The sequence below is a fragment of the Schistocerca piceifrons genome, chromosome 5 (assembly GCF_021461385.2).
Source record: "Schistocerca piceifrons isolate TAMUIC-IGC-003096 chromosome 5, iqSchPice1.1, whole genome shotgun sequence".
Classification (NCBI taxonomy): Eukaryota; Metazoa; Arthropoda; class Insecta; order Orthoptera; family Acrididae; genus Schistocerca; species Schistocerca piceifrons.
In genome coordinates this window covers 85,533,129-85,677,307 of record NC_060142.1, presented here as the reverse complement: position 1 = coordinate 85,677,307, position 144,179 = coordinate 85,533,129, and positions in this window count along the sequence as shown.

The window sequence follows — 144,179 nt, the reverse complement described above, 5'->3', positions numbered from 1 at the left end:
TTTCCATTGTTACAACCTCTCGATACACCACAGCGTCATCCGCAAAAAGCCTCAGTGAACTTCCGATGTCATGCACAAGGTCATTTATGTATATTGTGAATAGCAACGGTCCTATGACACTCCCCTGCGGCACACCTGAAATCACTCTTACTTCGGAAGACTTCTCTCCATTGAGAATGACATGCTGCGTCCTGTTATCTAGGAACTCCTCAATCCAATCACACAATTGGTCTGATAGTCCATATGCTCTTACTTTGTTCATTAAACGACTGTGGGGAACTGTATCGAACGCCTTGCGGAAGTCAAGAAACACGGCATCTACCTGTGAACCAGTGTCTATGGCCCACTGAGTCTCGTGGACGAATAGCGCGAGCTGGGTTTCACATGACCGTCTTTTTCGAAACCCATGCTGATTCCTACAGAGTAGATTTCTTGTCTCCAGAAAAGTCATTATACTCGAACACAATACGTGTTTCAAAATTCTACAACTGATCGACGTTAGAGATATAGGTCTATAGTTCTGCACATCTGCTCGACGTCCCTTCTTGAAAACGGGGATGACCTGTGCCCTTTTCCAATCCTTTGGAACGCTACGCTCTTCTAGAGACCTACGGTACACCGCTGCAAGAAGGGGGGCAAGTTCCTTCGCGTACTCTGTGTAAAATTGAACTGGTATCCCATCAGGTCCAGAGGCCTTTCCTCTTTTGAGCGATTGTAATTGTTTCTCTATCCTTCTGTCGTCTATTTCGATATCTACCATTTTGTCATCTGTGCGACAATCTAGAGAAGGAACTACAGTGCAATCTTCCTCTGTGAAACAACTTTGGAAAAAGACATTTAGTATTTCGGCCTTTAGTCTGTCATCCTCTGTTTCAGTACCATTTTGGTCACAGAGTGTCTGGACATTTTCTTTTGACCCACCTACCGCTTTGACATAAGACCAAAATTTCTTAGGATTTTCTGCCAAGTCAGTACATAGAACTTTACTTTCAAATTCATTGAACGCCTCTCGCATAGCCCTCCTCACACTACATTTCGCTTCGCGTAATTTTTGTTTGTCTGCAAGGCTTTGGCTATGTTTATGTTTGCTGTGAAGTTCCCTTTGCTTCCGCAGCAGTTTTCTAACACGGTTGTTGTACCACGGTGGCTCTTTTCCATCTCTTACGATCTTGCTTGGCACATAGTCATCTAACGCATTATGTACGACGGTTTTGAACTTTGTCCACTGATCCTCAACACTATCTGTACTTGAGACAAAACTTTTGTGTTGAGCCAACAGGTACTCTGAAATTTGCTTTTTGTCACTTTTTCTAAACAGAAAAATCTTCCTACCCTTTTTAATATTCCTATTTACGGCTGAAATCATCGATGCCGTAACCGCTTTATGATCGCTGATTCCCTGTTCTGCGTTAACTTTTTCAAATAGTTCGGGTCTGTTTGTCACCAGAAGGTCTAATATGTTATCGCCACGAGTCGGTTCTCTGTTTAACTGCTCAAGGTAGTTTTCAGATAAAGCACTTAAAAAAATTTCACTGAATTCTTTGTCCCTGCCACCCGTTATGAACGTCTGAGCCTCCCAGTCTATATGCGGCAAATTAAAATCTCCACCCAGAACTATAACATGGTGGGGAAATCTACTCGAAATATTTTCCAAATTATCCTTCAGGTGCTCAGCCACAACAGCTGCTGAGCCAGGGGGCCTATAGAGACATCCAATTACCATGTCTGAGCCTGCTTTAACCGTGACCTTCACCCAAATCATTTCACATTTCGGATCTCCGTCAATTTCCTTCGATACTGTTGCACTTCTTATCGCTATAAACACGCCTCCCCCTTCACTGTCCAGCCTGTCTCTGCGGTATACATTCCAATCTGAGTTTCGTTACTGTTTACGTCTGGTTTCAGCCAACTTTCTGTCCCTAGTACTATATGGGCCTTGTGACCGTTTATTAATGAGAGCAGTTCTGGGACCTTTCTGTAGACGCTCCTGCAGTTTACTATTGGCACATTAATATTGTTATTCCCTGTTGCATTTTGCCTACTCCTACCTTGCCGCGTCTGGGGAGGCGTCTTGTCGGGCCTAGGGAGAGAAGTATCTAACCTAAAAAAAAAAACCATGTGCATTCCACACGTACTCCGCTACACTTGTAGCCGCTTCCGGTGTGTAGTGCACGCCTGACCTATTCAGGGGGACCCTACATTTCCCCACCCGATAGCGGAGGTCGAGAAATTTGCACCCCAGATCTCCGCAGAATCGTCTGAGCCTCTGGTTTAAGCCTTCCACTCGGCTCCAAACCAGAGGACCGCGATCGGTTCTGGGAACGATACTACAAATAGTTAGCTCTGATTTCACCCCGCGAGCGAGGCTTTCCGCCTTCACCAATTCCGCCAACCGCCTGTACGAACTGAGGATGACCTCTGAACCCAGACGGCAGGAGTCATTGGTGCCGACATGAGCAACAATTTGCAGTCGGGTGCACCCAGTGCTCTCTATCGCCGCCGGTAGGGCCTCCTCCACATCTCGGATGAGACCCCCCGGCAAGCAGACAGAGTGAACACTGGCCTTCTTCCCCGACCTTCCCGCTATTTCCCTAAGGGGCTCCATCACCCGCCTAACGTTGGAGCTCCCAATAACTAATAAACCCCTCCCCCCGTGTGCCTGCTCGGACCTTGCTGAAGGAGCAACCACATGTCCACTCACAGGCAGAGCGGGCGATGCCACACGGCGAGCCTCCACATTGACCCTCCGCCTCGTGCGCCGCGAACGCCGCTGAACCCGCCACTCCCCTTGGGGAGAGGGTGGCCCAACCGCGCCCAGTACACGCGAAGATGTCTCGACAGCATGGACAGTGGGTGAAGCATGTAACACCTGCGGTGTACCTTGCGACGCACCAGACTCCCCACTGCCGCTACACTCCGAGGTAGCAGCCTGAAGACGGCTGACCGCGGCCATCAACACGCTCAGCTGTTCGCGAACAGTGGCCAGCTGTCAGCTGTCAGCTGTCAGCTGTCAGCTGGTCAGCTGAGTTCCGACTGAAGTTGTTACAAGCTGATGGTGGGATTCGAGTGTAGAGCAGCCCTCACGAAGCCAGGGATCCAAATCGTCGAAAAGGTATCGTGCAAGCGGGTTGCGGCTTCATAATGAGATGTTTACATGGGATGGAGTGGGTCCTCTGCCCAACTGAACCGATCATTTCCTGGAAATGGCTATGTTCGGCTACTTGGAGACCATTTGCAGCCATTCATGACCGAGCAATGTGGAGCAGTGGTTAGCACACTGGACTCGCATTCGGGAGGACGACGGTTCAATCCCGCGTCCGGCCATCCTCATTTAGGTTTTCCGTGATTTTCCTAAATCGTTCCAGGCAAATGCCGGGATGGTTCCTTTCAAAGAGCACGGCCGACTTCCTTGCCCTTCCTTCCGTAATCCGATGAGACCGATGGCCTCGATGCCTGGTCTCCTCCCCCAAAAAACAACAACAACAGGCATTCATGGACTTCATGTTCCCAAACAACGATGGATTTTTCAGAGGGGCACAGTTGTCGGCGACTGCCGATAATCCAAATACTCGACATAAATCCCATCGAACATTCATGGGACATAATCGAGAGTTCAGTTCGTGCAAAACATCATGCACCCTCGACACTTTCGCAATTATGGTCGGCTGCAGACACAGCATGACTCAGTATTTCTGCAGGGGACTTCCAATGACTTGTTGAGTCCACGCCGAATCGAATTGCTGCATTACGCCGGACAGAAGGAGGCCCGACATGATATTAGGAGGTACGCCGTGGCTTTTGTCACCTCGGTATATTTAAATTACAGAGTATGGTGAACTTAATTCCTTAGTCTATTAAAATACCTGCAACTGCCACTGTCAGTTGTAATAAGATCAATAAATGTTATAAAGGTTAATTAATTAAGCTTCACAATATTCGGCTTAATTAATTGCATCTTCACATAATTTGCACCCACTGTAAGACCTTAATATAACCGATATCCAATACTATAGTTCCTCAGTCACACTACATTCTACTGGCCACAGCTGACGTATTCGGTTCAGCTTAGTGTTATACGACACACAGCAATACTTTTAGACAGGTCTCGACATCCGCGTTCGCATGCGAGAATCTTAACAATAACTTCATTAATTAGGAATCGTTTTCTCAAATTACCGCAAAGATGGAAGGAGGGAGATGGTGAAACTGGGTCGGCATTAGTGAAGTCTTAAGAATCACCATAGGGGCTTGATGGCAACAATACCATCAGCCATGTGATACGCCCTGACTACTGTGAGTGGCAACTAAATCAAAGAAATTCGAAAAATACTGGGACGTTCAGCTGGGAGGTGGATTACTCGGCCGTGGAAGCTGCTCTAGTGCCAGAAGTTGCGGCCAGAGCCCCCACCCCACCCCGCCTGGGTGTTCCGCGAGGTGTAGAGGGGAGGTGGAGCAAGTGGCTGCTGCGGCGCAACTTCGCTAATGGCGACAACTTGGGGGGGCGGCGCCGCCTGTAGACAGGCATCTGTCAGCCCGCCTCCTCCCTGACTTGATAACAGCGGCAGCTGTCTGCCGCGTCGCCATCTCACGTGTTGCTCCGTACTGCTACCTTGCTGAAAATTTTCATCACGCACTTTGCAAGTCGTCGCACTGCGGTGACTGCGTACATCACAAGCCAACGTTGAACACATAGTCCAGACAGTGGAGGAAAATGTAGAGAAAGGAAATGCAATCGGAAGCCACGATTCAGCCTTTCATCAATACAGAGCTGTTGTACTGCACAAAAACAGTCTGCGGAGTTGTTCAGAGCGCCCAAACTTTCTGCCTCCACCTTAATGCTGTATCGTGTACTGAACCTGCAGTCCTACACTTACGAGACAAAACTCATGGGATACCTCCTAATATAGTACCGGACCTTCTTTTGCCCAGCGTAATGCAGTAACCGTACGTTTCATGGACTCAACAAGTCGTTGGAAGTCTCCTGAAGACATATTTAACCTTGCTGCCCCCATAGACGTCCATAATTGCGAAAGTGTGCGCGGGCAGGATTGTGTGCACGTACTGATCTCTCGACTGTGCCCCACAAATGTTTGATGAACTGCTAAATCATTCGCCCGAACTGTCCACAATGTTGTTCAAACCAGTCGCGAACAATTGTGGCCCGTTAAGATGGACACTGAAACGCAGCGTTCCAGTCAAGGATTGGTACAGCTGGACCTGGGGATCCATTCCAAATGTTAACAACTTGCGTCAATAGCTTTGTGGGGTCTGCACCACACAAGAACCCTACGATTACTTCTTATCGACTGAAATCGGGACTGATCTGAGCAGCCCACGGTTTTCCAACCGACATGCTCGTGAGCCCAGGAGCGCAGGTGATGTCGTGCTGTTAGCAAAGGCACTCGTGTCAGTCGTCTGCTGCCATAGCCCGTTAACACCAAATTTCGCCGCACTGTCCTTACACATAAATTCGTTGTACGTCCCATATCGATTTTTGCGGTTTATTCAAGCAGTCTTGCTTGTTTCTTAGCACTGACAACTCTATGAAAACACCGCTCCTCTCGATCATTAAGTAAAGGCCGTCGGCCACTGCGGTGTCCTGAAATTGTCCACGGCGTTGTCCTGGTATTTTCTATTCCCGGCGCACTCTTGACACCGTGAATTTGGAAATACTGATGTCCCTACCGACTTCTAAAATTGAATGTCGCAAACGTCTAGCTCCAGCTACCATTCTGCCTTCAAAGTCTGGTAATTCCCATCCATATTCACGTCGGACACGTCTTCACATGAATCACTTGGTACAAATAACAGCCTCCTCAATGTATTGCACTTTTATAACTTGCGCAAGTGATACTACGGCTATCAGCATATGCGCATATCGCTATCCTATTGATACGCCCCGCTAAACCTGCTGGGCAGAACAAGTAATACGATTGTGGAAAGGGCCAAGGGTTGAGGTCAATTTCTTCTTCTAATTGTCGATTATTGTAATTCAATAACCTTTACAACCAAAGCGGCACATAGCCGAATCTTTACCGAATGCAAGTCTTTCACGGCTGAAGGCCTCCAACAAGAAAAGATAAATATCCAGTTAAAACAGCAATAAAATGATTCAAAAAATAACATACGCAATGTGCAATACAAATGGCTGAAGGCCACAATTAAACTTCAGAATTTTTAAAATATATTACCATAATGGTTCAAATGGCTCTGACCAGTATGCGACTTAACTTCTGAGGTCATCAGTCGCGTAGAACTTAGAACTAATTAAACCTAACTAACCTAAGGACATCACACACATCCATGCCCGAGGCAGGATTCGAACCTGCGACCGTAGCGGTCGCTCGGTTCCAGACTGTAGCACCTAGAACCGCAGGACCACTCAGGCCGGCTATTACCATAATCTTTAAAGGCAAAAGGCCAGCATGTTTAGCAAAAAGAAATCTTAAAATCCAATAAAATAAAGAAGGAACATATACAAGGTGCAATACCAATGGCTGAGGGCCACAATTAATCTTCAAAATTTTTATAATATATTACCATAATCTTAAAGGCAGAAGGCGGCTGTGTTTAAGCTTGAAAGATAAATATAAAATTAATGATGCAAATTTTTAAGAAATCCAAACAAGTAAGCATAAGCCTAAAATTTAAAAATAGCTGACAACAGATAATTAAACACCGGTGGCACTTATAAAACCTCCAGGGATGTCGGTCTGCCTTTGTTCACTTAGGTGAGCCCAACTATACTTGATTCGTAGGAACCCGACCAGGGGACAGCAACGGAACGACGGACACAACGACTTGCTAACTCAAATCGGCAGTGTTACAAACGTGATAATCCGCAATGGAGTACGTATTAGCTGTCAAAATTACACACCATGTTGGACAGCGACAACGGGTGGGGAAAGGACGCTGCCTGAAATTACGTTAGTGGCCAGGGTAGGTAACCGGAACACTAACGGCCACTAGGCAGAAAATTCCCCTGGTACACTTGAATTTGATACACGGTAATAGTTAACTTCACTCAAAGGAACACTGCCCGAATTTACGTCCGTGCCCATGGCAGGTAACCAGCACACTAACGGTCACAAGACAGAAAATTCCACTGGTGCACTCAAATCGTAGTCGACCCAAAAAAGTTAATTGCGCCGGATGGCGGCTAAATCTCAGCAGTAGAACCACCCGGTGTTAATCACCGGGAAACCTCCCGTACAGCAAAGCACCGAAACGAAGCACCACAACATGAAGAGAAGTGCCTTGGGTAGTTGAAACCACTACTTAACTTCGGCGAACCACGAAGCTCGTAGCGATCGGACAGCTCCACACACTCTCCGACACGGCAGAGGGGCTGCCAGCGGCCAAGCCGAATACACGGCGTGGAGATAACTTCCATCGTCCGCAACAACCGACCGACTCACTCCAGGCCCCCTTGCCGGAAATTATATGCACCAAACCAAAGATGGTACACGGTGCAAATATACAGGGTGTTACAAAAAGGTACGGCCAAACTTTCAGGAAACATTCCTCACACACAAATAAAGAAAAGATGTTATGTAGACATGAGTCCGGAAAAGCTTAATTTCCATGTTAGAGCTCATTTTAGTTTCGTCAGTATGTACTGTACTTCCTCGATTCACCGCCAGTTGGCCCAATTGAAGGAAGGTAATGTTGACTTCGATGCTTGTGTTTACATGCGACTCATTGCTCTACAGATTTTCTGTGAACGTTTGGGCAGGCATTGTTGGTGATGTCTTGATTGGGCCCCATGTTCTTCCACCTACGCTCAATGGAGCACGTTATCATGATTTCATACGGGATACTCTACCTGTGCTGCTAGAACATGTGCCTTTACAAGTACGGCACAACATGTGGTTCATGCGCGATGGAGCTCCTGCACATTTCAGTCGAAGTGTTCGTACGCTTCTCAACAACAGATTCGGTGACCGATGGATTGGTAGAGGCGGACCAATTCCATGGCCTCCACGCTCTCCTGAACTCAACCCTCTTGATTTTCATTTATGGGGGAATTTGAAAGCTCTTGTCTACGCAACCCCGGTACCAAATGTAGATACTCTTCGTGCTCGTACTGTGGACGGCTGTGATACAATACGCCATTCTCCAGGGCTGCATCAGCGCATCAGGGATTCCATGCGACGGAGGGTGGATGCATGTATCCTCGCTAACGGAGGACATTTTGAACATTTCCTGTAACATAGTGTTTGAAGTGACGTTGGTACGTTCTGTTGCTGCGTGTTTCCATTCCATGATTAATCTGATTTTAAGAGAAGTAATAAAATGAGCTCTAACATGGAAAGTAAGCGTTTCCGGACAAATGTCCACATAACATATTTTCTTTCTTTGTGTGTGAGGAATGTTTCCTGAAAGATTGGCCGTACCTTTTTGTAACACCTTGTATATACACATCAGTGCTGCCACACGTAGAAGGAAGAAGAACCACAACGTAACCGCGACAAGAGCGGGAAACCAAACACGGATACACAGGGAAGTTCACGAAAACGCATAGTTGAGAGCACGGCTCACAAATAACTTTTGTTATCGCTGTGTCTATCAGTCTGTGGATGGCTACACAATGATAAACGAATGCTGCCGAGAGAAACCGAAGCGTTCACTGGCATATGTGCTTCCTGGCACGCCACAGGTCCTGCAAAGCGTTGAGAAAGCGATTCCGCGAAGAATGAAGGTAGAATATTGCAGCTTGGTCCAATGAACAAGACAGTGTTTTACTTGAAGTTTTTAACTGAATTCTTGTCTTTCTGACATCAGAAGTAAAGATTTTAAAAGAAGAACTGAAGTGAACCAACATTAAATGAAATATACTGTACGTTAAAAGAGTCTACGTCGCAGATAACGGCGGAGGAAATTAAAAAGAAAATAATACCTTTGCGTTCACCTTACTACCGGAGAAGAGGTATCGTTTGGACCTCGAAGAGAAGTGGTGCTGGCAGTCAGGATGGTTTCATAACGAAAGTACAGTTTTTTGACTGACTTCACCAGCGCCCTTGAATCATAGAGTAGCCGATAACACCTCGGAACAATTACTTGCCTTTCTCATCATAGAGGCCAGCTGCGTTCATTTCTGTTGTGCAAGACCACTAGTGATCTATAATTATTCTTGCTCTTCGTCAGTTAATTTCGAAACGGATATTCGTCCTCTAAAATAAGTTATTTTCAAAGAAATGTCAAGGTTCTACTCTTGTATCTTATGTTTAGAAATTTTTTTCACTAATGAAGACCGTTTCTTTCTTTTCGTTTTGTTCACTGCACGGAATAGAATGAAGCATTCGCAGAGAATTCATGAATTTCTGTTGCTTCAACAACTCGACGTCCTGATAGCGTTCTGTACGTGCAGTGCAGCAGAACAGGGAATAGTGACGAGCGCCCTTTGACGCGCCTAACCACACGCGACTTCCCTCATTTCTTCAAGGTGTGCTCTATTGTGAGCTTTTGGCAACGTGTAAATTGGCTCTTTCTGAGAGGAAGTGCTTGAGATTTCCTTCCAACAACGGAGAACTTAACGAATTCTCCTTCACCTCGTGGAAGCTTGCACGTAACTCGTCATCGCATTCGGGTCGTCATGACGACAATATGTATCTCTAACTCCTAGGAGGAGGACATCATACAACTTCTTGCGCGACCGAAAACAACAGGACACGCTCTGATGGTTACCCCACCGTTGGCCTAGCAAGCAGCGCACTGGCGTCCTTGGAGCAGATGGTCAACCACCAACTTGTCTGCGCTCTAGAATCCAGATGGCTCCCAGTCGCTTTCAGGGTGGGTCCAGAGGAAGTCTTTTTATAACCGCAGTATATAGGACAACGAAAGAAAAATTTTTCCACCATTTTGTTTACAGTTACCACTCCATATTGAAAAAAATTCATTCGTATTAATTTTAGTGATATATGCTCCCCATATACAATTTCGTTGCCATTCCCAGCGGCATTCAAACTCTTGGATGGCAGTGGTTAAAACGTTTCCACTCATAAATGCGCTGCAGTCAGTCATTTGAGTTATGAGCCAGATCGTAGGTCAAGGTATCAATATTAATCCTATGAAACTGGCCTCCACAGAAATCGTTGATGCTTGGAGGAAGAAATGCCTTACACAGCCATCTGGTGTAATTGAAAAAAATTGTGTTATTGTATTAGCCGGCCGCAGTGGCCGAGCGGTTCTAGGCGTTTGAGTCCGGAATCGCGCGACTGCTACGGTCACAGGTTCGAATCCTGCCTCGGGCATGGTTGTGTCTGATGTCCTTACGTTAGTGAGGCTTAAGTAGTCCTAAGTTCTAGGGGACTGATGACCTCAGATATTAAGTCCCATAGTGCTTAGAGCCATTTGAACCGGAGCGGCTAAGTTTCTAAACTGTTCGCGTACCGCCGTGGTTAAAGCAAACCGTTCGTGGCAAAATGATGCTATCCAAAACCAGCGCCGTGGCAACTGTTATGTAAAACGGGCTATAAATAACAGAGGTCAGCGACGGCTGCGGAGATGTGTATGGTCGAATAGAGGTACAGCTGTTGAGCTGCTCACCTCCTGTGTGAGCCAACGACCGTTCAGAAAACATTTTTGCCTGTGTGCCTCTCCAGAAGAGCCTGGTTCATGCACCCACCTTGATGGCTGCTTTGTCACTGCCCTGATCGGATCGGGCGCGTGCGAAATACCCACACGGCGGAGGTACACAATCTCCTGATTGACTGCGCGTGACACTGACGGATGCATCGAAACGTTCGTGCCAGGAGCGACTTCTCTTGCTGATTTACACGCACTCTATCCGCATCTAGTGACGCCTGTGGGCTGAGAATGACACGGCGGCCGGTCGGTACCGTTGGGCCTTCATGGCCTGTTCGGGAGGAGTTTTTTTTCTGCGCTTTGGTCCGGTGTACACGAAGATCCTATGCAGCTTGCGCTGCAAATGGAGGAACCAGAACGTCGTTTAGGCGCAGGGGCTGATCTGGCAACCAACCGAACGGCGATGTGTTGCAGTGTGGCGAAGGCGCCAGACCGCTTTTGTGCCTCGTCACATACGGTCGACATTCTTCGTCAGTCCGAGTTGGTGCTCCAGTTATCTAACTAACTGATTGGTCTGTCTCGGCTCTGGTTTCCTTCTAGTGGTGTTATATGCACATACGCAGTAATACTTTATGTATGGGTTAGCGTACTGGACTATTATAAGGGATGGCGACAGTTCAAATCAGCATCATGCCATCCAGTTTTAGGTTTCCCATGATTTCCCTAATCGCTCCAGGCAAATGGCGGGAAGGTTCTTTTAATCGGCCACGGCCGATTTCCTTCTCCATCTTTCACACCAACAGAGCTTGTGCTCCGTCTTTAATGAGCTTGATCTCGATTGGACGTTAAACCCTAATCTTCCTTCCTTTCCGTGTGTATGGGATGACATCTACAGATTCAGCTAAAATACTTGATGTCTCATGCTTTTAGGATCAAAAATACCAACAAAATGGTGGATCCCAAGTTACGTGTTCTCATACAAGGCTCCCCACTTTGAAATGAATATTTCGGGCATTGCGAGATCTTGATTAAGTAATGCACGTGAGGCATGTCTTTGTAAAACGCTCCCGTTTCATAAAAAGACATCTGCCACCTCACTGGTGCAATTGCGTCGGATAATAATTAGATAAATAAATAGAACGATAGATCGCGAGGCGTCCGTGGTAATATACATCACCATCTGTAGTTCATGACTGGCTGTTGAAGATGGAGCATCTCTCGATACAGATACCAATAGACACCCATTTCTTCTTCGATACAGCAGGACGTAGAAAGCTTCGCAACAGTTTCCATCCCAACTGCAAGAAATTTATGGCCTTTGAAAGGCAGGTCATTCGCGACCGAGAGACAAATAGCTGTTCACACAGACGAATTTTAGGAAATGAAATCGTTATGGTCAAGTAATTGTCAATGAAATTCGCCAACAGACGTGTAATTGAGATGCTATTTTATGTTATTTTGACTATCAGTTTCGGCACTCTACTATGCCATCTTCAGACCCCACACGTATCTCCCAAAAATAAAAATTACTATCATACAGTGTCCTGTATGTCGTGAATTCAAAACCGCATCCCAAGTGCCTCATTCAAATACTTGATTGCAACAGTGGAAATCGTATCCCGTGAGAGACAATTCATCAGTTACTACTTGTCAACAAAATGGTTGTCACTTTGAGGTACGAGTATGAGTTGTTGCTGTACTGATCTATAAACTTTTTAAGACTAAAATGGTAAATACTCGTATTTCCCACCATCAGCTCCTTATCTAAAAATGTCCAAATTTGCAATCCTTGCCGAATGCATAAATTTGATCGCAACGGTTTCACCTCATTACTTTGTGTTTTCCAGTCTTCTGGCCGTATTGTAGCAGATTTCTTATTTCTTCTGCGTTGAAAGGCTTCTAAGTTTAGTATTTTATTCATAAAAACCTTGCTTTATGTTACTTCCGTGTCTTTGATGCTATTTTCTCCTAGTACTTTTCTTATACCTGTAATCCATGCTGTTGCTGATTTCTATTTCCAGAAATACAGGAATGTTTGTTGTGTTTGCCTGTTCTGATTCATTCGATAGTCGGGTTCAAACAATATCATTGTTCCATTTACCATTAGCGTTACTGATTATTGTTATTATTCACTCTTCTTAGTTTTCGTTATCTGCAGTGCACGTGCTACAGTACTCTGCCGTAGTGAGCTTCGGATTGGGCGAAGAGATAAGAGAACAGGCAACTAAGTTTTCAACAGTGGGAGTCACGAATCAGCGGTAATGCTATCTTTGAAAACAGTACATACATTTCGTATTCTACCCATTTAAAACTTAAATTCCCTCATTATGATAAACAGTCACACAAACTGCGATACGTGTAAAATTAGAGCGAATTATTTTTTTGGGATCAACTGTTTCTTGCAGCAAAACTCTCAGAAAGTAACCTGATTAAGTGTGTCAAAGTTCTCTGTTTGACTCCCACTGAGGCGACAAAAGTCATAAATAAGCTATATGCACGCATATACAGATATACAGGGTGTCCCAGCTATCTTGTCCACCCAAAATATCTCTGGAACAATAACAGCTATTGGAAAACGACTTTCACCGGTATCAATGTAGGGCTGGTGCCCATGAATGTACATATTTGGGAACAATCTAAAACGAAAGCATATGTGTTTTTTAATACAAACTATGTTTTTTTAAATGGACCTCCTATATTTTTCTGCAGCAATCCATAGCATGACAAAGCATATACACAATGACGTTGAATGCATCACAATATTCCCATTACATCCCGAGATATTTAGACGCGAAGTTGACGCTTGAAACACCCGACATGCGCTGCTAGCGCACGTCCTGAGGCTCAGGCGTGAACCCCATGCTGCCCGTAATCGCGATGTGATTGGCATGCGTAATCACACTTCCATACTTATCAAGAGGTCCGAAACGAATAATACGGTCTGCTGCCATCCTGCATTAAAGTCGTACATTCCAGCAGGTATTTATCCCATAGGCAAGGGGTGATGCGGTTCTGTAACATATCTGTGTACCGCAACGTTAGTCACAACGTTAACTTCGCTTATCGTTAATCCGTTACTTTGTGACAAACGTTGCGGTACACAGATATGTTACAGAACCGCATCACCCCTTGCCTATGGGATAAATACCTGCTGGAATGTACGACTTTAATGCAGGATTGCAGCAGACCGTATTATTCGTTTCGGACCTATTGATAAGTATGGAAGTGTGATTACGCATGTCAATCACATCGCGATTACGGGCAGCATAGGGTTCACGCCTGAGCCTCAGAACGTGCGCTAGCAGCGCATGTCGGGTGTTTCAAGCGTCAACTTCGCGTCTAAATATCTCGGGATGTAATGGGAATATTGTGACGCATTCAACGTCATTGTGTATGTGCTTTGTCATGCTATGGATTGCTGCAGAAAAAATATAGGAGGTCCATTTAAAAAAACATAAGTTTGTGTTAAAAAACACATATGCTTTCGTTTTAGATTGTTTCTAAATATGTACATTCATGGACCCCAGCTCTACATTGATACCGGTGAAAGTCGTTTTCCAATAGCTGTTAATGTTCCAGAGATATTTTGGGTGGACAAGAAAACTGGGACACCCTGTATATGACGGTAGTATCGCGTACACAAGGTATAAAAGAGGAGTGCAATGGCGGACCTCTCATTTGTACTCAGGTGATTCATGTGAAAAGTTTTCCAACATGATTGTGGCCGCATGAAAGGAAATAACAGACTTGGATCGCTGAATAGTAGTTGAAGCTAGGAGTCACGGTACATTCCATTTTGGAAATCGCTAGGGAATTCATTATTCCAGATCCACAGAGTCAGCAGTATGCCAAGAACAACGAATTTCAAGCATTACCTCTCATCATTGACGGCCTTCACTAAACGACTGAGAGCAGCGGCGTTTACATAGAGTTGTCAGTTTCAACAGAGAAGCAACTCTACGTGAAGTAACGTATCAATGTGGGACGTATGACGAGCGTATCCGTTAGGACAGTGCGGCGAAATATGGCGCTTATGCACAATGTCAGCAGACGACCGTCGCGAATACCTTTGTTAACAGCATAACATCGTCTGCAGCGCTTCTCCTGCACTCATGACCATATCGGCTGGATCCTGGGAAACGGGAAAACCATGGACTGCTGAGTTTCGGTTTCAGTTGTTAATAACTGATGGTAGGATTCATGTGTCGAGCAGACCTCACAAAGCCATGGACTCAAATTGTCAACAAGGCGCTGTGCAAGCTGGTAGTGGCTGCATAATGGAGTAGGCTGTGTTTACGTGGAATGAACTACATCCTCAGGTCAAACTGAAACCAAATGAGACCATTTGCATCCGTTCATGTACTTCGTGTTCCCAAAAAACGTTGTAATTCTTACGGACGTCAATGTGCCATGCCACTGGACCACAAATGTTTTCGATTGGTTAGACTGTTAAAAGAATTCTAGCAAATGATATAGCCACCCAGGTCTCCCGACATGAATCCTATCGAAAATTATGTTACATAATCAACAGCTGAGTTCATGCACAAAATAATGCGCCAGGAACACTTTCGCAGTTATGGAAGACTATAGAGGCAGAATGGCTCAATATCTCTGCAGAGGACTTGGAACGACGTGTTGAGTCCATGCCACGTCAAGTTGCTGTACTCCGCAAGACAGAAGGATGTCCGACAGGATATTAGGAGGCGTGCCATGACTTTCGTTACCTCAGTCTGTAAGTGATCCTGTAAATTGAAAACGTCCTCACAGACAGTGGCAGAGGCTACACACTTGATATTAAAATTCTAACATAGCGACGCCAGAAAATGACGGTGATATTGTAGATAAGAATACGTAAATGAAATAGTATTGTTTAGACCGTAGAGAGATCCAAGAGGTAGAATTTCAAGCATTGTCCCAATCAGAGACTTGATGATGCGGGAAAAATGTCGTGAGAAATTGCTGTACTCACCTGTAATGCGGTAAAGGCAAAGTTAAAGAAAGACACTGTTTTTATTTTAGGAGATAGTTTAGGTATATTCTGAAGCTGGAGATGTGACAGATGCGTTTGACACTGTGAACGAGATCAGTCCAGAGTTTATTACTTTGCACGAAAAAGGATTTAGTGATTGTGGCTGTGTGGTGAGGACAGGAGGAAATAGTTTTACTCGGATGGGAACGAGTGTGTCTGCCGTGTTGTTCACGTAAGTATTAAAATAGCGGGAAGGGCGTAAAACACATTTATATCAAAAGTAAAGCAGACAGAGTGAAAGGAAATTTTCGTGGTTGTTGCACTTCGTCTAGCTGAATAATTTCTGGCGATGATAATTACTTCCACAGCCCTAGAATCAAAGCACAAATTTTCTAGTTTTTCGCCATCACGTCGGTTGTTATCTGACCACGAAAGCGCGTGATAACCTAACGTCTAGCATCGGGCAATCTGTATCACTTACAACAAAATATAGCGTGAGCTATCCTCATTTATTACCTACGGTTTTGTACCAATATACATCAGTTACAACACAACGGTTCATTCACTTACGACCCTGAAGAACCCTCTAAACTCTTACAGCACTTGTTTATCTGCTCATTTCCAGAATACTATAGGGGCATGTGTCAGATCATTCACTATTAAAGTAATTTGTCTAGAAATTTATGTCTTTTTGGAGCCAGTAATGATGGTAAACAATAATATCCCAGACACGTCGCAATATTTTGCATTCGTCGGGACTATAATTTCAGTACAGGTAATCCACTGAGGCAAAAACGTTTTCTTGTCCTGCATCTTTGCTTCCTAGTTGAGAATTAGACTGACATTCGAAAGCTGAGATCAATACGTAAGTGGGAAAAATATTTGCTTTCTTTGGTGTTTGATTATTCTTTCGTACAATGTCCATACGCCGTTTACAAGCTTTTCCTTTTCTCCTTAGGTGAAGGATGATGCCAGTGACATAAAAAAAACTGCCCTTCACTCTCTTATCCTGTTCGTGACCTTAGCAAGCAACAATTGATTGAGTTGTGTATAACATTTCTAACACCATGAAACAATAGTTGGATTCACACTATCGAAATTAAAAAAAAGATGTGTACGTTACATAAAAGGATAAGACTATAATGTTGTCAAAGATGCGGCATCTTAACTGGAGGCAAAAAACGGACAATTTTGTAAGGCCGACTTTGGTCATTTAACGACTAAAACATGGGGCTGCACGTTAAGCTTCTTAGAAACTGTAACTTATTAAAAAAGTTTAAAAACTGCAAAAGACAATTAGCATCAGAAGTATCAGCACAAAAACTACAGGTGAACATCGATTTTGTGGTCCTCATTAAAACTGATTTCCGGTCCATCAGGATTTCCTTTCAGTAACTGCACAGTATCTGATGCTCCGGACATAACAACCGGAACAGTCTGCGAGAAGAATCATGAAACACATAGAGCTACCATACACAGAGCGTGGCGTGGCGTCAGTTAACAGGGTTACACTAAATTTTACAGTACCGTAATTTCTCTATTTGTTGCGAGTGAAGAACTATATGAAAGACAAAGACAGTGGTAGTGTCTCTGCACGATATGGATAAACGAGAACTGTTTAAAAACAATCGTGTCGAATGCGGTGATGAGGCATTTTCAAAGTTTCAGCGACGCACAGTCTGAAGTTTTACAGACGTAAGCGACTGGTTGCGAATCGACAATGACGCTGGCTACTGTACGATTTCTTACGACGAAATTTTGGCTGTTTGTTCATTTACAGCCAATCACAATAGTGATAATGAATAGCTGACGACCCTGCCACTCAATCTGAAGTCACTATCACAGCAAATTAGCCACAACTATTGCTCTAAAACGCGTCCTTGATCGTGCGATACATAATGTGGAATGTGAGTACATGGCAGAACAAATGGGACAACACTTAGAGAGCCTGAAGCGTCCACCGGCTTTTCTCGTGCATTTGAGACCCCCTAACACTTGGCCATGTAAGGCTTAGTCAAAGCATGGTACATAACCTAACGCGAAAAAAATCCATATCCAGTTAATCTGTACAGATTCAACAGGGAAGGTAATTAAATCTGCCAGCGTGATAGTGCCCAAACTCCGGACCACATTATCTTTATTCGTGAGACCTATAATGATCAGGGAATCAGTGGAGTCCAACCAAGTACTAAACGAACTTTTAAGAAAATTGCTACATAAGCAAAGAGAACTTCATCTCACATTCAAGAGCAGTCAAAACCTAGCTGACAAAAGAAACCGAACGAAGCGAAAGTGGGCGTAAGGAGAGCAATGAGAGAAGCGTTCAGTGACTTTGGAAGTAAAATTTTGTCAACCGATCTGAGTAAAAACCCTTGGAGGTTCTGGCATTAAGTAAAATCGGCAAGCGGTTAGAAATCATTGCTTATTCACTGAGTGATAATACAGGCACCGAAACGGGAGATAAAGAAAAGGCCAAAATATCGAATCTGAGCTTCCGAAATCGATTCATCGCGGAAAATCGTAATATGGTCCCTCCTTTCAATCATCGTACGAGCGTCGAAACGACAAATATTGAGATAAACTATCGCGGAACAGAAAAGAAATTACAATCGCTCAGTGGGGGAAATGCATGAGCTGAGATACCTACAAGATTCTACAAATATCATGCGAAAGAACTTGCTCCCCTTCTAGCAGCAGTTTAACGTTGACCGCTGGAGCAACGAATGGTACACAGCGACTGGAAAAAATGCAGGTCCCCCGTTTTTAAGAAGGGTCGTAGGACAGATACAATTATACAAGTATATCGTTGCTGTCAATCTGTCGTAGAGGTATGGAACATGTCTTATGCTCAAGAATTATGGCGTTTTTGAAGAACGGAAATCTCTCTAAAAATCAACATGGATTCCGTGAACAGAGATTTTTCGAAGTTCAGCTTCCTTTGTTCCTTCGTGATATCCATAGCGCTATAAACAACAGCGCTCTGTTGATGCAGTTGTTTGACGCCAGGAAGCCATTTGACACCATCGCGCGTTGCCGTTCAGTGGAAAAGAGACAAGCGTATCGAATATCGGACGAGATTTGCGACTGGATTGAAGACTCTCTTACAGATAAAGTTCAGCACGTCGCTGTTAACGGAACAAAATTTGATAGACGTAAAGAAGGTCAATTTCGGAGTGCTGCAGGGAAGTGTGATAGGACCGTTAGCGTTAACAATACACAAATGACATAGTAGAAAGCGTTGGATGCTCTTCAGGATTGTTCGCAGATGATGCGGTTGTCTGTAATAAAGACAACGACAGGAGACAATATATATTTGCCAAAGGAGATGCAGAGAATTGATAAATGGTGATGGCTCTTCTAGTTGACCCTGAACGTAAATTAATGTAATGTACTGCTCAAACGAAGGAGAAGAAATCCACTACTGTTCAAATATACGATTGATGATAAACTGTTGGAAACAATATCTACCACAAAATCTCTCGGAATAACTAATTATGAATAACCATATAAAACAAATAGTAGGAAAAGCAGATGCCAGACTGAGAGATAAGAAGAAACTTGAGGAAATGTAACTCATCCACGAATAAAGTGGCCCATGTGGCGCTTGTTCGATCGATTATTAAGTTTTGTTCATCAATCCTGGATCCTTATCAGCTAGGACTAACATAAAAGATAGAGAAGATGCAACGAAGAGCGATGCGTTTCGTCACGGTATCGTTTAGTCCGCAGGAGAGCATTACCGAGCTGCTAAACAATCTCCATTGGCAGATGTTACAGGAAAGGCATTGTCTTTCACGAGAAGATTACTATTGAAATTTCTATAGTGCTCTTTCCGGAAAAAGTCGGAAAACATATTACTTCCTCCCACATACATCTCGCGTACTGAACACGCCGAGAAAATTCGAGAAACTACAGCTGATACAGAGGCTTACCCACAATCATTCTTGCACCGCACCATTCGTGGGTGGAACAGGTAAGGTGGGATCAGTTACTGGTACCAGAAATACCTTCCGCCACACACCATTATGTGATTTATGTAAACATAACGAACAGCTGCGCATCACAGGGAGCTTTATAATACGAGAAGTGCAACACAGTGTCGAAAACAGTCCGTACGCATATTTATACACAAAATGCACTCATATTTTCGTAAGATGATGTTATTCACTCTAACTGTTTCTCTCTTCCTGTAGGTCTCTTACTTAGAACTTAGTATCAAGTGTTGCCTGACTTGAATTCATTATTATTTTTAAACTTTCATTTTCTCTACTTTTACTCAACAAATGTCGTTACTAATTCATAGCACATTTACGAATATACCTACATTCATTTGATCATTATTATTAATATTGTTATTATTATTACTATACTGAGAAACAACTCTTCAATCAGTCGAAACTAATAACTTTAAACAATATTATAAATGTTGTGTCTAGACAAGACAGCCTAGACACAATGAGAGGAAGCCGAAAGGCACGCGCTACGCTCACGCAGATGGGCGTGAGGTCTGAAACAGGATACGTAATGAATGCTATAAAGAAAAGTACGTAGCTTTTGGAATACTTAGCTTTAATCCATCCTTTTGGTACATCTGGAGATTGTGGCGATACAAGTGAGACTCTTTAGATACATGCAATGTTACTAATGGCGCCTTGCTAGGTCGTAGCCATTGACTTAGCTGAAGGCTATTCTAACTATCTGCTCGGTAAAGGAGCGAGGCTTCGTCAGTATCGTCGCTAGCTACGTCGTCCGTACAACTGGGGCGAGTGCTATTCCGTATCTCTAGACCTGCCTTGTGGTGGCGCTCGGTCTGCGATCACACAGTGGCGACACGCGGGTCTGACATGTACTAATGGACCGCGGCCGATTTAAAGCTACCACCTAGCAAGTGTGGTGTCTAGCGGTGACACCACAATAAACATTACCTATTACATGAGTAGAGTGAGTAGTTCGAACTGAAGCAACAAAACAAATGAAATACGTAAATGACATATGAATTTGGTTCGAAGGAAACGTACAGATTTTCTGAGCGTATGAAACTCACTCCTTTTTTCAGTGTATGGTCAATATGTTTTGGAAAAAAGTGTTTAATATGTGTATTTATGTGAAAATAAACAAAATTTGTGTGTCCATAGCACTTAACCTATTTCGTTCTATTCCTTTCTGATTTTCAGGATTTTCGATTATCCAGGTGACCTATGGTCTCACGCCATCTGAATACACAATTTTCCGCTCTACATTTACAGAGATTGAGGTTAAAGAGCAACATTGTTATACAAGAGTGTTAATTTCAACATATTTTAAATCAGTTTTGTTATGTAATGTTATAACGTGTAACCTGTTTGATTAATGTAGGTACTGTGTATACACTACCAAGTGACACACATCCATGACTTTCTATATGGGACTTTATATACATTTCTTTTCATGTTAGTGTGTCAGTAGCTATTTTCAGCATAATTGTTTAGTATTTAGTTTGATCGTTACATTTGGTTGCACATTTCAAGGATGTGAACATCTTATAATACGTCCGTTTTGTCTAATACACATCTAGGACGAATCTGGATAAATAAAAATTAGTATCAATGCTACTCTGTAAAATAATACGCAAGCGTTAAGTTTTGAATTGTTTCCGGGTTGTATTTGTAAGTCACATATTCACTGATTGAAACTGTGACAGAAAGGGAGCAGGTTTTCAGTGACAAGTATGCCTGATTCTTGCTGCGGCAGGCATAACTGGTCACAATTATCTCAGGCACTCGGCAGCTCTGCGATTGCAGCGAGCCGACAACCTTTGGGCATCAGTGAGTTCCTCCAACTACTTGCTGCCAGACAATGGACGACCATTTTCGAAATTATACAGATACTCGCCCGCATTAGTCTTCTAGTAACAGGTTACCAACTGGACAGCGCCTACAATGTCAGGAATCCCAGCGGCAGGGACGAAATGCTCTGGACTTGGCCAAATATAGGGTGGGCAAAATAAAACCGTCTCGGAAAATATTTCATGCAACTGAAAATAGGCAACGTAACTTACATCACCTGCTGCAGGCGTGTATAATGTAAGTTGGGTTGTCTACCTCAAGGCGCATGAAATATTTGCCGACGTAGTTTTCTCTCCCACCCGACGTGTCTCTAACTAAAACGAGAGAAAGAACCTTGGAGTCAGTCGGCAATGAAGTCATCGAAGATGTAGTATTAACTCAGACGACATGATTTTGTGAAGAAACTGTTCTAACATTCATTTATAGTGGTTTAGTGAAGTCGTGAAAAGTTACACTGTCCATCCACATTGATGTGAGCGCTTGACAAAAGCATGAATAACCACATACCCCAGAACTGGCTGCAGCGAGAAGCGCAAGAAGAGTGTCAGTGAGGTTCTGGAATGTGCCGACAGAGATGTAGAGCCATGCCGAGGCCAGCTGCGATGGGTTTCTCGACTGAGGATCCATGGCACCAACAGCCCGATCGACGTGACTCCATAGGTTCCCTATGTGATTTAAGCCCGGGGAGGCTGGTGGTGAGGGAAATACGATAAACTCGGCCTGGCACTCTTCGATCCACACACGAACACTGCGAGCTGTGTGACCGGATGCATTGTCCTGCTGGTAGATGCCATCGCTCCGAGGAAAAGCACACTGCATGTGGGGGTGGGCGCATAGGTGTGTTGCTACAGTGTGTCTTCGCGAACGAGGAGATCACCCAGGGAATCCCAAGAAAACATTCCCCAGATCATAACGCTCCCCTCTCCAGCCCAGATCCATTCGACTATTATTGCAAGAAATTTGTCATCTGTCCGATGGAGCATAAAATGTGATTCATCTGAAAAGGCAACCTGTCACCATTCTGTGGACGCCCATTGTGGTATTGGCATCCAAATCCAACCCTTCGTTGCTGGTGAACAGCAATCAGCGTGGGTGCATGAACCAGCCTCTTCTGCAGAGGCGCACGCGCAAAAAAGTTTTCTGAACAGTCGTTGAAAAGACGCTGTTGGTAGTCCCTTGGCTCACATGGGAAGTTAGTTGCTGAACAGCTGTACTGCTACACGACCATACACATCTCTGCAGCCGTCGTTCACCCTGTTATTTATAGCCCGTTTTTCATCGCAGTTGCCTCTGCGCCGGTTTTGGATAACATCATTTTGCCATACACGGTATGCTTTATCCACAGCGTTACGCGAGCAGTTTAGAAATTTAGCCTTCCGGCGATGTTTCCACCTTTGGCGTACAAGCCAATATTCATGAGACTCCTGGTCGTCAGATAAATCGGTCCGTTTCCGCTTACGACAACGTCTGCGCTGATTTCCGCGTTCTCCTCAACCACTTTACTTACCCTCCACTGTTAGAATTGCCATCTGCGGTCTATGAGTGATTGTTGTACGTTGATGACTGGACCGTATGTATCTCGATGGCCAGATGATCTCTGTACAAAATGGCTTCTCGATGTATACGGAAAATTAAACGACATGCTGAAAGAAATCGAAAAGTTGTTTTAGTGGAAATACCTTTTTTTCTGTGGAGTTGGAGAGAGCCTTCGAACGCGACTTCAGCGACATCAGATGTTTGGACGTCGATCAAAGATGAGAGGGATAACATCGCCAGAAACCACGGTACAAATGTGTGCCCTTCACTATCCTATCTAAGAAAACAATTAACTGTGAAATAATCCACTAACCGACAAGTACAAGTGTGTAATTTAATAAAGGAAATGATGAACGTATTTTACTATTTTCGCAATTAAGCACTTAATACATTGCAGTTCACATATTCTGGATACCCAGAATGTGGTTTATGTGTACTTTTTTCCTGCTTTGTTGTGAAAAATGAAACTCCTATGTTTGCACAACTATTTGTGATACACAAGGTAGAGTGCTAACATTGAACAGCATATACGAGGGTTATAACTTAAATAGTGGCAACTATTTATTCACAACCGATACGAAAGAGTTACATGTTTGCACCTGTTACTGTTCTTCAGAGTAGACGCCAGCGTTGTGTAGAACCCGTTGCCAGAGACTTGGAAGGCGTAGTATGCCGTTAGCAGAGCCTGTTCTGTTGATGGTGCGAATGGAGCGGTCTATTGCCTGTCGCATCTCTGAAACAGTTCTGAAGCGAATGCCACGAAACCAAAACTGAAACGCCAATCCAACGAATGGCGTCATTATGGGTCGCCGCGAAAGCCAAAAGTGCGTCAGAGCCCCAGTATGGTGAAAGTTATCGTGATTCTCGTGTACGACTGTCATGGTGTTATCCTAATGCATTACGTTCCTCCACAGCAGACCGTCAATGCACAGTATTGCTGTCGTTTTGGGAGCATCACCTGCGACGACCCTTGCGAATGAAGCGGTGGCACTTTCTGAGCAACCCACACTTCATTTTGCACGACAACGCGCGGGCGCATATAGCGGAAGCTGTCGCTGCTCTGTTCAGTCGATGGGATTGGGAAGTAGAGAACCATCCACAATACTGCCCGGACTTAAGTCATTGTGACTTTGATTTGATTCCGAACATGAAGGAACCACTTCGTGGCATTCGCTACCGATTTTTTCTAGAAGTTCGACAGGCAGTAGACGGCTCCAATCGCTCCATCAACAGAACAGGCTCGACTAACGGTATAGTACGCCTTCTATATAGCTGCCAACAGGTTCAACACAACGCTGGTAACTACTTTGAACGACAGTAATAGGTGCAAACATGTAACCCTTTTGTATCGGTTGTGAATAAATAGTTGCCACTATTTAAGTTCCAACCCTCGTAATATGAGTGCCACACCCCCAAGGCATGATAACAAAGCTTTGAAATTACTTGAATTAAAAATTATGAAGCACTTGAGGGAAAAATTAATTTTTAAAATTAATTAGTGTTTAAATTTGCATATCGTTTTATGTGAGATGCGAGAATGGCTGAGAGAGAACAAATAGGTAATGATGATACATAAGTACAATTGTACTCTGCAACTCGTTACCTAATTGGATGGAAAGTTATTAATTATACAAAGCTGGCGATTTCCGATATAAGCAAGCCTTTTTAGCAATTGGAAGATTTACACGTGCAGCGCTACACAGGCAACGTGATTTTTGTCGTTAGAAGAAGGTAGACCTGGCAACTTTACGTCTCGAAGTGGTCCTACCAGAACTGTTACAAAGAACAATGATTAGCCTAAAAAGTAATAGAGCCATGGTCTGTCGAATGATTTTTGGAAACGCAGTGTGGAAGCGTAGGTAACATGTTGTAGCAGTATTCCTCAGTGCTGAAGGCTCAGACGTTTAGGGACGGCTTCCAGATTCGATTAGCAAACTGTTTAAGCATCATGTTCATCATTCGCCGTGACAGCTCATTTAGTAAGTATTGCTATGATAACTGGGAAGTACGACCGCAACTGAACCACAGAGTCACTTACGTTGCCGCTCAGCTGACGCTAAAAGCTCTGCTCCCGCAGTAATATAGTTCGACGGAAACTCGCGCTCTCCCTCATCTTCATTTTCGTGTGTATATCTATTGTTACGGAGTGAAATATTCTACTGCTGACTGAGCAATGGCTGCCAGTCTAATTACAAAAATGGTTCAAATGGCTCTGAGCATTATGGGACTCAACTGCTGAGGTCATTAGTCCCCTAGAACTTAGAACTAGTTAAACCTAACGAACCTAAGGACATCACAAACATCCATGCCCGAGGCAGGATTCGAACCTGGGACCGGAGCGGTCTTGCGGTTCCAGACTGCAGCGCCTTTAACCGCACGGCCACTTCGGCCGGCGTCTAATTACATGTAGCGGATGAAGAGTATAAGCGTGTTTGTCACTCATTTCAGTGTTATCACACTAATTGATTATCTGAGCTGATACTTTTATTATTGTTGTTTTTTTTTGTCTTCAGTCCTAAATCCGGTTACAAGTAGCTCTCCACACTAGCCTATGTACTCAGCTCTTCATCTCTGCATAACTACTGCATTCTACATCAGTTTTTACCTGCTTACTGTGTTCAGGCCTTCGTCTCTACAATTTTTGCCCTCCATATTTTCTTCCATTAGGAAACTGGCGATACTTTCATGCCCCAGAATATATCTGAACAACTGATTCCATCCAGTAGTCAATTTGTTCCATACGCTTATATTCTACTCAGTCAACTTTAGTATTGCTGGTTATTCGATCTACGCAACTAATCTTCTACCTTCTATATATAACCACATTCAAAAAGTCTCTATTTTATACTCGACAGAACTGTTTATGGTCCACGTTTCATTTCCATACTAGGATGGAAAATAGACAAATACCTTCAGAAAAGACTTAAATTTATTTATAGTGTTAGAAATTTTCTCTTTTTCAGAAACACTCTTCCCGCTATTGTCAGTCTTCATTTTATGTCCTCTCTGAATCGGCCATTATCAGTTATTCGTATTTGGTTTCTCAAATAGCAAGACAGATTTACTATTTATAGTGTTTTGTTTTTCTAACGTATTTCTCTTAGCTTCGCCCGATTTAATATGCCTCTTTATTTCAGTATGTCTACGACTCTTGAATATGTAGCTCTACAGTCTCAGCTAAATTTCAAAGTTTGGGTAGGTCATAATCACAGTGATTAAGCTGTAGGAGAAGGTTAATTACGCCTGCAGCTATGAGAGTAGTCTGATGCCTAAGTCACACTTATGTCACTACGGTGAAAAGCAGATGAAAATTTTAGCCATGGCACACAGCACCAAGAGATCTCTATAACAAACCCATGATTTGTATGCGATCAAAAATTTTTACCAAACCATTTAAAAAAAACTAGGACGACGCTCTGACTATTGTCTATATGTACATTGAATCCCGGAAGAAAATAGTATAGGTATGCGTAATCAAATACAGAGATATGTGCCGGCCGCGGTGGTCGTGCGGTTCTAGGCGCTCCAGTCCGGAGCCGCGCTGCTGCTACGGTCGCGGGTTCGAATCCTGCCTCGGGCGTGGATGTGTGTGATGTCCTTAGGTTAGTTGGGGTTAATTAGTTCTAAGTTCTAGGGGACTGATGACCACAGCAGTTGAGTCCCATAGTGCTCAGAGCCATTTGAACCATTTATTAAACAGAGATATGTAAACAGGCAGGAAACAAGTGTTTGGGGCAGTTGTTACATCGGTTACTGCTACTACAATGGCCGGTTACCAAGATTTAAGTGAGTCAGAACGTGGTAATATATTCGATATGTAAACAGGCAGGAAACAAGTGTTTGGGGCAGTTGTTACATCGGTTACTGCTACTACAATGGCACGTTACCAAGATTTAAGTGAGTCAGAACGTGGTAATATATGCGATGGGACATTGTATCTCCGAGGTTGCGGCGAAGTGGAAATTTTCCAGTACGACGATTTCAGGCGTGTACCGTGAATATCAGAAATCCGGTAAGCCATCAAATCTCCGACAGCGATGCAGCTGGAAAAAAATCCTGCAAGAACGGGACCAACAACGACTGAAGAGAATCATTCAGCGTGACAGAAGTGCAACCCTTCCGCAAACTGCAGTAGATTTCAATAATGGCCATCAACAGATGTCAGCGAGCCAACCATTTAAAGAAACATTATCTATATGAGTTTTCAGAGGCTAACGCCCATTCGTGTACCCCTGATGACCGAACGACACAAAGCTTTACGCCTCGCCTGGGCCCGTCAACACCGACCTTATACTGTGGATGGGTGGAAACATGTGCCCGGTCGGACGAGTCAGGTTTCAAATTTTACCGAGCGGATGAACGTTTTTGGGTACAGAGCAGCCCGATGAATCTATACACCCTGCATGTCAGCAGGGGATTGTTCAAGCTGGTGGAGGCTCTGTAATAGTGTGGGGCGTGTGCAGTTCGAGTGATATGGGACCCCTGATACGCTTAGATGCGATTCTGACAGGTGACATGTAAGTAAACATCCTGTCTGATCACATGCATCCATTCATTTCCATTGTGCATTCCGACGAAGTTGGGCTATTACAGCAGGACAATGCGACACCCCATCCGTCCAGCATTTCCACAGAGTGGATCCAGGAACACTGTTCTGAGTTTAAACACTGCCGCCGGCCACAAAACTCCCCAGACATCAACATTATTGAGCATATCTGGGATGCCCAGAAACGTGCTGTTCAGAAGAGATCTCCACCCTATCGTACTCTCACGTACCTGCAGGACTCATGGTGTCAGTGCTCTCGAGCACTACTTCAGACATTAGTCGAGTCCATGCGATGTCGTGTTGCGACACATCAGCGTGCTCGGGGGGGGGGGGGGGGGGGGGCAAATGATGTTAGGTACTTTCTTTGAATCTTGAGTGTATATCGTGGTAATAAGTCTTACTGCGGGAATAGATTACAGCGGCAACACACGTCTCAGATACAGGATCATGAGTCGTTCTAGATCGCGGGACGATCAACACTACGAGAATGTGACAGAAATATGGTTGAAAACTCTTATTTATTGATTAGTTGCTGTTGTTACATATTACATATACCCTAGAAGATATTTTAGTCGGACGGCTGTAGTGGCCGAGCGGTTCTAGGCGCTACAGTCTGGAACCGCGCGACCGCTACGGTCGCAGGTTCGAATCCTGCCTCGGGTATGGAAGTGTGTGATGTCCTTAGGTTAGTTAGTTTTAAGTAGTTCTAAGTTCTAGGGGACTGATGACCTCACAAGTTAAGTCCCATAGTGCTCAGAGCCATTTGAACCATATTTTAGTCCGGGTTACACAGTTACTTTTATTATTATAATCCACAGTCCCATACAAACGCTAGGGCAGGTCGTGGATATCGTATCGCTCCAGTGAATAGAACACGAAGTTTACAAGACTGTAACGTAAACTGCTCGTGCATTTCAAGTCCTGATTAAACAAAACAGTGAAAACAGTGAAAACTGAACTGTAACAATAGAAGACAAACCCTCCAAAAACGCTATGAGATGCTTATCGCAAAGTATAACAGTAAATGGCGCAACTAGTTACCTTTCCATACAGGTGAAGACGTATCCACTCGTCGCATTTATTTATTTATTTATTTAACCTGGCAAGATTAGGGCCATCAGGTCCTCTCTTACATCTAACCAGGCATTCTACTTATTTTACATTCATATGTTTTAGCAGGCATGTTAAACTACATCTAGTACAAAAAGTGAAACAAACAATTTGAAAGGTACACCTGGAAAAATACATACATATAGAGTTTATATTCTTAGGTCACAAGTACTGTTATAATTAGACATTATTGAAGAGACAGATTTTAGATAGGAGTGCTGGCAGCAGGGAGTATGAGGGAGACTCATGGTGAAGGGAGGAGAAGAATAGAGACGATGAAACATAATTACGGAAATATAAAGGAAAAGAAGATTGCGTGGCTAATAGAGATAGATGAAGAGGAAGGCATCTCAGGAGCAAGATAGGAGACGCTAGCTTTGCTATTTGACAGATGAGGGGATTGTCCTTGTACATTAATTTTGTGGAGAACTTTGTGAGGATGATAGTAGGAAATGCTTCAGTTTCTTCTTAAAAGCAGCAGGAGATCGAATTTTGCGCAAGGTAAGGGGCAGTTTGTTCCAGAGGCGGACAGCGGCAACTGAGAAGGAGTTTGCAAAAGTTTTTGTTTTGTGAGTGGGCACAGTTAGGATACCAAATAAGAGTGACCTAGTGTTTCGATTATGATGACATGACAGGTTTTTAATCTCTGAAGCAAGGTACTGGGGTGCTTGCGCGACGAGGAGTCGGTGGAGTAGACATAGAGTGTGGTAGTTGTGGTGTCACCGCCAGACACCACACTTGCTAGGTGGTAGCTTAAATCGGCCGCGGTCCATTTAGTACATGTCGGACCCGCGTGTCGCCACTGTGTAATCGCAGACCTAGCGCCACCACCAAGGCAGGTCTCGTGATACGAGAGAGCACTCGCCCCAGTTGTACGAGAACCTAGCTACCGCCCAGTTGTACGAGAACCTAGCTACCGCCCAGTTGTACGAGAACCTAGCTACCGACCAGATGTACGAAGCCTTTCTCTCTCATTAGCCGAGAGACAGAATAGCCATCAGCTAAGTTAATGGCTACGAACTAGCAAGGAGCCATTTGTATCAGTGCCTATAGCTTACGAGTATTCAAGAGAGATGTATTCCAAGGACTAATAAAAAGATAAGTAATAAGCATCTACATACTTTTCTTCTTATTCATTTATAAGTTCTCATGTTCCAGACTTCACGCCCGTCGGCGTTAGCCTTGCGTGCCCTGTCGGCTACAGCGTTAGTCTAGAGTTCATTTTCAGCCATCTCAACTTCACGGTGTCGGCCCAGCTACCGACACAACAGTAGTCACGCAATTTGTCCGGCCGCAGCCACCCTAGCTCGGAGTATGAAGCACTAACACGATCATATCGGCGAATGTTGCAGGTGTAACGCACACAGGCATTCATGGTTAGCTCTAGCCGTCTTTTGTTTTCACTACTCATGCCTTGTTGAATCACATCACAATAGTGGAAGTTTGGTAGAACGAGTGCTTGCACGAGCTGGCGTTTCAAGTCCTGTGGAAATATGTTCCGAAACTTTTTGAGAGCATAGAGACAAGCAGACGTCTTTCGGCACACTGCGACTGTATTCTCCGCCCAGTTGAGATGCTCATCCAGAGTTACACCCAAGTTCTTCACTGTTTTCTGATATGGTATTGGAGTACCGTCGAGCAGAATAGGAGGTAGCCGTTCGCGGAAATCTGAACTTATTAATTTCTGATGGGCTATTAAGATTACTTGCGTCTTTTTTGCATTTAGTTTAAGCCCCAGGTTTTTCGCCCATGTCACTACTGAAGACAGATCGTCATTCATCTGACCGATTGCAGTGTTTACATCTTCAGGTCTGACGCTTAGGTAGAGCTGGAGGTCGTCGGCATAAAAATGATATTTACAGGAGGACAGAACCGACGGAATATCGTTGACATATAAAGAAAACAAAAGTGGTCCTAAGACCGATCCTTGTGGCACTCCCGAGGAAACATGTTTCCAGGAAGATTTTTCATTTACGCAGACAACACATTGCTGTCTGTCTTTTAAGTAGCTTTCAAACCATCTCATTGCACTATCAGAGAAATTAAGGTGTTGCATTTTTCTGAGCAATATGTCAAAGTTAACAGTGTCAAAAGCTTTGCTGAAATCCAGTAGCGTCAATATTGTTGCCTTTCGATTGTCGATGGCATATTTCAGGTCATCAGTTACTTTAATTAGAGCAGTGTTTGTGCTGTGATGTTTACGGAAACCGGATTGAAATTTGTCATATAGGCTGAATTCATGCAAGTGTTCAGTGATTTGGTCATGAACAATATATTCAAGTGCTTTGGAAACAGCAGGCAGTATGCTAATTGGTCGGTAATCACTAGGCAGTTGCGGGTTTTCGATCTTAGGGATGGGTCGAATTAGGCTTCTTTTCCATGCAGTGGGATATATTCCGTTCACGAGGGAAAAATTAAATATGTCAGTTAAGACAGGTACTAAGATATCGGGAACATTCTTAATCATGGTTATACCGATACTGTCGTTGCCTATTGCATCAGAAGAGATTCTCATTATTGCTTTTCTTCCCGTATTTGTTGTTACATGTTTTAGATGGAAGGTATCGTTGTTAGTTATCCTGTTTGGGGATTCTTGTGGACGGTAATTATCAGCTGTGCTGGTATTCTGAGGTGCAAAGAAGAATTCATTTAATTCGTTAGCTGACACATGAAAAGTAGTTTCCGATTTTGCCTTTCCCACCCCCAAGCTACGGAGATTCTTCCATAGAGTCGTGGGCGTCAGATCGCTGCATACAAGGGAGCGAGCGTGCCTGATTTTAGCATTGCGAATGCATTGTTTCACTCTGTTCCGTAGCTTTCTATATTCTTCGAAACGCTCGGGTTTCGGATCTGCCTTGAAACGCCTGTGGGCAGCATCCCTATTAGTCATCATTTGACGTAATTCAGCTGTCAGCCATGGAGCAGGAGATTTTCTTACACGGATTGTGCGCACAGGTGCATGTTTGTCATAGAGGGCAATGAGTTTATCACCAAGTTCATTAATTTTGCCGTCGATTGTGGGTTTTCTGATTATTTGATGCCATGAGATTTCTGAGCAATCGGCTGTTAGAGCGTCAAGGTCAATACGTTTCATGTTCCTACAAGTTATGTAACGCGATTTGATCCTTGGGGGCTGCACAGAGTAGGCCAGGAATATTACATCATGTGCTGAGAGGCCAGGGGCCGATGTTTGACCAACATCTCTTACTTTGTCAGTCTGTTTCGTTGCGATTACGTCTATAAGAGTATGACTGTGCGCCGTATGGTGTGTAGGTTGTAATGGAAGAATGTTCATGCTATTGCAACTAAACAGTCTTCTTAGGTTTATTGCGGAGGGAGTGTCTCTTAGCAGGTCTATGTTCAAGTCATCCATTACGATGACATGTTCGTATTGACACTGAAGTGAATGTAATTCCGACTGGAAGGAACTCATTGAGCTTATTTTTGGCAGCTTGTACACGACGCCAGTCAAGAATTTCCGACTTTGTATGTTTATTTCAATGAACATGTATTCAGCCTCTTTTTCTTCAGCAGGATTTGATGTACATAAGACTTTCGCTTTGAGATCTGTTCGTATATACGCGCCGACCCCGCCACCTCGCTTTTTTGATCTGTCTGCCCTAAGAAATGTGTACCCTGGGAGATGAAAAGATGCAGAGGATATGTGTGATTTCAACCACGTTTCGGATAAGAGGATTACGTGGTAGTTTAGTTGGTTGAAGAGGAGGCTAAGTTCTTCGTAATGCGCAGGTAAAGACTGGATGTTGCAGTGAGCTGCTAAAAGCTCTGACGCGTTCCGCTGAGCAGCCTGGAGTAGGGTGGCAGACTGGTTTGTCCCTTTGTTAGGCACTACCTGCCGCGAGGGGCACTGGCCGCTGCTTCCGCCAAGTGACATAACACAGGGGTGTCCGAGATTTTGCACGCCCTGTTTGTGACACCGCGAGTGGCGAAAGAAAGGCGACTGCTAAAGATTTCCTGAGGTTGCGGGAGTATAGAAAATGGATTAGTGGTATTTGGTGCAAGGAGAATATGACCAAAATAGTGACGGCTGTGTGTCACTGTGTATCCTCTGTCGTACGAGGAGAAATGTAATTAGCGTATTTGAAACAGCTTAGGGTGGAAATAAGGGAGAAGGGAGTGATTTAAGAGGCCGATGCTGCCAGCAGAGAGAAGTAAGCTTAGTAATTAATAGATTACCGTAGGAAGCTAGAATTAAATTGAAATTTACTAAAGTGATACTGGTAGTGATTATCGTAGGAAGCTACAATTAGATTGAAATTTGCTATAGTGATACTGATAGTGATTTTTGTTATGAACAATTTAAACCGAAGAGATGGGTGATTAATGAACTAAAGGAGAGACTGATAATTGCAATAGAACTATTTCATAACGGAAGAGAATAAACTGAGAAAATGAAAAAAGTATTAGCAGTAACTAAAATTAAGTAATGCTTAGAGCTACAGACACAAAAAAATAGTGAAAAGTTAATACAGTTACAAAAACAATTAGTTGAAGGAACAAATATGGGTATAATTAAAAAATTAATAAAATTACAAGACTATATCTGAGTATTGGGGCTGTTACAATTGCAAATGGTGTTAAGTTTGCACTTTTGGCTCGAGTAGCTTCACTTAATACTATTCAGTTCTGTCATGTTTGTGACTGTCTTCTTTCCAGCTGCTATCTTAATGATTACTCTGCCATCCTGAGTCCACACATTCTGAAGACCGAAATGGGATATGGCACTGTTTAAAATCTTTAGCCGTTCGTGTGTCAGATCTTCCCTTATTGTAAGCCCTGTCCTTGCTAACTTCTTCTTCTGGGTAAAGATCTCTGCCCTTTTGCGGTACGAGACAAATTTAATTATTATTGGACGAGGTTTGGTGGCACCTGGTAGTTTTCGTCCCACCCGATGGCTCCTGTCAATGTCTGCCTTGGTCACTTCAACGCCTAATTTTTCACGCGCAACCTGTATAAGCAGGTTGTCCGTGTCTTCTTTCTTCTTTTCTACTACTCCAAACAGTCGTAGACTATTTCGCCTTTGGTACTGTTCTAGTTCGTCAGTTGCGGCAGATAGTTTCACTTCCAACTCTCGTGCCTTTTTCTCGTATTCAGACACAGACTTTTTTAGTGCTGTAATTTCGGCAGTATTGGCCTCAACAGTTTCACGCATTTTGGCCAATACTGCTGCCGTTACAGTATCTGATATAGTGCCTGCTATCAGGTCGAGATTGTTTTTATCGCGAAGCGCAGCGTTTACCTCAGAGCGGACCAGCTCCGCTATACCGGAAGCCGCGGCCGCACCTTCCGCCAAGAGCGGGCCCGCCGCACCTGCTGCTTCCCCGCTGCTGGACGCGCTGCTGTTCACTCTTCTGTTTACAATTTTCTCGAAGATATTGGCGGAGCACAGAAAAAAAATAGCACTACTGCACAGAACACTGTTGTTTTCACGATTTCCACTTGTACTAGACAACACCACCTGCGAGAACACCTTCGTATTCAACTAAATTTCGCGAGCCGAACTTAACACGTGTTACACTGCAGCCGCCAGCACCCAGTGATAAAAAATGCCATTCGATTTAAAGCAACTGCAATTACCCATGCGGCTTACATTTGCTATGTGTACTCGCAAGACACAGATCCAATCTCTTGGAGTCACAGATATTATACATCCCAGGCAACACTAGACACTGCAGCTATGAGATATGGCCCGCAGCACTATGTAAAATCTTTTATAAAACCACCAATATAAAAGTAGTTTGACAAATTTATTTTACGTCGTTAACGTTCAGTTTCACCGAGGCAACATCTAGGCAATATGTGAATTGAGGCTATACCAGATGCTACCGTGATCAGGTCGACTACGCCGACACAAAACAACACGCAGCTTCTGTAGCATGCCGCATTCGCCACCACCCGTCGATTAGAAACAACGCATTGCGTTTTGTCACCAACTGTCCGTCACTTGATTTATTGAACACCGTCATAATGACCGTGAGTAGCTCCATTCAACTGCTCTTCTAAGTCCTTCGCTGTCTCTGACAGAATTACAATGTCACCTGCGAACCTCAAAGTTTTTATCTCTTCTCCATGGATTTTAATACCTACTCCGAACGTTTCTTTTGTTTCCTTTACTGCTTGCTCAATTTACAGATTGAATAGCATCGGGGAGAGGCTACAACCCTGTCTAGCGCCCTTCCCAACCACCGCTTCTCTTTCGTGTCCCTCGACTCTTAAAACTGCCATCTGGTTTCTGTACAAATTGTAAACAGCCTTTCGCTCCATGTATTTTACCCCTACCATCTTCAGAATTTGAAAGAGAGTATTCCAGTCAACATTGTCAAAAGCTTTCTCTAAGTCTACAAATGCTACAAACGCGGGTTTGCCTTTCCTTAATCTTTCTTCTAAGATAAGTCGTAGGGTCAGTATTGCCTCACGTGTTCCAACATTTTTACGGAATCCAAACTGGTCTTCCCCGAGGTCGGCTTCTCCCAGCTTTTCCATTCGTCTGTAAGAAATTCGCTTTAGTATTTTGCAGCTGTGACTTATTAAACTGATATTTCGGTAACACCTGCTTTCTTTGGGATTGGAATTATTATACTCTTCGTGAAGTCCGAGGGAATTTCGCCTGTCTCATACATCTTGCTCACCAGATGGTAGAATTGTGTCAGGACTGGCTCTCCCAAGACTGACAGTAGTTCTAATGGAATGTTGTCTACCCCCGGGCCCTTGTTTCAACTTAGGTCTTCACGCAGTGTCATATCTCCCATTTCATCTTCATCTACCTCCTCTTCCATTTCCATAATGTTGTCCTCAAGAACATCGCCCCTGTATAGACCCTCTATATACTCCTTCCACCTTTCTGCTTTCCCTTCTTTGCTTAGAACTGGGTTTCCATCTGAGCTCTTGATATTCATACAAATGGTTCTCTTTTCTCCAAAGGTCTCCTTAATTTTCCTGTAGGCAGTATCTATCTTACCCCTCGTGAGATAAGCCTCTACATCCTTACATTTGTCCTCTAGCCATCCCTGCTTAGTCATTTTGCACTTCCTGTCGATCTCATTTTTGAGACGTTTGTATTCCTTTTTGCCTGCTTCATTTACTGCATTTTTATATTTTCTCCTATCTTCAATGAAATTCAATATTTCTTCTGTTACCCAAGGATTTCTACTAGCCCTCGTCTTTTTACCTACTTGATCCTCTGCTGCCTTCACTACTTCATCCCTCAGAGCTACCTATTCTTCTTCTACTGTATTTCTTTCCCCCCATTCCTGTCAGTTGGTCCCTTATGCTCTCCCTGAAACTCTGTACAACCTCTGGTTGTTTCAGTTTATCCAGGTCCCATCTGCTTAAATTCCCACCTTTTTGCAGTTTCTTCAGTTTTAATCTACAGTTCATAACCATTTTTCTAAGTACCTGAGCAAAATCATGAGGAACCCGTACTACTCTTCCCACTTGTGCGATAATTCTTGAAATATTTTGTTTATAGAGCGGAACAGCTACATCAATGAAGAATAACTCTCTCTTGTGGCTTAATAGTTGATATGCAAAAAATAAGAACGAAACTAACTTTCTCATGACGTGTCGTTGCCAACTAACAAAGGACGATGAAACCCGAACCAAGTCATACAGAGAATTGGCGCAATACAGAAGTTGTACGTAATTTAACAGAAACCAGTTGTTTCAATGTATGGCCCGAGCTTCATCGAGCTATGTTTCTTGGCAGTGGTACATCATGTAAGTGTTATCAAGCCCACTAACAGTCTCACCCATCACGTGCCTAAATAATTCTTTGCACGATTCTTGACCTTCAGGGAATCATTCCATTCTCCACCGTCTTGGTTTTTTTTATTTTTTTTTTACGCCTCAGCGCATTATATCAGTTCTACCAAGGGACTATGACTAGCAGAACTACTCAATGGCTGTTAAAGTCCATACTACTTGCTACATAATCAGTGGTATACAACGATTAACTCTTGTTTGGAAGAGATGCAAAAGTACAAAATATGACAAATATCATTATCAGTCGAAGTCGTAATGTGGTGAGTAGATCGTCCAAGAAATTATAAATCTGTTTGGGAAATGTGGGACGAGTGGCAGATATCGAAGTCTGTTTGCAGGTTGCTGCCCGCTGGCGCTCGTCGTAGCTAGAAGGTTGAGCGTCGGTATAGTAAGTAGACCAATCGATTAGCTCTGCGGTCGATTCTTCATGTCGGAACAAGCATCCCCCATAAATATCCTGCAAGTGGGATGACATCAAAAACGCTCTGTTTCCGCCCACGTGACGGCAAGTTGAAGCCATCAGTAGGTCAGACAAGAACCACGTCTTTCGTCATGTGTCGTTTCGCTCCTTCATGCCTTCCGTGTAGGCAACCAAAACAGCACTGCCGTATCACGTAGAGCCTCCGTACTCCGCGTGATATACCACTCCTGTTTCCTCTAGCACGAAGAATGTAGCTACCGCTACCTTCAGGAAAGGCATTGATGCTCTATTCCCATGTTAATTCATTGGAAGTGACCGAGGTGCTTGCTGCGAACACAGGCAATCTGTAACACTGGACATGAGGTAACACATTTTTCTGGCAAACAATAACTTCGTAGCATGGTTTCCTGCAGCGCAATAAGACTTGGCGAAACAAGGCAACTTGTAATATATAACTTGTGCCAACGTGTCATCTAGCGTTGTCTTAGTGGAATTTTGTCATGATACAGATTGTAGCGTTATTAGTTCTATTCTCTCCCCGTCTGATGGTGCCAATTCCTGGTAGTAGCCAGATTACATACAGTTGCTGTCATTCCTTAATACACTGTCGCTTGAATACACTAATTTAGTCATTCCCCGCCGATAGACGTATGGAATAGTACAGCAGGCTGTTTTACTTCACGTAGTTGCCTACACTTCCCACTGAAGCTGCAGATTGCACTGTCTCTCGTCACCTACCATACTGTCCAGTCTCGTGGTTTCGTTACCTGTTACTAGCTTCAAAGCATGTACAAGAGTGTCTTTGGTTATGTAAGCGTGTATTTTCTCATACTTCATATAGGAAACTCTTTTGTATATCACATATTTATTCATCACTGCCGGCCGGAGTGGCCATGCGGTTCTAGGCGCTACAGTCTGGAGCCGAGCGACCGCTACGGTCGCAGGTTCGAATCCTGCCTCGTGCATGGATGTGTGTGATGTCCTTAGGTTAGTTACGTTTAAGTAGTTCTGAGTTCTAGGGGCTGATGACCTCAGATGTTGTGTCCTAAAGTGCTCAGAGCCATTCGAACCATTCATCACTGCTTTTAGTGCTGAAAATATTTTAGTATTGATGGACAGTCATAAAATACAACTAATGAAATTCTTCTGCATTCTTCTTTAGTGTGTCTTATGACAGGTTTCAGTTCGGAACTCTAAATCGTTTCCATCATCTGCTTGTACGTACGTCTTCTTCTAATGTCATTACCTCATTCTTAAGTCTGTGGGTCCACTTCACCCTAATCATTCTCCTCCAAAGGCACATGTCAAAACTTTCTAAACCTCTCTCTTTTACTGTCCACGATTCAGTGCTGTAAACATTAAACTTCAGACATAAAATTTACCAGATCTGTTCCTCAGCTCCAATCGAATTCTTCTAGATTTTAGCCACTGATTCGTCTTTTCAAATCTTTCTCCTTATTTGTTCTCTAGAGCTTCCGTTCCATTTTACTGAATTTCCAAGGAACAAAAGGGATTTTATGAGTTCTCCCTTTTGTCCATCTAGCAGTATGTTAACTGCAGCTTCCTTCTTGCTTATTCTCATCACTTCTGCCTTTCTCTCATTTATCTTCATTCCATAAGCTCCCCCCTTTCTTCCAGTACTCTTCCTCATCTCGGCATTATTGTGTCTCAAAAAAACATATATTTCTTCGCCTGACTTAAGTCGTACGTATATTATGTATCAAAATATTTCATTCCTGTTAGGTACCATGAAGTTTAAGTTTGACATACATTAAACAGGCAGAATAGCACTAGCATTGTTACTTGAATTAGCATGAAATTCCGCAGAGCCAAAACTAGGCGATACGTTGGCACAAGTCGTGTAGTATAAATCTGTGTCATTTTGCTAAGGATTGTTGTGCAAATGAAACCATGCTATAAAGTTGTTTCCCAGAAAAATGTTTTAACTCATGTCATGTGCTACAGGCTACCCGTGTCTGCAACAAGTACCTCAGCCAGTTCCATTGAATTAACAGGGGAACATTGCATTATGCCTGTGCTAACGGTAGCGATAGCTGCGTTCTTATCGTAGCGGAAAGCAAGGTGGCGGTTCTCGCGGGGCGCGGAAGCTCCACGCGGTACGGTGAAGCCGTTGTGGTTGCCTGCTGTGCAGGCGTTAAAGTGGCACAACAACACACGGCTATAGTCGCAGTTCTTGTTTGGCCTACAAAGGGCAAAATTTTGTCATTCTACCTTCCATAACCTGTCAAGCTGGCGGAAACAGAGCGCTCCTCGATGTCATTACAATCACCAGTTATTTATGTGGGCTGCCCAACGGAAGAGTCGATTGAAGAGTCAGTTGGCTGGTCCTCTTCCGGAACCGACACGCAGCCAAAGCTGCACACCCCGTCCTTCAACCATTAATCTACAAATCCAAATTGTTTATTATACTGAGATTTCGAAAACTTCTTAAACGAACCATATTGACGAGAAACATTGCACACAGCAAATTATTAATACTCCTTCGTTATTAATTAGAAATAAAACAATAAAGGGTTGTAATAAAAGTTGAGATAATATCCTTTTACAGAAACTGTAATTTTAATACTACTTTATTATGTGGTTGTGTTCTTAGAAAGAAGTTAACTCACTGATTGTGTTACTGAAGTCAAGTTTAGAAGGTACGTCATAGTCTGTCGACTACATAGCAACCTTTGACAATGCGCTTCAACCGTCAGCAAACTTAACAACTTTTTGTGATCTTTAATTTGTTGGAAATGCTTTTAATAGATTTTGCAGTCACTGGCATTGTTATGAATGTCCTCAGAACTATTTCCATATCTGGATAAGCATCTGTTAACCCATATTTTGAGAAAGCTATAAAAACATCAAAGTGAGAATCCGTCAATGGTCCTCATCAGATCTTTCACTTGGAACTTGAAATCAAGTATTACATTGTCTGCCTTTGCTGTATATGGCAACCAAAATCAGCTGCACATTTCCAAGTTGTTATACAGCTTTATTTAAGGCGTTTCGTGAGAGAATTAAAATCTGTTAAAGTATTCAGCGGTACGTGTTGATACTGATTGCGAAATTCGTTGGGAAAAGAGTTAGTGGTGAAGACGTAATAAATTAAATCGTCGCGGATGCATCTCAACCTCTTATCTCTTGAACTAATTGACACAGTGATATAATTTTGCAGGTGTATTCAATGCTATATCTGAATAGTATCTACAATATGTACTGCGAACAGAGTTTTTAGTAACTAAATACAAAATTGAAACGTCATACCTGATGTGGCAGTTTTATTGTATTAACAGCCAAAACGTTTTGCTGTATGTGACAAGCTTGTTTCCTTTCATCATTCTGTAGGTGGTGTCAGCAAGAAAAAGTCTTGTAAAGGTTTGAGAGCATGCGTAAAGTTTGTTTCATTAATGTTACCCTTTGAATAGCACAAAGGATACAAACTGATACAGGACACTCTGAGCTGTATGTAGCAGTAGTTCCCAGTTACGCACACACTAGTATTCGTAGAAAGCAAAAATATACCAAACTCCTACTAATAATGGGTGCACTCAAGAACATTACTTGAATCAGTACTGAAATGTTACTGCAAGAAGTACAGGTTAAAGTTGGACATGAGGGGCTTCTGTCTTAACTGGCATGTGAAAACCACTAATAAAAATAAATAATATGTTAATTACACTGTTTATACTTCCTTCGACAGAAATAAATCAGATTTCCTTAGTAGCAATAATATTCCAATTATCTTCCAATTATCTTTCTAATATGAGAAGAATATGGTGGGGACCCATAAACTAGTATAGTGTCACTAGTCAAACTCTATGAGTATTTCAATAGCAAAGACTAATTCGAACGAAGTCATTTCTTAACTTCACTTAGAATATTTTATACTTCTACCCTTCAAGGCAAATTGTTCAACACGGAATTCAATTAATTTAAAAAAGTCATTCATGATTGTAATCATGACCAAATTACGTTTCAAATGAGTTTAACTTATTTGCCTTTTTCATCACCTGTGAAGCAGGTATTTTAGACAGTAACATTTACACACTCTGGTACTGCATTTTTGCAAAACGATACTTTGCAGTAACTGAGAGTACTTTAGCAAAATTCTAACTAACTTCACTTTTGTAGTTTTAACTTCGACTTTTGGTAATCCTTGCACATTTGACAAACACGACTTTAGAACACTTTAAATCAGTATTAGTTCATTTGAAACAGGGTACTCGGTTTTATAAACACTTAGGAGAGGATCCTGCATAGGTTCGTGATCAGGATAGAAGAAATGTTTGCAGACACAGATTTATAGCATTTGGAATATTATTAAAATCACTCACACGAATGAAATGGTCCATGCTCTGATGCATATCTGTATGCATGAAGTTAGTGGAGCAGTGGTGGCAAGCGACATGGCGGCTAACTGTACCACTTGATGTTTGAATGCTCTATAAAATTTCTTCTTGGCGACGGATTTTTAACGTATTAGAGCTATTCCTTATTGCCGAGAATACCAAGCGACAGCCAAATCCACATCCGAGGCGAAATTCCTTCAAAGCGGTTTCCAAATGCCTCCCTTGGGACAGTCGATGTTTACCGTGCATCGGCTAACCACTAACTGCGTACCGTTCACACCAAGGATCGGCCCGCTTCGACCTGCAAAACCACCTTTTACACTGCGCCATGCCACTTTCGTTTTGGAGAGAATTCTCTACGCCGGCAGCGGTGGTCTAGCGGTTCTAGGCGCGCAGTCCGGAACCGCGTGACTGCTACGGTCGCAGGTTCGAATCCTGCCTCGGGCATGGATGTGTGTGATGTCCTTAGGTTAGTTAGGTTTAAGTAGTTCTAAGTTCTAGGGGACTGATGACCACAGATGTTAAGTCCCATAGTGCTCAGAGCCATTTGAACCATTTAGAATTCTCTACATCTTTTACATTTTACAATACAAGTGCCCTAAGCATGGACCAACACCAGTATACATTGTTTTTCTTATAATTATACACACATTATAAAATTTCATTATTTTCAATAATCATTTATCTTATCCATCCATACAATACGAAGTCTAAATTTCCGGTCAAAAATCAAGGACCTTAACTAATAAAGCGTACACACTCCATAATTGTAGATACACAGTTACATATTATAAACCTACTTCTAATCGATATAAGTGTTACAAGTTCTCGGGAAAACACTCCAGGGGGAATGAGGACGATCCTGCAGCGTTTTCAGTCGGAAGTGTTCGATCATCGCGTATGCGGCCCGGCCTTAGTACCTCTGATTTTTATCTCTGCTCAGATGACCACTGGCTACGAAGACGAGATTTTGGATGAGACAACGAGCAGAAGATCAGCGTAGAATATTAGCAGCAGGCGACTGCCTTCTATGACGAGGGTACTCGAAAGTTGGTACAACGCTACGTCAAATGTCTAAGTGGGAGCGGCAACTGCGAGGGTCACTGCAAAAGAAATGCACACTATTTTTGTAAAAATACGATTTTCATTCTGCATGTGTGAAAGTTTTACAGTGTGTAGATACATCCTTCCTGCTCGTTTTCAAACTTAGTTCAACCTGTTCCCGTGAGTGACACCGTCACAGCATGTCTTCAAGATGGCTGCAACACTTGACGTTCGTCAGAAGCAACGTGCTGTCATAGAATTCCTGTGCTGTGAAAAGGAGACAGTGAGAAACATGCACAAGAGGTTTAAAAAGGTGTATGGAGATACTGCTGTCGATCGCAGCACAGTTAGTCGGTGGGCAAGCAGGTTACGTGATGAAAGCGGACACGGCAATTTTGAGGATTGTCCTCGCAGCGGCAGGCCTCCTACTGCACAAACTCCAGACAATGTGCAGAGAGTTAAGGAATTGGTGACTGCTGACAGACGCATCACAATGAACGAATTGTCATGCTACGTTGGGATAGGGGTAGAAAGTGCAGAATACAGAAAGTGTTGGCGTTATAAAAGGTTTGTGCCAGGTGGGTTCCTAGGATGTTGACAGTGGCTCACAAAGAAACAAGAAAAACGGTATTCAGCGAACTTTTGGAACAATACGAGAATGGTGGAGATGAATTTCTTGGAAGAATTGTGACAGGTGATGAAAAATGGCTCCCTCATTTTTCACTCTAGCCAAGGAGGCAATCAATGGAGTGGCATCATGCAAATTCACCCAAGGAAAAAAAAATCAAAAACCACACCTTCTGCTGGAAAAGTTATGGCTACGTGTTTTTCTGTTCCGAAGGACTGTTGCTTGTGGACATCATGCGAAGTGGAAACACCATAAATTCCGATGCGTATGTGACGACACTGAAGAAACTTCAAGCTCGACTGAGTCGTGTTCGACCACATCGGCAAAAACCGGATGATTTGCTGTTGCACGACAATGTAGGGTCATATGTCACTCAAAAAACTATGGAAGCGATCACAAAACTGGGATGGACAACACTGAAACACCCGCCTTACAGTCCTGACCTGGCTCCATGTGACTATCATCTCTTTGGAAAACTGAAAGACTCTCTTCGTGAAACAAGGTTTGAAGATGATGACTCCCTTGTGCACGCTGCCAAACAGTGGCTCCAACAGGTTGGTCCAGAACTTTACCGTGTGGATATACAGGCGCTAGTTCTAAGATGGCGCAAGGCAGTTGAGAGGGATGGAAATTATATGAAGAAATGAAAATATTTTTCCTAAAGGATGTGTCTACACACTGTAAAACTTTCAAACATGTAGAATAAAAGGTGGATTTAAAAAAAAAAAGTGTGCATTTCTTTTGGAGTGAACCTCGTGTGTAGAGAAGTAGCTGGAAACTGTAACTAACTCTAGAAAACACAATAGTATTGATTTTAACCGTGGTCTGCAATTTGAATTCGACTGAACGTTACCTTCCGAATAACCCTCGTGTATTCCTACGTGGTTCATCTGTTACCCAACACCGCTACATTGGCGTCTGTTATTCGACCCGTTCGCGACTTTTAAATGCCTCGCTAACTCACGCTGCAGACGACTTGGACCAGTGGCATAGCTTTTAACAAAAATCTTTAGACCAAGTTACGTGGCACAGTAGTTAGTACAATGAACTCGCTACCATCCTTCCTTATTTAAGTTTTTCGTGATTTTCCCAAAATCGCTCCAGGCAAATGGCGGAATGGGTCCGTTGACAGAGCAACATCCGAGGCTGTGCTCTGTCTCCAATGACATCGATGTCGACGGGACGTTAAACCGGTCTTCCTTCCTTATCGGAAAGAATCGTGTGTGACTGGATTCGTGATTTCCTGTCAGAAAGATCACAGTTCGTAGAAATAGACGGAAAGTCATCGAGTAAAACAGAAGTAATATCCGGCGTTCCCCGAGGAAGTGTTATACGCCCTATATTGTTCCTGATCTATATTAACGACATAGAAGACAATCTGAGTAGCTGTCTTAGATTGTTTGCAGATGATGCTGTCATTTACCGTCTTGTAAAGTCATCAGATGATCAAAACGATTTGCAAACTGATTTAGATATCTGTATGGTGCAAAAAGTGGCAATTGACCCTGAATAAAGAAAAGTGCGAAGTTATTCACATGAGTACCAAAAGAAATCAGCTAAATGTCGATTACGCGATAAGTCACACAAATCTGAGGGCTGTGAATTCAACTAAATACATGTCCGAAAGAACAGATACAATCTTAGTATATACAGGGTTATTACAAATGATTGAAGCGATTTCACAGCTCTACAATAACTTTATTATTTGAGATATTTTCACAATGCTTTGCACACACATACAAAAACTCAAAAAGTTTTTTTAGGCATTCACAAATGTTCGATATGCGCCCCTTTAGTGATTCGGCAGACATCAAGCCTATAATCAAGTTCCTCCCACACTCGGCGCAGCATGTCCCCATCAATAAGTTCGAAAGCATCGTTGATGCGAGATCGCAGTTCTGGGACGTTTCTTGGTAGAGGAGGTTTAAACACTGAATCTTTCACATAACCCCACAGAAAGAAATCGCATGGGGTTAAGTCGGGAGAGCGTGGAGGCCATGACATGAATTGTTGATCATGATCTCCACCACGACCGATCCATCGGTTTTCCAATCTCCTGTTTAAGAAATGCTTCTGCTTTAGCCTTTTCCGTAAGATTTTCCAAACCGTCGGCTGTGGTACGTTTAGCTCCCTGCTTGCTTTATTCGTCGACTTCCGCGGCTACGCGTGAAACCTGCCCGCACGCGTTCAACCGTTTCTTCGCTCACTCCAGGCCGACCCGTTGATTTCCCCTTACAGAGACATCCAGAAGCTTTAAACTGCGCATGCCATCGCCGAATGGAGTTAACAGTTGGTGGATCTTTGTTGCACTTCGTCCTGAAGTGTCGTTGCACTGTTATGACTGACTGATGTGACTGCATTTCAAGCACGACATACGCTTTTTCGGCTCCTGTCGCCATTTTGTCTCACTGTGCTCTCGAGCGCTCTGGCGGCAGAAACCTGGAGTGTGGCTTCAGCCGAACAAAACTTTATGAGTTTTTCTACGTATCTGTAGTGTGTCGTGACCATATGTCAATGAATGGAGCTACAGTGAATTTATGAAATCGCTTCAATCATTTGTAATAGCCCTGTACATAGTTCAGGCTCACCGGCCACTTGACCATCTTCTTCTTCTGTGCGAATGCACAAACAGTGCCCGAACTCTTACGGGAATCAGCAACGCGCCACGAGTAATGAGTACAATGGACGGGGGCACTACGGGTCGAACTACAGACGCGAGTGTAGCGGTGTTGGGTAACAGAGATAAGTCCCTGCAGTCGCGCTATCCTCTGTGTCGTCGGTGGCTCAGACGGATAGAGCGTCTGCCATGCAAGTAGGAAATCCTGCGTTCGAGTCCCGGTCGGAGCAAACATTTTCATCTGCCCCCGTTGACCTATGTCAACGCCTGTAAGCAGCTAAGGGTGTTCATTTCATTGTATATACTTAGGGATTACAACTACAAATAACGTAAGTTGGAACGATCACATAGATAATATTGTGGGTAGAGCAAACCAAAGACTGCGATTCATTGGCAGAACACTTAGAAGGTGCAACAGGTCTACCAAAGAGACTGCTTACAGTACGCTTGTCCGCCCTATTCTGGAGTACTGCTGTGCGGTGTGCGATCTGCATCAAGTGGGACTGATGGATGACATTGGAGAAGTACAAGGAAGGGCAGCTCGTTTTGTATTATCGCGAAATAGGGGAGATAGTGTCACAGACATGATACGTGAATTGCAATCATTAAAACAATGGCATTGCGACGGGATCTTCTCATGAAATTTCATTCAACAGTTTTCTCCTCCGATTGCGAAAACATTCTGTTGGCCCCCACCTACATAGGGAGAAATGATCATCACGATAAAATAAGAGAAATCAGGGCTCGCATGGAAAAATTTAAGTGCTCGTTTTTCCCACGTGCCTTTCGAGAGTGGAACGGTAGAGAGAAAGCATGAAGGTGGTTTATTGAGCTCTCTGTCAGGCACTTTATTGTGAGTAGCAGAGTAATCACGTAGATGTAGATGTAGATCGTGACGCTTTTGATGGATCCGTCACAAGGCCTCTGCGATGCTGCCTTTTGTAGACTCGCTGCAGGTAGGCTGTGAGACGCGCCTCCGCCAGCCGCCCGCTCCCTGGTCGCGGCGCCGGCCGGGCCGCGCACGCTCGGCGGGACTGACGCGCGGCTCAGAGTGGCTCTGCGCGGCCGTCCCGGGCCGCCCCGTCCGCTTAAAAGCGCGCAGCCGCCTACATCACCCTCACCGCCGCCGATTCGATCAGAGGCGGGCGGGAGATGGATCGCCGGCCCTGCCGCCGATTCAACACCTGTCACATATATTCGCGCGACGCCCTTTCCGCGTGAATTGATTGCCGCCGCGGGCTCCTCTGCGGCAAAGCCTCCGCCCCTTGCGCCGCCCCCGACACTTCCGCCGCCTGCGAGACCTCCGGCACTGCCACCACCCGCTGGCTCGTCTGCAGAGCAGCGATCGACTTCCTTGCCAGCTAGTGCCCTGAGAGTTGGCTTCCGCCCTCCTGCAGCGGAATCGTGCAGTGCGTGAGCAACGTAGAAGACGGCTGTGAGGACGACTTGCCAATAGGACCTGCAATTGTAATACATCGCTTAGAAACTGTAACAACTAGAGGAAAGAAAAACAGAAGACTCGGAGAGATCGTTCAAAGAATTTCTCTTTCGCTCTCTCTCTCTCTCTCTCTCTCTCTCTCTCTCTCCCTCTCTCTCTCTGCCGAGTTGTGCTCCACAGCTCATAACATCTTCCTCTAAATTTTTAGGTAACATAGTTGTGTGGAGATAACAGGGATTAATTTATTTATAATCAATTATTGAAAATGACAGTCACAAGCGCATTATTTATTTTGCCGCCAACCGGTTTCAACCCGCGATGGGGTCATCTTCAGGGCAATTTACACGCTGGAGTCGTCACCGTGCCTGTGCTCGGTTGGTAACGATGCATAGTTACGACTCCAGCGAGCGACCAAATGCGATTGTGACTGTCATTTTGAATAATTGACATCTTCCTCTCCTTTTCGTTTTGGCCATCTGAGGACCACGTTAACCTGATACCTCACAACAAGGGTTGGGATAATGCCGAGATCCGGACCGCCCACCTCGCAATTCTACCGGTTTTCCTGCGTCTGCCCAGAATCCAGCTTAACAGCTAATTATCGGTCACTAAATCTCATACACAGAATAATTCTACTCGGGGCTGGACGGCCTCCTTGACGCTAAAGGGTGACTTTGACCCTGATCCTCCTGGAGGAGTACCGCTAGAATCCCTGCTTTGGAAGCGTCGGTTTCTACAATAAATCTCTTGCCGAAGTCGGGCACATGGAGACTCACGATGGTGGTCTTAATAGCTTCAAAGGCACCTGTTGGCTTTCGTCCCACACAAAATTTTCTCCATTCCTGCGCATTTTATTAAGAGGAGCAGCAAGTTGAGCAAAATTGGGAACGAAGTAGGAACAACACCCAATTGGCCCATAGTCGACAGGCAAAGTGCGATAACCGGGGTAGACATCCCCTTGGAGGCAATGCAGATCTTTGTTAGAAACGACGCTTGTCGAGCCCAGGGTGGTATCAGACTTTGCAAGTTCTATCCCCACCCCCTTCAACCCCGCCGGCCGCAGTGGCCGAGCGGTTCTAGGATCTACAGTCTGAAACCGTGCGACCGCTACGGTCGCAGGTTCGAATCCTGCCTCGGGCATGCATGTGTGTGGTGACCTTAGGTTAGTTAGGTTTGAGTAGTTCTAAGTTCTAGGGGACTGATGACCTCAGCAGTTGCGTCCCATATTGCTCAGAGCCATTTCAACCATTTCAATCCCCCCCCCCCCCCCCCAACCCAATTTATTGGTCGGCTTTCCATTGTTAAGTTTCTGGGCTGGTTAATTTGCTGATCAAGTATTAGCAACGAACAAGACTCCCAGAGTCCACCTTGGTCCACCAGAGTAAACTTAGTTGACCTCCCGTCTTTTCTTAGGGGGAGGGAGGGGGGTATAACTGCTGTAAGGGCGAAAGATTGAGCCAGGGCAGCTTTATTTTTGGCAGTCATGGCACCCTGCAGACGCCACTAACTACTTGCGTTGCTGAAATCGATCTGATCATATGTTGGGAGCTAGGGTCTTTGGTCGGGGTGCGTGTTGTTGCTTCGGTGGGCCCTGGTACCGACAGGAGGGCATGTGGCTGCCGAGTTCTTGCTTTTGAGGGGTCTCGTGGTTAAATCGGTCAAAGGCAAGCCTTTCCGACTCGAATAACGATTGATCACGTTGATTGAGGGAGAGTAGTGATCATCGCGTGCAATCTGGTTGGCAAGTTCCCGGCCCACTCTACCAGTTTAAATTTTACGGCCCCTCGAAGACCGCCTGTATGGATTGAGGGGATCACCACCCCGGCTTCCTGGAGTGGAATCAAGTGCTGCTTTTTACTTGGTACTTGTTATCGTAAGGCTACGGCTGTGTTAATGTGGAACTGTATATGTGAGACTAACGCCCTTCCTAGTGAGTATGGTCATCGATCAGTTTATGTGATGGTAATTAGTTATTCCAGGCCACATTCCATGCAAGTGCACGAGTATTCTGCTAAAATTCCGTTGATAAAATTCAAATTGTGACATAGTCGAAGGCAAGGCACCCTTTGTAGATGAGTATGGCCCAGTCATTGTATTAGCAAGCCCTGATATTTCGCCTTGTAATCTTCAAATAATTTTGACAAGAGTCAAGCTTGCAACTCGTACCTGTAGTCGCTTTCGCAGTAAGTTAAATTTCACTACATCTTAGGCATTCACGTTTGTAGCCATATTTGGGCAGATTACTCTTGCCTTCTGATGTGTGTTGGCAGGGTCGTTTTGGCAGAGAACGACGCGTTACTGTTTTCTGGGCCCGGAGCAGAGAGGTTTTTCTTTCTGCTGCAGCAGCCCTCCGTCCTCGCACGACGTCTATGCCCACAAGCTGGTGCCTCCACCAGCCGCATTTTGCTCAGTCAAGTGAAGTAAATTTGATCGTCTGATATATGCCACAGCGGAGGGTTGCCAATTAATCAGGGATTATTAATCTACCCAATTTGTGAATTCAGTGAGATATTAAGCTTTGAAGGGTGTTATGCAAGTTTCAAGTTACTCCTCACTATTCCTGCTCTTTAATTACTCGTTTAAACCTCGCATCGTTATTGCTGCTTCTGGAGCGTGGTAACTTTTAAGTCCTTTTACTTGTGGATATGAACTATTGACTTTTCCTTTCGTCACCAGTCGTTAACTAACTCCATCATTGTAAAACTTGCCTGATTACTGCCTGTTGGCTGTGATAGCGGCCTGCCGTATTTGCCATCATATTTTGTATTTTGGGAATTGTTCATTTATTTAAGGGTCATCTTCAATGTTTTTGCTGGTGTGTACCAGTTGGGAGTCACATTTTAATTACATGTCGTCCCAGCTCTGCTTGTATTTTGGGGGATTGTGTATTTTATTGGTTCAAATGGCTCTGAGTACTATGGGACTTAACACCTGAGGTCATCAGTCCCCTAGAACTTAGAACTACTTAAACCTAACTAACCTAAGAACATCACACACATCCATGCCCGAGGCAGGATTCGAACCTGCGAGCGTAGCAGTCGCGCGGTTCCAGACTGAAGCGCGTAGAACCGCTCGGCCACCGCGGCTGGCGTGTATTTTATTGCTTAAGGCATTTTATTAAGGTTTATATATTGTTAAGGGCTTTCCAACAGCCACAGTCAATGGTATCACCTGTTTCCCTTTCTTCATTTTGGATGGGTATTGTCTATTTCTTTAAAGTTTTACTCAAGCTTAAGAATTGTTAATACTTTTAATGGCACCCATTTGTAACTCATTTTACTGACAATCTTACTTATCACTTGAACTCCACAATGCGGCGGATTTAGAGGCATCAGATTGTGGACCAACTCAGATGTGCGACGACGGAAGTGCCGCCGCAGCAGAAAGAAAACACTAGAGTTTGAAAATACCGCTGCAGTTGTAAGGGAGGGCCGTGGTAGACTCTATGGCTCTCGGTGTCACAGCACGAACTATGTTGTTGTTGTGATCTTCAGTCCTGAGACTGGTTTGATGCAGCTCTCGATGCTACTCTATCCTGTGCAAGCTCCTTCATCTCCCAGTACCTACTGCAGCCTACATCCTTCTGAATCTGCTTAGTGTATTCATCTCTTGGTCTCCCTCTACGATTTTTACCCTCCACGTTGCCCTCCAATACTAAATTGGTGATCCCTCGATGTCTCATAACATGTCCTACCAACCGATCCCACCAACCGAAATTGCTTGAATGATTTCTTCAGATTTTTCCACGATAACCCAGTAAACATTCACTTTGAAATCCAATCCGTTTGCAGCATATGTTGTTGTTGTTGTTTAGTCCAGAGACTGGTTTGATGCAGCTATCCATGCTACTCTATTCTGCGCAAGCTTCTTCATCTCTCAGTACGTACTGTAACCTTCATCCATCTGAATCTGTTTAGTGTTTTCATCTCTTCGTCTCCCTCTACGATTTTTACCCTCCACTTTGCCCTCTAATACTAAATTGGTGATCCCTTGATGCCTCAGAATATGTCCTAACAAGCGATTCCTTCTTCTAGTCAAGTTGTGCCACAAGCTCCTCTTCTCCCCAATTCTATTCAATACTTCCTCATTAGTCATGTGATCTACCCATCTTCAGCCTTCTTCTGTAGCACAACATTTCGAAAGCTTCTATTCTCTTCTTGTGAAAACTATTTATGGTCGACGTTTCACTTCCATTCATGGCTACACTCCATACAAATACTTTCAGAAACGACTTCCTGGCATTAAAATCTATACCCAAAGTTAACAAATTTTTCTTCTATAGAAACGCTTTCCTTGTCATTGCCAGTCTACATTTTATATCTTCTCTACTTCGACTATCATTAGTTATTTTGCTCCCCAAATAGCAAAACTCATCTACTACTTTAATCGTCTCGTTTCCTAATCTAATTCCCTCAGCATCAACCGACTTAATTCGACTACATTCCATTATCCTCGTTTTGCTGATGTTCATCTTATACCCTGCTTTCAAGACACTGTCCATTCCGTTCAACTGCTCTTCCAAGTCTTTTGCTGTCTCTGACAGAATTACAATATCATCGGCGTACCTCAAAGTTTTTATTTCTTCACCATGGATTTTAATACCTACTCCGAACTTTTATTTGGTTTCTTTTATTGCTTGCTCAATATACAGATTGAAAAACATCGGGATAGGCTACAACCCTGTCTCACTCCCTTCCCAACCACTGCTTCCCTTTCATACCCCTTGACTCTTATAACTGCCCTCTGCTTTCTGTACAAATTGTAAATAGCCTTTCGCTCCCTGTATTTTACCCCTGCCACCTCCATAATTTTAAAAAGAGTATTCCAATCAACATTGTCAAAAGCTTTGTCTAAGTGTACGAATGCTAGAAACGTAGGTTTGCCTTTCCTTAATCTTTCTTCTAAGATAAGTCGTAGGGCCAGTATTGCCTCACGTGTTCCAACATTTCTGCGGAATCCAAACTGATCTTCCCGGAGGTCGGCTTCTATCAGTTTTTCCATACGTCTGTAAAGAATTCGCATTAGTATTTTTCAGCTGTGACTTATTCAACTGATAGTTCGGTAATTTTCACATCTGTCAACACCTGCTTTGTTTGGTTTGGAATTATTATATTCTTCTTGAAGTCTGAGCGTATTTCGCCTGTTCCATACATCTTGATCACCAGATGGTAGAGGTTTGTCAGGAGTGGCTCTCACAAGGCTCTCAGTAGTTCTAATGGAATGTTGTCTACTCCGGGGGCCTTGTTTCGACTCAGGTCTTTCAGTGCTCTGTCAAACTCTTCACGCAGTATCATATCTCCCATTTCATCTTCATCTACATCCCCTTCCATTTACATAATATTGTCCTCAAGGACATCGCCCTTGTATAGACGATCCTCTATATACTCCTTCCACCTTTCTGCTTTCCCTCCTTTGCTTAGAACTGGGTTTCCATCAAAGCTATTGATATTCATGCAAGTGGGTCTCCTTTCTCCAAAGGTTTCTTTAATTTTCCTGTAGGCAGTATCTATCTCACCTCTAACGAACTAATAACACCACCGAAACCGGTCGTGTCCTAAATAAAAGAACCTTACAGCTATCGTGGTAATTTCAATTGGAAATATTAACTTATATTGGAAGCGATTAGACATAAAAGATACAAGTTTAAAATTCCTTAAAATTACTTGCAAATTGCAAGGCAAAATATCAGCGTCTGCTAATGCAATGACTAGAGTATACTCATCTACAAGGGTGCCTTGGCTCTGACACAGACTAAGATACAAATTTAATTTCATTAAGTCAATTTACAAGAGAGAATACTCGTACTCTTGCACAGAATATGGCCTGGAACAACAAATTACTACCGACCGACGATCAAACACACAACCACTTGGAGGCGCGTTAATATAGAAGGTCCAATTCCACATTAACACAGACGTGGCCTTACGATAACAAGTACCCAAAAAATTAAAAAGAACACTTCACTGCAGTCAGATGTGAAGGTTCCATGATTTCCAGGAATCCAAGCCGGGGTGTTATTACCTCCAATATGTACAGGTGGTCTTCGAGGTGCGTTAAAATTTAAGTTTGCAGAGTACGCTGGCAACTTGCCGACCAGTTTGCATGCGGCGTCCACTGCTCTTCCCCCAACGGCCCGCTGTCAATCCTTAATCGACTCGGGAAGGCTTGCCGTCGACCGATTTCACCACTCGCGGCTTCTCGAGGGCCGTACCGGATAGTCCCATAAAAGCAACAACCTGGCAGCCTCTGCCAAACTGTCAGTACCGGGGCCCACCAAAGCAACAACACACGCCTCGACAAAAGATTCTAACTCGCGACATATGATCAGATCGATATCGACCGCCCAAGTAGTTAGTGACGCCAGTGGAGTGTCATGCCGCCAAAATTAAAGCCGCCACGGCTCATAACCCTTTCGCTGATACAGACGTGCTCTTTGCATTCCGTGCTGATGCTGCTTTTGTTATGGTTGTACAGCTGAGAGCAGAAGAATATCGCAATTCGTTCTCGCTCCGAAGGATATCGCAAATCACGTGGCCATAACAATTGTTAAATCTCATAAATGATTCAAGAATTTTTTTGTTCAAATGATAGCACGCAATGAGGCACATATGATCTATCATAAATTTAGAGAACATAGCCTATGGAGAAAGCGGCCTGGAGCTATATTTAAGTTAAAATGAACAGTCAATACTACAATAATATTCGTTTATTGACCGGTTTCGGCTTACATGAAAGCCCACTTCCGAATTTTTGGCCCGCTATGGCTAATGCTGGCGGCTCCCCGGTTTCCTCGTGACATTTCATCTGTCATAAACAGTCGAAGCTTTTTTATTCGCCTAGATATGGAGGTGACTTGTCTGCAGTAGTGAGAGGTCGGCAGCTGAAGACGCATTCAGATGCCCATTGTACCGCAGGAACATCCAAAGCAGCGCGCGTGCAGGCGTCCTCAACACAGGAGGAACATATGGTAAAGAGAGTGGGACACACGCGAAAAGGGTCCGTGAGTCCCTCAAATGGTTCAAAGGGCTCTGAGCACTATGGGACTTAACTTCTGAGGTCATCAGTCCCCTAGAACTTAGAACTGCTCAAACCTAACTAACCTAAGGACATCACACACATCCATGCCCGAGGAAGAATTCGAACCTGCGACCGTAGCGGTCGCGCAGCTCCAGATTGTAGCGCCTAGAACTACTCGAGCACTTCAGCCGGTGCAGCGAAGTAACATCTGTGTTCAGTTGCTTGACCGTTACGAGGCTGATCGTGACAATTTTTGTCGAACATAATCACAGGCGTCGAAATATGGGTTCATCATTTCGAACCAGACGCAAAACCGCAGTTCGCGGAGTGACGTCACACAACCTCTCTTTCGAAGAAAAAGTTCAAAGCCGCACCCTCAGGTGGTAATGTCAAGGCGATGGTCTTTCGGGACTCTGAAGGAGTTATTCTGTTTGATGCCCTCCCTCATGGTGCCAATGTGATTCGCCCAATGAAGTATGCTCTCCACGGAAAGTAGTTCTTGGATGATAGGGGGGTTATTGATGCAGCAAGACGTTGGCGGCCTCACCACAGCGGACTGTCTACAGTGTTGGATATCGAGTGCGAAGAAGTCCATGGTCGTCGGCGGCGCAGAAAGCGACTCTGCAAAGTGCATGGAGGTAACTGAACCCAGGAATGTATCCACACCCAAGAGATCGAGAATGAGCGGGACTGCAATGCGACGAGAAGAAAGGGGGCTACAGAACGCTGTACGGACACGATGCACCATATAAGGCGCCCCTTTCCCAAATGGCTCGCTCTTCGAAAGAATTTTGAAGAATGGAGGTCAAACCCTACGAGGGACCAACACATAAAGGCCGCTTGGCCTATTCTTACCCCCGGACCAGCAGGGGGCTTCTGAGAGTAGCACAGTAAAGATTAACTGAAGAAACAAAAGCTTCTATGGGTTATATGGAGGCTCACAAAATAATTGGAACGTTTGAGAGGTTTAGAATGAGGTTAGTTCAAAGGTATACACAACAAACCAGTGCCAGACGTCTTACTGAAATGTTGGACATGTTAACAAAGATGCATAGGGAATCAGTAGAAGAATATGCGGATAGAATAAGAAAGATAAATGTCTGTAGATACAAGTTGGGGTAGAACGCTATGGTGAATAAAGTAATTTTATGGGAGAATCAGTAGAGGCTGCTTACTGATTTTTTAAGGGGAGAGCACGGACAGGGACTCCTATCGACTTACGTGCATCTGTCAGATACGCGATGGAATGTGAGGAAATTGACATGTCAAGCTGACTGCATGCTAAACAGACAGCATTTTAAGCCAATACAAGGTGTTACAGGTATGGACAGACGGTGCAATTGCAGAATCAATGTTGGTAGCCACAGCATGGTGGAGGAAGAGTTAGCATAATCGTAACGGTAGTTTCAGAGGTAGGGGTCAGGAAAGAGGGAGACATTAAACGCCAACTGGAACCGGAGGTCAACCTATGGGCATTCCCAGTAAAATTAGATGCTATGAAGTCATACGTAGAGGTGGCTTATGCGGTCAGTGGAGTAGTAAGGAAGAGGACATTCAGGATATTGTTAGACACAAGGACATATGTCTTGCTTGCCAATGGAGATCTGATGGAACATAAGCAATGGAACCCACCATGATACTGATGCGTGGACTGTAGGATAGAGATGTTACTCTGATGGAATTGGTAGACATTTTTGCCTATGTACATGTCAGTTCAGACTATGTGTAAAGACTGTGCCACACACGAGTGAGGGCTGAATTTTTTGTTGGACTTCTTTAATCACCATTGTGCTAAAATAGATCTTTGGCAACACTTGGTGGAGCTTGACACAGAAATGTTTCAGTTTAGTGAAACTATTATGAGTGTAGCAATGTTGTGAGATGAATCTATCAAGTATAACAAAGCGTTTAAACGGCCAACAACTCAGACAACTGCGAACTTAAGGGTACTTTGAAATCGCTTTGGGCTGATGTTGTGTCTAATTTACCGGTTGGAATGTGTGTAGCGGAATAGTTGGAAGTAAATGAAGTATTGAAATAGATGGGTTGCTTATTGCAAACAAGTGTTCTACACGTACAAAAGATAAATGCTGACAAAATGGTACCTGTGTTTGTGGATAATTTCAGCGCCAAGGAGTTAAGGTTAACGAAGGAGCTGTTTATTGCTGACATGGATATCCTAGGGGAAGAAGAGTGGAACAAAAGAGGCGTCAGCTGTGGACAATCGCTAAACGCCACTGAAACTGCGTTATGCTGGAAAGTGAAGCAAACAAAGGGGAGTGGTCAGGAACAAACACAAGAGTTACAGCTGGAATTTAAGGATTTTTTTCCCAAAAAGGCCATTGTGAGTGACATATATTACACATCACCGAATACCAACAGGAAATGAATCAACAGTTTACTGCAAACCAAACAGTGTCCCAAGGCACTTCCAGCCGATTTAGGAGGTATTGAGGGATCAGCAGGTGAAGGATGGCGATATTGAGGAAAGTAAAAGCTCATGATGGCCAAAATTGTCATTGGTCCAAGAAATCAGTGGATGGATCAAGAAAATTGAGGTTCTTTTGAGCTTATTGACACAAGAATGCCAAGACCATAACAGATGCCTGCCCTGCCCTTTGCTGAATATTATAGAATCCATGGACTATTTAGATCAGTGCAAGTACTTTTCTAGAATAGATTTAAAGAGTTGCTACTATGAGCTAGAAGTCACTTGAGAGGACCGACCAAAAACAGCGTTTTCTGCGCCATGGGAACTTGATAAATCCAGGAGGATGCCTTTCGGATTGAAGAATGCACCTGCGACACTGGGAGATTGTTGGATAGAATTCTTAGAGGAGTGAAACCATGTCAACATATGGCGTATCTTGGTGATATTATCGTCTTTCGGAGTGCTATGGAGCAGCTCGTGCAGTGCCTAAGGGAAGTATTCCAGAGACTGAGAACCGAGAATTTAGTGTTGAATATAGAGGTCTAATTTGGTGCTTGAAGAGATGACATTCCTTGGTCACGTAATTATGATGGTATTACAATCATTTCTTGGAGCTGCAAATTATTGTAGGAGATTCATAAAACGATTTGCAAATGTTGCCTATCCTTCAAACCAAATGAACTCAACAAAGAAGAATTACTCCATGAAAGAGAAAGAAATGTTGAACCTTATCTACAGAATCGTATACATCAAGTCTTATCTCTTGGGGAAAGGTTATGAGTGTAAGGGACCATACAGCATTGAAATGCATGCTGGGGTTGAAGGATCCATTTAGAAGGTTGCACAATGGCTTGTTTGACTGAGTGAGTTTGATTTTGAGGCTGTGCACAAACCTGGAAAAAAGTATGGTAATGCAGACTATTTAAGGGGGTAAGTAGCTGTGTTACCAATGGGTGGTAATGAGCTTAAGGAATGGCAGGCACCACAGACGACAGATAACGTATGTAAGCAGTTTAGTAAGCACTCACAGGTTTGCACAGAGTATGGGTTGCTGTGCAGAGAAACTAAGTTGAGACCGCAAGTAGTAGTTCCAGCAAAACTGGGAAATGAGGAATTACAGGAAATGTATTAACATGTTATGGTGACATAGGTTTGCCAGCGGGAGATAAGAGCAGAGATATTGTTGAGAGAATAGGAAGTCAGACATGGACCAGTATGTACGGAATTACATACAGTGTGCATAGAGAGCAGATCTGTGTCGAACTAGATTTCCATTGCAGAGGTTACTTGAAGTGTTACCAACATTTCCGTTGCTTGAGATTGATGCCTTAGTTTGTTTTAACAAAACATCTACAGGAAATATATATGTACTCACAGTTGCAGACCATTTTTCGAGATATATGGAGATGGTCACTGTTGTGGACTGGCAAGACAGCCAATCCACAGTGACGGGTAACCGAAAGGCACGCGTTTAAACTCACGCAGGCTGGCGTGAGGTCTGAAACAGGATACGTAATGAATGCTATAAAGAAAAGTACGTAGCTTCTGGAATACTTAACTTTAATCCATCATTTGTAGAACATCGCTCTTGATGATACATTAATAGAATCTCAATATCAATTGAATACGGCGCCTTGCTAGGTCGTAGCAAATGTAGCTGAAGGCTATGCTAACTATCGTCCCGGCAAATGAGAGCGTATTTGTCAGTGTGGCTTCGCTAGCAAAGTCTGCTGTACAACTGGGGGCGAGTGCCAGTAGGTCTCTCTAGACCTGCCGTGTGGTGGCGCTCGGTCTGCTATCACTGACAGTGGCGACACGCGGGTCCGACGTATACTAATGGACCGCGGCCGATTTAAAGCTACCACCTAGCAAGTGTGGTGTCTGGCGGTGACACCACAGTCAAAATGTCCGACCAACAGGCAGAAAAAGCATCACAAGTGCTAGTATACTACTGGAATCTGAAGTGTGGGGTATCTGAGATCATAGCGACAGATCAGTACAGGGAGAACCAGTACCAAAGAGAAACAACATTGACCATAATTATACCAGGTGTTGCAATCATACTAACTCTGATAACCTTAGTCCTGGTTACATGTACACAGGATGATGTTCAGACCCAATCACTATGCCAATTCCCAGAGCCTGGGGACAGTAGAGGAAATTGTAACTGCAAGTAAGCTAAGTGGCAGAGCTTAGGATAAGCAGTGCATGAGAGAACCTTATGATAAAAGAAATCTTGGGAAATGAGTGGACCAGAGCCAACTGAACGAGCAGCCAGAGAATTTGTCACACTAGTTTTGCACAAGCATAATGTAGTTTAAAGAAACTAGAGGGAAAGATCTTGTTAAAGAGGAGAGTAATGTAGTGCACCGTCCATATATGGCCACAAACACAAGCATCAGGAAGTGGGTTGCAGAAGCGCCAACTGCAGGCAAGCGCAGCTGTCATGCCTCACAAAAGACAACACAACTATCACAACGTTGCGAGACGAGCTGGCCTGGTGAGGTGCGAGAACAGTTGATGCAGCGTTATCTAAGCAGAAGAAGGCAGAAAGCTTTTCGCATCAGCACCTGCGGAAGTGTTTAGGATACACGCCGCAGGGTACAGCAAAGCCCAAGCAAGCACAGCCCAAAATCATATGAGTACCTAGCCAGTTACTGCTAGACATTGTTGTCTGTAACACAGGCAGGGCTGTGTCATTTGGAGGCACCACTCGGAATGTTGCTCGTCGATTGCAGTTTGGCTCTGCGACCGGGCTGAAGCTGGAGCCTCCACCACATTGGGCCAGCACTGGAGCTGGAAGCAGTTTGCCAGCCGTCAATGTGGGGCAGTGGGTCACAGCCGTGCCACGCAGCACTCGTAGCCGTAACTACCCACTGGAACCAGAGTGGTCGCCGACACAGGCTGCGCCATGCGTCATCACTCAGCCGACGCCGTGCCCTCTCTGCATTGTGGGATGACACACGCAGGAAGCCACTGGGGGCCTCAGTCACGCTGCTCTTGCCCCTATAGAACCATGGCGTGAAGCTGTAATAAAGATATTTGGAACTTCTCTCTGTATATCTGTCACTGCACGGTATCCCCCTGCACCCCAAATCCACCAGTCTCCTGCAGGAGTAATCAGAAGAGAGACTGTGCGTGTTGCTATTAGATAAAATTTATCGTGAACTAATACTCCCCAATTCACACTATTTCCATTGATCTAGGCTGGGACAAATTCTACTTTTGATGAGAAAGCATACCGCTGCCTCTAATTTAACAATTAATCATTACCTTGTTTTTCCAGGGATTTGGGAAGATAAAGAACATGTTTCACTGAAAAGGCAATTAGAATCAGAATGGCGTCAGACTTTTTACTGCATCATAAAAAATTGTTACCATTAGCTGCTTTGTAATGTATCGTACTGAGATCGCGTATTTTGTGCTATTTCTTATCTCTTGTAATGTTCACGAAAAAATCCAGATGCGCTGTACGTGCGGAAACTTCGAATGCCTGTGCTGCTTTTCTATTCTATTCGCTAGTGTAAAGAGATAATAAAAACGATTAACATATATTTTCACCCACATTTTGCCTCTATTCTCAGCCTTGATTGTTAATTATGAGAAGGTACTGATACTGTATTCTGGTTAAGGCAATAAAGGATATAATTAGTTAAAATATTTAAGACTCTGTTCATAATATAAATTAAACCTTTGGTTGTTAATAACCATTTGAAATATTTAAGAAATAATTTTCAATAATCCAGAAAGAGATTTCACCAAGATTATAATCCTATAGTGTGTGATGCTATTATTCTATCTGGGAGGTTTAGTAATTGATACGGCATACGCTCACTTTTCTTACGGCGTGAATTCAAACCTGTAACTTCATGACAATGTGCAGAGATTAAATTCAATTTTTGCTTACAATAAATTTAAATAATTGTTTTATACTGTATCTAATAAGTCAGAAAGAGGAAATATAGCATCATTTATTTTGGTTGCTGAATACATTACGCATTATGTAATCATCCCTATTAGGTTTCCAGTACTTTCATCTCTACATTGGCCGCACCAACCATGAAAATATTTGTAATATTTTTACGCACATGCACACTACATACAGCTCTCTCTAATTCATTTATCTTTAACTGAATATTGGCAAGATTTTTCTTAGTGTTACAAGTTACTGATTGAATTTTTGATTCCGTTCTCTTCGTTATTTTAATTTTTAGGTAAAATTGTAACTTCAACATAAGTTTGTTCGTTATATCTAGTCTCTTATTTAAGTTCCTCCTCCACATTTGTGACATTATGATCAAGATTGTCCACCCTCGAGCTCATAAGACTTAACCTTATCTCAAAGATCTTCCTGAGTTCCTCTATCTGTTCCGATCACGGGGAGCGGGGTTCGATTCCCGGCCGGGTTGGGGATTTTTCTCTTCCCGGGGACTGGGTGTTTGTGTTGTCCTCGTCATCATCATCATCATCATCATCATCACCATCATTTGTGAGAATGGCTAGATTGGACTGTGTAAAACTTGGACTGTGTATAACTTGGACTGCGTACAAATTTGCACTTCGTATGGGCGCTGATGACCCCACACTTGAGCGCCCCACAAACCAAACATCATCATCATCTATCTGTTCCTGTTTAGCATATTCTGCACTCGACTTTAGTCAGGTTACTTGAATTCTCTTCGGATAAGGTGGTAATAATAATACAAAGCGGAAGAACGTGGAACCTACTTGGTACTTTGCGAGTTTACCAGCGTATCCGACAGCATAGGGAAAATCCTTCGGAAGAATGACGTTAGAAAGACATAAAAAATAATCCCGTCTTACAATCTACAGGGGACGTGACTGATTGCCTCCATACAGCGGGAGTCTACGAAGTGACATGTTGTTAAGGTTCAGCATATGTAGGCGAAACTGGGAGGACAGTGGATGAGAGCATTAAAGAGCACTAACGCCAAACACGTTATGTAAGACAAGCACCAAGAATAAAGCGACCAGAATACAGATATCAATAACATACATGTGCCAGCAATAAAAATTAATATCTATACAAGGAAAGTCCGGGAAGCAGTTGAAATCACTACGAATGAGCGCTGGAGGCTCTCACCTTCAGAGAAGTAAATATGCAGCCACGGAGAGCGGGAACATAAACAACCGTGAGGAGCCTCTGCGGCGGCACGACAACAATAATACGAGGGCGGTTCAGAAAGTAACCTCCGATTGGTCACAGTGCGGGTTGTGGGGGGAGTAGCGACGCCATCTGTGCGTTCACGCACTCAACAGGTCAGTCGGCATCAAGCCGTGGTCGAGTGAACGTCGTACCTGCGCTAGTTTAGTTTTTGTGGCAGTTTGAAATGTGTGCTGCAATAGAAAACCCAGCCAAATGTGAAGTGCGTGCTGTCATAAGGTTTTTTACAGCCAAAGGATAATCTGCAGCAGCTATTCATCGTGAGCTTTGTGCCGTGTACGGACCAAGAGTTATGAGTGAAGGAGTTGTCCGTGAATGGGTACGTTTATTTAAAAGTGGACGAGAAAACGATCATGATGAAGAGAGGAGTGGTAGACCATCATTGGTGACTGACGAACTCGTTCAGACAGTTGATGCAAAAGTTCGTGAAAATCGACGTTTCTCAATGTCAGAGTTGTCTACTGGTTTTCCACAGATTTCTAAGACTCTCTTGTACGAGATAGTGACAGCAAGATTGGGTTACCGTAAGTTCTGTGCACGATGGGTGCCCAAAATTCTTACCGACCACCACAAAACTCAAAGAATGGCCTCTGCATTAGACTTTCTGTCACGTTATGAGGACGAAGGGGAACCATTGTTAAACAGAATCGTGACCGGTGACGAAACCTGGATTAAGTACATGAACCCTGAGACAAAAGAACAATCAAAGATGTGGGCACATTCAAATTCGCCTACCAAACCAAGAAAAGCCTCACAAGATTTTTCTGCCAGAAAAATGATGGCAACGGTGTTTTGGGATGCCAAAGGGGTGTTGTTGCTTGAATTCATGGAACGTGGTACGACCATTAATCAAGACGTGTACTGTGAAACAATAAAAAAGTTACGACGGGCTATACAGAACAAACGCCGTGGTATGCTGACTTCCGGTAACGTTTTTTTGCACGATAACGCCCGTCCTCACTCTGCTCGCAGAACAACAGCCCTTCTTGAGCCCTTCAAGTGGGACGTTATCAACCATCCACCTTACAGCCCAGACCTGGCGCCAAGTGATTATCACCTCTTCATGCATTTGAAGAAATGGCTCGGGTCACAGCGGTTTGATGACGACGAAGAGCTCAAAGATGCGGTCACAGGCTGGCTCCAGGCACAAGCGGGTGATTTTTATGCAGAAGGAATTTCAAAGCTTGTGAAGAGATACGATAAGTGCCTCAATCGCTATGGAGACTATGTAGAAAAATAGTGCAAAGATGTAGTTGTAAGATGTATATATTAAAATATTTTTATTTAACTTGGTGTATTTTTTTAAATCAACTGGAGGTTACTTTCTGAATGGCCCTCGTATTTTGATAACATTCCCCATCTCTCTCACTGTCTGCTGTGTGTATATACACCCAATGACGAAGGCCTTCAAATAGCAGACTGAAGATTTTTACACAGTGGCTTCACTTCTCCGAAAAAGCGCTGGAAGACAGCCTTTTGTAAGTGGACGCAACACAGTTCCTCGACAGTGTTCAGCCATCTGGTAACACCAGAACAATCCGCAAATCTATCCCAACCGAGGGATCGAAAAGTCGAGTACTTCAAAATTTTGAAAACTAGGTTGCACTCGAACAACTCAGAAGAGTCTACCACCAATCACAACAGCCACGAAGGTTTTAATAACTGTGACGTAATTACTTAGCACACTTCTAATGTTAGTGAAGTTTTTAACAAGGACGGTGGTACTTCGTATTGCTACATTACTGCTCTACATTGCCATTTGTACTGAGGACCCGTGCACGTAGCAAGGTGGATCAAAATGAAGCACGTGTGGTGTGCAGGATCTGGTGTTTGTAAAAACAAAGCAGAAGAACGTGGAACCTACTTGGTACTTTGCGAGTTTACCAGCGTATCCAACCGCATAGGGAAAATCCTTCGGAAGAATGACGTAAGAAACTTGTTGGTTATTCTACTGTATAACGTCATATATAAAGAAGGCTGATTCCCAAAAAAGAAACTATACATTGGTCTTGCCAAAACGATTCTTGGTGCTGTAGGTCGTGGGGGAACTCTGGGATGCTCTCTGTGTAAGGGATACAGCATCTCCGTAAGTCGCAGCTTGATTGCGTAGCAACACAGAATTGTATTTCCGACGGGGTCCATAGCTTTGCTGGTCGAAGGCAGCTGAAGCCGGAAGCTGCGGTTTTTTATAAGGAGCGAGGCTATACAAGTGCGACAGGAGATACGTCATAATTGCATTACTTGGGATTCAAGGAACAAAAATTACATTCACAGTGCGGCTGTGTGATGGGAGCTAAGACTTCAGCAGACAAAGCCGTGCGTGGTGAGTTCCGAAGCTCCATTACACACTCATGTTCAGAAAAAAAAACAGAACACGTCGAAAGACTAGAGATTGGACGTTCATATTCACAGGACATGTACGTTAGAATGTTCTGCAAAAATAATTAGCATTTGAAACATGTCGGCCCGTGGTTCAAGGTCAACAACGACATCGCGGCTCAGCACCACCTACCGGTGAAATGTGCCTACGGCTCACGTTGTTATTATAAACCAAAGGTAATGGGTCAGTGTAACTTGAGCAGACGTGCAGGACCTCTGGCCTATGCACGAACAGTACTGTCAAATCAGTGAGTTTGAAAGAGAGCGCATAATTGGCATGAGAGAATATGATTCATCCATCCAGGAATTTGCTGCTCGTGTAGGACAAAGTGTTTCGGCAGTGCAACGGGAGTGTAGAATGGTTCATGGAAGGTCTTTGAACACAACGAGATGGGTCAGGTCGCACCACTCACACCATACCCCCCCCCGCCCCCTCCCCCCGAGAAGATCGACTTCTCATCCGAACGGCACTGCAGGACAGATCTGAGCCCCCTCAGCTCTGGTGCAAGAGTAGAACCATATAACACATCGTATACTATCAGGGGTGACAGTCCTTACGGCACGGATTACGCGCACGTCGCTCACTTTCCCATCGACCTCTGACAAATGTGCAGAAATATACAAGACGGCAATGGTGTCTGAAACGAAGTCACTGCGGACAGGAATGGCATTAAATAGTGTTTTCGGACGAATCCAGGTCCTGTTTGTTCAAAAACGATCGCCGCATTATGGATCGCCGCGGACAGTGACTGCGTTCGCACAAGACATACAGCGCCACCTGAAGGCCTTATGGTGTTCTGCTGGTGGATGCAACCACAAATCACAGTTGGTGGGTGTCCACGGCACTGTGACCAGGGTGACCTACGTGAATGATATCCTGCGACCCGCAGTCATACCCTTTCTGCACAACACCCCAGGCGTCATATTTCAGCGAACCAATGTACCACAATATGTTACTGCAAGAAGCGTGCCTTCTTGGTGTCACAGGATGTCAGCCATTTGCCCTGGCCCGTCAGACCTGTCGCCAATAGAAAATAGGTGGGATATGGTGAAGCGACGGGTGCCGTGTTGTGACCTAGTGCCAACGATCACAGATTAACTTTGGAACCATGTGAATGCAGCATGAATGGATGCCACTTGCGCCTTATACGCTTCGATGCCATCACGCATGGAACAAGTTAGCAGAGCCCTTGGCGGACCCTGTGGTTACTAGGCAACAAGGCACTTGCTGAACTGAGGTGACTGAAATGCTAATCGTATTTTCAGAACACACTAATATACATGCCCCTTGAATATGGACGTGCCATCTCTAGTCGTCAAAGGTTTTCTGTTTTTTTTCCGAACATGAAAGTACACTCCTGGAAATGGAAAAAAGAACACATTGACACCGGTGTGTCAGACCCACCATACTTACTCCGGACACTGCGAGAGGGCTGTACAAGCAATGATCACACGCACGGCACAGCGGACACACCAGGAACCGCGGTGTTGGCCGTCGAATGGCGCTAGCTGCGCAGCATTTGTGCACCGCCGCCGTCAGTGTCAGCCAGTTTGCCGTGGCATACGGAGCTCCATCGCAGTCTTTAACACTGGTAGCATGCCGCGACAGCGTGGACGTGAACCGTATGTGCAGTTGACGGACTTTGAGCGAGGGCGTATAGTGGGCATGCGGGAGGCCGGGTGGACGTACCGCCGAATTGCTCAACACATGGGGCGTGAGGTCTCCACAGTACATCGATGTTGTCGTCAGTGGTCGGTGGAAGGTGCACGTGCCCGTCGACCTGGGACCGGACCGCAGTGACGCATGGATGCACGCCAAGACCGTAGGATCCTACGCAGTGCCGTAGGGGACCGCACCGCCACTTCCCAGCAAATTAGGGACACTGTTGCTCCTGGGGTATCGGCGAGGACCATTCGCAACCGTCTCCATGAAGCTGGGCTACGGTCCCGCACACCGTTAGGCCATCTTCCGCTCACGCCCCAACATCGTGCAGCCCGCCTCCAGTGGTGTCGCGACAGGCGTGAATGGAGGGACGAATGGAGACGTGTCGTCTTCAGCGATGAGAGTCGCTTCTGCCTTGGTGCCAATGATGGTCGTATGCGTGTTTGGCGCCGTGCAGGTGAGCGCCACAATCAGGACTGCATACCACCGAGGCACACAGGGCCAACACCCGGCATCATGGTGTGGGGAGCGATCTCCTACACTGGTCGTACACCACTGGTGATCGTCGAGGGGACACTGAATAGTGCACGGTACATCCAAACCGTCATCGAACCCATCGTTCTACCATTCCTAGACCGGCAAGGGAACTTGCTGTTCCAACAGGACAATGCACGTCCGCATGTATCCCGTGCCACCCAACGTGCTCTAGAAGGTGTAAGTCAACTATCCTGGCCAGCAAGGTCTCCGGATCTGTCCCCCATTGAGCATGTTTGGGATTGGATGAAGCGTCGTCTCACGCGGTCTGCACGTCCAGCACGAACGCTGGTCCAACTGAGGCGCCAGGTGGAAATGGCATGGCAAGCCGTTCCACAGGACTACATCCAGCATCTCTACGATCGTCTCCATGGGAGAATAGCAGCCTGCATTGCTGCGAAATGTGGATATACACTGTACTAGTGCCGACATTGTGCATGCTCTGTTGCCTGTGCCTATGTGCCTGTGGTTCTGTCAGTGTTATCATGTGATGTATCTGACCCCAGGAATGTGTCAATAAAGTTTCCCCTTCCTGGGACAATGAATTCACGGTGTTCTTATTTCAATATCCAGGAGTGTATGTCCGTGACGTACAGTGGATCAGGAGGACAACCAAAGCATAAATTTCATAAATTACCCTGATCTTAGAATCACCACACACACACAAAAACGTAAGTTCAGCATACTCTGAAAACGCACACGCATAGATATAGCAATAGGCAAGTAATTATGTCATGCCACCACACACATAAATGCTGTACAAGCAAGGCATGCACACGTGACTAAGAAGGAAACAACGTCAATAAAGAACTGGACACAACAAAAAGTATTACCATAATCAACAGTTATATAATTTGTTACGTTACACACACAAATATAAAAGAAAAGACAACTTGCCGCACTAAGAAAGATGGGAAAATATTTTATAGCATTCTGTACATAGGTCCCATTTGACAAATAATTGCCAATATACTTTTTTTAAGAATAATGTGTAACGGTAACATTTTTCACCGACATTATGTTAGATTATTAATCTACAACAGTAAAACAGATTCCAAAAAACTAAAGAACAGTGAGATATACAAATAGTCGTGCCTACGTTGTTCTGCCTAATATGTAAGGAAAATAGATACAAGTTCCAAAATCCGTTTCCACGAACACGTTAATACTTTCCGAATTAACTACTTTGAAAAATTAGCCACTGCATACCATATTCACAGAAACCAAACTGGTACACAATGTAGCCTATGTTAAGACCCCAGATCCGCTTGAACTACTGCAAATATACATCCATAAAAATAGCAATACCTGAATCCATGTTAAATTAGTACACATACTTCTATAGCCAAAGTTATTTTAAAAACTGTAAAGACTTAGTTTAATTTTATTTCCATATCTATGACAATTTATAAAAAACTCTGATAACTGACACTAGACAATAGATTTCATGCTTAGTTATTTCATTAAAGTTTGTATGTGAAGTGTTGTGGAATGTACAAACGAGTGTGCGTCTTGACTGACCCGATTTGCAGTTACAGGACCGATAAATCAACGTCTGCTGACATTAAAACGTTGAAAATGATATTCCTGGACTTTTCGGTATGTATCTAACTGTTTCTCATCAGGTATTTTCAATCTGATTGCGAATTTCCAAAGTTAACAATTAACCTGCTTACAACTGAACAAAAATTTCAATCACCCCACTCGAGAGCAGAAGTAAATAGCGCACTAAAACGGTTTAAACCTGATGATTAATGGACTCACCAGGGTCCGAAATGTATCGTATGATTCAATTAAACACGAAGAAATGTGACTGAAAGCGTTATTATTCATACCTGCATTGCAGTGAATACAGTAAAGTCCACAACTAAAAAATAGATTAAAAGCAGAAAGAAGGGAAAAGTGAGAGATGGTAGAAACATGTACTGGGTCCGCCTAAGGGGCACAAAACTCAGGGCAGTATTAAAGACATTGGTTATAGAATGATGGACTAAGCAATAAAAACAATTTGCTATGCTCATAAAGCCGTTCTTCTGGCAAAAAGTAAAGAATACCTACAGAAACTCTTACATATATTTAACTTGCCAGACAAAACCTAAATATGTTCGTATCCTCTCAAGAAATCAAATGTATGACCACATCTGTGGAACCAATTACATGTGACCTTGAAGTGGGAGTAAAAATTAATTAACAGGTAGTGACATTTAAATATCTTGGTATTGACCTATCTAGCAGTGCAAATCCCTAGAAGGAAATAAGAAAACAAGTAGTAATAACAAACGAAGTGCCTGAGTGTTTAAATGACATTATTTGGAAAGACAAGCATATAGAAAAAGATGTAGGAGTAACAACACAGTAGTGAGACCAATCATGGCACGCAGCTGAGGCACGAGCGGAAACATCAAAAGCAAAAAGACTGTTGGAAACCACAGAAATGAATATTCATCCAAGGATTGCAGGGAAGGCACTGATAAATAGATGAGTGAAATCATTTGAAAAGAATGTAAAGTGGACTCCATTAATGAATGGGTAAATAAGAGGAAGCATGAATGGAACGAACACATTGACACGATGGATGAAAGGAATATTGCAAAAATCGTAAGAAATAATTCACCAACTGGAAAAAGAAATATTGGGCACCCAAGGAAAAGATGAAGTGTAAACTTCAGGTTAGAATGAGGGATATTGAAGGAAACAGGAAGAACTGGAAAGAAGAAGAAGAAGAAGTAGGTGTAAATGAGATGAGAGATAGGATGCGGTAAGAAAATGTTACAGAGGACTGAAGGACCTGAATCGAAAGAAGAATCCTGGAATAGACAACATTTCCTCATAATTACTGAAATCCTTTGGAGAACCAGCTCTGACAAAATTATTCCACCCGATATGCAAAAGATATGAGACAAGCGAAATACTCTCAGATTTCTGGAAGAATGCAAAAAGGTACTGATAAGTGTAAATAATACTGAACTATCAGTATAGAAAGTCATGATTGCAAGATATTGACATGAATTACTTGCAGAAGGATGGAAAAAAAATTGGTAGAGCCTGACATTGAAAAACATCATTTTGGGTTCCAGAGAGATGTAGGAACATACGAGTTAGTACTGCCTCTATGACTCATCTTAGAAGAAAGCTTTTGGCAATGTGGACACTCTTTGAAATCGTAGATAGCAAGGACAAAATACAGGCACCGAAACGTTATTCACAAGTTTTGCAGAAGCCAGACCAGTTATAAGATTAGAAGTACACGAAAGGAAGCCACTATTTTTTGGGAAGGGAATGACACTGGGTTGTAGCCTATCACCGTTATTATTCTATAAGTACATTGAGCAAGCTGTGTAGAAAACCAAGGAGAAATTTGGAAAGCGAGTTAAATTTCAAGAAGAAGGAATAAAGACTTTACTGTATGCCTGTGACATTGTAATTCTCTCATAGACAGAGACATAGAATGTGATGTGGACTGCTAAGGCAGCCAGTCCACAGTGACGGGTAGCCGAAAGAAAGGCACGCGTACACACACGCCGACTGGTGTGAAGTCTGGAACAGGATTAGTATTGAATGGTAGCAAGAGAAGTACGTAGCTGCTTTATACTTAACTTTTAATCATTGTTGTATACATCGTTCTTCTTGTTGAGACATTTCATACGATAACTATCAAACTATGTAAGGCTAATGGCGCCTTGCTAGGTTGTAGCCATGGACTTAGCTGAAGGCTATTCTAACTGTCTCTCGGCAAATGAGAGGAAGGCTTCGCCCGTATAGTCGCTAGCAATGTCGTCGTACAACTGGGGCGAGTGCTCGTCCGTATCTCGAGACCTGCCTTGTGGTGGCGCTCGGTCTGCGATCACACAGTGGCGACACGCGGGTCCGACATCTACTAAATGGACCGCGGCCGATTTAAGCTACCACCTAGCAAGTGTGGTGACTGGCGGTGACACCACAGAATGTAGTCCAGTCAAATCGGGCTACAGCAAGAGAATTAGATGAGTAAATGAGGGGCTAAATGCAGTAGATTAATTTGCCATTTGGACAGCAAAGTAACTGCTGATGGTCGAATTAGGGACGTTATAAATACACACTAGCAATAGCAAGAAAATAATTTTTGAAAAAGGGGAATTTGGTAGCCTCTGACGTAAATTTGAGTGGTGGGAAGTCTTTTCTGAAGGCATTTGTCTGGAGTGTAAACTTTAATGGAAGTAAAGCATGGACAATAGGCAAAGAAAAGATAGAAGCTTTGAAATATAATGCTAAGACAAATGGTGAAGATTAGATGGGGAAAACGAGAACTTAGTGAGCGTACTGAATGGTACTGAAGAAAAAAGAAATTTATCTCACAAAATGAGTAAAAGAAAGGATAAGTTGATAGGCCACATCCTGAGGAATCGAGCAGTTTGGTGGTGGAGGGAGTGTAGAATGCACAAATTGAAGAGGGTGAGCAAGGATTCAATACAGTAAACTGGTACATATGTACATAGGCGGCGGCACTTATGCAGAGAAGAGTCTTACACAGTATAGTGTAACACGGATATTGCATCAAACGCCATCAACAACTACTATTACAACTACTACTGCCACTACTATACTAACAACAAAAACACGAACTACTTCAACTGCACACACACCCCCACCACCATAAACCAAATATAGATTTTGACATAAATTTGTTATGCTCATACCTGTCGTCATTAATATGTATAATCAGAAACATTTATTTCAAAGGAGGTAGCTTACATTTTCCTCTTGGCAAGGTAAAGGACTCAATATGAATGTAATGTAAAATACAAAAACTGAGATGTTTGTGAATGAACCAATTCAAGTGTCAAACCAATAATCCAACTACGTTTCCAATGTAGTGGTAACATATTTAGTATTATTGGTATATATGTTTCTAATACAATATGTTTCTACAGTCTACACGTTGCAGCCTTCGGTCTAGCGGTAGTCGGCAACGTAGCTCAGCATATTCGGTCGGAGGACTGGCTGACATCTATGATAAAAACACTGAGTGAAATATTCTTCGACGAACTTGAAGGCCTGTTGGCTGACGTCCAGCCAGACCAAATGACGAGAACAAATGGAAAAAACTGTGGTTCTGTGTTCCTATGTCTGCATTAAGGGACTGGAACATAAACTGGAAGGTCGCTTGCGAACTAGAATGCAGGCAGCTACCCTTTATAGTCAAAGACGCACTCTGTTTCGGCACCCACGTGAAAAGAGGCCAAAAAGACACCGTATTAACCAAAATACTTGTGAGGAAAGTTTTACGTAACCAATATTATATGATAAATGTAACCGTCGTTTGTCCCTGTGTGCCGTTATAACTTCGCAATCCACACCAGCAGGCCTGTCATGGTTCTACGATCTGGTAGCTCTCCATTCTGCATCGCTGAAGAAGGTTACCGTTTGGGACTCCAAGGGTGGATCCACAGACAATCGTGTCAAATGATGGCACCAATGGACTTGTTATTGGAAGCAGACAGTGTAGCTGGGAATCGAGTGATACAGTGGTTGAGACATACCAGGTAGTTCCTTGTAGATTGTTTGAGAGTGTTGGTGGATATTGTAGAATGTTCCAGAATGTTATAGAATTTCCCAGCAAGTTCTAGAATCTCCTACACTGTTCTAAATTTTTCCAGAAAGCTGGATAATGCTCCAGAATGTAACAGTATTTTCCAGGATGTTCTCGAATGTTCCATTATGGTGTTGTGACGGGGATACAATGCAGCCCCAAATGGTATATACAGGCAGTGGCAGGACGCATGCATCAGCATACTTTTGGAAATTGGTTAGAGCAGAGAAAGTGAGAGTGACAGGAAATAAAATAAATTTAAGTGATAGTGAATTGCTTAAGGTAAGTAGTATTCTAGTGTGTTGTTGAATACTTAAACAGACTTTTTGGTATAGAAATTTTCAGTGTGAGCAACTGCAGCATAACCTATGCACAATTATACAAAATTTATAAAAAATCGAGTCCTACCAGGAGTTCAATACTTGTCCAAGTGAGAATATTGCTCAGTGATAGCCCATATTTATCTAACGCTGTTGATGGACCTTTCAACGTCCACTGCATCTGAAACCGCGGTATGTACCTCGCAGAACATTAGGTTGTTTACCAGCCAGATTTGACCTGAAAGCGCTATTCAATATCGCGAAAAAGGTTATACCGTGGTTTCACAATAAACGAGGATTAGTAGCTACAAGACGAATCTATAATTTATAGGAGATTTCACCACAATAAATAATTTAAAAAATTTGTAACTAAGAATTTGCGAATACTTAAGAGTGTTTTCGAGGGTGAGATACTGACATTTTACGATTTCTATGACTGTTCATTTTACGATGTTCTCATTTGTTCTCGACCGATACTAGACGTTCTCAGAAAACAAATGAAAAGCCCAAGAGAAGCGGTTGTTTTTCAGCTAGTTTCAGGATAATGTAGTTTTTCTCACTCTCGCGTCGTCCCGCGTTTAGGCGTTCCGTACATACTCCAGGGGTGCTGACGCAGCAGGAGAGGCAGATGCTGGGCCATTCCCGTCCCCACCCGCCTTCCGCCGACAAGGGCCGCCTTCTCGAGTAGGAGGCGGCGGTAGGCTGTTGGAGGGGGGGGGGGAGGGGAGGGGCGCCGCTAAGCTGATAAGGGCTGCTCGGAGCTGACCCGCCGGGCCGCCGCCAACTTGGTCGCCTCTCCGGGAAACTCCGGCGCGGCAGATGGGCAGGTAAATACCTCTGCCGCTGGCCGCTGCCCCGGTGAAGCCACAACTTGGCCGGGACCTCCGCCTACCTGCGGCTTTACGCCTCGCCGGCTCGACTTCATTACCGCCTGATTATTACTGACTGCGGTTCCACTGTTCGCGCATAACACTACAGCTGTCAGCTTCTGTGACCCAGTCGTTTCTGCAGGTGGCTGCTCCAGTATTGCTAACGGGTTTGATTGACAGCTGACACATTACATCTGTGGTCGCGTGGCAATGCCTGGAACTACATCAACGCAGGCTCATTACACAAAATGAGAGCCACTTCAAGACGTAGCAGCAAAACTGACTTCATGCACGCGCGACGATGGGAACTACACGAGATTCTGAGCAAAAGAATGGATATTCTTGAGACTGATATGCAGAAATCGAGGTTCATATCACCAAATAGCCTTTCCTCATCCAGCTGGTGACTAAGTTGTCGAAAGGCCATCATATACATCTGTAACTTTAACATAAAACTAAAAATGGAAAACTGATTTCTGTCATTCTAGTACACTAGCAAAACCGTCAATGCTTTGCAGTTGCTAAATGTGTATAGGAGTCGTATACCCGTCCAGATGTCCTTCTCACCCCTCTCTTTGTTCATCTCTTACTCCCCCCTACTTCTGTCCATCTCATCCTCCTCCCTATTTCTCTATACTTCCTCCCCCACTTTGCGTCCTTCTCCTGCTTTTTCCTCCCTATGTCCATTACCCCCTCCTCCATGATCACCTGTTCTTTCCCCCCTCTCTCTAATTGATTGGGAATTGAAGGCGCTTAAAATTGATGGGTAGATTGGTAGTTTTCATTTGTATACGAGTAATGAGAGACCTCTTAAATAGTTGCATCTGTGAGGATACTAGCTTCAATGACAGTATTTCGATCAGTTTTAGGCTTCAAACCCGCCCCCCCCCCCCCTCTCTGAACCATGGACCTCGCCGTTGGTGGGGAGGCTTGCCTGCTTCAGCGATACAATACAAATAGCCGTAGCGTAGGTGCGAGCACAACGGAGGGGTGTCTGTTGAGAGGCCAGACAAACGTGTGGTTCCTGAAGAGGAGCAGCAGCCTTTTCAGTAGCTGCAGGGGCAACAGTGTGAATGATTGACTGATCCGGCCTTGTAACACTAACCAAAACGGCCTTCCTGTGCTAGTACTGCGAACGGCTGAAAGCAAGGGGAAACTACAGCCGTAATTTTTCCCGAGGGCGTGCAGCTTTACTGCATGGTTAAATGATGATGGCGTCCTCTTGGGTAAAATATTCCGGAGGTAAAATAGCCCCCATTCGGATCTCCGCGTGGGGACTACTCAGGAGGAAGTTCTTATCAGGATGAACAAACAGTCCCACCAACCACAATTCCCTCCCCGGAACTGCTTGGTGGGGTCTCCTAGCCGGAGCCGCTGGCGAAAGCTGTTAAAAGGTGGGCCTCTTATGGTCATGTTGTGGTTTCCACTGACACAGTCATATCACGCTGTTAGTTTACACCTGTGCTAACTCATAATACAGCAGGCTATTCGGCTCGGAACGCTCAGCAAACTCATTCAAACAGGGCATCACCATTCTGGCAAAGAGAAAGTGTCAACAGCCGACAATTGGTAATGCTTCGTATGTCAAAATGAGCAAGGAACCATCCCTCGTGGCATGAGAGGAAGGGAGACTAGCACACATCGGGTAGATTCGTGACGCTCTGAGAGTCCCGGCAAGCCGGAACTTAGTGTGCGAAACAATAACACACGGTTCTCTCGACATCAGTCACAGGTACGCCGAACTCGGAAGTCTATTTACGACAAGTGACATAAAACATTTCATTTTCGCGTCCCGTCTCTACGCAGTTAGCACTAGGACTATAGTCGCAGGTCGTGAACTTTTCATGTAGACTCTCTTCTTGTATAGATACTTTTGCTCAAGAATAGAAAATACACTACTCGCCATTAAAATTGCTACACCACGAAGATGACGTGCTACAGACGCGAAATTTTACCGACAGGAAGAAGATGCTGTGATATGCAAATGATTAGCTTTTCAGAGCATTCACACAAGGTTGGCGCCGGGGGCGACACCTACAACGTGCTGACATGAGAAAAGTTTCCAACCGATTTCTCATACACAAACAGCAGTTGACCGGCGTTGCCTGGTGAAACGTTGTTGTGATGCCTCGTGTAAGGAGGAGAAATGCGTTCCATCACGTTTCCGACTTTGATAAAGATCGGATTGTAGCCTATCGCGATTGCGGTTTATCGCATCGCGACATTGCTGCTCGCGTTGGTCGAGATCCAATGACTGTTAGGAGAATATGGATTCGGTGGGTCAGGAGAGTAATCGGAACGCCGTGCTGGGTCCCAACGGCCTCGTATCACTAGCAGTCGAGATGACAGCTATCTTATCCGCAGAGCTGTAACGGATCGTGCAGCCACGTCTCGATCCCTGAGTCAACAGATGGGGCCGTTTGCAAGACAACAACCATCTGCACGAACAGTTCGACGACGTTTGCAGCAGCATTGACTATGAGCTCGGAGACCATGGTTCCGCTTACCCTTGACGCTGCATCACAGACAGGAGGGCTTGCGATGGTGGACTCAACGACGAACCTGGCTGCACGAATGGCAAAACGTCATTTTTTCGGATGAATTCAGGATCTGTTTACAGCATCATGATGGTCGCATCCGTGTTTGGTGACATCGCGGTGAACGCACATTGGAAGCGTGTATTCGTCATCGCCATACTTGCGTATAACCCGGCGTGATGGTATGGGGTGCCATTGGTTACACGTCTCGGTCACCTCTTGCTCGCGTTGACGGTACTTTGAACAGTGGACGTTACATTTCAGTTGTGTTACGACCCGTGGCTCTACCCTTCATTCGATCCCTGCGAAACCCTTCATTTCATCAGGATAATGCACGACTGCATGTTGCACGTCCTGTACTGACCTTTCTGGATACAGAAAATGATCGACTGCTGCCCTGGACAGCACATTCTCCAGATCTCTCACCAATTGAAAACGTCTGGTCAATGGTGGGCGAGCAAATGGCTCGTCATAATACGCCAGTCACTACTCTTGATGAACTGTGGTATCGTGTTGAAGCTGCATGGGCAGCTGTACCTGAACACGCCATCCAAGCTCTGTCTGACTCATTTCCCAGGCGTATCAAGGGCGTTATTACGTCAAGAGGTGGCTGTTCTGGGTACTGATTTCTCAGGAACTATGCACCCAAAATGCGTGAAAATGTAATCACATGTCAGTTCTAGTATAATATATTTGTCAAATGAATACCCGTTCGTCATCTGCATTTCTTCTTGGTGTAGCAATTTTAATGGCCAGTAGTGTACATATCTGCTGAACTTCAGTGTTGGTTCTTTTTCTGAATGTGTCCTCAATTAGCCGAGTCCCACACAGGTATCCCAACCATAGGACACACAGCCAACGCCGTTCTGACTGTTAACGTAGCAACACAAATATGTTGCAACAAGAAAGCAAACGACTAATAGCGGTACAGGGTACCATCCGCACGTACAGTAAAATTCTTCGTGGTATGTAATGTCATTATGTGTATGTAAAATTCTCCATCGTTTCGGCCACTGTTGCAAAAGATGTTGTGTTGATTGTTAGTACGACACCCTATGCAACAGTCGCCGAAATATTGGAGAACATTGCATGTTGATAATGGCGTGCCACGCACGGCCCGCTGATCTGAGAGGAATTGTTTTTTGGTGGGCACAGATCAATTCTCTGCACTGCTGCAATATTAAGTAAGTATAAATAAGAGTCAACGGCCTGGACCTGACCCGCGATAAGGAGTTAACATTGTCAGCCACACGCATACTATTCTTGTCTTGTCGCGATCTCAGTTGATTCACAGGATGCGACCACTAGTTTGCTAAACGAGCACGGACAAAAGTCCCTAGACCGTCTGTAATTGCTGTGCATGAACACCCGACCATAATCTCTTTCAGAAACAATATATGATAAGAGTCTTAAGTCAAACAGGGAGAGGACACCACACTTCAAGTTTCTATGACAAAAAGTAGAAAGTATATTTCTAAACGGCTAAGTCGGTGCCCGGTCACTCAGTCTCGTTTGCACATTGCCCTTCTGGTGGCTTCTAGGGGCAACAAAGTTTTGACTTTCAGTATTTCAAATAATTACTAACCGAATTTTAAAATTTAGAATGCTGACATAATGTACACATTAAGACTTACGATCGCACGTTAAAGGTTTAACGCATTAACATAAGTATTAGAGTTAGAAACTATACGCATACAAGGAGTGTCCAAGAAGTATCTGAAACTTTTGTTTATTTATTTTGTTTATTCAACTACATTAATGTCACCTCCTTCATTAGATATTATACCCGTACGTCAGCGTTTCTTCTAATGGGCGACGCGCTTCTGGAAGTCAGTCTTCAGGATCGCACCTAGCTCTTTCAGAGATGCGCATCTGGTCTCAGCTTGTAAATCATCGGTCGTTTCAGGTATGTGAATTTTTTTTTTTTTTTTTGAGAGAGGGAGAGAGAGAGAGAGAAGAGGCTGGGGCATCAATATAGCGTTGTTTTTCACCAAAATTTTTCTAACAAGCAAAGAAGTGCGAGCAGGTTCATCATCGTGGTGCAAAAGCACGAATAGTCCGTCATAAATAATCCGGGCTTCTTTTTAGACCGCTTTATGTGAATGGCGTTGAACTACTAGGTAGAGCTTATAGCAAGAACTCATGGTCCACTATGTAATTTAAACGCAGGAAACAGTGAACAGAAACTTCACATTCGACCGCACTTGTCGAGCTGTTTTCGGTGCTGGCGATGCAGAATGAGTCCACAGGGACGAGTGACCTTAGTATCGATGATACATCTTCACACCCGTACTTCTTCACCTGTTATTAAATGTTTCAGTAGTTCTGCGTCCTGCATCGTACAGCGACTTCCAGGCAACTTCCATTTGCCGCTGTTTTTGCTCGAATTTCAATGCCTTCGGCACAAGCTTTACTGTCACACGTTTCATGCCCAAAACACCCGAAAATATTTCACGGTATGAGCCAGTTGACATGCAAATATCATCAGCTACTTCTCTGACTGTGATTCGGTGATCGTCATAATTATTTGTTTCGCGTTTTAAACACGTTTTCATCGATTGTTAATGTGCTGCGTCGTCCAGGGTGTTCATCTTCAGCTTCTTCACTGCCATCCTGGAAAAGCTTGGACGCTTGTTTTACTCATCGCAGACGCTCCAAAAGCAATATTCAAGATTTCTAAAACCTTGTTACATTTTATTACATTTTTATAGCAAAATTTAATGGAAATTCTCTGAGCCACCTTAAAAACAAATCAATAACTGCCACTCGTAAGGAAACATACATAATGCTTTTGATAAGAGACGATAGACTAAAAGTCCTATATTGTTACCAGTATACAGATACGTTTGAGACATACATACCAACACAGAAACGAAAAATTGCACAAATAAGACCAACACAACCCGCGAATATACAAAATTCTCGATACTTTTTGAACAGACGCTGTGTGTATTGAGGCAACGTAACTCATGGCATGCAAATTACTCAGACTATATTCATACAGAACTTGAAATAAGAGCACTTAACGACTTCCAAAGAACTTCACATGGAATTCCAAGTCTTTCAGAAAATATGTATCGCTGACATCCCCCACAAAATAATGAAACGGAAAAAAACTATATCTCTTACTCATTTTTGCTGTTCATGGAGTAAAACTACCACATCAAATGTGATGTTTCAATTAATTATCTTCTTACTAATAACTCGTTTGCATTCCATTTTGCAGCCAGTATCTCCGTACAGCTTTCAATGTTCCTACAAAATTGTATCATTGTAAGGCACATTATTCAGGAGATACGACGTCATAAACAATGAGATCTGCGAAAAACTAGCTTTACTTGAAGCATAATTAGGGTTCTTCATCTTCAGCTATAAAGGTTTTACATGTTTGACTTCAAGTATGTGATACGTTATCTCTTTAATAATCAAGGTTTGAAGCAGTTTTATCGGCTTGAAGCATTAGTAGTTGTCTCCTGTTAGACCACATCAAGTACGTCTCATTTATTAAATAATACCTACAATAGTAGTCTCATGTCTCTTACTAGGTGAACGTCTATGCCAGCTAAATAGCAAACCTGCTTCCTAAAACCAGAATACAGCTGAGCCATTTACGCTCGTTCACGGGAAACGTACTTGTCAACTTTTTCACTTTTCCATGACAGAAGACAAACTTTGTTGATCAGAGTGCGTCGCTCATTGCTGACGCAACTTTATCGAATCACCATCCCCGCCCCACAGGGGCCAAGACTACACCGCCTCACCTTCTCGAGGCTGTCGGCCAACCTCGACTCTAACGAGTTTCGAAACAGTTCCATGAAATTATTTTGACACTGAGGCTTCTGGGAGAGCAGAGTTTGGGACACTTAGATCGGCCACTTCCACTGTCCAGCAAGCAAGGAACTGCTTTGGTTACGGCTTCGCGATATATTACCGACAGCTGCAGGAAACCACCAACAATCCGGGCCAAACCACTTCCCTTCGAGACCAGCGTAGGCGGCCCAGACCGTCACCCATTTAGCAGAACTGAGAGAAGTTTAGTCCACTCTGCCCACTCAGCGCAGGAGGTCCCTTTCCCCGGATCGAATCCTTGAAACCGGTATTTTCGTTCACAATAGCCACACACTGAGCATGCAGGTGGGACCAGGAAATCATACTTTACGGGTAGAGTCAACTCATGAGCTTCATAGTGATGCTCAGCAAACCTCAATGCAAAATGCTGCAAAAAATGGTTTTACGTGATAGAGAACTTTCTTATCAACATTCCGATGGTTCACGTTTCATAATTAGTAATGAGCTATATTACTTTCTCCATCATATGTCTTACCGTAATTTCTTTCACTGATTTGTAGATTACTATAGGAAGACAGATTTCTGAGAGGTCAGCCCACACACAATGTGTAAATGGTTCCGGTAACATATTAGACCTCTTAGCAACAAGGCAATGGAAATCACTGCATTAAAGACACCTAACGTGTATCCACAGGACATGTGGCCTGTAATTGAAGAAGTGTCATGATCTCTCCATTGGCAAAAGATTCCGGAATAGTCCCCCATTCGGATCTCCGGGAGGGGACTGCCAAGGGGGAGGTTACCATGAGAAAAAGATTGAATAATCAACGAAAGGATAACGTTCTACGAGTCGGGGCGTGGAATGTCAGAAGCTTGAACGTGGTAGGAAAACTAGGAAATCTGAAAAGGGAAATGCAAAGGCTCAATCTAGATATAGTAGGGGTCAGTGAAGCGAAGTGGAAGGAAGACAAGGATTTCTGGTCAGATGAGTATCGGGTAATATCAACAGCTGTATAAAATGGTATAGCAGGTGTAGGATTCGTTATGAATAGGAAGGTAGGGCAGAGGGTGTGTTACTGTGAACAGTTTAGTGACCGGGTTGTTCTAATCAGAATCGACAGCAGACCAACACCGACAACGATAGTTCAGGTATACATGCCGACGTCGCAAGCTGAAGATGAACAGATAGAGAAAGTGTATGAGGATATTGAAAGGGTAATGCAGTATGTAAAGGGGGACGAAATCTAATAGTCATGGGCGACTGGAATGCAGTTGTAGGGGAAGGAGTAGAAGAAAAGGTTACAGGAGAATATGGGCTTGGGCCAAGGAATGAAAGAGGAGAAAGACTAATTGAGTTCTGTAACAAGTTTCAGCTAGTAATAGCGAATACCCTGTTCAAGAATCACAAGAGGAGGAGGTATACTTGGAAGCGGCCGGGAGATACGGAAAGATTTCAATTAGATTACATCATGGTCAGACAGAGATTCCGAAATCAGATACTGTATTGTAAGGCGTACTCAGGAGCAGATATAGACTCAGATCACAATATAGTAGTGATGAAGAGTAGGCTGAATTTCAAGACATTAGTCAGGAAGAATCAATATGCAAAGAAGTGGGATACGGATGTATTAAGGAATGACGAGATACGTTTGAAGTTCTCTAACGCTATAGATACAGCAATAAGGAATAGCGCAGTAGGCAGTACAGTTGAAGAGGAATGGACATCTCTAAAAAGGGCCATCACAGAAGTTGGGAAGGAAAACATAGGTACAAAGAAGGTAGCTGCGAGGAAACTATGGGTAACAGAAGAAATACTTCAACTGATTGATGAAAGGAGGAAGTACAAACATGTTCCGGGAAAATCAGGAATACAGAAATACAAGTCGCTGAGGAATGAAATTAATAGGAAGTGCAGGGAAGCTAAGACGAAATGGCTGCAGGAAAAATGTGAAGTCATCGAAAGAGATATGATTGTCGGCAGGACAGACTCAGCATACAGGAAAGTCAAAACAACCTTCGGTGATATTAAAAGCAACGGTGCTAACATTAAGAGTGCAACGGGAATTCCACTGTTAAATGCAGAGGAGAGAGGAGATAGGTGGAAAGAATACATTGAAAGCCTCTATGAGGGTGAAGATTTGTCTGATGTGATAGAAGAAGAAACAGGAGCCGATTTAGAAGAGATAGGGGATCCAGTACTAGAATCGGAATTTAAAAGAGCTTTGGAGGACTTACGGTCAAATAAGGCAGAAGGGATAGATAACATTCCATCAGAATTTCTAAAATCATTGGGGGAAGTGGAAACAAAACGACTATTCACGTTGGTGTCTAGAATATATGAGTCTGGCGATTACCATCTGACTTTCGGAAAAGCATCATCCACACAATTCCGAAGACGGCAAGAGCTGACAAGTGCGAGAATTATCGCACAATCAGCTTAACAGCTCATGCATCGAAGCTGTTTACAAGAATAATATACAGAAGAATGGAAAAGAAAATTGAGAATACGCTAGGTGACGATCAGTTTGGCTTTAGGAAAAGTAAAGGGACGAGAGAGGCAATTCTGACGTTACGGCTAATAATGGAAGCAAGGCTAAAGAAAAATCAAGACACTTTCATAGGATTTGTCGATCTGGAAAAAGCGTTCGACAATATAAAATGGTGCAAGCTGTTCGAGATTCTGAAAAAAGTAGGGGTAAGCTATAGGGAGAGACGGGTCATATACAATATGTACAACAACCAAGAGGGAATAATAAGAGTGGACGATCAAGGATGAAGTGCTCGTATTAAGAAGGGTGTAAGACAAGGCTGTAGCCTTTCGCTCCTACTCTTCAACCTGCACATCGAGGAAGCAATGATGGAAATAAAAGAAAGGTTCAGGAGTGGAATTAAAATACAAGGTGAAAGGATAACAATGATACGATTCGCTGATGACATTGCTATCCTGAGTGAAAGTGAAGAAGAATTAAATGATCTGCAGAACGGAATGAACAGTCTAATGAGTACACAGTATGGTTTTAGAGTAAATCGGAGAAAGACGAAGGTAATGAGAAGTAGTAGAAATGAGAACAGCGAGAAACTTAACATCGGATTGATGGTCACGAAGTCAATGAAGTGAAGGAATTCTGCTACCTAGGCAGTAAAATAACCAATGACGGACGGAGCAAGGAGGACATCAAAAGCAGACTCGCTATGGCATAAAAGGCATTTCTGGCCAAGAGAAGTCTACTAATATCAAATACCGGCCTTAATTTGAGGAAGAAATTTCTGAGGATGTACGTCTGGAGTACAGCATTGTATGGCAGTGAAACATGGACTGTGGGAAAACCGGAACAGAAGAGAATCGAAGCATTTGAGATGTGGTGCTATAGACGAATGTTGAAAATTAGGTGGACTGATAAGGTAAGGAATGAGGAGGTTCTACGCAGAATCGGAGAGGAAAGGAATATGTGGAAAACACTGATAAGGATGATAGGATATCTGCTAAGACATGAGGGAATGACTTCCATGGCACTAGAGGGAGCTGTAGAGGGCAAAAACTGTAGAGGAAGACAGAGATTGGAATACGTGAAGCAAATAATTGAGGACGTAGGTTGCAAGTGCTACTCTGAGATGAAGAGGTTAGCATAGGAAAGGAATTCGTGACGGGCCGCATCAAACCAGTCAGTAGACTGATGAACAAAAAAAAAAAAAAAAAAAAAAACAAAGAATCCTGATTAAAGAGAGTCATGGGAGCTATAGGGATTAAGATCGTTGTAGCCTGAACATCTGAACATCCAGAACCACCAAAATTAACGAAAATTTGTTTACTTAAAAATGCAGACAAAATTTCATTGTCGGCTTCCTAAGGAAGTCCTTACTCCTTAAACTATCTAAGCAAAGACGACATGTGGCTTAAATTCAATGGCGTTGAGGGCAGATGAACGTTTCATACCAAGTAAACTCCATAACGACTTCTCTCCAAGAGACTAACGCGGCTACAGTTATCACATACAACCTTTCCTGAGAGTCCAGTAGCTTGCATGTGGGAGAGGTCCCAAGCGGTGACAGTAGCCGCGTTAGTTTCTTTCAGTAAAGTCGGCATGTAGGCGTTAGTTTTCAGTCACGATGCTATTACTGTATCCCATCATCAATCTCAGGATGTGATACGTGTTGATACGTCTTACAAACCGGACACAATGGGAAGGACCAAGCCCATTTGCTTTTTTTTCTTTTATCACTCGTTTATTACATCAGAGAAATACACATTTTAAGACAAAATTTAACTACATGAAATATTGCTCCCAGTAAAGGTTAGCATAAGCAGTGACAAAACTTAGTTGTCTTAAGGGTTTCTGCTGGCAACAAATTTTAAGGAGGCAATGTGAAGTTTATAACAATTTAGCTCAAACACGTAGCTAGCGATTGAATCACGACACAGACACTTCATCAATTTCGATAACAAATAAATAGCGTGAATTTGTACTCACAGTAACCAACTAATCCACAGCCTTGCCACTGAATAAGTAGTAGACCATTTGGAACGAATTAGCAGCACCCCGCAACTAGGGAGGTTAATACCAACAGTCTTTAAATGTCTTGCTCCCCATTAAATAAAAAAACTTACAGTAATTAAATGAATAACAAATCAAACACACTATGCTCCACTCAAACTCTTCAGTGAAAGCCAAAATGCAGATTCCATTAACTGATTATCACTGAAGTCACACTAAAGCTCATCTCTTTGTTCCCAGACACACATGGGGCAAACTTATACAAAACAAGATTTTGAAGGGAGCACATCAGTAAAACCGGTAGTGGAGCTAACTCGTGCCACTGAAAATTAAGGTGCAAGACCGGGGCACAAGGTGGTATACAATGGGGTTGCCTTAGTGAAATTCTGCGCTCCAAAATATTAATTCAAATGGCCAATTATAAATTAAGTACACATAAACCAGCATTAATTAACGAGGAGTGGCACCAGGTCGCTCGAAGGGATGACAACACTTAATTGAAAAGACAATGCCGGAAGCGGCAGTAACATCAAACACCTTCTCCGAGTTTTAACCAGGAGTCACTTCCCACTGTACAAGTAAACATTTAACCAAGCACAAGGAAGGAACCCCAAAGAGAAAATGTAAATAAAACCCCCAAAAGATTATAAATGACAGGGAACACCAACTATTTAAATTTAAAAGAATTATCTCTCCCCAAAGGCAGTGTAAACGCGAAGGCCACACTTAAGAGGCCACCAAAATTGGTTACAAAAGGTCTTATACATTTGCTCCATTTCTTTAAAGAAACACAAGGTGGCTTAACTTCTGCTGGCTTCTGCTGGACGTACGGTAAGTCTCGTGTAGGATACACGAGGCAGTAACCCAAACTAGGCGGTCGCAAGGCACGGTGAGCAAAATCAGAAGAGCAGACAGGCAGGCAGCCAACACATATCCTCCATGCTGAACCGGCAGACCGCGTACAACCAACTCCACATATACGTCGTTGCTTCCCACCTCGTACCTCGCGGCGTCCCAGCAGGTAGCCCGAGAAAACGTCAACTGCCACTCGCCCCGCGAATGCGGAAAACAACAAGGCAAGCAAAGATAAGAAACATCGAAGGGTCGATAATGGACATCCAAGAGACTGGCGCACCAGTAACAAGATAATTGAATCCCAGGAGAAGTTCCATATGCTGACCCAAGCCCCGTTAGTCGCTTGGAGATATGTCGGCACGGAGCTTATAGTATAAAACCGCGACCCCATTTTTTGTGTTGCACCGTGAATGAGATGTTGCGAGGGTTACTGTAAACTGGCAGTGGTGCATCGGAATCAAGCTAATTAACTCCAAGGGGAAGTTCCACATGGGGACTGTAGCTGCATTAGACGTTTGAAGAGAAAAAGGCGTGTAGCTTTAGAAATCAATCCCGACAAAATTTGTGTGTTGCATCGTCAATGTAAGGGTGTGAGGGTTACAGTAAACTGGCAGTGGTGCATCGGAAACAAGCTACTTGACTCCCAGGGAAATTTCCATATGGTGACTGCGGCCGCGTTATCTCTTGGAGAGAAGTCGGCATGTAGATTTTAGTATTCAGTCGCAACACAATTAGTGTGTTGCATCAAGAATGTGTGGATGCGAGGGTTACTGTAAACAGGCAGTAGCGCATGAGAAACAAGCTACTTGAGTCCTAGGGTAAGTTCTATACAGTGGTTGTAGCAAATCATAGTCGCTTAAAGAGAAGTAGGAATATTGTTTTTAGTATTCAATAGTGAAGCAAAATGTGTGCTCCATCGTCAATGTGAGGGTGCGAGAGATACAGTACACAGGCTGTGGTGCATCTTAAAACCAGCTACTTGACTCAAAGGGAAGGTTGCACATGGTGACTGTAGTCACGTTACTCGCTTGTAGCCTTTAGTATCCTATTGGAGGAGTTTGTATGTTGCATCGTCAATGCGGGGGTGCGAGGGTTACAGTAAACTGGCAGTGGTAAATCAGTAACGAGCAGCTTGACTCCCAGCAGAAGTTCCATATGGCGAACGTAGCCGCATTAGTCGCTTGGAGGGAAGTCGGCATGGGGCCTGTACTAATCATTTGCGACATGCTATGTCTGCTGCATCGTCAATGTGAGTGTGCGAGGGTTACGGTAACCTGCCAGTGGTCCATCAGTAACAAGATACTTGACTCCACGCAGAAGTTCCATATGGCGAACGGATATTCGCTAGTAGCTTGAAGAGAAGTAGGCATGGGGTCTATAGTAATCAATAGCGACGCAATTTGTTGTTGCATTGTCAATGTGACTCTCCAAGGGTTACAATAAATTGGTTGTGTGCTGTCACCGCCAGACACCACACTTGCTAGGTGGTAGCCTTTAAATCGGCCGCGGTCCGTTAGTATACGACGGACCCGCGTGTCGCCACTGTCAGTGATAGCAGACCGAGCGCCACCACACGGCAGGTCTAGAGACGTACTGGCACTCGCCCCAGTTGTACAGCCGACTTTGCTAGCGAAGCTACACTGACCGATACGCTCTCATTTGCCGAGACGATAGTTAGCATAGCCTTCAGCTACGTCAATTGCTACGACCTAGCAAGGCGCCATAATCCTTTGCTATATATATTGTGGTTATAACATGTACCGTCAAGAGAGATGTTCTACAATTGTGGATTAAAGTTAAGTATTACATCATCTACGTACTTTATTTGCAATTCTCAAAATATTGTCCTGTTCCAGACCTCACGCCAGTCAGCGTGTAATTAAACGCGTGCATTTCGGCCTCCTCTAGAAACACAGTGTTGGATCTTCTGCGAACACTACAGGTTGACCTCTATCAGCAACAAGCTAATTGAGTACCATGAGAAGTTCCATATTGTGACCGTAGCCGCGATAGTTCCTCAGTGAGAAGTCGGAATGGAACCTGTAGTAATCAATCGTGACACAATTTGCGTGTGGCATCGTTAGCTTGTGGGTGCGAGGGTTACAACAAACTGGCAGTGGTCCATCGGAAACAAGGTAATGGAATCCCAGGAAAAGTTACATATGGTGTCCATAGCCATGACAGTCGCTTGAAGGGATATCGGCATGGAGCCGGTAGCATTCAGTCACGACGCAGTTTGTATGTTGCATAGTCACTGTAGGGGTGCGAGGGTTACAGTAAACTTTCAGTGGTCCATCGGTAACAAGCTACTTAACTCCCAGTGGAAGTTCCATATGGCAAACGCTGCTACGTTAGTAGCTTGGAGAGAAGTCGGCATGCAGCCTGTAGTACTCTATCGCGACGCAATTCGTGTGTTGCATCGCCAAAGTGCCTGTAAACTGGCAGTTTTGCTACGCAAACAAGTTACTTGACTCCCAGGAGAAGTTCGTACTTGGAGCCTGTAGTATTCAGTCTCGACGCAATTTGTGTATTGCGTCGTCAATGAGAGATTGCGAGGGTTAAAGTAAAGTGTCAACGATACATCGGAAACAATCTGCTTAACTTCGAGGATAAGTTCTATACGGTGACCGTAACTGCGATAGGCGCTTGGAGATAATTCCGCAGAGGTCAGTAGTATTCAGTCGCGATGCAATTTGTTTTTTGCATCGTCAATGTTTCTGTGTGAGGGTTACGGTAAACATGCATAGTGCTTCAGAAACAAATTAATTGACTCCCAGGAAAAGATCCATATGATGACCGTAGCCGCGTAAGTCTCTTGGAGAGAAGTCGGCATGGATAGTGTAGTTTTCAAACGCGACGCAATTTGTATGTTGCGTCGTGTATGCGAGGGAGCAAGGGTGACAGTAACTGGCAGTAGTATATCAGAAAGAAGTTAATTGAATCCGCAGAGAAGTTTCATAACGTGACCGTTGCTGAGTTACTCGTTTGGAGAGAACTTGGCATTGAGTCTGTAATATGTATTCGCGACGCACTTAGTATGTTGCATTGTCACTGCGAGGGTGCGAGGGTTACAGTAAATTGGCAGTGGTGCACCTGAAAACAGATAAATGAATCGCTGTAGAAATTCCATACAGTGAATGTAGCCACTGTAGTCGCTTGAAGAGAAGTCGGCATGGAGAGTGTAGTATTCAAACGCGCCGCAATTTGTGTGTTCCATCGTGAATGTGAGGTTGCGAGGGTAAAAGCAAACTGGCTGTGATGCATCGGAAACAAACTACTCCAAAGAAGTCTTCCATACGGTGACCGTAGCTGCTTAATTTACTCGGAGAGAAGTCGGCATGGAGCCTGTAGTATTCAATCGCTACACAATTTGAATGTTGCATCTTCAATGTGGGGGTGCGATTGTTACAGTAAACTGGCAATTGTCCATCGGAGACAAGCTAATTGAATCCCAGTAGAAGTTCCATATGGTGACCGAAGCCACGATAGTCAATTGGAGAGAGGTCTCCATGGAATTGTAGTATTCAATCGCGATACAATTTGTGTGTTGGTTCATCAATGTAAGGGTCCGAGGGTTACAGTTAACCGGCAGTGGTGCATCAGAAACAAACTACTTGGCTCCCAGGAACAGATTCTTACGGTGACCATAGCTGCCTCAGTCGCTTGAAGAGAGGTCTGCATGAAATCAGTTGTATTCAATCGCGACGCCATTTCTGTGTTGCACCGTCAAAGTGAGGAAGCGAGAGTTACATTAAACAGGCAGTGGTGCATCTAAAACAAGCTAATTGACTACCAGGGGAAGCTACATACGGTGACCGTAGCCGCATTAGTCGTTTGGCGAGAAAACGTCATGTACCGTTTAGTATTCAATACCGACGCAATTTAAGTGTTGGATCGTCAATGTGAGTGTGCGAAGGTTACAGTAAATTGGCGGTGGTCCATCAGAAACAAGCTAATTGATTCTCAGGAGAGGTATTTGCTTGGAGAGAAGTCGGCATGGGGCCCGTAGTGTTCAATCGCTACGCAATTTGTTTGTTTCATGGTCAATGTGAGTGTGCGAAGGTTACAGTTAAGGGGAGTCGTACCGCCCTATATCGACAATGTTAAATTGGCTATATAAATGCCCCGTTTTCTCCGGAACTATTGAGTGTATAAATGTGGTGTTTTTATCACATGTCCTCCCATGTTTTGTGACTGTATTGCTCTACAATCACTTTAAAATAACAACTGGAAAAAGGTTTTCCCTAAACATATAATTTTTTGGTGTAAATCTAAACAATTTTAATTTCTTGAATTTTAACTATTACAGTAAATACTACTGAAGTAGAGCTACAACATCATTGTACTATCTATGTTATGTGGTAAATAATTCATTGATGTAGATTCACAAGTTTCTGAGAAAAAGGGGCTTTTATACTGAAAAATGTCATGTTGAGAAAATTGCGGGTAAAGAAAAAATTTTAATATACAGCCAACTGATGCATAAAAAATGTTAGAATCCTCCTGGATGGTAGTCCTCATTTCCTCCTTCATCTTCGTCACCCAGTGCTGCCCTCCTTCTCTTGGATCTGGCTTCTTTTGACATATTGTTTGTTGCAATCTCTGCCTTCATGATTCGCGGTTGGTCCATGTCCGTCACACTTTTACTGGTGTTGTAACCTTTGTGAATGCCAAGAAATTTCAAAACCTGTAGTCTTCCAGAATAGCCATCATGAAAAGTAAGAACAGCATCCAAAATACCAAGTTCAAAGACTGACCTTCCAGTAAACACATTTTTTGGTATCCTTGACCATACGACATTGTTAAATGATTCATTCGCATTTTGTGTTTTGCCCTTGAGACATTTCTTCAACAGCTCTGGTAGGGCAAGATCCTGAGACACAGGTTTCATGGCAAGCATAACAGCATTTGGTATAGTAGTGCGAGAGAGTGTCTACTTTAACTCCTCTTTTGCCTTCAAGTATTTACACCATTCAGTGGAACACAGGTTTAGCATCTGTAGACAGCTTGTGAAAATAAATTGTCCAAACAGCTCTCCTCATACCATCTAAATTATCTCTGTTACTTCTAATAGCCATACCATAATATTGTGTAATCTGATTAGTTTGTTTATTAGTCTGTCGACGTCTTATACTTAGACCATCACGTAACTTGGTACTTCCCAACTGCTGTTTGAGTCTACGTAGTCTCGTGCCCATCCTGTTTTGCACATGATTAATGGTCTCTAGTTTTGTAATTGACAAATCACCATAGGGTTTACTCTCCACCACTGCCTTATACGATCGTGAGTCCCCATCCCCAAGAAACTCAGGTATCGAACAGCACGGTCATGCTGGGAACGTTGGAACATCTTCGCTGCAGAAGCAACTTCCATCCCTCCACTAGTTCCTTCATAGTTTCTCTGACAATTCATTTCATGGTTTGCTTTTCAGTACTCTTGCCTGCTTGCCTACAACCTTGATCGTACATGGTCAACATATCAACATCCAACACTTTCCCATTGTCGATGCTCATAATACATTCACATGAATTCTTTGACTGGAAACCTCTTTTTAGCCAGGATCCGTCGAATGATATTGCTATGTCAGAACTGCCATTTTCTGCTACAGCCTGCTCTGCTGCTGTAGTCATTGACTCGATAGCACACACCTTGACACTACTTCTTACTATGGAGTTGTATTTGATAGATTTTGTACGGGAACTAGAGAGGTTCAGCAAGTCATGTAATGGCCTTTTCCTCTGCATCTAAGTCCATAGAAGTATCTTAATGGTTCAAATGGCTCTGAGCACTATGGGACTTAACGTCTGAGGTCATCAGTCCCCTAGAACTTAGAACTACTTAAACCTAACTAACCAAAAGACATCACAAACATCCATGCCGGCAGAAGGATTCGAACCTGCGACCGCAGCGATCACGCGGTCCCAGACTGAAGCGCCTAGAACTGCTCGGCCACAGAAGTTTCTTATATTAGTGTCAAAAAGTCCATTCCTCACACTTACTTCTAAAGTCTTGAAAGTCTTTCCGCTTTTACAGTTCAAACACATTATTTGTAAGGTGCACACCAGACCATTGCGTTGAGATAGCTTTTCAGAAATTTCAATTTCCCTCCACATATACGACAACACACTGTTTCACACAAAGCTTAAGTAAGTATACGGAGTTTAATATTGATATTGCAGTTTCTTTCACTGTCTGAAGCTGCGCTGTATTTTACATCACTACCCAGCAGTTTTCAGTTTTTTTCTTGGAAGCACTCGGAGGAGTAGAAGGACTGTCACTATTTGCAACCAAATTATCACGCCCTTCGGTGCTAACCACTCTTTTTACTGCTGCTATATTTGTTCTGTAGTATCTAATTCCTTTGTTTCGTATTTTTTTAAACACGCCTTTTGGTTTAGTCCTGACGAAAACTATCACAGGAAACATAGAAACTAAAACGCGGCTAGTGGATAACTGTTGTTGTCAAACACAAACAAATGTAGAGTTCAAAGAGTTTACTGCGAAGTACCGCCAGTGTGGGCAAATGATGAAACGGACAGTTCTCTACAAAACAAAAGAAACCACAGCCTTCTAGACTATATAGTTCCAGAGAAAAATGCCAAAATGCGAAATGGAAAACAATATTATCGGAAATGTCATTGCATGATTATTTTCAAATATTTATTTAAAATAGTAAATAATCGAATATTTCAATAAAACCAACACCAAATTAAGCATAAACATCCATATTTTCATAAAAGTAAAAATGTCAAATTTTTTGTCATTTTGCGGTACGACTCCCCTTAACTGGCAGTGGAGCATTGAAAACAGGCTCCGTGACACCAAGGGTATGATCCATACAGTGACCGTAACAGCATTAGTCGTTTGGAGTCATGCCGGCAGGGTGCCTGTTGTATTCAATAGCGACGAAATTTGTGTGTTGCATAGTCATTGTGAGGGAGCGAGGGCTACGGCTAACTGGCAGTGGTGTATTGGAAACAGGCTTCTTGACTCCCAAGGTATGTTTCATACAGTGATCGCAACCGCACTAGTCGTTTGGAGAGAAGTCGGCAGAGTACCTTTTGTGAAATGAAATGTCGTGTGACGAGGACCTCCCGTCGGCTAGACCGTTCGTCTGGTGCAAGTCTTTCCATTTGATGCCACTTCGGCGACTTGCGCGTCGATGGGGATGAAATGATGATGATTAGGACAGCACAACACCCAGTACCTGTGCGGAGAAAATCTCCAACCCAGCCGGGAATCGAACCCGGACCCTTTGGATTGACAGTCTGTCGCGCTGACCACTCAGCTACCGGGGGCGGACAGTACCTTTTGTATTCAGTCCGACGCGATTTGTATATTACATCGACATAGTGAGGGTGTGTGGGTTACAGTAAACTGGCAGTGGTGCATTGGAAACGAGCTACTTCCCTCCCAGGAGAAGTTTCATACGGTGGGGGTGCGAGGGTTACAGTAAACTATGGGTGGTGCATTGGATACAAGCTACTTCACTTCCAGGAGAAGTTCCATACGGTAACAGTAGCTGCGTTAGGCGGCACAGAGACTGTAGGTTTCAATCACGACTAAATTTGTGTGTTGCATCGTCAATGTGGGGGTGTGAGGGTTACACTAAACTCGCAATGGTGCATCGAAACAAGGTACTTAACTCCCAGGAAAAGTTCCTCACGGTGCCCGTAGCTGTGTTCTTCGCTTGGAGAGAAGTCGGCATGGTGCTGTAATATTCAATCGCGGCGCAATTCATATGTTGCAGCGACAATGTAAGGCTACAGTAAACCAGCAGCGGACGTCGGTTACGAACTACTTCACTTCCAGGCGAATTTCCATATGTTAACCCTAACTGCATTAGTCGCTTGGGGTGAAGACGGAATGGAGACTGTAGTATTAATCCGCGACGCAATTTGCGTGTTTCATCGTTAATTTCAGGGTGCGAGGGTTGCAGTTAACTGAAGTGGTGCATCGGAAACAAGCTAGTTGACTCTGATGAGAAGTTCCATATGGTGACTGCAGCGGCGAATGTCGCCTGGAAAGAAGTCGCCATAGAGCCTGTAGTATTCAATCGCCACACAAATTGTGTGTTGCATCGTCAATGTGAGGGTGCAAGGGGTTCAGTTATGTTGCTGTGGTGTATCGCAAAGAAATTACTTGACTCCCAATATTAGTTTCATCTGGTGACCGTAGCTGCCACAGTCGCTTGGAGAGAAGTCAGCATGGAGCATGTAGTATTCAATCGCGACGCAATTTGTGTGTTCCATCGTCAAAGTGATAGTGTCAGGGATACAGTAACGTTGCAGTGGAGCATTGGAAGCAAGCTGCTTGACTTGAAAGTCTCTTCAGGTTTGGTACCCAAGCCTAAAATCAACTTGACTCGTAGTTTCGGCGAACCAAATGGTCGCCACTTCATGGAGAATGCTTCTTCTGCTGATTAATCCTGTTGAGAACTGACGCCAGGCTGAAAATCGACGTCCTATAAAGGCCATGGTTGATTACCAGTCTGGCGTCAAGTCTCAGCGGGACTCATCGGCTGAAGCAGCATTCTCCGTTAAGATAACGACCAGTTGGCTCGCCAAAATATCGAATCAAGTTGTTTTAAGGATCCGGTATCAAACACGAAGAGACTTTCAAGACTTAATGCGGGAAAGCCAACGAATTCACAAGCAACTTGACTCCAAGGAGAAGATCCACACGCTGTCCCTAGCCACGTTATTCACTTGGAGAGATGTCTTCATGTAGCCTGTAGTATTCAATCGCGTCGCAATTTGAGTGTTGCACAGTCAATGTGCGGGTGCTAGGTTACAGTAATCTGGCATTGGTGCATCGGAAAAAACCTTCTTGACTCCCAGGAGAAGTTCCATCCACTCACCGTAGCCACCACTGTCTCTCAGAGAGAACCTCATGGAACCTCTAGTATTCAATCGCGACGCAGTTTATGTGTTTCCTCGCGAATTTGAGTGTGTGAGGGTTACAGTAAGCAGGCAGTGGTGAATCGGAAACTAGCTAATTGACCCACATGGGATGTTACATACGGTGACTGTAGACGCATTTGTCCTTTGGAGAGAAGTCCGCTTGAAGCCTTTAGTATTCAATCCCGACGCAATTTTTGTGTTGCGTCGTCAATGTGGGGGTGCGAGAGTTGCAGTAAACTGGCAGTGGTGCATCGGAAACAAACTACTTAACTCCGAGGGGATGTTCCGTACGGTGACCGTAGCCGCATTAGTCGTTTGGAGAGAGGTAGACATGTAGACTTAAGTATTCAATCCATTGTCAATGGGAGAGTGTGAGCGTTACAGTAAACGTGCAGCAGTGCATAGGAAACAAGCTCTTGCAGTTCTATGAGAAGTTCCATACGGTGATCGTATTCGCGATAGGCGCTTAGAGAGACGCCTGCAGGGTGCCTGTAGTTTTCAATGGCGACGCAGTTTGTTTGTTGCATCAGCAATGCGAGGGTACAAGGATTACACTAAACTGGCAGTGCTGCTTCGTGAACAACGTTCTTGATTTCCAGGGAATGTGACATACGCTGACACTGGCTGCGTTAGTCGCTTGTAGAGAATTCGGCATGGAGCCTGTAGTATTCAATCACGATGCAATTTGTGTGTTGAATCGTCAATGTGAAGGTGCAAGGGTTACAGTAAACTAGCAGTGGTGCAACATATACAAGTTAGTTGACTTCCGGGACAAGTTTCATACAGTAACCGTAGCTGCGTTAGTCGCTTTGACAGAAGTTAGCATGGAGCCTGCAGTATTTAATCACGACGCAATTTGTTTGTTGCATCGTCAACGTCGGAGTGCGAGGGTTAGAATAGACTCGTAATGGTACGTCGGAAAAAACGTTCTTTACTCCCAGGAGAAGTTCCGTACGGTGACGGTAGCAGCGTTAATCGCATGGAGCCTGTAGTATTCAATCGCGATGCAATTTTTTGTGTTCCATCGTCAATGTGAGGTTCGAGGGTTACTGAACACTGGAAGTGGTGCATCAGAAACAACCTACTTGACTCCCAGAAGAACATTAGCTTGGAGAGAGGTCGGCAAGGTGCCTGTAGTATTTAATCGCGACGGAATTTATGTGGTGCATCGTGAATGTGAGTATGCGAATGGTACAGTAAACAGGCAGTGGTGCATCGGAAACAAACTATGCAAATCTGAAAAGCCATGGCTTTGTGGCTGTCCTGCCGCGGTGATGGACTGCAAAGTGCGGGAGCCGTGTTGAGATCTCTCTCGTGCACTAATTATTTTCACAATATTATGAAGTTGCCGTCCGCTCATTGACGTGTTTGTTCTCTTTCTGTAGTATTGGCAATTGTCATACTATACCCTTGTTAAGAACATGAGTCATTTCGTACGAATATATTACCGTCACAAGTAAATGTGATGAATAGAGAAAATAGCCGAAATACCGAATACAAATGAAAATAACAAATTAAAGTGAGTGAAGTATGTTACAATAAAAGTATTTTAGCCAATATATTCAAACATTAAAGCAAGGTTTCTAACATATGGCCCTTGTTGTTGTTTGTTGTTGTGGTCTTCAGTCCTGAGACTGGTTTGATGCACCTCTCCACGCTACTGTATCCTGTGCAACCTGCTTCATCTCCCAGTACGTACTGCAGCCTGCATCCTGCTGAACCTGCTTAGTGTACTCATCTCTTGGTCTCCCTCTACAATTTTTACCCTCAACACTGCCCTCCAGTACTAAATTGGTGATCCCTTGATGCCTCAGAACATGTCCTACCAACCGATCCCATCTTCCAGTCAAGTTGTGCCACAAACTTCTCTTCTTCCCAATTCTATTCAGTACCTCCTCATTAGTTATGTGATCTACCCATCTAATCTTCACCATTCTTCTGTAGCACCACATTTCAAAAGCTTCTATTCTCTTCTTGTCCAAACTATTTATCGTCCATGTTTCACTTCCATACATGGCGACACTCCATACAAATACCTTCACAAACGACTTCTTAAGTCTATACTCGACGTTAACAAATTCCCCTTCATCAGAAACGCTTTGCTTGCCATTGCCAGTCTACATTTTAAATCCTCTCTACTTGTCCATCATCAGTTATTTTGCTCCCCAAATAGCAAACCTCATTTACTACTTTAAGCGTCTCATTTCCTAATCTGATTCCCTCAGCATCACCCGATTTAATTCGACTACATTCAATTATCCTCGTTTTTCTTTTGTTGATGTTCATCTTATATCCTCCATTGAAGACACTGTCCATTCCGTTCAGCTGTTCTTCCAGGTCCTTTGCTGTCTCTGATAGAATTACAGTGTCATCGGCGAACCTTAAAGTTTTTATTTCTTCTCCACGGATTTTAATACCTATTCCGAATTTTTCTTTTGTTTCCTGTATTGCTTGCTCAATACATAGATTGAATAACGTCGGAGATAGGCTACACCCCTATCTCACTGCCTTCCCAACCACTGCTTCTCTTTCATGTCCCTCGACTCTTATAACTGCCATCTGGTTTCTGTACAAATTGTAAATACCTTTTCGCACCCTGTATTTGACCCCTGGCACCTTCAGAATTGGAAAGAGAGTATTCCAGTCAACATTGCCAAAAGCTTTCTCTAAGTCTACAAATGCTACAAACGTAGGTTTGCCTTTCCTTAATCTGTCCTCTAAGATATGTCGTAGGGTCAGTATTGCCTCTCGTGTTCCAGCATTCCCACGGAATCCAAAATGATCTTCCCCAAAGTCGGCGTCTATGAATTTATCCATTCGTCTTTAAAGAATTCGAGTAAGTATTTTGCAGCCGTGACTTATTAAACTGATAGTTTTGTAATATTCACATCTGTCAAAACCTGCTTTCTTTGGGATCGGAATTCTTATGTTTTTCTGGAAGTCTGAGAGCATTTCGCCTATCTCATACATCTTTCTCACCAGATGGTAGAGTTTTGCCAGGGCTGGCTCTCCGAAGGATATCAGTAGTTCTAATGGAATGTTGTCTACTCCCGGGGCCTTGTTTCGACTTAGGTGTTTCAGTGCTCTGTCAGACTCTTCACTCAGTATCATATCTCCCATTTCATCTTCATCTACGTCCCCTTCCATTTCCATAATGTTGCCATCAAGTACATCGCCATTGTATAGACCCTCTGTATACTCCTTTCACCTTTCTGCTTTCCCTTCTTTGCTTAGAACTGGTTTTCCGTCTCAGCTCTTAATATTCATACAAGTGGATCTCTTTCCTCCAAAGGTCTCTTTAATTTTCTTGTAGGCAGTATCTATCTTACCACTAGTGATATACGCCTCTACATCCTTACATTTTTCCTCTAGGCATCTGTGCTTAGCCTTTCTGTACTTCCTGTCAATCTCATTTTTGAGACGTTTGTATATCTTTTTGCCTGCTTCATTTACAGTATTTTTATATTTTCTCCTTTCATCAATTAAATTCAATAACTCTTCTGTTACCCAAGGAATTCTATTAGCCCTCGTCTTTTTCCCTACTTGATCCTCTGCTGCCTTCACGATTTCATCCCTCAAAGTTCCCCATTCTTCTTCTACTGTATTTCTCTCCCTCGTTCTTGTCAATTGTCCCCTAATACTCTCTCTGAAACTCTCTACAATCTTTGGTTCTTTCAGTTTATCCAGGTCTCATCTCTTAAAATTCCTACCTTTTTACAGTTTCCTCAGTTTTAGTCTGCAGTTCATAACCAAAATGTTGTTGCTTAATCTGTAAATGTCTTATAATGTAATACCTGATTCCTAAATCTCTGTCTTACCATTATATAATCTATCTGAAACCTTCCAGTGTCTCCAGCCCTCTTCCACATATCCAGCCGTCTTTCAAGATTCTTAAACCAGGTGTTAGCTGTGATTAACTTATGCTCTGTGCAAAATTCTACCAGGCAGCTTCCCATTTCATTCCTTACTCCCATTCCATATTCACCTACTACTTTTCCTTCGCTTCCTTTCCTCACTATTGAATTCCAGTCGCCCCTGACTATTAAAATTTCATCTCCTTTCACTATATGAATAATTTCTTTTATCTCACCATACATTTCTTCAATCTCTTCGTCACCTGTGGAGCTATTTGGCTTATAAACTTGTAGTAGAGTGATAGGTGTGGTCTTCGTCTCTATCTTGGCTATAATAATGCCTTCACCATGCTTTTCCTAGTAGCTTCTATTTTTTATTCATTATTAAACCTACTCCTGCATTACCCCTATTTGATTTTGTATTTATAACCCTGTATTCACCTGACCAGAAGTCTTGTTCCTCCTGCCACCGAACTTCACTAATTCCCACTATATCTAACTTTAACCTATCCACTTCTCTATTTAAATTTTCTAACCTACCTGCCCGATTGAGGGATCTGACAATCCACGCTCCGATGCGTAGAACGACAGTTTTCTTTCTGCTGATAACGACGTCCTCCTGAGTAGTCCCCGCACGGAGATCGGAATGGTGGACTATTTTACCTCCGGAATATTATACCCAAGAGGACGCCATCATCATTTAATCATACAGTAAAGCAGCATGCCCTCGTCAAAAACTACTGCTGTACTTTATCCTTGCTTTCAGCTGCTGGATAAACTCTTAAATGGCCATCTGAGTTCCCCAGCCTGTTGTGGAACTCGTGTTTCACTTGCTAGCTGAATAAGAAATCCGATTGCTTGGTGGTTTCGACTTCTGCTTGCAATACAACGTCAGAAAAAAATTGTAAATTGTACAATATACAGATGCGGTACGAAGATCGTCGATGGGCTGATGATGATGTAAAGCAAGACTCTTATCAAATGTCAAAGCTATGTCACAAAATCATTTAATACATAACTGTGATGTTATTTACTACGCACGACGATAGAAGAAACGGTGAACACTTATCAAAGAGCTCATATCTAATTTAGCAAATTATTTAAACACCCTAACCGCAAACGTCCCTGAAATAACAAGAGAATACACTGAAAATCTCTAACAGAAACAATTTAAAAGGCTAAGAATATGTTATGAAGGAATCATAAATACAGGGAGCGGACAGGAGAAGGAAACTCCAAAAGCACAATACATTCCTATGGTTCAAATGGCTCTGAGTACTATGGGACTTAACATCTGCGGTCATCAGTCCCACAGAACTTAGAACAACTTAAACCTAACTAACCTAGCGACATCACACACATCCATGCCCGAATCATGATTCGAACCTACGACCGTAGCGGTCGCGCGGTTCCAGACTGAAGCGCCTAGAATCGCTCGCCCACACCTGCTGGCATTCTAAAAGGTTTCCAGTCGTCTCAAAATGGGGAAATACAGGTCCTATATGGTATCGAAGGGATTCTTATAGCATTCTTCCTGCAAAGTAGTGGCAAGATTAGGTACCGATAATGTAGGTGGACAGTCATCACGCATCCTTCTCTCCAAAGGCTTAATAATATAGAGATCTGGTCGCTGTGGTGGCCGGAGAAGATGCGACAGTTCATCCTGGTGCACACGAAACCAGTACTAGACCATGCGATGTGTTCGAACATGGGTCCTGTCGCCTTGGAACACAGCTCCACCATTGGGCAGCAAACATTGCGCCATACGATGGACCTGATCAGCCAGTACGGTAACACAATCCTTGGGAGTAATGCGAACATGAAGCCCTTGGAATATCACGACAAGTCTGCCCAAACCATCACCGAAACCCCGCCATGTTTCAATCTTGGCAGAAAGCCTTCTGCATCGTAGGCTTGGTCGGAAGCTGCAGGGTAATACTGGACCCATCCGACCAAATGACTTTCTTCCTCAGTTTCATGGCTTTGGTACCTTTTCCTCGTGCTAGGATCGTTTGCATCACTGATACGTGGTTTTCGAGTTCCAACTCGCTCTACAATTCCAATATTACGGAGCTCCCTTCTTGTTGTTTTGGTGCTGACGATGTAATCGTATGGTACATTCGGTTCTGCAATGATTTCTGCAGGACGGCCGGAGTGTCCGAGCGGTTCTAGGCTCTACAGTCTGGACCCGGGCGACCGCTACGGTCGCAGGCTCGAATCCTGCTTCGGGCATGGATGTGTGTGATGTCGTTAGGTTAGATAGGTTCAAGTAGTTCTACGTTCTATGGGATTGATGACCACCGCAGTCAAGTCGCATAGTGCTCAGAACCATTTGAACCGTTTTTTTTTATTTCTACAGCTGTTGTCCTCTTAGTCAACACACTTCCGTCCGCATTGTGACTTAGAGGACGATGTTTTTCCTCGTTCCCAGTATTCGATATAAATCTTCGATACGGTGCCTCTTTAACACAAAGCACCTCGTTTTACGGAAGCACCAACGATATATGCACCAAGATTTTGCCCACGTTCGAACTGACTTAGCTCCGACATAATGCGAGCATATAGATCTTATAATTAAATTCCTCCCCCCCCCCCACCAAGACATTTAAGTCTCATCTCTATGATAATGTTGGAAGCTGAAAAAACCATTGGCTGCGGTGCTAGAAAACAAGAAGACCAGCGTTCGAGTCCTGGCCGCGGCAAAAAAATTTACTTGTTTCTTCAGCTTCCAACATTATCGTAGATAATGAGATCACTACCAAACAGAATACCGCTTAGACAACGACTAACACTTAGTACTTATTGAGGACACTGTACATGTGCCGTTCGTGGTGAAATATAGCATCGCCACCTACAGGCTTGACTAGCAACTGCATTCATGATAGAGTATTCATTTGTCGCGGTGTTTCCATATCTTTGCCCAGACCCTGCATAATCTCCGTGTTGTTGTTATGTTCATCACTTCTAAGACTGATCTGAAGCTCTTCTCCACACTAGTCTCTCCTTTGTAAGCCTCATCATCTACTGCAACCTATATACATTTGAACCTGCTTATTGAAGACTTGGTCTCTGATACAATTTTTGCATCCCCACACTTCCCTTACGTACCAAACTGACATTTTCTTTATGCCTCAGGATGTGTTCTAGCAACCAAGTCCTTCTTTTAGTCGTATTGTGCCACAAATTTCTTTTTTCCGGAATTACGTTTATTAACTCTTCACCAAGTGTACTAAGTAAGCATTTATTTTTCAGCTTTCCGCTGAGTGCCACATTTTAAAGCTTCTCATCTCTTACTGTCTGAAGTGTTTATAGTCCACTCGTTACTTACATTCATATTGGGCAGACTTCACATTTTATCAGTGATGTTTGTAAAGAACACAGTAATTAAATTCAGATACAAAGTGTAATTATCGTAGAAATATTACTTCAAATATTCCTCTAGTTCAGGATCTGAATTCGAGATATGTATGGTTAACAATGAAAAAAAAGACATTCTGAAAGAAATTCAAGCTGGGGCATTTGATTATGAAGAACGTTAAGTTCCGTGGCGATGAAGTGCCTGAATGTTGAAGGTTTAAGCTGGGAGTACAGTATTTTAGAAGGAACTTACAAAATTATCTACGCCCTCTATGCAGTGGAAGCAGTTTCCATAATTGTAACTTTTTTTAAATGGAACCCCGTTAGTTTTGTTACAACATCTGAACATATAAACAAATACGTAATCAGTGCCGTTTGTTGCATTGTAAAATGTTAATTACATCCGGAGATATTGTAACCTAAAGTTGACGCTTGAGCACCACTCCTCCGCTGTTCGATCGTGTATATCGGAGAGCACCGAATTACGTAGGGATCCAAAGGGAACGGTGATGGACCTTAGGTACAGAAGAGATTGGAACAGCACATTACGTCCACATGCTAACACCTTTTTATTGGTCTTTTTCACTGACGCACGTGTACATTACAATGATGGGTGAGATACACGTACACACGTGGATTCCGTTTTCAATTACGGAGTGGAATAGAGTGTGTCCCGACATGTCAGGCCAATAGACGTTCATTGTGGTGGCCATCATTTGCTGCACACAATTGCAATCTCTGGCGTAATGAATGTCGTACACGCCGCAGTACATCTGGTGTAATGTCGCCGCAGGCTGCCACAATACGTTGTTTCATATCCTCTGGGGTTGTAGGCACATCACGGTACACATTCTCCTTTAACGTACCCCACAGAAAGAAGTCCAGAGGTGTAAGATCAGGAGAACGGTCTGGGGTTGTAGGCACATCACGGTACACATTCTCCTTTAACGTACCCCACAGAAAGAAGTCCAGAGGTGTAAGATCAGGAGAACGGGCTGGCCAATTTATGCGTCCTCCACGTCCTATGAAACGCCCGTCGAACATCCTGTCAAGGGTCAGCCTAGTGTTAATTGCGGAATGTGCAGGTGCACCATCATGCTGATACCACATATGTCGACGCGTTTCCAGTGGGACATTTTCGAGCAACGTTGGCTGATCATTCTGTAGAAACGCGATGTATATTGCAGCTGTTTGGGCCCCTGCAATGAAGTGAGGACCAATGAGGTGGTCGCCAATGATTCCGCACCATACATTTACAGTTCACGGTCGCTGTCGCTCTACCTGTATGAGCCATCGAGGATTGTCCACGGACCAGTAATGAATGTTCCGTAGATTCACTGCCCCGTGGTTTGTGAAACCCACTTCATCGGTAAACAGGCATAACTGCAACGCATTCTCTGTTAATGCCCATTGACAGAATTGCACTCGATGATTAAAGTCATCACCATGTAATTGCTGATGTAGCGACTGATGAAACGGGTGAAAGCGGTGACGATGCAGTATGCGCATGACACTACTTTGACTCAGTCCACCGGCTCTCGTAATGTCCCGTGTACTCATGTGTGGGTTCATGGCAACAGCAGCTAACACGCCAACTGCACCCGCTTCTCCTGTGACGAGCCTGTTACGGAGCTGTTTGCGTGCTACGACCATACCTGCTGCATACAGTTGGCGGTAGATGTTTTGCAATGTGCGGCGCGTTGGATCCTCTCTGTCCGGGTACCGTCCTGCATACACCCTGCAGGCTTCAGCTGCATTTCGTGGACACTCGCCATAGATGAGTTTCATCTCCGCCTTTTCAGAGTTCGAATACATCATGGTCACAGTTCCTACTACACTACACTATCACAGACGTCTGGTAACACGGTGTACTACAGTTGGTCTGCGTGCAGAGACGAATGCAGAATAACAATAGCAGCAAGAGCTACATGCGGACACTGCGACAGCTAGACCAAACCACAACAGTGCACTACAGCCACACTCGTAAATACGGTCGTCATCGTAAACATGTCCCTGCAGATGCTGCTCTCGACCGTGGCCCGTGTTTGTTACAACACGCAACTGAACGTCGGAGGTTTCAAGCGTCAACTTTAAGTTACAATATCTCCGAATGCAATTAACATTTTACAATGCAACAAACGGCACTGATTACGTATTTGTTTATATGTTCAGATGTGCTAACAAAACGAACGTGGTTCCATTTAAAAAAACGTAGGTTTGTGTTAAAAAACATACTTCCGTGCATTTTTGTATGGTTTGTATTAACCAATTACACTAGCCCCTCTCCTCACGTTCGGTCTGTGGAATCGGTTCGTCAGTATTTGATGTGGTTTACGAAATATATCCAGCGGTAACGTTAGGTGGATCACCCTATATATATATATATATATATATATATATATATATATATATATATATATATATATATATATATTTGTGTGTGTGTGTGTGTGTGTGTGTAAGATCTTCCGGGACCAAACTGCTGAGGTTATCGATCCCTAAGCTTACACACTACTTAGTCTAACTTAAACTAACTCACGTTAAGGACAACACCACACACACACCCATGCCCGAGGGAGGACTCGAACCTCCGACGGAGGGATCCGCGCGGACACTGACAAGGAGCCCAAGAATGCGCGGCTACCCCGCGCGGCGCTCCCCGTCTCTCCACCGAAATGTAGCCGACTAAATATTTACCGATACTGTCGTCAGCCCTGCGCAAACAACGTTACACCGTAGTAGGATAGAGAGTAACACTCCTTATAAGCGGTTCTAATCCTATGGCCCATTTACAACTCATGACCGAACTTATAAGACTGAGTAATGATTGTAAATTACCATTTGTCTCGGATCCAGAGATAGTGAGGGAGCTTTCGACTCAGCTCGAAAAAGATCTCTGCTGCCAACCCTTGTGAAGCTAAACAAAGAGTGAATTGAAAAAATATACATCATTCGAATCGAATTCTTCAGAACACACTAAAACTGGAAACAGAACTAGCAGCCAGGCAAAAGATTTTGTTTCGTCAAAGCTATTCCCAACGGTGGTAGAAGTGGTTTCGAGATCCCTTAAACTGGGGAAATGAAGAAGTGGCGTGTTAAGAGGGGGGGGGGGGGGGGGATAAATGAAAAACACACTCTATTTAAAAGAAACAACAAATCCACAATTTTTTTGAAGATACACTAATGAAATTTTGTAGCAAGCTTTAAATGAAATTACTTGGTTTAATGTTCAGTTCCTTGGATTACACATGTACTTAACATTTTTATAGAATTTAAAAATTTTATTTTCAAAAAAAGATACTTGTACCTTTTCTCAGAAACTATTCAAGAGATATGTATAGAGTTTTCTCTGTTCAGTCTCCTTGCTTATGTTAAGCGTCTCTCATGAGGTTTTTGGCATATATCGAATGGGAGAACTTTAATAATTTTTTAAATATAATTCTGCAGCTATAATACGAAATTCATGCAAAATTTCAAGCATTTTGTATTACATATCAACTTACACTCAGAATTTCAAAACTTAGTCTTGATACAACATGTACTGGGTTTGTAGAAGTAATTGCTCAAAATTTCGCTTTTCTAGCCTTCAGATATTCAGCGAGAAAGATACATAAACTTTAAGAAAGGTAATTGACAGGTAATGGGATTTAAATTTCAATTTTTTTTCCTTGTGTCACCTCTTCAGAAGGCCCCAGATTTGTACTCAGGGTCCACTACCCTTCAAAGCTTCTATGCTGGGTTCTTGTTTTCTTCCCTTTACCAGGTCTTCAACTGACTCTTCAAGCTGCAGAGAGGTACTGTAAATTTATTTTTCTCAAAATGTCTTGACTGAAATTTCCTGTCTTTAAGACAGTTTTCTCTAATACATTCATCCTCCCTACGTTTGCATAATTAAGTACAAGAAGTACTGACAACCGTAGCAGTTGAAAATGTGGTTTTAGGGCATCGTTTCCGCATGAGTGAAGTTAGAGATTCATTTGGGTTCTGTGTGTTACTATAACGAAACTTTATTTGAATTTCAGGATCGGCCAGAAACATGTAAGTGGGCTAGACTACATCCATGTTGTAGGGGTTGTTTGTTACCCTGTTTACACCAGCTAATATTGCACAGATGATGAATGTGATGTTTGTCTGTTCCATATGGGAATATATAGTCCATACCGCACTTTTCATTACACCCTTGATGGGTTCTGTCTGAGAGCCTGGCCCTAATACACTTGAAGAATGTCTATCGTCTGTTTTGTGGGCCTGTTGTGTCCACCGATGTTCTTTCCATCTTCCAACTTTTTGCCCGTCATATCACTGACGAGACTCATAGATGATCTATAAAACTGAAGAGTGTATATCACAGGTTCTAAACGTATCCCACGCAAGTTTGCTTGAAAGTAATCCACGGAATCGTTGTTCACGAGCTGGTATTAAGTGTTGCTTCAAATAATGGGCGTGGCAGGAAGGTCACGTCAGCCATATAATTATTTTTCACTCACTTCAGGTGCGATTCCATCAGTGATACTTTGGGGAGCTTAATGAATGATTTGTGCTGTTTGTCATTAACGCAGGTAAAATTAATGTATCAGTCTACACTTACATCAACATTCATACTCTCCAAGCCACCGTATGATGCATGGCAGAGGATACATAGTACCACGACTAGTCAGCCCCTTTCCCGTTCCACTCGGAAACAAATCGAGTGAAAAACGCCTACCTAGGGTAATTCCGGAAGAGATAGCCTATCTTTTTTGTAATGCGATTCCGTGATACGTCATCCATTTTACAGTAGTTAAAAAGACCCGCAGTTATCTAATACCAAACATATTTGCAACATTCATAGGACTCCAGGATAAAAAAAGAGAAGTCTATCTAACACGGACCGTCCAGGTAAGATGCACCGGTGATCATTAGGTAACAAATTCAAAACAGTCTGTGAATTTGTGCAATGTTTTAGTGAGTGGAATATGAAACAGATCGTAGGAACATTCTCAGTAAAGAAATAATCTTCAATCGCTGACAAACGTCTTTTTAAAATGATGAAATTCAGCGAAATTGAAAATTTGTTTCTTGTCTCTTTCTTCGCTTTTGAAATTTACCACATATGTCACAATCGTTAACGAATTTTGTGCATCTTTCTTGCAACCATCGCCTGCAGATAACACATTTTGGACAATCGGCTTGCAACAGTCACCCTCCCCTCATCCTGCACAAACATTCTCGTTACAGTCCATACTGTCATCCAGGCTGGGATCAGAGTCTTCTGGGGCTATCATTCTTTTTCTATGATGGAGCTTTTGACTTCTTCACTTTCTGCCTTTTCACCTCCTTGTTTTATCTCTTAGGCTTACTGGCTTTGGCAATTTGTAGTTAAATGTTTTCTCTAGAATTCCTAATTCTAGCAACTGTTGTGGCGGCACCTCGTGGCATGATTTTTGTTCACCTCCGCCATCGGATTTATTTTATTTAGGACCTTTGTCGGTTACTGAATTACCTTTGGATCTGCTAGCACCTCTGGGACGTCTTGAAAACTGTTGGAAGGAGCACCTCTAGGTTCTCCACTGCTGGCAGGAGGTGATTCTTCCAGTGTTGTTTGTCCTGATTCTTCGTTGGTGAGGTGGGTATGTTCTGGAATAGCTGCCATATCGAAAGGTACGATCCGATTTGCCATAAATCCAGGCACAGAGTTCGCAACTGTTGCTGCTTTCCCCCAAGCCGGTCCCAACAATTCGTTGCATTGCTGCCTTGTTATTTGTCTGTCAGGGTTATTGTACACGAAACTGTTACAAGCAGAGTAGTAAAACGTCATCAGTGACTTAAAGAAACAGTGGTCAACAGGCTGCAGGAAGTGTGTTGTATAACTTGGCACACTCAACCACATAACGTCATTAGCCTCTGCACACTCTAACATGTCCACCATTAAGCAATGGAAGCCATGACCATCCAGAATAAGGAGGACTTTTCTAGCAGGTTTCCTCGGAAGAAACTGATCTCTGAGCCAGACATGAAATATGTCAGAAGTCACATAGGCTGCCTCAAGCACCCCACCACTAACGCTATCTCGAACATTACAGAATTTTTTTTCTGCTCATCTGCATTAACTCACATTTTTCTTCATTTAGAACTAGCTGCCGTTCATCACAACAACTAAAAATTTTGTCTAAGTCGTCTGGTATGCTCCTGCTGTCGCTCAGTGACGACACCTTACTGCAACACCTTACTGTACACGACTGTGTCATCAGCAAACAGAGGCAGATTTCTGCTCCCCCTTCCGTCAGATCATTTACGTACATAAAGAATAAGCGAGGTTCTATCGCACTTCCACGGAACTGTCTTGACAATACCCTTGTCTCTGATGAGTACTCGCCTTTGAGGACAGCGTACTGGGTTCTATTATTTAAGAAGTCTTCAAGCCACTCACGTATCTGAGAAGGTATTCCGTATGTTCATACCGTCGTTACCGGTCTGTAGTCGGACACAGCGTCGAATACTTTCCGGAAATCGATGAATGTGTAACCTGCCTGTTATCCTTTGGCTATGGTTCGTAGGATATTTTATTTTATTTATACGTCAAGTTCCGTAGGACCAAATTGAGGAACAAATCTCCAAGGCCATGGAACGTGTCCGTACATGAAATTACAATGTAAAAGTAGTAACAGGTAGAAATAGAATGTTTATGAACCCAAAAAAAGTAAGCCATAAGTTTAAGTAAATGCAATCAACAATACGACATGAGTCAGCTTAAGTTTTCAAGGAACTCCTCGACAGAATAGTAGGAGTGACACAATGAGGAGATTCTTCAGTGTCCATTTGAAAGATCGTGGATTACTGCTAAGACTTTCGAATTCCTGTGGTAGCTTATTGAAAAAGGATGCAGCAGTATACTGCACACCTTTCTGCAGAAGAGTTAAGGAAGACCGATCCAAATGCAGGTTTGATATCGGACGTGTATTAACTGAGTGAAAGTTGCTTATTCGTGGGAATAAGCTGATACTGTTATATATATATATATATATACACTCCTGGAAATGGAAAAAAGAACACATTGACACCGGTGTGTCAGACCCACCATACTTGCTCCGGACACTGCGAGAGGGCTGTACAAGCAATGATCACACGCACGGCACAGCGGACACACCAGAAACCGCGGTGTTGGCCGTCGAATGGCGCTAGCTGCGCAGCATTTGTGCACCGCCGCCGTCAGTGTCAGCCAGTTTGCCGTGGCATACGGAGCTCCATCGCAGTCTTTAACACTGGTAGCATGCCGCGACAGCGTGGACGTGAACCGTATGTGCAGTTGACGGACTTTGAGCGAGGGCATATAGTGGGCATGCGGGAGGCCGGGTGGACGTAACGCCGAATTGCTCAACACGTGGGGCGTGAGGTCTCCACAGTACATTGATGTTGTCGCCAGTGGTCGGCGGAAGGTGCACGTGCCCGTCGACCTGGGACCGGACCGCAGCGACGCACGGATGCACGCCAAGACCGTAGGATCCTACGCAGTGCTGTAGGGGACCGCACCGCCACTTCCCAGCAAATTAGGGACACTGTTGCTCCTGGGGTATCGGCGAGGACCATTCGCAACCGTCTCCATGAAGCTGGGCTACGGTCCCGCACACCGTTAGGCCGTCTTCCGCTGCACGCCCCAACATCGTGCAGCCCGCCTCCAGTGGTGTCGCGACAGGCGTGAATGGAGGGACGAATGGAGACGTGTCGTCTTCAGCGATGAGAGTCGCTTCTGCCTTGGCGCCAATGATGGTCGTATGCGTGTTTGGCGCCGTGCAGGTGAGCGCCACAATCAGGACTGCATACGACCGAGGCACACAGGGCCAACACCCGGCATCATGGTGTGGGGAGCGATCTCCTACACTGGCCGTACACCACTGGTGATCGTCGAGGGGACACTGAATAGTGCACGGTACATCCAAACCGTCATCGAACCCATCGTTCTACCATTCCTAGACCGGCAAGGGAACTTGCTGTTCCAACAGGACAATGCACGTCCGCATGTATCCCGTGCCACCCAACGTGCTCTAGAAGGTGTAAGTCAACTACCCTGGCCAGCAAGATCTCCGGATCTGTCCCCCATTGAGCATGTTTGGGACTGGATGAAGCGTCGTCTCACGCGGTCTGCACGTCCAGCACGAACGCTGGTCCAACTGAGGCGCCAGGTGGAAATGGCATGGCAAGCCGTTCCACAGGACTACATCCAGCATCTCTACGATCGTCTCCATGGGAGAATAGCAGCCTGCATTGCTGCGAAAGGTGGATATACACTGTACTAGTGCCGACATTGTGCACGCTCTGTTGCCTGTGTCTATGTGCCTGTGGTTCTGTCAGTGTGATCATGTGATGTATCTGACCCCAGGAATGTGTCAATAAAGTTTCCCCTTCCTGGGACAATGAATTCACGGTGTTCTTATTTCAATTTCCAGGAGTGTATATATATATATATATATATATATATATATATATATATATATATATATATAGGGTGAGTCACCTAACATTACCGCTGGATATATTTCGTAAACCACATCAAATAATGACGAATCGATCCCACAGACCGAACGTGAGGAGAGGGGCTAGTGTAATTGGTTAATACAAACCATAAAAAAAATGCACGGAAGTATGTTTTTTAACACAAACCTACGTTTTTTAAATGGAACCCCGTTGGTTTTGTTAGCACATCTGAACATATAAACAAATACGTAATCAGTTCCGTTTGTTGTATTGTAAAACGTTAATTACATCCCGAGATATTGTAACCTAAAGTTGACGCTTAAGTACCACTCCTCCGCTGTTCGATCGTGTGTATCGGAGAGCACCGAATTACGTAGGGATCCAAAGGGAACGGTGATGGACCTTAGGTACAGAAGAGACTGGAACAGCACATTACGTCCACATGATCACACATTTTTATTGGTCTTTTTCACTGACGCTCATGTACATTACCATGAGGGGTGAGGTACACGTTCGACGGGCGTTTCATAGGACGTGGAGCACGCATAAATTGGCCGGCCCGTTCTCCTGATCTTACACCTCTGGACTTCTTTCCATGGGGTACGTTAAAGGAGAATGCGTACCGTGATGTGCCTACAACCCCAGAGGATATGAAACAACGTATTGTGGCAGCCTGCGGCGACATTACACCAGATATACTGCGGCGTGTACGACATTCATTACCCCAGAGATTGCAATTGTGTGCAGCAAATGATGGCCACCACATTGAACATCTATTAGCATGACATGTCGGGACACACTCCATTCCACTCCGTAACTGGAAACGGAAACCACGTGTGTACGTGTACCTCACCCCTCATGGTAATGTACATGTGCGTCAGTGAAGAAGACCAATTAAAAGGTGTTAGCATGTGGACGTTGTGGTGTCACCCCCAGACACCACACTTGCTAGGTGGTAGCCTTTAAATCGGCCGCGGTCCGTTAGTATACGTCGGACCCGCGTGTCGCCACTGTCAGTGATTGCAGACCGAGCGCCGCCACACGGCAGGTCTAGAGACACTTCCTAGCACTCGCCCCAGTTGTACAGCCGACTTTGCTAGCGATGGTTCACTGACAAAATATGCTCTCATTTGCCGAGACGATAGTTAGTATAGCCTTCAGCTACGTCATTTGCTACGACCTAGTAAGGCGCCATTATCATTTGCTATTTATCTTGTGATGCATGTACCGTCAGACCGATGTTCACCAATTATGGATTAAAGTTGAGTATTCCAGAAGCTATGTACTTTTTTTACTAGACTCAACTCCTTTAACTGTTCCAGACCTCACGCCAACCTGCGTGAGCTTAAACGTGTGCCTTTCGGCTATTTCATAGTGGCTTGGCTGTCTTGCCAAGTCACAACAGACGTAATGAGCTGTTCCAGTCTCTTCTGTACCTAAGGTCCATCACCGTTCCCTTTGGATCCCTACGTTAATTCGGTGCTCTCCGATACACACGATCGAACAGCGGAGGAGTGGTATCCAACGGTCTTTAGGTTACAATATCTCGGGATGTAATTAACATTTTACAATGCAACAAACGGCACTGATTACGTATTTGTTTATATGTTCAGATGTGCTAACAAAACTAACGGGGTTCCATTTAAAAAACCTAGGTTTGTGTTAAAAAACATACTTCCGTGCATTTTTTATGGTTTGTATTAACCAATTACACTAGCCCCTCTCCTCACGTTCGGTCTGTGGAATCGATTCGTCAGTATTTGATGTGATTTACGAAATATATCCAGCGGTAACGTTAGGTGACTCACCCTGTATATATATATATATATATATATATATATATATATATATATATATATAGGCCAATGTCAAAATACCGAGACTCGTGAACAGGGGAAGACAACAGGTTCGCGAACATACGCCACTTAGTGCCCGAAACACCAGTTTCTGAGCGAAAAATATCCTTTTACAATAGGGAGAGTTACCCGAAAATATGATACCATCAGACATAAGCGAATGAGAATAAGTAAAGTTGACTAATTTTCGTGTCGAACGATCACTTACTTCAGATACCGCTCGAATAGTAAAAACGGCAGCATTAAGCCTTTGAACAAAATCCTGAACGCGGTCTTTCCACGATAGTTTACTATCTGCCTGAACACCTAGAAATTTGACCAGTTTCACTAACCATATCATCCCTGGGCACCGGCCATTTTATTGCATCCCACTGAGTCGCTACAACACAGCAATTCTCAACACTGTCAATAAAGACCTTTTCCTTTTGCTGTCCGTTGCTAAAGTAAGAATTGAACCAATTGTGAGCTCCTCCCCGTATTCCGTAATGGTCCAACTTCTGGAGCAATATGTTTTGATTAACACAATCAAGCTCCCTAGTTAAATCAAAAAATATGCCTAGCGGTCGAAACCCTTTGTTTAAACCATCCAGTACCTCACACAGAAAAGAGAATATAGCATTTTCAGTTGTTATACGACTTCTAAAGCCGAACCGTACATTTGATAGCAAATTGTGTGATATAAAATGATCGATTATCCTTACATACACAGACTTTTCAGTAACTTTAACAAACACTGATGGCATAGAAACAGGACTAAAATTATCTACAAAAGGGCAAGTTGAGTTTCGCACGAGCTATTCTTTCTAAATCCGTACTTACTTGTGAAGCTTTTTCGTTTGAATCAACTTTACTGTATTCGGACTGAGAATATTATGAAGCAACCGATGTTAAGGATATTGGTCTGTAGCTTTGCGGATCCTTTCTTTTACCTTGTTAATAAACAGGACTCGCCTGTGTATTTTTTACAGTATCTTGAGATTATGCGCTGGGTAAGAGATCGCAGTTAGTGGAGACTACGTAAGGTAGAGTAGAGTACTCTGAGTAAAACGGAACTTGATGTTTGGTGACTGCATGTCCACTCCTCAAGTACTCTGTTACTTCCTTTATGTAATGCACACCTCATCTATCAAGGGCAGTCGTACAATTCTTCACCCCACAATGCAGATAAGATAGCGACAGCCCCCACCAGGCAAACAGAGCCTTTGTTTGAGACCCTCCACTCCGCTGGGAACAGTGCTGCAAACTGTGCATTCTTCTTGCACCAGTGTTCACCACTCCTGCTAGCTGGGCTTAATAGAAGCTCATGATGGTTTAAGAACCCAAGCGACAGATGTCATTGGTGCCGACTTGAACCTTGACTTGCAGACGATTGCACCATGCACGCTGGATAGCCGCAGGCAAGTCCTCCTCCACATCTCAGATGAGGCCCACCGGGAGACATACCTAGTTCACATTCGATTACTTCCCGGCCCTTACGCTAATTATTCAAGCTAATAACAAGCAAACCCCTCCCGCGCGCCAGCTCTGATTCAGCTGAAGGATCGACCACGTATCCGATCACAGGGTGAATAGGCGGAACCAGATCCTTTAGAGAAGCGAATGAGTTACTACCCGCTACTCACTGTGTTTGTGAAGGAGGATTCCCCGCATCGGGCACACGGTAACATACATGGGCAAAATAGCCCGTGGGCGAAATTGGCGACAACTGACGTGTCTCATGCGATGTGCAAGATTCTCTGCCACCCTTACACCCCGAGGCAGCAGACTGAAGATATCAATCCTAATATAAAAATTTAAAAAATAACCATAGAAGCACACAGGGAAAGCTAAGAATGTATCTCGCTACCCTACAACGGAGGTTGACAAATTACTGAGATCTCCAGTTGGCTGTTCAAAAGAAATTACAACTGGGCTACAAACTGAGCGAATCTACACTTTACGGTTATTAAAGCCAAGAGATTACAACTGTTAAATACAAAACACGCAAGGAATTTATGAAAGTAAGAAAAAAGACATATAAACTTTATTATGTAGCTTACTGCTCTGATAGTGTGTCACAGACGGCAGTTTGGACCTGACTGTGGCGACACGAACGGTCGCTGGCCATTCATAACAAACAAATGGCAACTGCATTACAGACTGCGCGAATCTACACTTCATAGTTACTAAAACTCGAAAGAACATCAGGCAAAGTATTTAAAAATTAACCATAAGAAGCTCAGAGAAAGGTAAATGTGTAACTTGCTACTATAACGGAGTGTCACTGAAAGAAATTAAAGCAGTAAAATAAATGCAGGACTTGAAACTATGATAATACTAACAGGATAAAAATTGCTTCCTGGTCTTACACCTGTTTTAACCTGGGGAGTTCTCTCTTAGTTTTCCATTTTTGTTATTCGCTCTTGGTTCTTTTCCATACTTATTATCTATCATTAGCGCCAGGCACTGACTATTGCGTTGTTAAAGATGACATGCATATCGCTACCTTCCTATTCCAACAATCTAAAGCCGAACGAAATCTCCTTCTTCATTTCGTGCTAATGCGAGAAGTGAAGTGAAGGGAAGTGAAACGAGCTGGATTATTCTAAGCTACTAGTGCTAGCATAAGAGAGATAACTTTAAATCAACTACTTTGGAGAACAATTCGTGTACTCTAAAGGAAGTTCATCTCCAGCGTGTTTCGAATGCAGTACATAGGAAGCGAGTGCAAGCGATACGTGAGGTGGGCATCGTAGGCAACGAGAATGTATCCCACCCATAATTACGATGCCGTTGTGATTATCCAACGTGGCTCAGTAAAGGAAAGTCTGGTGGGACACTGTCGCCTCTCACGGTACAAGAATACCATCACATCGTCAACGTTACTTGTATCGTCTCCATATGAGTAACGATGTAGAGAGTATAGATGCCTCGGTGATGATTTTTTTTTTTATCTGACTGGATTCCAGAATATAGTTTATTCTAATTTTAGCTTACATATAAACCACCATTTTCTCTCCCATTGTTATATGAGATATGGTCATGTTTACCGCTATCATTTTGAAAATCCGACACTCCCTATTAACAAACAGCTAAACGAAAATTACTGGATAAGATTTATTTATCTGAATTTTATTTTGAATTTCGTAGAAATGTACAAATTTTTGTTTGGTCTATTCAGTACTGATAAACGAAAATTTGTTGTAAAGAATAAACTACTTGAGAGCTTACTGAAGGCACTCTGATCAGACTAAGCCGTTCGTGAACTTTTCAAACAAATCTTCCAAGCTTTCGAATTATTCTATTTATTCAAAATCATGGAGAATCAAAGTCCAAGTGGTGGAGCGGAAGATTGAAACCTGTTTATCGTAAACGGGAGTCTAGTGCCTCGTGTGTTTCAGACGTTAGAAATACCTAAAAGAACACCTATTTTGCCATTATCTCAGTTTTCCTCATTACTGATAACTTTGCATACTTCTTTATTTCTATACCTTAGACGTTTACCACTAAAACATACGTTTGGTTGTGGATGTATTTAAATGACGTATATGTTTTTTCTGATAGACTATTTATTCCTTCTGGAGTCAATTGTTTGTATCAATTATTCTCCTCGGTTTCTCCAAGTTCCTTAAATTTTCTGGTTTCTCTATTTCATTTCACATTTACTTTCGCAGATTTTTAAAATATTTCTTATGACTTTTGTTTTTTCTACCTGTCTGAAATGTTTGCGTCTGGAACTGCTTACGTAGTGTACCCAAGAAATCAGCAAAACCTACCCAAAGGGACATCTCTTCATTAATGCAGGCACAATGAAATTTCGAAGTAGGTGAATACATCTCCAGGACTTGCCCTTAGTAGTTTGAAATGACAATGCCTGTAACTGAAGCCGTATTTCTTACTTTCATTCTTTAAAGTTAACATAATCAGTATATATGTTAAGTGAAAACTCTACTATGGAGATTCCAGCCACGACAGTCGCGCTATCGACGACGCAGTTCTTCGCGTTTAACAAGAAGTTACGCCCAGGCAGAGAAGGCGTTTAGCACTTGTTGCTATCTAATGGAGAGCATGTGTCCCGTTAGTCTAGCAATTACTGGTGACCTGGGTGTAGAAAGCAGGTAAAGTGATGCCTCCTGCCGATATACTGTCTGCGTTCCACCTAGGCGAAACCGGTCTAGTAGGGCCAGGTCTAGGTGCTGATTCTGTCTTCCTGGAACGATAGACTGGAGGAGAAAAATATATCTCGGTGAATAGTGAAACACTACTCATTCTTTGAGCAACTCGTTTAGGTGAACGTATTCAGAGATCATGAATATAACATTAACATAATACAATGCCTCATTCTAAGCAGAGTATAATAGTACAGGCGACACCTCGGTTCGTCATACGTGAACGTCCTGAGTGAAGATATAATTGGTTTGTACTTCAGTTGTATAAAAATCCACCCCGTCACAGAACAGTGAGCAAGATTTGAAAAGAAACTGGCAACTGACCTCATCTATACGTAATATTTCAGCAAAACTACACGGGATTGTCTACTAATCTGTCAGCTGTAATAGAAAGCGAATAAGACAGCTGTGCAGTATTACTGCACCCGATGGACCGTCCGTTTCAATTAGGAGATGAGTACTTTGGCGCTAAAGAAGAGGTTTGGAAAGCTGAGTACGTAAAGTATTTGAAGTGCTATTGTCCTTACATTATTCATTTTTCGAACTGAATAAATAATTCGTTGTTCTTCATAACGCTTATAAGAATATGTTAATATTTCCTAATAAATGAATTGAATTTAAACTGCCCTATCACATGACATAGGCCTCGTCTACAGAATTGAAACCATAGAAATACGATGCTACACATTTATGACAAAAACATTTGAAATCGAGCATTAGGAATCAGCAGTGGTGCGATTGTTGAAGTATGTTCGATTAAAGACGGAACAAATTTTTATACAAAAGCAAGAAGAACTGCATTGAACAATGTTGACTGTTTAAATATTGTAAAAACTGCAATCAGTTGTTGTATAACGGTTCTTTACTCTTACATACTGTATTTCCCAATTGTATTTTCTGAGGTGATAAAACCATTGATAACTTACAGTGAGGCAACATTACCTTTTTCAACAGCGTATACTTCCGAAATAGGAATTTCGTTTCCGCGTCGTCTGCGAAAGACCAAGCCATTGTGATGCGCACGCTTGAAAATAATATTAACTTACTGAAAACGTGTCTCCACAATTGCATTCGACTTTTTTAAAGATAGCCTCGAAATTGTACTTGTGAAAAGCATTCATTAGAATTTATGAAATGTTTAGTCCTCCAAAATTTTCACATTTTTTCTTATGCTGTCAGCAACCTTATCAAACAACATTTTTCTATGACTGCAATTACTAGCTGCTGTAAAGGATAAATCGTTTTAAAACGGCTTGCCAGCACACCACATCCCACTACGTTAATAAATTTCCAGAGCTACACAAGCAAAGATTCTTCTTGCTGAAATTAGTGTTACGTCTTCGAGACATGGCCTCGGGCAGTATGTTAGGAAACCTTGTAAATGATAGCGTTGATGTCAGTTGTTTCGAACATTGCTGATTCAAAGTGTTTTACAGTCGGTCAGGTCACTAAAAACTCACTGCGGTCCGATTGCCATATTACTGCTCTCTCCTGAAATAATCATACATATTGTAACACAACACATGTATCCTCGCATCAGGAATATACACGGTGTTTCGAGTACGCCGCAAGTACTCTGCATGGCGTTGCGTGGGATCGAATACTTTGGAGGCAGTCTGCGATCGACGCATACGATACTTGACTAGAAGCATCCAGACACAACTACGTAACGTGGAACTGGAGGCGGGGAGTGTTGTGTTATCAGTAGAGAAGCAATAGCAGCGTAATGACAGGGTCAGGAGAGGCAAATGACTAGGCACGTAACAAATCTGTGAAGGGTATTTCAGCCCTCCTGAACCTTCCCGAATCGACTGTTGTGATGTGACCAATAGAACTGGAAATTTGTGGTAAGTTCTATGGGACCAAACTGCTGAGGTCATCGGTCCCTAGCCTTACACTCTACTTACTCTGACTTAATCAGGCTTACGCTAAGGACAACACACACACACTCATGCCCGAGGGAGGAGTCGAACCTCCGACGGAGGGAGCCGTGTCGTGTCGTGTCAAGATGCCCCAGACCGCGCGGTTATCCCGTGCGGCTGTGATGTGACGGTGACGTGGAAACAAGAAGGGACATGTGACGTGGAAACATGAAGGAACAGTCATAGCTAAACGAAGACCATTCAGACCACATGTACTGACACACAAGCCGTCGAACTTTGCGGAAGGTAGTTGTAAAAAATCGAATGAAATAAGAGGAGCGAATCCTTCGTGAATTACAAAGAGCTGGTAGCAGTCAAGGTAGTACAGTGACTGTCCGTAGGTAGCAAACAAGAACTGGGCACTATGATCGAGCAGATACTCATAAGCCACATCTTTCGGCAGTCACTGCTAAGCGACGTTTGAGGTGGTGTAATGAGCGACGCGGTTGGATAGTGGATAACTGGAAATGGGTGATTTGTTTGTGCTATATTCTCGGTGCCAGAACAATGAAAGGGTCTGGGTTCGGTGAATACCATGAAAACTGTTAACTGTAATCATGTGTACTGCCAACCGCGTAGTACGGAGGAGGAGTGGGAGTGTGTCCGGTGGTTATGTCGTGGACCTCTTGTTGCTCTTAAGAAAACTTTAAATGCGGAAGGGTAAGAATATATTTTACAACACTGTCTACTGCGCACAACAGTTCAGAGACGGTCACTGCATCAGCACAACAGTGCACTCTGTCATAAAGGAGCCACTGCAAGATAATGGTTTGTGAAAAATAACATTCCCAAAATGCGCAGAGTCCCGATCTGAACCCAATGAGCACCTCCGAGATGCGTTTGACCATCGACTTCGCTCCAGACCCCAGATGAAACATCACTACCGCGTCTGTTTCGGATGTGGAGGAAGAATAGACTGCCATTCCTCCACAGACATTCAGACACGTCGTTGAAATTGTGTGCAGAAGAGTTGGAGCCGTCATAAAGTCGCAGGGTGGACACTTCCCGTATCAGTGACTATTAACAGTGTCCGGATTCTTTTGATCAGATAGTGCAGGCTGCAACCAGTCGCTCGGACGGTACGGCACTTGGTGTATCGGCTTTCACTAGAAAATAAACTGAACTGTTTACGAACGGCTTCGGAGAAAGTTGAGAAAATAGTCGCACCATCCAGCATTCCACACTGCTGCATTAGCAGCATCTCATCACAGAGCTACGAGCAAACTAAAACCTTAAAAATCAACGGTACTGCATCCACTGAATGAACGATATACTGCAACTCGACGTCATTGCTGCAGGTGTTTATTGCACTCCGTGCGTATCGATCCTGAAACGCTCTTTCTTGCTATGGAACATGGCTGCAGTTATTAGGAGACGTGATCCGTTAGAACAGTGGACGTTGGAGTTCTAACAATTCTAATCATGCACGTTAGGTGCCTCTGTATGATGTGGAAACAGGAGTTTGTTGTACACCTAGAGCACAATAAATTGCGAGGCCGCTCTTGTTTCACCAAATCATAACTACTGACAAGCTTGTGAGCAATATACTACAACCTTTAATCAGTGAGTCAACGCCCGTGCCATTAAATTAAGCACAGGCAGACGTGTTTGGTGACTGAATTGGTGACCATCCAGCCCACCGTGCGCTGTTGACCTACTGGGGGTTGCTCAGTCATGTGACGCCATTCTACTAACTAGCAGATTCTCCAAGACACGGGAACTTACTACGGCCGGTGAGTTGTATGGTGACTCCGTGAACTTCCCTGTCCGCATTGACGGTCGGTTGGCCCGGTTGCGCCCGCGCCCTCCAGGACATGTTCGGACACGGAGGAGAGCTTTTTTATATCAGCGAACTAACAACTAATGACAACACTTACGGTTCTTTTATGCACGACAGCGTAAGAAAACAGCAGACGATTAGGCACTTTTGATAATACACTCCTGGAAATGGAAAAAAGAACACATTGACACCGGTGTGTCAGACCCACCATACTTGCTCCGGACACTGCGAGAGGGCTGTACAGCGGACACACCAGGAACCGCGGTGTTGGCCGTCGAATGGCGCTAGCTGCGCAGCATTTGTGCACCGCCGCCGTCAGTGTCAGCCACTTTGCCGTGGCATACGGAGCTCCATCGCAGTCTTTAACACTGGTAGCATGCCGCGACAACGTGGACGTGAACCGTATGTGCAGTTGACGGACTTTGAGCGAGGGCGTATAGTGGGCATGCGGGAGGCCGGGTGGACGTACCGCCGAAATGCTCAACACGTGGGGCGTGAGGTCTCCACAGTACATCGATGTTGTCGCCAGTGGTCGGCGGAAGGTGCACGTGCCCGTCGACCTGGGACCGGACCGCAGCGACGCACAGATGCACGCCAAGACCGTAGGATCCTACGCAGTGCCGTAGGGGACCGCACCGCCACTTCCCAGCAAATTAGGGACACTGTTGCTCCTGGGGTGTCGGCGAGGACCAGTCGCAACCGTCTCCATGAAACTGGGCTACGGTCCCGCACACCGTTAGGCCGTCTTCCGCTCACGCCCCAACATCGTGCAGCCCGCCTCCAGTGGTGTCGCGACAGGCGTGAATGGAGGGACGAATGGAGACGTGTCGTCTTCAGCGATGAGAGTCGCTTCTGTCTTGGTGCCAATGATGGTCGTATGCGTGTTTGGCGCCGTGCAGGTGAGCGCCACAATCAGGACTGCATACGACCGAGGCACACAGAGCCCACACCCGGCATCATGGTGTGGGGAGCGATCTCCTACACTGGCCGTACACCACTGGTGATCGTCGGGGGGACACTGAATAGTGCACGGTACATCCAAACCGTCATCGAACCCATCGTTCTACCATTCCTAGACCGGCAAGGGAACTTGTTGTTCCAACAGGACAATGCACGTCCGCATGTATCCCGTGCCACCCAACGTGCTCTAGAAGGTGTAAGTCAACTACCCTGGCCAGCAAGATCTCCGGATCTGTCCCCCATTGAGCATGTTTGGGACTGGATGAAGCGTCGTCTCACGCGGTCTGCACGTCCAGCACGAACGCTGGTCCAACTGAGGCGCCAGGTGGAAATGGCATGGCAAGCCGTTCCACAGGACTACATCCAGCATCTCTACGACCGTCTCCATGGGAGAATAGCAGCCTGCATTGCTGCGAAAGGTGGATATACACTGTACTAGTGCCGACATTGTGCATGCTCTGTTGCCTGTGTCTATGTGCCTGTGGTTCTGTCAGTGTGATCATGTGATGTATCTGACCCCAGAAATGTGTCAATAAAGTTTCCCCTTCCTGGGACAATGAATTCACGGTGTTCTTATTTCAATTTCCAGGAGTGTAGATACCGCCCTATTTACGAAGATGATGAGAGTGACACATACAGAATGGTCGCGACCTACGCGCCCAGTCGGGTGGGAACGATAGAGCTTTGTACACTGAACAGCCAAAGAAACTGGTACGCCTGCCTTATACCGTGTAGGGCTCCTCCTGAGCACGCAGAAGTGCCGCAACACGACGTGGCATGGACTCGACTAATGTCTGATGTAGTGCTGGAGGGACTGACACCATGAATCCTGCAGGGGTGTCCATAAATCCGTACGAGTGCTAGGAGCTTGAGTCTTCCGAACAGTTTATTGCAGGGCATCCCAGATACGCTCAATAATGTTCATGTCTGGGGAGTTGGGTAACCGGCAGAAGTGTTCCAGAAGACACCCTGCAGTAATTCTGGACGCGTGGGGGTCGCATTGTCCTGCTGGAATCGTCCAAATCCTTTGGAATCCACAATGGACATGAATGGATGCAGGTGATCAGACAGGATGCATACGAACGTTTCACCTGTCAGAGTCGTATCTAGACGTATCAAGGGTCCCATATCACTCCAACTGCGCACGCCCCACACCGTTACAGAGCCTCCACCAGCTTTAACAGTCACCTACCGACATGCAGATTCCATGGATCCAAGAGGTTGTCTCCACATCCGTACACGTCCATACACTTGATACAATTGTAAACTAGACTCGTCCGACCGGACAACATGTTTCCAGTCATCAACAGTCCGACGTCTGTGTTGATGGGCCCAGGCAAGGAGTAAAGCATTCGTGTAGTGCATTCAACAAAGGATACACGGGTGGGACGTCGGCTCCGAAAGCCCATATCCATGACGTATCGCTGAATGGCTCGCACGCTGACACTTATTGATGGCCCAGCATTGAAATCTGCTGGAATTTGCGGAAGGATTGCACTTCTGTGACGTTCAACGATTCTCCTCAGTAGCCGGTGTTCACGTTCTTGCACTTTCTTTCTCCGGTCGTAGCGATCTCGAACACTTGATGTTTTACCGGATTCCTGATATTCACGGAACACTCGTGAAATGGTCGTACGGGAACATCCCCACTTCACCGCTACCTCGGAGGTGCTGTGTCCCATCGCTCGTACACCAACTAAACACCGCATTCAAACTCACTCAAATCTTGATAACTTGTCATTTTAGCAGCAGTAATCGTCCTAATAACTGCACCTGACACTTGTTATGTTACATAGGCGTTGCCGAACGGGGCGCCGTATTATGCCTATTTACATATCTCTGTATTTGAATACGTGCACCTATACAAGTGTCTTTGGCGCTTCAATTTATGTACAGTCGTAAAATGGTCACATAACTTTAGAACGAACAACATTTGTACACATGTAAGCTGTCTGATATGTATGGGCTGATGACTTAGAAAGTCGAGCCCAGTTCAGAAATAAATATAAAATATATATTACTGTGGAAAATTAATACCGTGTTTTGCAAAAATGGTTCAAATGGCTCTGAGCACTATGGGACTCAACTGCTGTGGTCATAAGTCCCCTAGAACTTAGAACTACTTAAACCTAACTAACCTAAGGACATCACACACATCCATGCCCGAGGCAGGATTCGAACCTGCGACCGTAGCGGTCGTGCAGTTCCAGACTGTAGCGCCTTTAACCGCTCGGCCACTCTGGCCGGCCCGTGTATTGCAGTTTTCATAAGTTGTACTCGTTCAGGTGCCTACGGAATGTAACATATTTTTTTATTTTTATTTTTAATTTGTTTTTGCTGTGTTGGTGGATCACAAGGTACACAAAAGTAACGTGGTGTAGTGCGTACTGGATGGTTGCAGGTCCACTATTGTTCACAATAAACACAAAAGATGTTTCAGGTTGGGCAGCAGCACCATCAGATGCTGTTGTATAGAGGAAAGCGCAGCAATGGGGGTGAAATAATTCTGCCCTGCGTTACGTTCTTTTGAATCCGAGCATCTCTCATTTGCTCTCCCACTCCTATTGTTCCCTCTTGGGTGTTGCGTATATTGTATAATACTGTACGTGATATACGGGGCATAGCCCTGGTATTCATTTTGCCAGTTTTCTGTTACAAACGTAAGCAAAAAATGAAGTCTAATATCGAAAGAATTTCATTTCCATATATTGTTTCAAAATGTGTTTGAAGTTACGAAACAGTCGTAGAATGCTATATGCATAATGTACAGAAGTATAATTACAGGTGCTTCGCTTGTCTACAACGTTGTTTTGTAAACACCCCACTCAACGACTCTCCATAGCTCTATAGACGGCTATTGTGTACATCTGTAACCTTCTGCGTTTGGCAGTTGAAAGCCGTGAAAATCTCTGTCAGGCGACAGCGATTTCCTTAAGCTGACTCGACTATAGAAGTGTCTTAGTAGCAAAGAACGAATTAATTAAAACGTCATGCATGATGGGGAATTTGTTCACACATCACGGTGTTTGTGACCTCATATGTCCTGAACGATGTGTTGTAAAACGATGTATCTATGGTGTTAAATTCAGCGGCATATGTCGATGCTGTCTGCGAAATATGTTGCGAATGGAGTTAGTAGCAAAGAAATAATCAATATAAACGTCATGCACGACGGGGCAATTTTTCACACATCTCACTGTTTATGACCTTATATCTTCTGAACTATGCTATGCTGGTGATTCTTACCCCAACAGCGATTGTTACCTTTCCTAGAGTCAATTTGATAATCATCTTCATCTCACAGATCTTCATTTTTGTGTTCCGTCCTTCTACATGGTATTCGTGTCAGCAATTTGGATGAATGACCTCTTAAGCTAATTGTACGATAGTTCTGGCATTAACTGTCTTTGGTATGTTCGGGATTGTTTGGATGACATTCTTCCAAACCTCCGATGGTATATCTCCAGTCTCATAAATTCTGCTGACTAACTCGGATGATAATCATCTCTTTGGCATACCTCCCACTGACTTTAGATGTTCATAAGTAATGTCATTCGTGCCTTCTACCTTCTTTGCATGCACGTTTCAAATTCCGCATGGTATTCTGTGTAAAGTCTAGCAACACGTACTTTTTTTAATATCGTGAGTTCTTGTTTCAGTATCTTCATTAGGAATCAGATGCGAGAAAATATGGGACAATACATTGTAGAGGGAAATACCGAAATTTTTCGCACGTTTTAGAGGAAATAAGATACTGGAGGAGTATAGAGACTGATATGTGATGTTAATCTTACATCTATACTCTGGAAATCACTGCTAAATGCATGGCAGGAGGTACTACACGCTGTACCACTTACTCAGTCTTCGTCCCAGGAAGAATGCACCTCTACGAGCACTGAAATTAATCTTATCTTGCCTTCGCCATCCCTATGGGAGCGATGTGTAGATGGTTGTAGTACATTCCTTAATTACTCACTCAAATCTGGTACTTGAAACTTGGTAAGTCGTCTTTCCGTGATAATTTGCGTTCATCATCAAGTTTCTTCCAGTTAAGTTTTCTTTATCATCTCTTTGATGCTTTCTTTCGAGCCAAATAATCCTGTGGCCATTCTTGATGTCCTTCGTTGTTGTTGTAACATTCAAAGTACTAAAATGCTAATAGGATGGAATGGCACAATAGTCCGATTAAAATTACTTGATAGTTCACGTCCGCCACTTTCTACTACAATGTTGCCACATCGGCTGGCGGGTACCGGGTGGTTATAGGCGAAACACAAACACGGCGTATTGCTCCACTAATTCAGTTAAAGCCTAACTGAGCCGTGTGGCTCGATCAGCGATATTCCCGCCGCCAGTATGGCTCATCTCTCTGGTGGTACGCGCAGAGCGCGCCGTGGCGCCACCTACCGGGCCGATCAGGGAGCGAGAGTAAGCTCCAGCAAGTAGTGAGGATTTTGCTTTGGGACGCCTAGCGGTAACGTCGTTTGCGAGGTCTGGCGGACAGTACAGGTGCCGTGCGAGGCAGCAGGAAGAGTACATCCAAATGGGGTTGTTTATCCGGGTGACGGCGCTGTGGGAAATATCGCCGGCATGAAGGCAGTCACGTTACTGGGAAGCCGTTGGTGTATGTCACTTACTACATGTGTCCTGGTACCGGGATCTGCGGCGGCTGGCTTCGTCGAACAAGCACGAAGGTAAGGGCCTACTTTGTGCTGTAAATTGTGGCCGGAATCGGCAACTGGGTCCTGTGCTGTTGCCTTCATTTTCTTGACCGGCCATTGCTACTCCTACTGAGTCTGCCCTTGAATGTGTTTAATTTAAGCTTTCTTAGTACGCAATGTTCTAGTGACAGCTGTATGTGTTGTGATGATTACGCGACCGCTACGGTCGCAGGTTCGAATCCTGCCTCGGGCATGGATGTGTGTGATGTCCTTAGGTTAGTTAGGTTTAAGTACGTAGTTCTAAGTTCTAGGGGACTGATGACCTCAGATGTTAAGTCCCATAGTGCTCAGAGCCATTTGAACCATTTTTGTGATGATTAACATTTACAAGGGCCTGGAGTGCTGATACATTGTAGATTGCTACTGTCGGTGTTTAACCGTCACTGAAAACATTTTGGCTGGTTACTGTATTTATATCACACTATGGAGTTAAGCTGGCCAATTGCTATAGATATTGTTGCAGCCACATGTAGTATGCGTTGCTTCACGCAGTGGAGAATGCTAAAACAGGGGCACGCCGACGACCGAGGTGTAGCGAAGTAAGCATGCGCAGATAGTCTTGCTGACAGCAGCAGTCTACCAACAGACTGACGCAAGGACGCACACAGACCGAGCCCCGAGCGAAGCCTGGAGAGTGCTGAGTAAGGGGGAGTGAGGCCAGCACGCTAAGTTAAGCTGCAATCTACTGCGGGAGTATTAACAAAAAGCTACCACCGAGGGTAAAAAACGTCCCCCTGCCGGATATAAATAGTGGAGCGCAGGCAGCAGCAGACAGAAGCCATTAGGAAGCAGTTCGGATCTGAGGACGGACGTGGTCCGTGTCCGAATGGTCAATTTTCGTAGGTGACGATTCCGGAAGTCTGTTCCAGCTCGCAGGAGTCATCCGTTCACCGCCAGATGTCAACTTCAGCTCTGAAGGTCGGCCCAAGTTCGGTCGGCGACATGGCTGACTAACCACAGGAAGAACTTCCAGCAGGACCGGCCGCAGCGCGGTCTTGGTCACAGTCGCCGCCGGGGACTGACGCCCGGGCTTCACGGCAACCCGGTCCCACGGCGAGTGGTCCGTCCATGACGGGACCTCGCGTACATCGGGACTGACGGCTACCCAGCCGCCGGTGCAGTCGAGCGGCGACGAGTTCATCTCAACCACAGGTCACCCTGGCTTCAGTGGAGCACTGGTGGCCTGAGGCTCCCGAGTGCGATCAGCGGCGCGCGTCGAGCGCATTGTCGGAGAATCTACACAGCAGCAGCCAGGTGGAGGGATCCGTCGGGCTGGGCAGCGACGACGAGGGAGAAATTGTAAAGAAAGTTCAATAGATAAATGTAAAACTCCACGCCGTCTTTGGCGCAGTCTGCTGCTAACAAATGTTTCAGAAGTCGTAACGAGTGGTGCAGAACTCGTAACAATATACATGGATAAAATTTCCCCTGGATTTATTTTGCCATGAATTGCAAAAACATTACTGTTACGTTTGTATCTGAAGTAACGGTGTGTCTGAGAGACACGTGTCTAATTCTAAATGAGTTGTTGTTGTTGTTGTTGTTGTTGTTGTGGTCCTCAGTCCTGAGACTGGTTTGATGCAGCTCTCCATGCTACTCTATCCTGTGCAAGCTTCTTCATCTCCCAGTACTTACTGCAACTTACATCCTTCCGAATCTTTTTAGTGTATTCATCTCTTTGTCGCCCTCTACGATTTTTACCCTCCACGCTGCCCTCCAATACTAAATTGGTGATCCATTGATGCCTCAGAATATGTCCTACTAACCGATCCCTTCTTCTAGTCAAGTTGTGCCACAAATTTCTCTTCTCTCCAATACTGTTCAATACCTCCTCATTAGTTATGTGATCTACCCATCTAATATTCATCATTCTTCTGTAGCACCACATTTCGAAAGCTTCTATTCTCTTCTTGTCCAAACTATTTATCGTCCATGTTTCACTTCCATACATGGCTACACTCCACACAAATACTTTCAGAAACGACTTCCTGACACTTAAATCTTAGTTTCATAAATTCTTACGAGTTACTGAGAGGCCAGTTGTTATTGTGTACTTCAATAGTTTGAAACTGATTCTGTTAATGAAAGTACGAGAATTCCTTCAATGACAATATGTGGATATTGTAATTAATTCTGACTTAATCACAAATTTAAGTGTGGCTATTTGTTGTAAGTCGCTTTGTGTTTTCCGTCGGTTGGCGGAGGTGGGGGTGGGGGGGGGGGGGGGGTGGGCGGGGGGTGGAGAGGGGCGAATTCGATATACCTTTAGCCTGCACAGTTACTTGCATTTTGATTTCTTTCGTTTTATCGGGACTTCTGCCGTTTGTCTTGGTAACGGGTGCGGGATCCGGGGTTGCGTCCTGCTTGTGTTGTGTATTTTCCGCCCCCTTTGCCCGCGCTTGCCCGCTGGCCGTGTATGTAGTTCGCTCGCAGCTTAATGTATAATTGGCCTTACGCACATAAGATAATTGTACTGCTTAGCTTATGTTCATTAGTAGGTTGATTAATTCTACAGATCATGTGCTGTAATGAATTATTGTGTTTCTAGTTACTTAAGGCAGATGTCCGTCTGTTGTAGATACCCACTAGTTCTGGGATTTTTCGTGCCTATTCGTGACTGTTGCTGCTACCGTTTGGGGATCCATGCCAAGTCTGTATTGAAAATAGCTGAATGGGCGGGCGTCCGCTTCTGGACGTAGTTTGTTGAATCCCAAGAGGTTGCTTGTTCACATGAAATTTTATATTTTATATCCTACATTGTAGGGTTCCTGCCATTTAAGTAACGTGGTTGTGTGCCATGGCATCTGATTTGTTGTTGCCTGTACTGTCAATTACCTTGGTAATACCAACCATTGCATTACCATCATTAATACCAATCATTTCGTTACAAGACTTCCATTTTTAGTTAAAGTTTAGTAAACTGTTCTTCAGGTTGATTATAGTTCTTGAATAAATAATTTTTAACTAATTTCAATAAATGTGTAATAGGCCATAAGTGCTGTGGTTTATGTATGTTTTGAAGTAACTTCCTCTCACCTAAATGGTAATTTTAAAGATGTGTGGTAATTCTGAAAATGTGTTGATGGTTTTATTTGTTATTTGTCTTGTTTAAATCTTCCAAATAAATATTCAGTGCAAATGTCGTTGGTGATTGCCTGATGTGTAACTTGGTCCAGTCCTACCACCCCACAGCCTATTGTGCTGAGCTTGTGTGGTGTAAAAGGTTGAATTCCATGCTGTGCTGACACATCAGTAACGCCGAGCAATGTAGAAAGCGGCCGCAGAGAGGTACAACGGAAATGCGATAAGCTCTGTCGATACCTCATTTCAAGAGACCAATGAATAAACTGAGGCAGATGACGCGTTTTGTAGCTCTGAATTTTAACTCCTGTCCTAACCTAAAACAACGTCGTTATGTGCAATGTATCCGAGAAAACGGCACCCAGCAGTCTGCTGCGGAACTAACACCACGATCGCTGTGCTCACAGCGTTTTAAGCTGAGCTTCACGAGGAAACTCATGACAGAAATATTTTGGCTTCAGTGCAAAAAGCAATCTGTAATTTCTCGCAGTTTTTCACTGAAGGTATCCACACACTGGCTACACGATCCGCCGTGCTACGTAGCAATGAGCAGCCCTGGTTGGCATTTGGTTGCAGATTATAAGCGACAAAGGCAGATTCTAAACGAAAAAAGAAAGATAGAAGGAAATAAAAATGTCAAGACAATGATCGAAGAGACGTAGCAAAGTATTGCAAATAAAAAAATCACCAACTGACTGAATAAATACAACAATAATTTTTTTAATTAGATTTAAAAATAAAAGAAAATCTCGGATTCAGAATGAGATTTTCACTCTGCAGCGGAGTGTGCGCTGACATGAAACTACCTGGCAGATTAAAACTGTGTGCCCGACCGAGACTCGAACTCGGGACCTTTGCCTTTCGCGGGCAAGTGCTCTACCAACTTTTTCTTTTTACTAGTTCCATTTTTTTGGATACAAAAAAAACAAAAAAAACATTGTAAAACAAATCACAATTGTTAAGGAACAGGGATGTTGTTTTTATTTATTTATTTATTTAATTTCCATAAAGATCACTCTGTTAAAAGGAACATGTAGATCATTTCATGGTATAGTATGTGCATTATATATGGAGCGGTGAGAGAAGCGTGAGGTTCATTATCAGCTGTCAAATGTGCACACCGACTGCAACCGGCACATTCCAACTGCGTGGGGGGTCGAGGAAGACTGCCTGAAGATAGTTGGCAAAGGTTTTCCGATAGTGTGACCATCTATGAACCTCATTGTGGGCTTGCTGCAAGAAATACCAAAAGTCGAGTCGCGACTTGGCAGCATCCCCATAGAGATACGCGATCGTCCAACCTTTGACCCAGATGATCGAGTGTGATTTAGTCGCCGGAAAGTAGTCACTCTCCGGATGTAAGAAGGAAGCAGGTGTAATATGTTGCGGGGTCACACGGAGGTAGCAAGCCACCATCTGTCTTCCTAGGAGCCATACGTCCTCCACCGCGATACAAGTTAAGCGGTGATGGTCGTCATCCACTTGGCGACATTTCGGGCATAGTGGAGTGTCCACTAGTCCAATTGCATGGAGTCGTTGGTTGGTGTTGAACTTGTCACAGGTGACAGAGAACCACAGTGCCCGAACGAAGGTAGGAAAGAATTTTTCGTGCACATGTCTCCAAATCTTCGGCCAATGCAACTTGGGGTGTTTGAGTTCAATGACATTACGACTTATCCGTCGTAGCAGCCAAACATAAAAATCCTTCGCGCATGTTGGTCTCGTGCGCGGAAGCTCGCCTCTAACTAAGTTCCACGATAAATGTTGATACATGCGCAAAATGTGGCGTAATGTTGCCCAACGCTACCGGAGGTGTGAGGGACGCTGGAACTAGGAGATCCAGTAGGCGGGATGTAAGGGAATCACGGCCGCTACGCCATTGCTTGTACAGCGTGGCTAGAAGGAGCGCCGTCGCTCGGCAGTGAACATTCGTAAGTCCGAGTCCCCCCTTGTCCGTAGGGAGAGTAAGCGTTGTGTATCGCACCTTGAGGGGCGATCCAATCATCACAAAATAGCCTAGTGCTGATTGAAGTCGACGTCCGAGCGTGAGTGGTAGGGGCAGGATCTGCGAAATATGCACCATTCGAGAAACCACATAAGTGTTCAGATATTCGACTCGCTGCAAAGGATCAAGGCGCCGTAGGAGATGTTGTCGGACCATGGTACGTGTTGTCTGTAAAATACGTCGGTAGTTAACTGCCGCAGTATGTTTTACAGATGAGGTAAAGTCTATGCCGAGATAGCGGGATCGTTGCACATAAGGAAACGTACTGATTTCTTCCGGCGTAAGGCCCCTTCCAACCGGCATTGCTGCCGATTTGTTCATGTTCACTGCACTACCCGCCGTCACACTGTGGTCCAACAACTGTTCAAGGACCGTCTTCACCTCATCTTCAGATCGAACGAGCAGCAGGAGGTCGTCCGCATAGGCACGACATTTGAAGGTGTAGCCCCGCAGTTCCTTCCCAGAAAGAGAATTTGTTAGCCTCCCAATTAATGGTTCCAACACTATCGCGAACAGCAGCATCGAAAGAGGGCAGCCCTGGCGAATGGATCGTCGAATCTGAATGGGCCCTGCTCTACGCCCATTAACCTGTACCAAGGATTGTGCGCCCCCATAAATCCTTCTAATGAGACCAGTAAAGCGGTCTGGAAATCCCATTTGTTCCAGTACAGCGTACAGATAGTTGTGGCGCACCTTATCAAAAGCACTGTTTAAATCAACCGCCACCATCGCCGCTTTAAGCCGGCACTCCTCCGCCAGCGCTATCACATCACGGCATTCGCCAGTAGCTGTTTGCACATTCACCGATCCACCCGGTGTCGTCTGTTCTGGAGAGAGAACGCTACGAATTAACATACGACATCGGGACGCTAGCAACCGTGCAAAGATCTTATAGTCAACATTAAGCAGGGTGATGGGGCGATAATGTGTGACCGTAATTCCTGGCTTCGGTTTATGTACTGGCACCAAGAGGCCTTCCATAAAAGCCGGTGGAATAGGCGCATCGGAATTTAACATCTCGTTGTACATTTCCGTCCATCGCAGTGCCATTTCGTTGCGAAATTCTCGATAAAATTCAGCAGGAAGTCCATCAATGCCTGGGGACCTATTCAACGCAACCTTTGCGATCGCATCATGTACTTCCTCACAGCTAATGGCTTCCCGCGGCCTCCACCGTCAGTGTACGGGAGACGTACGTGGCTATACGTTCGGGGTCATCGACAGGGGCTGCTTCTTCCCGATAGATGTGTTGGTAATGGTCGATGAATGCAGAGACAATGTCCGCTTGACGCGTCACTCTTCGGTCTTCGCGGGTAATTAATTCCCGTACCAAAACGCGTCGTCGGTGCTTTCGTTCATTCACGACGTGGTGCATGGAAGGAATCTCGTGCCTTATCGTATCGTGACATCTGGCGCGCACCATGGTTCCCTGAAGATGTTTCCGAGCTAAAGCCACTAGTTTAGCTTTTATCCTTTTGCGTTCGATCCAGACGTCCTGTCCCGGCGGACCATCGTCCAGGTCGCGCAGCGCTGCAAAATAAAAGTCGGTCGTACGGCGGCGCCATTTTGCCATCTCCCTGCTATATGCGATGAACGTACGGCGAAGCGCCGGTTTAGCACAAGTCAGCCACCAATCAAGCTTCGTCGCATACCTTCCAAACCTTCGCTCGCACATCGTCCATGTCTCAAGGATCCGGTGACGGCATTCAGGATCATGTAGATGTTGAATGTTTAATTTCCACGGGGCCTTACTGTTCCACACATCTCTACGGGGACGAAGCACCGTACAGATGTAAGCGCTGTGATCGGAAAATGCCAATGGCCAGCGTTCCGCGTCCTGGATATCATTTGCATGAGCCCGTAAGATATAAATGCGATCTAACCTGCTCGCCGAATGACTTGTCACATAGGTGTATCCCGGTGCATCTCCATGTCGTAATTCCCACGTGTCACTAAGTACAAGGTCGTTGATAACGATTCGCAACTCCTGGCTGATGTTTGCTTGCGGCCATTGGTCTTTCTGGCTGAGAACACAGTTGAAATCTCCACCAACTATTACACATTCATAACGTCCATGGAAAAGTGGGGCAATGTCTTCTGCATAAAATCGCGCCCTTTCCCGCCGCCGATTGTTTCCCGACGGTGCATAAAGATTGATGATGCGTGTCCCAAACGTCGTGAAAGCCATTCCCCTGGCCGACGGAAGGTAACACACGTTTTCCACTGGGAAGCCATATCGCACGTAAACTGCCACCCCACTCCCATTGTGATCTCCTTGTGACGAATAGGATTGGTAGCCTGCGATGTATGGGAGTGCAGCTATGTGGACTTACTGCAGCAAAGCAATATCCACATCAGATGCCCAAATCGTTTCCTTCAGTAGGTGTATTTTGGCCGGCGAACGCACGTCATTTATATTTAATGTCGCAATACGGTTCGCATGGCGTTGAATCCCACTCTGTCGATGCGCAACAACATCTCCCTGCATCGGCGCTGAGGGCTGAGCTAGAAGACGTTCTCTCGCCCCTCTCCCTTCACCTTCAGCAATTATTAGGCCGTCGTCGTGAGTGCCGGCTGCCTCTGTATGTCGTCCGGCGCCTCCTCAATATCGTCATACCACATCTTTGCAGGCAGTTATATATTCGTGTCCATTGCCACAGTATCTGCGTCTGGAGAACCAACTGGTTGTGATTCCTCTTCAGCATCACCACGTCCCGATACCGTCAATGTGACAGACCGCTGCTAGTCTGATCGAATAGTTTCCATTGCCTCATCCTGTTTCGTGGAGGTTGTTGTGTCGTCTTGGTCCACAGGCACATCGTCGTCGGGGCATGGGGAGTCATCCCTAGGAGATGTCGTGCGACGACGCCGTTTCCTCCTTTTCGGGGAACGTTGCTTGCGTGATCTTCCTTCCGTGTCCCCAGATTGTAGGGAATCACGGCTGCCCGACAGAAAAGCATTCGTAGGAACAGGAAGTGTTTCGAGTCCCATCGTTGTATTTGGCGGGAGTTCGGTCGAAACTGATGTTGTTGTCATAGAGTGCGTTTCAGACGGAACAGCATCCGTAGTGGCTGGAACTGCTTCGTGGACTATCGGTGTGCTTGGTGGGAGTTGAGTCTCATCTGATGTTGTCGCCGTAGATTGTATGGTCGATGGAGCAGCTTCCTCTGTCATCCCGACGTCTGCTACAAGGTTTTGGAGAGTGCCATCTTGATCTTCCACCGGGGCTGTGTCTTTTCGGTCATCAGCTGACGCAGTGAGGGCTTTGGCATAGGTGATCGGTAGTACTGTCATCGCAGGCGACGGCTCCCGCACATCTGAAGGCAGTTGCGTAATCCGCCGTTGCATACAGTTCGACCTGAGGTGCCCCTCCTGGCCACAGCCAGAACATGTACGTGGTTGACCATCGTAAATCACCACCGCCCGACAACCACCAATTGTCAGATAGGACGGTACATGCTTCTGAAGATCAATAGTGATCTGTCGCACTCCGTTATGAACTGGGTATGTGGCGAATTGTGTCCAGCGTTCTGCTGTGTGACCGTGTACCGTGCCGTATGGCTTAAAAGCCTCGATAACTCCGTCAGCCGGGAGCTCAAATGGCAGCTCAAAAACACGTATTGTCCATACACCCAGTCCAGCATGTTCTACAATTATCGTGCCGACATTCCCATCACTATGGCAAAATCGGAGACCTGCTTTTGTCGCCTGTAGAATTCTCTCACACGCCGTGTCATTTACCATCTTAACATACACCGTGGGACTAACGATGGACAGATGAATTCCGACAATATCGTTTGGCGGTATCTTGACGTCCTCTCGAATGAATCGTTCCACTGCTAAAGCCTTTGGTCGTTCGTAGTCTTTGCAGAAATTGAATCGTAATGTAGTTTTCCTGTACTTGTTCGCCATGATCGTTGTTACTAGCCCGCGCGCAGACTAAGTCCACAAGTAAACAAACACTCGCACACGCCGCACAGGCGGAAGTATCGGACCTCCGCTTCGCACGGCCGCTAGCGCCGAGCTGACCAACTGAGCTACAGAAGCTCTCCTGCGAACCTTGCAGAACTAGCACTCCTGAAAGAAAGGATATTGCGGAGACATGGCTTAGCCACAGCAAGGTTCGCAGGAGAGCTTCTGTAAATTTTGGAAGGTAGTAGACGAGGTACTGGCAGAAGTAAAGCTGTGAGTGCCGGGCGTGAGTCGTGCTTCGGTAGCTCAGTTGGTAGAGCACTTGCCCGCGAAAGGCAAAGGTCCCGAGTTCGAGTCCCGGTCGGGCACACAGTTATACATTGTTTGTTCTCTATTAATATCTTTCATTTGCTAACTATCCCTATCAGTAGTTAGTGCCTTCCATAGTTTGAATCTTTTATTTAGCTGGCAGTAGTGGCGCTCGCTGTATTGCAGTAGCTTGAGCAGCGAAGATTTTTGTGAGGTAAGTGATTTGTGAAAGGTATAGTTTAATGTTAGTCAGGGCCATTCTTTTGTAGGGAATTTTGAAAGTCAGATTGCGTTGCGCTAACAAAATATTGTGTGTCAGTTTAAGCACAGTCATGTATAAATGTTCAAAAGGGGACGTTTCAAAGTTCCAAATCTCGGATTGTCTGACGAGACGCGAACCTACGGCTTTATACACATCAGGTTAATATACTAAGCATGTATCCTACTGTATCATACTGATGACTGTTGTCATCCAGTTGCAACGACTACTTGTAGCCTCCAAAAAGTACATTTGGGGGTGATGTTCAGCACTCTGATGGGAGGAAACGAGCTCCAAGGCGTGAGGTGTCAACTATCAAGTAATTTTAATCGGAATATAGGCACCAAAATGTAATATACTCACGGTATTATTGAAAGACTAAAAGTGTGTAACAAAGTTAATATTTATTATTATTTGGATCAATCATAATTGTAAAATCAGAGCCGATCTGAGCAGTTGTAGACAAGAATCTCTTTTTGGGCATGTATGGGGGTGCGAGTTAACTACTTTATCCGACCAAATGAGGCATCGGCGGTGCACGTAGGCATGGGCTCCTAGTGTGACGCCTGCGATGTGTGACGACCTCCAGGCGTGTCGGCGTGTTGTCGTGTGGGTGTTGATTGACACCAGCAGCTTTTATCTCCACACCTCCTTGTAACCGCGGCTTTGCGAGCGACGTGCAGAGCAGCTTAAGCCATATTCTGTAACTCGCTTTGTTGTTCACTTCCTGCCTTCTGGCACTTCAGATAAACACACCAACCAGCAGTCGACATGCTATTGTCCTGGCCAGGGCAACCCCTCCTGTTGCACATGTGATGTCTGTTGTCTACAGTAATTAGCATCCAAGTTATAAAAGGTTTCAGAAGACACCTGTGCGAAAACTACCACACCTTTACATACAGCAATTAGACCCGTATCAGTGGCATTAAGCGTCTCTCCAAGTTTTTAACGCACGTTACAGGTGTTTTATGCTCTCACCATTTGTGATGCGGCAAACGTCATCACATGTGCGCATCTCGCTAAAACAGTCGCTTGGGCTACCAGAGAAAGCGTAAAGAAATCAGCCCGCTAAGCAAATCCGATCATTATGCTGCCTAGATACAGAAGGAAACTAATTAGGAGCGATAATACGGAGCGGATAATACGTTTACATGTTATGACGTGCCTGCCGCCTTGTGATCAGCTCTGCAGCTACATCATAGTGCGGAATAACAATCGAAACTTGCGGATATGCTCTACACTGATATGAGTCCAATTTCTGTTTGTACTTCTATCTACATCTATATCTACATGATTGGTTGTGCAATTAACAATTTAGTGTCTGGCAGAGGGTTCGACGAATCATAATTGAGCTACTTTTCTACCGTTGTACTCACGAACACCGTGCTGGAAAAGCGAACACTGAAATCCTTATCTCTTATTTTATTGTAATGGTCATTTCTCCCTATATAGGTGGGCACCATCAAAATGTTTTCATTCTTCGAGGAGATATATGTTGACAAAAATTTTAGAAGAAGGTCCTTCCGCAACGAAATACGCTTTTGTTTTAATCACTGCCACTCCAATTCAAGTATTATATCTGTGGCACTCTCTACCTTTTTCGCTGTAATACACAAGACAGCTGCCCTCCTTTGAACTTTCTCCATGTCCTCCGTCAATTCTCTCTGATGCGGATCCCACATCGCACTGCAGTAATCCAGACGAGCGCGGACAAGCGTAGTGTAATAAGTCCCTTTAGTAGACCTGTTAAGTTTTTTTCAATAAATCGCAGTCTTTGGTTTGCTTTCTCCACAACATTATCTTTTTCTGTGTGTGTTACAGTTTTCACGCAGTTGTTTTCTGAGACCCCGAATGTACTTATGAATAATCCCGAATTTGTAGATGGGAGTCATGTGTTTTGAACACAGTCCAGTATTCCTGGATATGAAAGTTTGACCTAACGAAAACCCATCCAACGTTGACTCGAAGTATAGAACGTCACAGATCACAACAGACATCACGATGAATGCAGGAATCGAAGTCTGAATGTTATTGTTGTTGTTCTGGTCTTCAGTCCTGAGACTGGTTTGATGCAGCTCTCCATGCTAATCTATCCCGTTCAAGCTCCTTCATCTCCCAGTACCTACCGCAACCTACATCCTTCTGAATCTGCTTAGTGTATTCATCTCTTGGTCTCCCTCTACGATTTTTACCCTCCACGCTGCCCTCCAATGCTAAATTTGTGATCCCTTGATGCCTCAGGACATGTCCTACCAACCGATCCCTTCTTCTAGTCAAGTTGTGCCACAAACTTCTCTTCTCTCCAATCCTATTCAATACCTCCCCATTAGTTACGTGATCTACCCACCTAATCTTCAACATTCTTCTGTAGCACCACATTTCGAAAGCTTCTATTCTCTTGTTGTCCAAGCTATTTATTGTCCATGTTTCACTTCCACACAAGGCTACACTCCATACAAATACTTTCAGAAACGACTTCCTGACACTTAAATCTATACTCGATGTTAACAAATTTCTCTTCTTCAGAAACGCTTTCCTTTCCATTTCCAGTCTACATTTTATATCCTCTCTACTTCGACCATCACCAGTTATTTTGCTCACCGAATAGCAAAACACCTTTACTACTTTAAGTGTCTCATTTTCTAATCTAATTCCCTCAGCATCACCCGACTTAATTCGACTACATTCCATTATCCTCGTTTTGCTTTTGTTGATGTTCGTCTTATATCCTCCTTTCAAGACACTGTCCATTTCTTTCAACTGCTCTTCCAAGTCCTTTGCTGTATCTGACAGAATTACAATGTCATCGGCGAACCTCAAAGTTTTTATTTCTTCTCCCTGGATTTTAATACCTACTCCAAATTTTTCTTTTGCTTCCTTTACTGCTTGCTCAATATACAGATTGAACAACATCGGGGAGAGGCTACAACCCTGTCTCACTCCCTTCCCAACCACTGCTTCCCTTTCATGCCCCTCGACTCTATAACTGCCATCTGGTTTCTGTACAAATTGTAAATAGCCTTTTGCTCCCTGTATTTTACCCCTGCCACCTTTAGAATTTGAAAGGGAGTATTACAATCAACATTGTCAAAAGCTTTCTCTAAGTCTACAAATGCTAGAAACGTAGGTTTGCCTTTCCTTAATTATTCTTCTAAGATAAGTCGTAAGGTCAGTATTGCCTCACGTGTTCCAACATTTCTACGGAATCCAAACTGATCTTCCCCGAGGTCGGCTTCTACCAGTTTTTCCATTCGTCTGCAAATAATTCGCGTTAGTATTTTGCAGCTGTGACTTATTGAACTGATAGATCGTTAATTTTCACATCTGTCAACACCTGCTTTCTTTCGGATTGGAATTATTATATTCTTCTTGAAGTCTGAGGATATTTCGCCTGTCTCATACATCTTGCTCACCAGATGGTAGAGTTTTGTCAGGACTGGCTCTCCCAGGGCCGTCAGTAGTTCTAATGGAATGTTGTCTACTCTCGGGGCCTTGTTTCGACTCAGGTCTTTCAGTGCTCTGTCAAACTCTTCACGCAGTATCATATCTCCCATTTCATCTTCATCTACATCCTCTTCCATTTCCATAATATTGTCTTCAAGTACATCGCCCTTGTGTAGACCCTCTATATACTCCTTCCACCTTTCTGCTTTCCCTTCTTTGCTCAGAACTGGGTTTCCATCTGAGCTCTTGATATTCATACAAGTGGCTCTCTTCTCTCCAAAGATCTCTTTAATTTTCCTGTAGGCTGTACCTATCTTACCCCTAGTGAGATAAGCCTCTACATCCTTACATTTGTCCTCTAGCCATCCCTGCTTAGCCATTTTGCACTTCCTGTCGATCTCCTTTTTGAGACGTTTGTATTCTTTTTTGCCTGCCTCATTTACTGCATTTTTATATTATCTCCTTTCATCAATGAAATTCAATATTTCTTCTGTTACCCAAGGATTTCTACTAGCTATCGTCTTTTTACCTACTCGATCCTCTGCTGCTTTCACTACTTCATCCCTCAGAGCTACCCATTCGTCTTCTACTGTATTTCTTTCCCCAATTCCTGTCAATTGTTCCCTTATCCTCTCCCTGAAACTCTGTACAACCTCTGGTTCTTTCAGTTTATCCAGGTCCCATCTCCTTAAATTCCCACCTTTTTGCAATTTCTTCAGTTTTAATCTACAGTTCATAACCAATAGATTGTGGTCAGAGTCCACATCTGCCCCTGAAAATGTCCTACAATTTAAAACCTGGTTCCTAAATCTCTGTCTTACCATTATATAATCTATCTGATACCTTTAGTACCTCCAGGATTCTTCCATGTATACAACCTTCTTTTATGATTCTTGAACCAAGTGTTAGCTATTATTAAGTTATGCTCTGTGCAAAATTCTACCAGACGGCTTCCTCTTTCATTTCTTAGCCCCAATCCATATTCACCTACTATGTTTCCTTCTCTCCCTTTTCCTACTGTCGAATTCCAGTCACCCATGACTATTAAATTTTCTTCTCCCTTCACTACCTGAATAAATTCTTTTATCTCATCATACATTTCTTCAATTTCGTCGTCATCTGCAGAGCTAGTTGGCATATAAACTTGTACTACTGTAGTAGGCATGGGCTTCGTGTCTATCTTGGCCACTATAATACGTTCACTATGCTGTTTGTAGTAGCTTACCCGCACTCCTATTTTTTTAATCATTATTAAACCTACTCCTGCATTACCCCTATTTGATTTTGTATTTATAACCCTGTATTCACCTGACCAGAAGTCTTGTTCCTCCTGCCGCCGAACTTCACTAATTCCCACTATATCTAACTTTAACCTACCCATTTCCCTTTTTAAATTTTCTAACCTACCTGCCCGATTAAGGGATCTGACATTCCACGGTCCGATCCGTAGAATGCCAGTTTTCTTTCTCCTGATAAAGACGTCCTCCAGAGTAGTCCCCGCCCGGAGATCCGAATGGGGGACTATTTTACCTCCGGAATATTTTACCCAAGAGGACGCTATCATCATTTAACCATACAGTAAAGCTGCATGCCCTCGTGAAAAATTACGGCTGTAGTTTCCCCTTGCTTTCAGCCGTTCGCATTACCACAACAGCAAGGCCGTTTTGGTTAGTGTTACAAGGCCAGATCAGTCAATCATCCAGACTGTTGCCCCTGCAACTACTGAAAAGGCTGCTTCCACTCTTCAGGAACCACACGTTTGTCTGAACTGACACCCCTCCGTTGTGGTTGCACCTACGGTACGGCTATCTGTATCGTTGAGGCACGCAAGCCTCCCCACGAACAGCAAGGCCCATGGTTCATGGGGGGGGGGAGTCTGAATACTTAGTCGAAAAGAGGCTGACATTCTTCCTGAGTGGGAAATCGCAACTGTCTATGCAGAGCAGCAAATGGCATAACCTTGCGTAACAGTCTTCTCAAAGAAGACTGAACCTCAGATTCAGCAGCCCTTCTCTGACTCTCAGTGCTCTCAAAACATTCAGTCCTCCCAGAATGATCCCCCTGAGTGCTCCTGCAGAAAGATAGTCCGAAAAATACTTGAATGAACTGCATGGGTTTTGTTCTTTTCACCCACTCTTGTCCTCCAGGACACTGAATTTCTCACTGTATCATCGTGTCAGTGGTGCGCTCAGCCTGCAATGTCACCCACTGAACGATCGATGTAAGGTAACTTCACCCTGCGAGTCTTGGTTACAGTGTGCCAATCTACCTGTGGCCAGTTCACCAGTGGCTTACACGCCGGATTTTCTTCAAAAACGTCTGTGAATGCTTCCTTGTGGTACCCTCCATTCCCGAGTCGCTCCAAGAAAGCAGCAGCTCAACAGTAGGTGTATACTTATGTTTGTAACGGGAAAGGTTTTTAATTCCATACTCAGCTTCTCACATCCTAGGTAAGGTGTCTACATCCTTTGACTGTTAGTCAGTTGTCAGACACTGCTTTCAGAGCGGAGCTGATGAGCTGCAGACCGCGTCTGTCCGTTTCCCAACATAAACGTGCGGAATAATTGGAACTCGTTTGACCTGATCGTCGGGCTGTGAAGTGCTGCACTATACAGGGTGTTCCACGCTTCCTATTACAGTCTTCTCGGGTTGCACAGGAGACTGTGTAGATAAGGTTCTGATAAGGAACCCATGGTCAGTCTCGCCGCGTCAGCCGTGCTGTGCGGACGTGTGCTGAGTTTCGTGCGCCGCGGTCTGCTGTGCTTCGGCGTGGTAAGTCGCAGTGCTTCTTGCATCGTTGCAGAACTTCTACGCATATTGAAATATGAAATATGAATCCGTGATGGCCCACTTGAACAGACAAGATACTTTGAAATTCTCGTTTGATCGTAATTACGCCCGACCTAAACTACACGAAATCGAAGATTGGTTGTAATACGAAGTGAAAGTTGATTCAGAGGATGTCACTGGAATGCATCTTTCGATAGTGAGCAGCGTTGTATTTGTGAAATTGAGGAATGCTAACTTATGTGACAAAATAGTTGAGTCTTGCGGAGGAATTATGAAGTTTAAACATTGTGATGGAAACGTAGGCGAAGTCACCGTAACACATGCAGGGTTTGGAATACGAACTATCAGGATATTCGAACTACCATTCGAAGTACCGGCGGAACAAATAAACGCAGTGATAGCCCCGTACGGTAAAGTTCTCAGCAACGTTGCCGAACGGTGGTCCAACGCGCGCAAATTCCAAGTTCTCAACGGAGTGAGGCAATTAAAGGTCGATTTGCACAAACATATACCGTCATACATCAGCGTCTGTGGATACCGAGGTATCGTTATATACGACGGCCAGCCGAGGACGTGCGCGGCGTGAAACTCTCCCGGCCACGTCCGCGCGGAGTGTTTACAGCGGCGAGTGGCGCAGCTGCCGGCTGGCGAGGAGCCGCGACCGCCGGCTATGACTGCGCTGCCAGCGACTTACGCTACGGCTGCCCGCGGACAAGTCCTGACCCCAAGCCCTGATGTGAATTCGGAGAACCATCCCACCCGAATAGAAGCCCAGACTGCCACCACTGACACAACAGAAGCTAGACCACCCGAACCTAAGGAAATCGTGACAGCTGTACGGTTTCAACACAACAGCCACCGAAAGATATTGGGAGCCACAGCAAATTATCCGATTCCTCCGCTGTTGAGAATGACATGCAAGAACCACCCCGGAATGACCAACCACATAGTGAACCGATTTCTCTATTGACACCATCATCCACCAAGAGCACGGTCGACAATTTAGCTCGAAACACCACCCGCTTAGAAGATTTGAAGAATGCTGAGGAAGACACCATCAGACAGCAGCCGGTGAAACCTAAACGGCAAACACGAAAACAGAGCAATGAAGAGATTCAAGAACTGGAAAAAAAAACTCTCCCGTACCAAAAAATTCTTAAAACAGATCGAAGCGGAAAGCAAGGCGTGGTAGACATCGGAAAACCAGACATCCCCAACCCGAATGAGGACGTACAGATGAACCTCGCCCCTCCAATTGAAGACCCAATGGACACTGTTGACCGCTGCGGAACTGATACGGGGACAGCATGGTCTGACGACACTGAATGCGCTTAGTTGGACTCTCGAATGACGGAGGTGTATAAAATCGCCACGCTCAAAGTAAACAGAATAGTTTCGGACGTAAAGTTACAATCTGTGAAGGACTACTTATGTGCCGCCGACATTGACATAGCGATGTTACAAGAGGTAGTTACGACCAAAATAGCGGATGTGTACGGATATGAGGCGATCTTAAACATAGGCAATGAGTGTGGAACAGGAATATTGTTCAAACACGGCATACCATGTACAGCAAAAGCAATACTTGAATCTGGACGAGGCATAACTGCACAAATATATGATCTGCTTCTTGTTAATATATATGCTCCCTCTGGATCCAGCGGAAAACGAGCAAGGGGCAACCTGTTGCGGGACGAAATTGTCCCATTAATAACGGATCCTCGACTGCACATCATTTTGGGTGGAGATTTTAACTGCGTATTGCGTCCAGAAGACCAAATCCCGAACTTCAACTTTTGTGAGGAGCTGTTGCTGTTAATTAACGGGCTAGATATGATAGATGCTTGGTGCCACCTTCGCCCGCACACCCGAGGATACACGTACGTATCCAGTACTTCGGCAAGCAGACTAGACAGGCTGTATGTAACGAAAGGTTTTACCCATAATGTAACTGACTGTGAAATTTGGCCTCTTAACTTCTCGGATCACTGTGCATTTCATATAACCGCGAAGCATGCTAAACAAAAAACATTCCTGGGAAGGGGCGTATGGCAGCTAAACGTGTCACTTTTGGAGGACGCAGTACTGAAGCAGGAGGTCCATGATACATGGCAGCGTTGTCTTCGGATGCAATCCAGATATCCAACACGCATTATGTGGTGGCTACAGTCTGCGAAACCGCAGATAAAAAAATGCATCGCACGATATGGTCGCATGAAAGCGTACTGGCGAAAACGCACCTTGGAGTATCACTTTCTTTGCCTCCGCGAACTATATGATGACCCCATGGGATTAGTAGCAAACAGCTCTAGAATAAAACGCACTAAAGCAAGAATAACGGCGTTGGTACGACAACCACTAGAGGGGAAAAAAGTTCGATCGCGTCCTCCGATTGAACTGACGCAGGAGAATACGTCCGTATATCACGTGATACGGGAAGCCAAGAGAGGTAAACAAAAGTTAATCCACACTCTTAGTGATGAACAGGGGAACGAATACGATCAACAAGTCACAGTAAAAAACTACGTGGTGCAACATTATACAGATTTTTACTCCGCATCGGCGACTGACGCGACGGCAAGTGAGCCGCTTTTATCCAACATTCAATCCACGGTCTATCCGACTGACAACGCCGACCTTGTAGCCCACATAACTGAGGCAGAAGTATGTGCCATAATCAAAGACTCGCCTACAAAGAAATCTGCTGGTTTAGATGGCCTACCCATAGAATTTTATGCTTGTTTTTGGCACATCATAGGACCGGAATTCACCAAAATATGCAATGAATTATTGGCAGACGTGCAGATTCCATCTCAGTTTACCGAAGGAATGATTGTACTGATCCCCAAAAAACCACGTAGCGCTACGCTGAAGGATTTTCGACCACTAAAACTCCTCAATTCCGACTATAAAATCTTCACCCGACTCATAAACTGTAGACTGAAGACGGTACTGCCGAAAGTACTTGGCCCTTATCAAATGAGTGCTGTCCCAGGGAGATCAATGTCGAATGCATTAAGTGAATATAGAGACATAATATATTTGTCGTGGCTATGCAAATGCAATGTTGGTCTCATGTTTTTAGACTTCGATAAGGCTTTTGACCGCATCAACCACCACTTTCTACTAACTGTAATGCAACGGATGGGATTCAGTGCTCATTTTATTCAGATCATACGCAAATGTATAGTCGGCACTTCCTCTCGAATCAAAATTAATGGTCAGCTAAGTTCACCAGTCCCAATCAAGCAATCAGTGAGACAAGGCTGCCCCCTTTCTATGGCACTATACGCAATCGCCGTAGAACCGTTACTGTTAAACCTGCACCACAGGTTACAAGGTCTACAGGTGTTTGGTACAAAAACTGTGTGTCACGCTTATGCTGATGACGTCAGTGTAGTAGTTAACACACACTCAGAAATGGAAGTCGTTCAACAAATAATACACTCTTACGCCACTTCTTCCGGAGCCAAACTCAATGAACAAAAATCGAAAATTTTACCTGTCGGACCCCATATGGAGACCATTCAAAGAACATGGCTACAAAGAACAGAGAAGACGAACCACTTAGGTATGATTCTAATGGCCAACCCAAGAGAGATGACAGTAGCCAACTGGGACCATAAACCACATATATTCAGGGCTACTCTCCGTGAGCACAAAACTAGAACGCTCAATCGGATACAGAGAGCTCTATTGATTAACAGCTATGCCTTAAGCAAAATATATCACATCGCAGCAGTGTTACCAGTACCCAAGGATACAGCGCAAAAGCTTTTAGCTGCAGCGTATTGGTTCATATGGAGCGGAAACATCCTTAAAGTCGCCATGGCAACCATAGTGTTAACCCGCGCCGCTGGTGGTTTGGGCGTCAAAGACATCAAGAACCAATGCACTGCCGTATATATGGACCGAATCCGCAAAATACTGCAGTCACCCCATCCGACAATTACGAAAACGTTATTCAACAGGTTAGTCCCAACGAGC